We start from the raw sequence: 144,179 nt of genomic DNA, 5'->3' as shown, positions 1-144,179 counted from the left end.
TTCATTGTCTCTTCACAGAAGTATACTAACCAACTTAGGGTCTTTCAGTACAAGATGAATGCATTGAGCACCCTAGGCTGTGTGCCTAGTCATAAGCAAGGGAAGGAAACAAAAGGAGATTATCATTTAGGAGCTAACAGTCTACTTGGGGAAATAGAATTGCAGCCTCACAGATGAGCTGGAAGACACCTCATAGGCTATCTAATCCCATCCACAATGCAGCAGAAATCCCTGATCCAACATGACAACCATCCCTCCAGTTTTTGCTTGGATATCTCCAGCAAAGGGGAGCTCAAGGCTGTCTATTCTGCTGTTGATGGCTCTCATTGTTAGGAAGTTTTTCCTTGCCCCAAAACTCTAAATTTGCCTCATGCTCCTGGCTCTGCCCTCTGGGGAGAAGCTAAACAAGTTTATCTCCTCTTTCTCACATTAGCCTTATGATTCCATGATGCTGAGATATCTGAGTATACCACTAGCTCTGAATTCCTATGATTTATGCACATGAAACAAATAGGAAAAAAAGTATGACTAAATGAAAAGTGCTCTGGGCTCCCCCCGACTGCTTCCTTTATCTTCTCTCAGATGAGGAGGCTGGACCAGATGACCTCTGAGGCACTTCCTGGCTCTAGAGCTGTGATCTTTAGACCAGTCCATTTTCTGCTGCCAGAGGAATCTTCATAAGGCACAGGTGGACCCAAGCCACCCCTCCTACTTTATACTCCAGTGGCTGCCGATTATCTCCAGAATGAAATATAAATCCTAGGTGTGGAGGTAGAGCCCTTCACAGTCTGGCCCTTTCCTACCTTTACTCCCCTTCACATACTCTACAATCTCGTGACTCTGGCTTCTTTGCTGTTTCTTGAATTCTGCTCTTCAGTTGTTCAGCCTGACTCTTCGTGACCTCATTTGGGGTTTTCTTGGCAAAGATACTGCAGTGGTTCGCCATTTCCTTCTCCAGCTTATTTTACAGATGAGGAAATTAAGGCAAACAGGGTTAAGTGACTTGCCTACACACATAGCTAGTTAGTGTCTGAAGCCAGATTTGAACCCTAATCACTGTACTACCTAGCTGCCCCGTATCTTGAATAAGACACTTTATCTATTGTCTCTGTCCCTTTTCATTCCTGGAATGCTCTCTCCTCACCTCTGCTTCCTGGATTCTCTGGCTTCCTTCAATATTCTGCTCAAATTCCACCTACTGCCAGAGGCCTTTTCCTGTCTCCCCTCTGCCTCCTCATGCTAATGCCTTCCTTCTGGGATTTCCTACTTTCTACTTAAGCTGTACATATCTTCTATGTTAATAAAAAAAGGGTAGCTAGTATTTATATAGAGCCCTATATATGCAGACACTGTGCTAAACACGTTACAGTTATTCTTTCCACATTCAGACTTTCCCCATCATGGCTTTGATATATTGTGGGTTGGAATAAGAAATTAAATAAGAATTTTTGAGTTTTGTGGAAGCCACAGATGACACAAGAAGGCCAGAAGATCACCCAGAAAAAGTTTAGAAACTTAGAAATGCATAAAGTATATGTATAGTATAATATCACCATATTTTATCTTTTAATACCATAATAATTCAAACTTCTTCTCTGGTACTAAGGGAGGGCCAAAAAATTTTACGTGGATTTTCCAGACCAAGGGGAGTGCTGAGCCTCTAATTCCTGTGATGTGGAAGGGATAACAATGTAAATATGATCTCATTTGATCCTTACAACAACCATGGGAGGTAGATGCTATTGTGATCTCCGTTTCACTCCATTTATTTATAGTCTTGAAGAAGCTGAGGTAAGCAGAAGTTAACTGACTTGCTCAGGGTCACATAGCTAGTAAGCAAACTGTGAGTCCAGTCTTCCTGATTCCAGGCTGAAAGCTCTATCCACTAGCTCATTTTGTGTCTTCTACCTATTAGACTGTGAGCTACTGGAGGGCATGACTATGTCTTTGCCTTTCTGTGCTTAGTAAGCGCTTATAAAATGGTTGTTGGCTAATTGCTCCTATGCTGCTACCCATCCTTCCTGAAATTCCCTGGCCCAAATACTACCCACTGCGCCCTATCACAGGGCAATACCGGTGCCCTGCTGTCTCTGCACAATACCAGATCTTACTGTACCAGCTTTGAATCAGGTATATCTTTCTCTCTGGAGCTATCTTCTAGGCCCTTGGATTATGTTGTAGCTCTTAAAAAAAAAAAACAAAAACCCAAACTCCTCCACTGTCTGCTGAGCACAAATAATAGTTATTTAGGTCCCTTTCCCACCATAGAAATAAAATACAGCCGGAGAACTCGAGCACAGCCACTCCATTGAGAGCTCGCTGAAGCCGGGTAATACTAATAATTCAAAACAGATGAACAGAATGGCAAATACTGTGGGCTTAGTATCCCAGACTGACCTGACCTTTGAAAGTTGTTGAAAGTTACCCTTGAAACTCCCCAGAACTCCTTGGGTAACTCCTGTAAAAGGGTTATTTATCACAAAGTCATAAATAATATTTGCTATGTATTTGCTCCATCTATCTCAAAAATGAATTAGGTTAGAAAACATTTATGGGCCCAGATTTGAGGTCTGCTTTTTTGTGGCAGAGGGGTGGAAGGGGGAGGGATGGGGAATCTTGTGGGAAGAGCATCCACACAGCCCAGAAATCAGCCTGAGATGCTTCTGTTGTTCTATCTTCCTCAGGGAGGGGGTGGGAGATGGGGCTCAAGGAACTTAATTTTGATTCATTGTTCCTGTTCAGACGTGACTGCATGGTAGCAGTGAGTGATGTGGATGCAATAAATGTAGGTACAATAAATAAGCAGAATCACAAACAGGGGGTGAGGACCCCCAAGCCCCTGAGCAAAGGAGGAAAGGGTATCCCAAGATCATCCACCCACTATGCTAGTGGGTAGGGGTGGGGGTGGGAAGGTGGTTTTTAGGATCCTGGGAGATGGGGGTGGGGCTCAAACACAGAGTGAAGGTGGATGAGGAGAGAAACCTGTCAGTGTCATGTCTGGCCCTTGTTCTTTGTTCCAGAAGGCTAGGGACAGCTGGCATCGAGAGTGAGGAGCACTCTGAGCACTTCCTCCTTTCTCCCCTGAGCAGGTAGTCAGGGATCAGGCTGCTGGATTTGTTTGCATTTTCAAGCAGAGCTGCCATGGCTTATAAGGCTGAATCAAAATTAGAATAGAGGAGTTGGTCTGTCTTTTCAGGGTTTTGCATGCATGAGGGGCTGAGACAGCTTGGTGTAGTGGAAAAGAATGCTGAACTTGGAGTGAGGAGAAACATGTGCCAGTTGTGTGGCCATTGGGCAAGCTACTTTATGTTTTTAAGTCAGTTTCTTGAGGATAATACCTGTAAGTACCGATTTAAGCAGAGGTGGTATGGCCTTGTGGATAGAATATTCACTAAGCCACGAAGACCTGGGTTCAAGATTCGCCTCTGAATATTGTTGGCTGCGTGACCTAGGGCTAATGACTTAACCTCTCAGTGCTCTCTAGGCAGTACTCCAAGACTCTAAGTGGCAGAGAAGGGTACCAATCTGCACCAGAGAGAGAGTTTCCTCACTTGGGAGTTCCCTGTAGAAATGAAATCCCTATCCCTACCTACTTCATAGGCCTCCCTCGAGGATCACATTGCAGTAGAGTAGATAGAGAGCTAGCCTTGGAATCTTGTTTCAGACCTTTACTAGCTGAATGACTGTACAAGTGACAACCTCTCTGAGCCTTGGTTTCCTTCTCTGTAAAACTGGGGTAATACCCTCTAGGCTAGTTGTGAGGGTCAAATAAAATGACATATGCAAAGTGCTTTGCAAACCTTAAAGGACTATATACATGCCAACAATTTATTATTAACAAATGAGATGATGACAAATGAGATAAAACACTTTGTGCATCCAAATGGGTTATATTAATGTCAGCCCTTATGTTTCTTTTGGGATCTTCTTATGCTGCAACAGGATAAATTCGTTGTTCATGTCAAATTGGATTTAGTAGCTAGGATGAAATGACATTTGATTTATAACCTTTTATAAGTCAAAGGGACGTTAATGATTATTTAATTTTGGGATCCACCCACCTCCCATCCAGGTATTTATGATCTGGCCATAAACTCCAGTGCCTCTGTATTATTTCCAGGATCAAATATAAATTCTTCTTTTTGGATTTAAAAACCCTTCATAGCCTGGCCTTTTTCTACCTTTCCTGTCTTCTTCCACCATAATCCCCTTGATGTATTCTGTGATTCAGTGACCATGGCCTCCTTGTGGTTCTTTGAACACTCAATCTCCCCACTTCATATATTTTTCACTGGCTCTTCTCATGCCTATAATTCTCGCTCTCCTCATTCTAATCATCTAGCTTCCTTGGATTCACTCACCTTAGCTAAAATCCCTCCTTTAAGAAGTCTTTTCTGGTTCCCTTCCTTCTGTGATGATCTCTAATTACACACACACACACATACACACACACACACACACACACACACACACACGCACACAAGCACCCTCCCCACATATGTATGCATATACATATGTATATATGTGTGTGGTATGTGTATATATATGGATATATATGTATGCTTATACATAGTTATTTGCATATTGTCCTCCCTGATCAGATCACGAGTTCTTTGAGGATAATGCCTGTTTTTGCCTTTCTTTTTAACTCCAATACTTAGCACAGTGCCTGATACACCGTAGACACTTAATAAAAGCTTGCTGACTTGACTTGACTGTCCCTGCTTCAAGTCTCCAGATAAATCCCTTCTCCCTGACTTTGAGGTGAACAACAGAGAAGCTTTTCCACAGTATAAAATTGGAGACCCTGAAGTCCTCCCCCTCCCCCCATCCCCTTCACAATTTCATAGATGTTTTATAGATAAGTAAACTAGTTTAGCAAGTGGAAGAGATTTGCTCAAATGAGAGGCAGAGCTGGGACTAATTAGACTGCTAGTCTAGTGTTCTTTCCACATGCCAGGATGCTACTCCTCTAAACACTATGTTTTCAATCCAATCCAACAAGTATTTGTTAGTGGTCTGAGAGAGGTACTATGCTAGAAAAGGAGAAAGGAGACAATGACTGATTTGTATGTGAAGAGGAAAGAAGAGTTGAGAATGAATGGACATGGCTGGAGCTTTCTGGTGCCCTCAATGGAAATATGGAAGTTTGGAGAAGGGGAGGGATATTTAGGGGGAAGGATATTAAGATATTTTTTGTACATGTTGAATCTGAAATGCCTAAAGGAAATCACATCCAGTTGGAAATATTAAAAAAGTGAGTGGCGAAGTGGGACTGGGATTCTGGAAGGATATCAGATTTGGAACATACAGATTTGAGAGTCATCTACATAGGGATGATAATTGAACCCATGTGAGTTGAAGTCACTAAGAGAGAGTTTGGGGAGAGAGCCACAGGGGTTACCCACAGTTGGTTGTGGGACACAAAGGATCCTCAGCCAGTACAATTGGACAAGTAGGATAATTATAATAATATTGTTATTAATAACAATGAGCATTTATATAGCTCTTTAAAGTTTGCAAAGTACTTTACATGTGTTATCTCATTAGATCTAGGAGAACCAGGAGAGAACAATGTTATCAAAACCGGGGCAGAAGAAAGATTTATTAACAGTGTCAGGTGCTGTATAGAGGTCAAGAAGGATGAAGAGTGAGAAAAGGCCATTGGGTTTAGCAGTTAAGAGATCGCTGGTAAACTTAGAAAAGAGTAGTGTTAATTTAGTGGGGAGATAAAGTGAATGACAGTTGAGGTGGAGAGGCAAAAAAGTGCAGACACCTTTTTCTAGGGGTTTGTGTAAATGAGGAAAGATGTGAACAATAGTTTAAGGAGATATTAGGGTCGGAGGCTCTTTTAAGGTTGGAAGAAACTTGACCATGTTTGTAGGTAGCAAGGAAGGAATAAGTAGATGGGAGAGGCTGGAAGAGAGAGAGAGAGAGCGCAAGCGAAAGAGAGAGACAGGGAGAGAGAGACATACAGAAAAAGATATAGAGAGACAGAGACAGAAAGAGACACAGAGACAGACAGACACAGAGACAGAGAAAGATAAAGAGACAGAGACAGAGAGATAGAGACAGTTAGGGAGGGAGGGGAGAAAGGGAGGAAATGATTGAAAGAGCATTCACCTGGAAGAGATGAACTCAAGGGCACGAGTAAAGGTACTTAATCCCGGCCAGAAGGTCAACCTTTCTGTCAGAGAATAAAATGAGGGAAAAGACTGGAAGATTAATTGAGGGGTTTTGAAGTGTGTCATAGTAGAGAAGAGAGAGTTTAGGACAGAAGATCTATTTTTTTATGACCTTTATTTTCTCCTTGAAGTAGGAGATGAAGTTCTTTGCTGTGGGTGGGGAGTGAGTTAGTGATGGAATAGACTTGAGAAAAGGTTTGGAAAAACCTTTGTGGGGAGTGTGATAGAAAGTCAATTAGAGAAGAATAAAAGGTTTGCCATATATCAGAGATTGCCTGGTGGAGATTAGATAGCATAAACTTGTACTTGTTCTTTGTAATATTGCAGCATTTATTTTTAGTCGTTTTGTGGTTCTTTTTATTTACATTGTTACAGTCATTGTGTATGTTTTCTTGGCTCTGTATTTACTTCATTTTATATCAGTTCATGGAAGTCTTTTCATGCTTCTCTATGTTTAGCATATTTGTTGTTTCTCACAGCACAGTAATATTACACTACATTCATGTAGTGCACTATGTTTCATTCATTCACTCATTCATTCATCCACTTACCTCTCTGTGAAATTCATTGCTTAGTACCTTTTCCTTTTCTCCAAACCAAATAACTTCCCTGCAGCAAATTACAGTTTAGAATCTGAAGTGCAAGCCGTTTCTGAAGATGTCAAGGATAGTGGGACTGTCCCATGGAACAAATATAGGGATGGACTTATGCCTTCACATCTTTCTGTGGATCACATGTGTTCTGGCCCCTTGTTAAAGAACATTCACTATTGTGATCTCCTGGTTAACCCCTTGGGCTCTATGATAGGGGTGCTATGTCAAAGATGATAGGTGACTGAACCAGAAAGAGCTCCTTCCTCAATAGGTTAGGTAGAGGTGGACTCTGTTGGAACACAGAAAAAATCTTTAGACTGAGCAGGGGGAAGGAATTTCTATTCTCCTTGTGTGGTTACATGCACATGGCAAAAGAGTAAATATTTTCCTAATTGATCCTGAGATTAGATCTCAAGTCTGCCTCTTTTGTTCTATGTTTCCCTGAGCGTAGATGACTTATTAGCAATCCTACGCAATGAACATTAAAATCCAGGTGGCTGGCTACCTTGTGAATTTTTTAGAGGGCTGGAGTAGCTGGGTGCTGATTGCCGGCAGGAGATACTTCCTACAACTGGGCTGCTTCTTTGAGAGGGGATTTACCATTAATAAGATCACCATAGTACTTTAAAGCCTAAACCATAATCTGGCTGTCCAGAAGGTCTAAACCTTGAGTTGCTGCTAATAGAACAAGCCTCCCAAATTTCTTTCCTACCTCCTAGGTTGATGGGCTGCTATTTCATGTTTTATATATTTGTTAATGTGTGTTTATAAGTCTTCTGTGTTTTAAGGGTTTTTTTTGTGCTGGAGTAAATAAATAGCTGTCCTATACCTGATAAATGCTAATTTGTACATTGAGCAACTTTTCTGGAAGGGGCTCTAGATATGTGCCGTATCTAAATTTTATTTAAGAAATTTTCCCTTAGAACTTTGGGGTTGGGGTATAATAATCAAGGGAGTGTGAGAAAAAGTCTAAATTTCCCCTCTTTGAAGTTGGACCTTCTCAGTACTGAACTCTTCATGGATGTCATAGATAATTATAGATTCAGTTGATGTTTACCTGAAAGCCAGTAGTTCCCTCAGTATGTCCATGAATTGATCAATTAAAAGTCATGTATTTTCAGAGCTGAAAAATATCTCAGAAGCCATCTAGTCCAATCTCTACCTAAGTAGAAATCTCCTTTACAATATTTCTAACATAGAAATACTCTATTTGAAGACATCCCAGAATGGGAAACTTACCACTTCCTGAGGTAAATCATCCTATTTTTTGAAAGTTATAGTTGTCAGGAAGGTTTTCTTGATGTTAAACCTAAATGTGCTTCTTTGCAACTTTTACTTATTTTTAGATGTGGCTTTTTGGCCTAATTAAAACAAGTGTAATCTTTTTTCCAAGTGAGACCCCTCCCCCATTTTTATAAATTTTTATTGGTGACAGGTTTTTTTCAACACCATTCTTTCCTTTAGTATCTCTTGCTCCTCCCCTTTCAGAGAACCATCCCATATAAGAAATAGTATTTTTAAAGAAAAAAAAAAGAGGAAACAAAATCATCATAAGTGATCAGTACATTGAAGAAGTCTGAAAATATGTGCAATCTATAATACTTGAGGAACCCCACCTCTGCAAAGGGGTGGGTTAGAAGTGTCTTTTCATGTTTCTTCTTTTTAGTCATACTTGTTCTTTATAATTTTATCACATTCATTTTTTTTATTTTTTATTTTGTTGTGTATGTGTGGTTGTTCTAATCCATTTACAATCTTGCAGTCATTGTATATCCATGGCTTTATTTTCTTCACACTGCATCTGTTCATGTAAATCTTTCCATGCTTCTTTTCATATAGAACAGTAATATTCCATTGCATTCATGTTTGACATATTTAGCCATTTCCCAATCCATGAGTATCTACCTTGTTTCCAATTCTTTGCTATGTGTGATAGCTCTTTAGATACCAGGAGACATCTATTAAGTCCTTCCTAAATTTCCTCTTCTCAAGGCTAACTTGCCCCAGCTCCTTCAACCCATTCACACACAGCATAAATTCAAGGCTCTTCAGCCATCTGGCTCTCTTCTTCTGGACACTCATAGCTTATCAATGCCCTTCCTAAATTTGGCCATCAATGTAGAACACAATATTATAGACATGGTCTGACCAGTAGTATGAGACTATGACAACTCTAGTGTCAGGCAGTATAATTTTCTTGACATATCCTATGATGACATTAGCTTTTTTAGCTATGATATCATTGGCTTATATGGAATTTGTCATGCACCAAACCCCCCAGAACTTTTTCAGATGAATTGCTGCTTGCTATATATCCTTGATTCATCTACTTGTAGAACTGATGTTTTTGAATTCAAGTATAATATTTAATCCTATTAATTTTCATTCTATTTGGATTCAGCCTAGTGACTTAGCCTGTCAAAATTTTTTCAGATCTCAATTCTGCTTACCATTGTATTAACTATCCCTCCCAACTTTATGCCCAAAGCATGATATGTATGTCTTTATCCAAGTCATTGATTAAAAATATTAACCAACATTGATCTCTGGAACACTCAATTAGAAATCTCCTTCCAAGGAGGCTTCAAAACAGTAATTACAACTCTTTGGGTGGGTCCAGCCATTCTACTGAGGCAGCTAGGTGGTGCAGTAGATAGAGAGCTGGGCCTAGATTCTGGAAGACCTGAGTTCAAATGTGATCTCAGACACTTACTTGCTGTGTGACCCTGGGCAAGTCATTTAACCACTGTTTGCCTTAATTCACTGGAGAAGGAAATGGCATACTACTCTAGTTTCTTGCCATGAGCAGTATTAGCATGTTATACATGAAGAGTTATACATGATTCAACAACAGCCGTTCAACTTGTTTGGGATCTCTCTAGCTTTTCCATAAGAATAACATAAAAGACTTTATCAAACATGTTGTTAAATTCTAGATAAGCTTTATCTACAGCCAGTCAGATGATTAGCATTTATTAAGTGCCTATCTGAGGCCAGATTTGAACTCAGGAAGATGACTCTTCCTGGTTCTGGGCCCAGCACTCTATCTGTTGTACCACCTAGCTGCCCACAGTTCCTGAGTTCAAATCTTTTTTCAAGTCACTTAACCCTCTTTGCCTCAGCCTCCTCAACTGTAAAACAAGCTGGAGAAGGAAATGGTAAACCACTCCAGGATCTTTGTCAAGAAAACCCCAAATGGGGTCACAATGAATTGGACATGACTGAAATGAATGAACGATATTATGTACCAGGTGCTGGGTTAAGCAATGGGGATACAAAGAAAGGCAAAAATAATCCCTGCTCTCAGGCAGCTCACAGTCTACTAGAAGGTAACATGAAAACAACTCTGAACAAACACAACATCTGCAGGATAAATTGAGTGTAATTTCAGAGAGAAGGTGCTAAGAGGAAGGAGAACTGGGATAGGTTTCTTTTTTTCTTTTCTTTTTCTTTTTTTGTGAGGCAATTGAGGTTAAGTGACTTGCCCAGAGTCACACAGCTAGTGAGTGTTATGTGTCTGAGGTGGGATTTGAGTTCAGGTCTTCCTGAATCCAGGGCTCTATCCATTGTGCCACGTAGCTGCCCCAGGGAAAGACTTCTTGAATTAGGTAGGACTTTAGAGGACATTTAAAGGAGGCCAAAGAAATTAGGAGGCAGGGATGAGGGGAGAAAACATTCCAGGCCTGGGGAACTGCATTCTCTTGATGTGCAAGTCTAGTAATTCTATCAAAAAGAAAAATGAAGTTAGTTGGGAATGGCTGTTGTTGCTGGTTCTTTGGAATCGTGATTTCCTTTTCTGAATGCCCTCTGATCAATCCCTTTAATAACATGTTTGTGAATTATGTTGGAAATTGTATTCAAGCTCACTGGCCTTATAGACTCTGCTCTTTCTTTAAAAAAAAAAATCAGGACAATGGCCCTTTTTAAATCACAAGGTACCTCACCCATATTGTATGACCTGTCCAAGATCCCCGGGGTGGCTCAACCATAATATCTGCCGGTGTTTGTAGTATCCTAAAGTATATGGTTCTTTAGGGGCTAGTGAACAGAAATCATCAAGGGCAACTATGTGAGCTTTTATTGTCTTTCTACTTATTGGATCTTGGGTATCAACACCCTATTGTTTATTTTTGTTCTGTTCTTTTTGGTTCATATATAATTATTTTTGGCAGAAGAAACAAAAGCAAAAAAAAAGAATGGGAACAATTCTGCCTTTTCTTCATTGTTCATTGTAATAATTCACAGGATTTAGAGTTAAAAGGGTTCTTAAAGGTCAGATAGGCCAGTGCCCTCATTTTATATGTGAGGATACTGAGGCTCAGAGAAGCAAAATGTTAGAGGCTCGTAGGCCTTGAGCTGGAAGACACTTCAAAAGCCATCAAGTCCAAACCCCTCATTTTAGAGATAAAGAAACCAAGGCCCAGGGAAGAGAATTACTTGCTCAAAGTTAGGCTTTAGGTGTCAGAGGTGGGATTGGAATCCAGAACTCCAGAGCCACTCATTCCTCTTTCTGCTGGACAATGCTACCTAGTGTCCTCTTGCCTAAGGTCACACTCATGCATATAATAAAATGGCGGAGCTGAGATTTAAACCCGGGTGGTCTGACTCAAAATCCAGGACTCTTTCTACTCCACCACAATTGATACCACCACACACCATCCCAAGGCAAAATACTTTAAACACTTCCCCAATGCTCTTGTGGTTCCCTTTCAATGATGCCCAGTGCCCTTCAGTAACTTTCCACTCTGCCATGGCAGCCTTGGTTTTCATGCTCCTCCCCTTTCCCCATCCTCTCATCCCTACCCTTACTTCTAATAAAAGTTCTTGTCATACCATAGCTCCTCAAGGCTCTTCCATTCACAGTCAAGTAGCATAGGGCAACTCTTTAATCAGATAAGCTGATCCTTGCTAATCTGGTAGACTGGCTAAAAGTTTGTCCTTCTCAGATAACATAGTGCTTCATCCAAATTAAAAATGCCTGATCCTTTAAAAATATAGTCTTCTTAATTGAAGTTGGCTCAGTGGTCATTGCAGAATGGTGTACTCAACCTGAACTTGGGGCAACTTCATGGTGACCACTGGATACTTCATTGCCAACGAATAGAGTATATATGTGAAAAGTATAAGAACGTTACTTCCCTGGCAATCAAATCATATTCAGCAACATGTTCCTTCCCACATTCTTGTCTAAATAGCAGGTGCTGTTATTATTAATATCATTTTAGAAATGAGGAAATTGTGGATGTGAGAGAATTAACTGCCTAGAGTCATGCAGCTAGGAAGTGTCTCAGGCAGGATTCAAACCCACATCTTTCTGCCTTAGTTCAGCACTCTATCCACTATGCCAATAGCTTCAACCTGAGCAATTAAAATTGCAATGGGAAGAGATGATAGAAACATTTGCATGCAATATAAAATCTTCTGAAATAAATACAGAGTCAAAGCTATCTGAAGCCTCCACTCACCCCAACCATTCTCAGCCCAGTCTACCTGTTTTGATTCATCCAGGATAAACAAGCTGATGGATGTACTTGTTTCATGTCCAGGTAGTGGTAGAGTCTTTTTTGTCTTCTCAAGGCAATGATAATAGGAATTCCTTGCTTATCCCAATAAGAGGCAGAGAACAGTGATATTGCCAGTCACTTTTTAGAAAGAGGATGAGATGATGACGGAAATGTGCAGTCATGGTAGTGTGCAGAAGATGGCTACAGGGGAAGGGATTTCTTTGTTATGGTTTATCTTTTCCCTGTTGAAACTGAAGACAAAAATGCAGAAATCCAGCCTCCAAGCAGCAAAAACAATAGTGATATTCAAAGAAAGAATGAAAAAAAAGGATGGATCTAACTAACCAAGGTCACAATATCATTAATAAAGATTGAAGGAGATTGATCCAAAAAAATCAGAAAGAAAGAGACATTAAATGCCAGGCATCTGCTGGAGATGATGGACCTAGAAATTCTAGAACATTCAAAAGAGAAAGAAGAATTTTGAAAGAAGAATTTTGGATAGAAATTAGTCTAGAAATCAGAGTTCTCAGAGCTGATATTAGCAAGATTAAATAAGAAAGGTGACAACTTAGAACACATGGCAGGCATTCTATCCAATATAACAAAGACCCTGAAAAAGAAAATGATAGATTTTGAATTCAGAGTTGCAGAAGTGGAAGAAAATTTAACAGGATAAAGATGAAAGAGGACTTTGGAAGAACATATAAATTCTATCTCAATCAAAGTATCTGACTTACTTATACTGCTATGATGATGACGGTTATGATTATATCTACTATTACCATTAGAGCAGCTAAGTGATACAGTGGATAGAGCACCGTCCCTGGAGTCAGGAGGGCCTGAGTTCAAAATCTGGCCTTACATACTTACTAGCTGTGTGACCCTGGACAAGTCACTTAACCCTGTTTACCTCAGTTCCTCATCTGTAAAATGAACTGGAGAAGGAAATGGCAAACCACTTTAGTATCTTTGCCAAGAAAACCCGAAATGGGGTCATAGAGAGTCAGACATGACTGAAATGACTCCACAGCAACAACATTACTACCACTACCAGGAGATATTTATGTAGCACTTCAAGGTTTGCAGAACATCTTACATACATTATTTCATTTGATCATAAAAACAACCCTATGAAGTTGGTGACATTACTATCCCCCATTTTATGGATGAGGAAACTGAAGATTAGTGAGCTTAAATGATTGTTCCATGGTCATACAGCTATTAATTATTAGAGGTGAGATTTGAAATAGTATGCTCAGAGATAATTTAAGGATTATACATATCCTGTGGGGGGGGGAGAAGATGATTAATTAAGAAGCCTGAGTGCCATCCTGTAGGAATTAATACAAAAAAAATCATCCAGAATAGTGAAATCAAATGACAAAGTTCTAGTCCATAGAATCCATAGATTTCCAATAGAAAGAAGGCCCAAGTTTAAAACTCCAAGACATACAACATTTAAATAGTGGAATTTCAGTGCCAAACAACAAGTAATGTAAGTAGCCAAGACAAAAGCCTTTAGCAATGAAATAATTTTAATTTGAGTAGCTCAGGATTATTCCTTATCTATGAGAAATCAAAGAAAATGAGATCAAAATGAATTTCCAAAATAACCTATTATGTAAAACTGAGCCTGATCATCAATGAAGAAAGATGAACCTCTAGTAAGAGACATTGAGACATTTCTCCAACAGAAAACAAGGGTGAACAAAGTATTAGACCTGCAACAACTCTGAATAAGAGAAATAAAAGGAACATAAATAAAAATACAGCAATCAAGAAAGAAACCTAAGCAAGGAAGTCAGTTTTCTTATGCTGAATTGACAAGATTATTGTTTTTTAAAAATCCCCAAAACACTAACTGAAGGCTAAAGAAACATCAGAAGGATAAAGGAAGGTATTTTCCTTCCAAAAGTATCTAAGGGGTAAAGATTTAAGGGGAATATAGCAAGTAATTAAAAGGAAGGCCAGAAAATTAAATTAATATTTCATGGACTAAATTCTGCATTTTCCTATAAATGAATCAGTATTTTTTTTTGTAAGTGGAGAGGAAGAGGAGCAGATGACAATCGAGCAATCAACAAGCATTTATTAATTACCTACCTACTGTGCCAGGCATTGTGCTAAATGCTGAGGATACAGAGAAAGGCAGAAACATGGTCCCTGCGCTAGAGGAGCTCATATTCAAATAGGAAAGACAATAGGTAAACAACTATGTACCCACAAGATAGATATAGAAAACATGGGAAGTAATCCCCAGTGTTGGGGATGTAGTGGAGGGAGAGGGAAAGGGACTAGAAAAGGGTGTCTTGCAGAAGATGAGATTTATGTGTCATGAAGGAGACTAAAGGAGTCAGAAAGTACCAGTGAGGAGAAAGAACGTTCTAATAAAATGGCATGAAGTCAAGATGTGGAGGGTCATGTTTGAGGAACAGCAAAAAAAGCTGGTGTTGGTGGATCATAGAGTGGGTCATAAGGAGCAAAGTGTAGGAAGACTGGAAAGGTAGGAAGAGTCAAGGTTGTGAAGATTTTTAAAAGCCAAACAGCATTGTATATTTGATCCTGGAAGTAATAAGGAACCGTTGGAGTTTATTGAGTAGAGAGAAGTTGCTTGAGTGCAGAGAAGGAAGGCAAGAATAAATGAATGCAGTGAATGACATGTAATTGGAAAAATAAAATCCTTAAGAAAAAGAATGAATGATAATGGTAAGGGTGGGAGTCTCATAATTTTACAATGAGAATAAATATGAAGAAGTTTGTGGACCTTAAAGCGCAACACAAATGTGAGGTACCATTATCACCCTACAGAGCAGCTCTCCCAACCCCACTCTTCCTTCTTCATGAATTAATCTTTCTAGGTATTAGATACTGTAGAAGAGGGCTCCCCTAAAATAAAGAAACAAAGTAAATATGGGAAGGAGAGAATAACATTTGATCTACAAATGCACTAATAAATAAATAAATAGGATAGAGGAAGGAGCATGTTTTTTTTTCTCCCAGAGTCCTACTTTCCAGAAGCCTGAAGACATAGAGTGAATAAAGAAGGAACACATAAATATAAAGCAAATGATTAGAATAGATTTCAGAGTATCCTAGATTGTAGAAATAAGGAGTGAACAAAGTAAGTGAATAGATTTTTATGAAAGATTGCTACAAAAGAGTGTTATTCAAAATCAGTGTTTTGGGGAGGGGAGGGATGGAGCATTCTGAACTTTACTTTTATTTGGGCATGCAGAGGGAAGGGTTTTAAAGGAAGGGTGTGTGTGTGTGTGTGTGTGTGTTAAAAAGGAAGAGAAACTAACAGATTAAGTCACCTCAGGTAATTTGGGATAGGATAGGTAATCAGAGGGATTAGGGGAGAGTTTTGGGAAAAGACTGGAAACAAATTAATCTAAACAAAACTACAGGGAAGATGTACTAAATTAAAGGAAGAAATGGGAAAATAAACAATAAATGCAGGAAATCACAACCTTAACAATCATAACTTTTAGCGTGAATGTATTAAAACCTTTAATAAAATGAAAGATGTTAGAATGAATAAGAAAACAAAGCCCAACAACTTGCTCTAAATAAGAAGCTATTTTAAAAACAAAGTTACTTATATAATTGAAATGAGATGCTGAAACAATTTACCGTGTACTAAATGATGATTTTAAAAAGCATAAATTTAATTAATGTTATCAGACCAGGCAAAAATAAAAATCTGTAATGTCAAGAGAGATAAAAATTATGATTTAAAACACCATAGATAATGAAAAAAAAGCTATTCAATTTATATGCACCAAGTAGTATAGCTTCATATTCACAAAGGTAAAATAACCACATTACTATATACAATGTATATATCAATATATAATAGTACAACAATTGTAGGAGTTCTTAATGTTCCTTTTCCAAGATAGATAAATCTAACAAAAAGATAAACAAAAAGGATAATGCAGAATTTAATGGCATGTTGGAAAAAATAGTCAAAAGACCAAAGGTGCTGTCTGAACAGGAACATGAAAGAATATGCAAATTCTCAATATCAGTGATACCCTATAAAGATAGACCACATACTAGTTAAGGCACAAAAAATTATATGTAAATGTAAAAAAACCCCAGAAATATTAAACATGTCTTTTATAGACAACATTGTAAGAAAGTAATATATATAATTATGTTTGTATGTATGTACTTTTGTTTGTTATGTGTGTGTATATGTACATATGTATATATGTACTTTTGTTTATGTTAGGTATATATTTATGTTTTGTATATATATGTGCATATATACACACATATATGTACACATATATATACATATATATACATATATATACATATATATATACACACACACACACAACATAAACAAAAATACAGGCCTAAATAAAAACTAACAACATTCTCAAAAAATCAGTGTGTCAAAGAAACAATGAACTCCCATGTAAAAAGGTAATAAGAATAAGACTGCACCACAGTTTTGGGGTTGCTACTAAAGCAGGGCTAAAGAGAATAATATATCTCCAAAAATATAAATTAACAAAACGGAAAAACAAATGAGTGAACTAAGAACACAACTGACAAAAATTTTTAAAAAATCATTAATAAATCCAAGACATGGACAAAAGAAGAAATCTTGAAAATTCAGAGAGAAGAAAAAAATGGGAAAGAAAAAGGTTATAGAAATAACAAAACTCAGGGCTTCTTTTTAAAAAGACTAATGAAACTGATAAACTGTTAGCTAAACCAATATAGAAAAAAAGAGAAGAAAATTGTCACCAAAATGAAATATGAAAAAGGTGAATTTATGACAAGTTGAAAAGAAATAAGAAGTATCAAAAAGTACTACATGTAATTATGAGAGTAAAACTAAAAATTTAAAAGAAATGTATGATTAATTTAAAAAAATACCCATACTGACAAAATAACAAATAGAGATTTTAAACAACCTATCCTCAGAAATAGACATTGAACAAGCTATAAATGAACTGAAAAAATGTTTTAAAAATCTTCTTCTCAATAGGGACTTGCAAGTAAATTCTTACACATATATAAAATAATTAACATATACTACAAAATTTATTTTCAATAATTGAGGAAGAAATCACTCTACCAAACTTCATTTATGAGACAGTTATGGTCCTGATACCCAAACTAGGGAAGATTAAAGTATAGAAAGAGAACTATATGTTATATCACTAGTTACTGTAGATGCAAAAACTTTAAATAAAATTCTAAGAAAGTATCTATAAAATTATTCAAATTGGTTAAGCTGTATTGCTTTTCCCAAGAATATGAGGTTAGTTAAGCATTAGGACCTTAGTAACTGATTTATTAAAATTAATTAATTATGCAAACAAAATCATAATCAATAATTTAAACATAAAAATAAATCACATGATTGTATTGATAACATAATTAAAATTAATATACTATAATGTTTAATAATTTAATTGATTATTCAATAACAAAACTATATTATTATTATTAATAAGCTGAGAAAAAGGACTTTGACAAAAATATTATTTTCTTATGCTAAAATCCTAAGTGAAGGGCTCTTTTCTAATAGCATACACAATACATATGTGAATATATATATATATATGTATATATGCACACACACACACACATAGCTTTTGGCTTTACATATATATATGCATATACACATGCACAAGAGCTATTATTATTTGCAATGCAGAAATATGAAATTTTTTTTAAATAAAGGGATGAAACAAAGATATGTCTTATTTGTACTGGTATTTGACATAATCCTAGAAATATTAGCATTACCAATAAGACAAGAGAAAAAAAATAGAGGCATAAGCCTTGGTGAAGAAAAGATAAAATTATTCCTATTTATAGATGACATGATGACTTACTTAGAAAACCCTAGAATCAGTTTTAGTAAAATAGCAGGATGTAAAATTAATCTTCCAAAATCACGAGCTGTTCTATATAACAAAACCAGGAGGAAGCAATAATAGGAGAAATCCCATTCAAATAACCATAAAAGGCATAAAATAGTTGGGAGTCAACCTACCAAAACACAATGAAAGCTTTTATTAATATGATTACAAAACACTCTTTACAGAAATAAAGGAAGACATATTTGGAAGGATATTCATTGCTCATAGTTAGGCTGTGCCAATAAAATAAAAATGATACTGCTGCCAAAATTAATTTACAGGTTTAGTACCACGCCCATCAAAATAACAAAGCGTTGTTTTATAGAAGTAGCAAAAATAATAACATTCATTTGGAAGAACAAAAGGTCTATAATCCCAAGGGAAATAATGAAAAAAAAAGTAGGAATGAAGGAAGCATAGAAATTCCAAACTATGACATAAAGCAATAATCAAAACTTTTTGGTATTGGTTGAGAAATAGAAAAATAGATTAGTGGAATAGACTTAATAACCAGAAACACAGTATTCTCATGTGTTGGAGTAAATACTCTGAGAATGACTTCTTATTCAAGAATTTCTGGGAATACCGAAAAACAATTTGGCAGAAGATAGGTTTAGAGTAACGTTTTATAGCAGATGTCTTCAGATGTCCCTGTTCCCCTTGTCTCCTACATTCTCCCTTTCTCTTCCCTCTTCTTCCCACAGCAGTTCTGAGGCCACACAAATCAGATCTACCCTGGGGTTCTGACCTCTTTCTCTGCTATTTTAATTTGCCCACCTGAGAGTGAAACTCAAGGGATAACTCTAAAACAAAGCTTAGGTACAGCTCGTGTTTAGGGTTTCCACATATGTGGGTAACAGAGTCCCCTTCCACAAAGGTGCTTAAAGTACAATATGGATATCAGGTAAGGGATAGCTTTTTATTTCCTCCATTACAAAAGCCCCCCACAAATCTGTATGAGACACAAAAGACTCACAGGTGCACATGAAGAAATACAGGAAACATAAAATACTCAAATAACCCATTGCACTCATTATACTACTCTGGAAGGTAAAGATCATTTGAAGACTGTTGAACAGATATTGCTCATTCACCTTAGACTTGACCTATCCAAGCAACTCATGCCAGTTATCATGAATGGTTGGCAGATCTTCTGACACTTTATTACATGACTTTAGTCTTAGTATCACATGAAATCATTGATTTTGAGTTCAAAGGGACTTCAGAGGTCATCTAGTTTGATGCCATTTTATAGAAGAAACTAAGTCTGAGGGAGGCTAAAGGACTTGCTCAAAGTCATACTACAACTATAGGACAGTTGTCCTCCTAATGGTAGCTCTTTTCGCTTCTAAGAAGCATGGTATTGGGGGAATCTTCTCCCTTTGGGTGGCAGGTGTCTGTTTCAAAATTACCCATGAGATAAAACGTAGGAAAATAATTTCTTAGCATTACCAGTTATTGACCAGTGTTAAGAGAAGAAAACATTAAAATAAAGAAAGCAGCCAGGAGCTGGGAGATGTATGACCTCCCGTTTCAGGCCTACCTGGGCAGTTACATATTTTCCATGATCATGTGCTACTGCTACAAGTTGCCATTAATCCTGGAGCTGGGGAGGGAGATACAAGAAATCTCTTTGCAATTCACTTACTGCAATTCCAAAGGAGAGAAATCATGTCAAAAATGACAAGGGTCCACAAGGGCAGAACCATCCCATGGATTGCTCTTATACATCACAGAGTGGAACAGTTTCTCTGATGATAGTCTTCTCCCCAGTTCTCAGTTGCTTGTCAACCCTTGTTATTAGGGACTAACGAGAGAAGGGCATTGTGTCTTCCCACAAAGGGGCTAGAATACATGACTAGCTCCATAGGAAATCCACTCTACCAACTATGCCCTGTGGCAATCTCATCAGCTTTCTTGGGAGACTTAGGGTTCTCCTTAAAATCCAATCCCTACTACAACAATTTCCAAGTGGATAGGCCAATTAAATATAAAAGATTACTTCAAAAATAAATTAGAGAAGCATTGGAGGATATAATTTTCACAGCTATGGGTAGAGAAAGAATTCTTAACCAAAGAAGGAACGGAGATGATCATAAAAAAGAAAACAATTTCAATTATATAACATCAAGAAAGCTTTTGCATGATTAAAATCAATGCTGCTGAAATAAGAGGAGAAATAGTCAAGTGAGAAAAATCTTTGCATCAAATGTTTTTGATAGAGGTCTGATTATCAGGATTCACAGGGAATGGAAACAATGCTATAAAGGAGACCAAGAACAAACAAGACAAGAACAATGGTTAAGAGAGATGAATAGTTTTCAAAAGAATTGTAAGCTCTCAACTGTCATATGAAAAATTATTCTAAATCAGTAATATTAAAAGGAATGCAAATGTAAACAATTCTATAAGTTCACATTTCACCCTCCCAGAAAACTAGCGAAGGTGACAAAAGACAGAAAAAATTAAAGTTAGAGGAACTGTGGGAAGGTAGGTACATCAGAGGAGCCCTATATTGGTCCCAGTGTTCTGAAAAATAGTTTGAAAGTAATTGGGGAAAATCATCAAACTATCCATATCCAGGGAACCAATGTATGTGGGCATATAACAAGAGAGGATCAAAGACAGAAAAATATTATATAATAATATGTGTGATAATATTGTTTACATAATAATATATGATCAATGTAATTGTATCTAATAGATTATGTGCATATATAAAATATATGTATCAAAATATTCATAGTAGTACTTTATGTAGTAACAACAAACCAGAAACAAAGTAGACATATTGATTTTGGAGAGACTTGAACAAATGGTATTTGGATGCAATGGAATATTATTATACTAGACATAGAGATAAAATGGAGACTTCAGAGAAACTTACGAAGACTCACAAGAACTGATGTAGAGTGAAGTGAACAAGCACTCTAGAGATGTACGTGAAATAACATTACATGAAATAACATTACAACAAAGTCAAAAACTCTGAGTGGCTGTACTGATCAATCTTGGCCTGAAAAGCATGATGAAATGCTTCTCCCTCCTTTCAATCAAGAAATGAGGGACTCCAGATGTGGAATGCATTGCATTGGCTTATTTTGTTTAACTAGTTTCCTTTTTTTCCAGGATGCTCTTTGTGTGGTTGAGGAGTACATACAGAAATGTCTCTGGAGTAAAAAACAAAATCATCAATAGAGCTTATTTTTCTTTAAATATTCAGAACTGAACACAACATATAATTCAGAGGTATTCTGACCAGAGAAGAGTACAAAATGGGACAATCATCTCCCTCATTCTGGACATGATCTTTTTATAAATTCAGCCCAAGATTGCATTAGCTTTTTTTGGCTTCCATGTCACATTTTTTTTTTTACTCATATCAAGATTGTAGTCCATGAAAAACCCTAATTCTCCCCACCAAACTGGTGACCCTGAGCTGGGTGGAGATACTCAGCTTTCCCCTGAAGGCTTGGAAGTCTCTTTTGTGAACCACTGAAGCAAGGCATCGTTAGTGAGCAGAGAGAGGAGAGAACAAAGAGCAGGAGCCCAATTATTAATAAGGCAGCAGTCCCATCCATCTTAATGAGACAGGGCAAAGAACACAGCAGCCAAGCAGGCAGTATACAATTGCAGGCCTCATTGTTCTATAAGAAAATTTAATTTAATTGAAAAAAAAATCTCCCCTAAACTAGAAAATAATTCCCAAACCTAAATCTTCTGGGCTCCTCAAGGTTGGTGTCACCATATGTCAGAGCTATGCATGCCATAAAACTATTAAGTATGTAGGGATCTTTAGCTGCTCTTTAATAAGCATTAACTAAGTGCTTACCTTGTGCCAGGCAATGTGCTAAGCACTGCAGATATGAAGACAAAAACAAAAACAGTACCTACTTTCAAGAAGCTTACATCTTACTGTGGTAAACTGTCTATATCTATATTGGTAGATCTATCTATCTATCTATCTATCTATCTATCTATCTATCTATCTACATACATATTTATCTATCTATATCATATATTATATAGCTATTATGATATGTAATATACTATGTAATAATATATTATAGGATTTATAATATATTAGAATATAACATTAGACTATATTATAAAATAATATATAAGATATAATAATGTATTAGAAAACAATATAATATATTATAACATAAGATATTATACATAGTATATTATAAACAATATAGAAGAGAATACATTATATATGATATATATGATATATAGTACAATAAATATATAATATATTATATAGATATCTCTGTATCCTTTATGTAGATATATCTCTATTGAGAGAGAACAAGATGCAAAATATATAAAAAGTCAATAGAAAATAATATGGAGGTGTTAGGGTCCTAAAATCTGGAGAAGCCAGGTAAGACCTTACATAGGAAGTGGCAGTAGAGCTAAGACTTGAAGGTAGCTAGGATTCTAAGAGATAAAGTTCAGGAGGGAGTGTATTTCTGGTATGAGAGTGAATGCTAGGCACAGAAATGGTCCATGCAAAGACATGGAGATAGGAGATGGAATGTTATGCATGGGGAATAGCAAGTGAGGTGGTTTGGCTGGAATGTAGATGACATGAAAAGGAGTAATATGTGATGAGCCTGGAAGGTAGACTGTAGTCCCTCGAGCACTTTGAATACTAAACAGAGGAGTTTGTATTTTGTCCCAGTGGAACTAGAGGCCATGGGAGCTTCTTGAAAAGGAAAGTGACGTGGTCAGAACTGTGCTTTAGGAATATCAATTTGGCAGCTGCCAGGGGAAGGTGAATTGCAGAGGGGAGAGCCTGTTAGCAAAGGATTGTACTAGGAGGTTATTGCAGTAACAAGATGAGAGGTGATGAAGGACTGAACTCGGTTGGCAGCTGTGTTAGTAGAGAAGGGACAGAGGCAAGAGATACTATGGAGGTAGAATCCATAAGACTTGGTGACTGACTGTACATATGGGATGAGAGAGAATGAAGGGTCCAAGGTGATGCCAAAGTTGCAAACTTCGGTGATTGAAAGGAAGGGACTTAAGGGAAGTTAGGAAGAAGGGTGGATTCTTGGGAAAAGATAATGAGTTCTATTTTGGACATGTTGAGTTTAATATGGGACATCTGGATGGAGGTGTCCAGCAGGTAGGTGACAATTCAGGATTGGAAGTCATCTGCAGAGCGATGGTAATTGAGTCCATGTAAATTGATGAGATGACTTTGATGAGAGAGAGAGTGTAGTGTGGAGAAAGAAAAGAATGGGGTATCCTAAGATTGATAAGATTTGTTGTTGGAAGGGACCTTAGACATCATCCATTCTAATCTTCTCATTTACGTGAGAAGATGACCCATAATCTTTGGTTATCAACATTTATGACTGTTAGGAAATCAAAATGGAGGATTTTGTGAAACTGACAAGTATCCAGACGCACTGGTCATTGAGAGAGGAAGTGATTTCCTCAAGATCATACAGAGCTAGGAAAACTGAACCCATCTGAGTTTTTTGACCCAAAACTCAGGAATTTTTCAATGATACTATAAGAAATGGTGCCAGGGCCCTAAATATACCTTTCATCTGAAACTTTCAGACTTGGCTCAAGTGAATGTGATCTGGTTTGGGGCATAAAGACTCATCTAGGCAAGGTGTAAGGCTGAAAAATAGGCTTAAGTTGTTTATACTTTATGAAAAGCTCCTGGTAGGAGAGTATTAGTCCTTTGAAACTGATCTCTCCTTTCTGTTCAGCCAGGGGCAAAACAGGGTGGAGGCCAATAAGAAGGGAATGGGAGGTAATTGATAATGTCCAATTATCAATTAGATATCAATTAGAAAGATGGGGGGTGGTGGTGAATCTGACAGCCTGCTGGAAAGAGTGATTCAATTCCGCCCATTGTGCCAGATGTTTGGGGGAGGTCTTAAGGGAAGGGGCGGTGATGCAATGATGGGAAATTGCTCAATTCATACATACACATAATCCATTCTTCTGGGGAGGCTTCCATTAGAAGATGGATCATTATATGTGGCTGAATGGTTCCTTGGGAAACAAAATACGAAGATTTCATGGCACTGACGTGTGCAGGTACACTGGGGTCCCTTGAGCTGCCAACCTTTATTCTTATCTCTGCCCTATTCCACTGTTGATGAATAAAACATGGCTTGCCCTGTGTTGCTCTGGAATCAATGCCCTGCCTGATGTTTGCCGGAAACTCAGGCATCTGAAGAATATGTTTTTGCCTTGCAGCACCTCTTGCCATCTCCACCCTCCCTGGGACAGAGTACAGTTCCATAGAGGAGGATGCATTTTAGATGGCAAGTTATTACAAGATGATAAATACCTATGTATTTTCAATGAGCAGCTGCCAAAAAGTTCTCTCCTGGTATGACATGGTCTATGACCATCCAGTTCTTTCTGTTTGGCACAGTTCTTAGACAAGGGATTACTGCAAGCAGCTATTTTTTTAAGTCGAAGATAATACAGAGAATGGAGGCACAGGATGGAGTCAAGAGGCCTGGCTGTTGCCTTTAGTCTCACAGCTGACTTACTGTGTGAGCTTGGGCAAATCATTTAAATTATTTGAGCATATTTTGCTGCTTGCCCTTCAGGCTGCTTTTGAACTGGGGTTTTAAAATTTTTTATGTGTGTGTAATGGATCCTTTTGGCAATCACTCTGGTGAAACCCCTGGATCCCTCCTCAGAATCATGTTTTTAAATGCACAAAATTAAAATACATGGGATTACAAAGGAAATCAATTATATTGAAATATAGCTATTAAAATATAAAAGAAAAACACTTCAAGGATCATCGATTTAGAGCTCCTGCTTTAGAACAATGGGGAAAAACTTTGCACAACCTCTTCATGTTTTATTTTTTTTAATGCAGATAGGGAGAAGATACGATTCTATGAAATCTTATTAAGTCTCACCTTTGCTCAGAAACTTTCAGTAGCTCCTGATTACTAACAGAATGCAATGAAAGCCTTTAGGCTGTCCTGCCACAAGTAGGTAGATTAGCTTCTAACTTGCCTCTTCACACTTATTCCAAGGCAGTCTCCTTCACACACACCAGGGACCCTAATCTCACTCTGCTCACTCCTTCTTTTGTATCCCCCTTGCCTAGAATGTACTGCGTCTTCCCTACTGACTCCGTTTTCTTTTTTCAAGGTACAGTCCAGGAACTGACCCTTTCATGAAGCCTGTCTCCTCATTGCATCTCTCAGCCCACTCTATTTTACCTCTCCTACTCACAAAATCATTCTCTGCTCTTTACTGTATCATGGTTTCAGAATACTTTACCCACTGTAGATCCTGGTATGCATGTTTCCTATCCCCACTCCTTCATTCACCAGGCTTGAAGATAATTTTTCATGTTGGTCTCTTCATTGCCCAGGCACTGGATTGTAGAGGTGGAAGGTACCGTAGAGGTCATAAAATCCAATCCATTTATTTTACAGATGAGGAAACTGAGGCATGGAGTGGTCAAATGACTTGTCTGGGGTCACACAAATAGTAAGTGGTCTGAGGAAGGATTTGACCCCAGGTCTTCCTACTTTCAAGCCCAGTGTCTTATCTACTGTGTCATGCTGCTTCTCCCCTGCACACTTGTTGCTTGTTGAATTTTGAGTTGAATTGAGATTCAGCCATGGAGGAGTCAAGGCATCTCTAAGTTCCATATTTTAGGGAAAAATGTGCTTGAAGTATGATACAGAATCTTCAGGTCTTCTTTCAATATGGATACTATTGGGCAATGAAGAGAGGAAAATGGCAGAAGACCTAGAGTAAATGGTTATACTGCATGCACACCCTTCTCATAATCTTGGGGAGCTGACCCTGTGTATAAGTATGTGTGAGGGTGGGGAAGTTGCTTATCTCTCTAGTAACATGTTCATTTTAAGCATGAAATTATGGCATTTTGATTCCAGATCCAGGTCTCAATCATGCTTTTTTTATGAGTCAGCTGGGTGGCACAGTGGATAGAACTCTAGAGTTGGAGTCAGGAAGACCTGAGTGCAAATCCTGTCTCGGTCACTTACTAGCTGTGTGACCCTGGGCAAGTCACTTAGTCTTTTAGCTTCATTTCCCTCAAAATGAGGATATTCATGGCACCTACTTTACAGAGTTGTTGATAGGATCAAATGAGATAATATTTGTAAAGTACTTTGCAAACCTTAAAGTGCTATGTAAATACTAGTTATTCTGATTCCAATTCTTATTCTTGTACTTTGTAGAAATCTCAGGACTGGTTTTCCACAGCAAAAGAGAATGGCAAAGGGTGAAGGCCAAAAAGCAGTAGTTGAGGAACTTATGTATAGTTTGAATTGATGTTATTAGACCTTTACCCCAATCTTGTTAAGTCAAGTTGTATGTTCATTTGTGTGTTCTTCCTTCCTTTAAAGACATGCAGAAACAGCCCAAAAGGGCAAAGATGAAACTAACCTGGCATTAGCTAATTGGTTTCAGGAGAGTGTATTGAATTTGAAACAAACTTTGTGGTTTGATACCCTTGGAGTGGCTTGAGCCTGGGCTCCAAAGCTTCCTTCCAACCTTTAGGGGAGAAGCTTCCAGAACTGGAAGCACATAGACTTCTCAGGTAGAGTTTGTGCCTGGGTATCTGTCACAGGGACCTTTTACAGGGACCTAAACTAGCAACTGAATCATTAGTCCCTGGAGAATACCCCTTTGTCATCAGGTTTGTGAGATTATCCCAACTGCAGCCCTGGGAGGACTTTTTTTGGTGGTCCTGCCTCTCGTCTAATGAACTAAAATCAGTCATTTGTTAAAAATCATCTCAGTTGCTGCTATTGTCCTTGGAGAGGTAGAGCTGAATGGGGCAGGAGGAGGGAGGGAGAATTGGAGAAGGGAGATGGATAGCGGAAGGCCAGCAAATACACCATGCAACCGGGACAACTAATATATTCTATTATGCTCCTTTAGCCTGGCCTCTGGAGAGGGGGACACTTTTAATCCGAAGGTTTGTGAGGAGAGACCCCATACCAGTCTGTCTCACACTATCTTGCACCCTGGAAGGCCCTCATATCCCAGAATCAGCCTGAGAGAAACTGTACAGAAGGGTTATAGGGCTCGGGCTCTGTCCGTGTCCTAGTCTTGTATGACAATCTTAAGAAAACCCACAAGAAGGATGGGCTGTCCTCAGAATCTGCAGAGCTGGGGGAAGGAACAGCTTTTCAGGTAGTAGAAGAATATGGCAAGGGCTGAAAGGAAGAGTCATGGAGGGGATTTATTATACATTGTATTGATTTAGAAAAGCATGTATGGAGGAGAAGAGAGGGAGTCTGAGAGTCCAGTGACAAGGCCGTCAGGTTGAGAAGTGCAAAGGTGGCAAGTGAATGTGGGTGACAGGATTAATAGGCTGACGAAGGTGTGTAAGGAGAAGAGTCAGGCCTCTGGTAGCTTACCTGCCTGGGCACATCTCTCACTCCCCATTCTTCCTGCCTCACAAGTCAGGGCTGCAGGGAATGTTCACCTAAATGTGCAGTCTGTGCCTGCTAGCCCTCTCTGTGTGCCCCCCTGCAGATGTACCTTGAAGTCTGACTCCATCATAAACATTCCTCCCCCAGAGAATAATGGGTGGGAGACAGTGTTCTGCGCAGCCCACGGATCTCATGTTCCGAGGCCAGTTATCCTCGGAACAATGGAAATATTACGTGTCAGAGACAAGCTGAGAGAGTGAAAGGACTTGGAGAGCTGAGGGTCATGTTCTCAAGCCTTCATCATGCCCTTTCAGCTCAGGAAGGGGGGATTTGCTTCCCTGGGTTTTGTTCTCAGCAGTCTGGGTCAATGCACACAGACCCTTGCTGCTCCTTTCCCCCTCCCCCTAACGCCAACCCACCTCTACCCTGGATTCCACTTCCACTCGTAATGGCTGGAGCGGAACTCAGCAAGCTGAGGGAGAAGAGGCAAGGGCACCCTGATGTAGCGCAGGAGCCCTGCTTTAGCTCTGGAAAGGCCCTCTGGGCTCATATAGTTCAGTCCCTTCATTTTATAAAAGAAGAAAATAGGGTCCAAGAAGTTACTTGCCCATGACCCCAAAGATAGTAAAAGTGGCAGAGCTAGGGTTTGAACCTATTTTATTTTTACTCTACCACATATATTGTTGTTGTTCAGTCATTTTCACTTGTGTCTGACTCTTTGTGACTCCATTTGGGGTTTTCTTGGCTAAGATACTAAGTGGTTTGCCATTGCCTTCTCCAGCTCATTCTACAGATGAGGAAACTGAGACAAACAAGGTTAAATGACTTGCCCAAGGTCACACAGCTAGTAAGTGTCTCAGGCTACGTTTGAACTCAGGAAAATGAGTCTTCCTGACTTCCTGAGCCCAGCATTCTATCCGTTGCGCCACCTAGCTGCCACACATGCTACATATATTGATACATACAGAGTAGGAAGGCAGAGGCTCTAGGAAATGTTACTCTTCCCCTTCTATACATCTTCAGTTTGTGAGACTGATGACAACACTTTATGCCATGCTCTGAACCATAGGTCTTCCTATCGTTGCATAGCCAAGTGTAAAGAAAGAATATTTGCTCTCATAAAAAATGGCTGAGTTTAACTTGCCATCTTCTTCCGAACTGGCATCTAGACAGGAGAAGAGTCTAAGTCACTGTCCCTGGTATCTGTAGGAAAGCATGTACTCTCTTCTTCTGCAAGTCTTTAACGACAGGAAAGGTAAAAGATGGGGGAAGCTAGGTGGCACAGTGGATAGAACACCAGCCCTGGAGTCAGAAGGACCTGAGTTCAAATCCAGCCTCAGACACCAGCTGTGTGACCCTGAGCAAGTCATTTAATCCTGATTGCCTCCAAAAACAAACAACAAAATGGTAAAAGAGGGTACTGGCTCTCAAGGAGGTCTTAGTCTAATGGGACAGGATATGCAAACCACTACGTACAGTGAAGCTATATGCAGGATAAATTGGAAGTAACCAAAAAAGGGGAAAGTATGAGAATCAAAGGCTTTCTGTAGAAGGTGGAATTTCAGGTGGGATTTGAAGGGATCCAGGGAAGCCAGGAGGCAGAGATGAGGAGAGAGAGAGCATTTCAGGAATGAGAAGTAGCCAGCGAAAATGGCGCCAGGGAGAAAGGAATAGGACGATCCCTCTTCTTTGTATCAGAGGGTATGGGAGAAGGAGCATTCAACTTTGGAAAGGGTATTAAGAGACTGAGAGTCTTGTTTGAGGAATAGCAACAAGTCCAGTGTCCCTAAACACTGTGTGTATATGTGTGTGTGTACATGTGTGTGTGGGGGTGACGTGTAAGAAGACTAGAAAGGTGGGGGAGGCAGGAGGATTTAGGGAGCCACTGGAGTTTATTGGTTAGGGAGATGTCATGGCCAGACCTGTGCTTTAAGAAGATCACTTTGGCAGTTGAGTAAAAAATGGACCAGAGTACATCTCTGCTGGATAGTTCTAAGTATAGAATTATTAGGAGGCTATATATGGGCTGTTGGGTGGCTCAATGGATAGAGTGCTGGGCCTGGAGTCAGGAAGACTCCTCTTGCTGAGTTCAAGTCTGGCCTTGGATGTTTACTAGCTGTGTGACTATGGGCAAGTCACCTAACCCTGTTTGCCTCCATTTCTCATCTGCAAAATGAGCAATAGAAGGAAATAGCACACCACTCCAGTATCTCTGCCAAGAAAACCCAAATGGAGTCGTGAAGAATCAGACACAGCTGAAAAAGACTGAAATGACCTGTAGATTGAGATTTTTTCTCTGCTCTTATATGATATCCAGAACTGGAGTGAGATTTCTCTGTGTATCATTCATTCATTTATTCAGCCAACATTACAGAGGTAGCTGGGTGATACAGTGAAAAATGTTTGATTTGTCCCAAGTTTAAATCCTACCTCAGATGCTAACTAGCCAAGTAAGTCACTCAACCACTATTGGCTTCAATTTCCTCATCTATGATATGAGCAAGGACAATATCCCCTACCTCACCATGTTGTTGGGAGGACCACATGAGACAAAGCATGGAAAGCTTATTTTAAACTTTAAACAGTTATATGTAAATGCTGACTCTTATTAGCAGTCATTAAGTATCTGCTTTTTACAGAGCACTGAGTTGAGCCATCAGGGAAAGGAAGAGATGATCACACATTTATTAATCGACCGCTATGTACCAGGCTCTGTGCTGGAGACACAAAAAATGAAAATGAAGCAGTCCTAGTTACAACAGAGAAGGGCACAGGATTGGGGTGGGGGTGGTTATGACACATTAACAAAAATTACCTAAGTATTTACATACTCACTAGGCATCCTTCAGGGCAGACCATGACAAGAGCAGATGAGAGATACAAAATACTATGTTATGTCTATGGAAGAAATCCATATTTGTGACTGCTTCATGAGGAAGTGGCATTTGAACTAGGTCTTGAAGGATGGATGACATTTCGACGAGATGGGGGGGCACAGTTCTCCAGTGAGACAGTATTGAAGGCTCCCTTGGAAGACTATCGTTTGGCATTCTTCCTATGGTTTCAAATGTTTTCCTTTGGCTGGATAATCACTCAGATAAGGGGTGGAGAGATACATTTTCTAAAATGGAGTAGAAGGAAAGCAGATGGTAAGATTGTCCAGTAATATGTTCTTTGTGTATGTCTCATCTTCTCAGATTGACTGTATATTATTCCTTATGACCCTTCCCCCAACCCCCAACCCCACCCCTGAGGACACCCTGAACTTGGGATGCCTGGGATCAGATAGAGAAAGCTCTTATTATAGGGGATTTGCACTGCCTGAATAAACTATGGCTGCCCGTCTCTCTTGCCCCCATAACAAACTAACTGATCCTTTCCCATTCTGTATCTTTTTTTTTGCCCTCCATTTCTAAGGCTACCTCTAGACCCTCCTCTATTGTGGTACAGTGGGAAAATCAGGGGATTTTGAATAGGATCTGATTTTTAGAATCCTGATTTGCTTCTTACTAGCTGTGTGACTTCAGCAGCTGGCTGGCACAGTGGCCAGGCCTGGAGTCAGGAAGATATTTCTTCCTGAGTTCAAATCTAGCGCTAGACACTTACTAGATGTGTGACCCTGGGCAAGTCACTTAACCCTGTTTGCCTCAGTTTCCTCATCTGAAAAACGAGCGGGAGAAGGAAATGGCAAACCACTCCAGTGGCTTGTCACAAAGGGTTGGACACAACTGAAATGACTCAACAGCAGCTCTGTGACTCAGGCAAGTCGCTCTACCTATCTGGGCTTCAGTTTCTTCATCTAAAATGAAAGGATTAGAGCAGATGACATTTATGGTCTCTTCCAGCTCCAAATATATGATTCTATATTCCTAGATCTCTTTTTCTCACATTCCTAACATCTTCTGGTGATCTCTGAAATCTAACTTTTTCCTGACAACATCACCACATTTACTCTTGTGTACTTTGTTACTCATCAGCTGACTAAGGCAGAAGCCTTTGGAAGTGTTATTCCTATTTTCTCCCTCCTCCACCTCTGTCTTTCAGACCACCCTCTTCTGGTGCCCTCTCTAAGGCTGGCTATTCCTTCTCTGAAGTTCAGGACCAAGAGGAAGAACTGTCTTATTCGTTGCTCCCTGACACCATTTTCAGACCCACCCTCTGCTGTTATTACTTAGCTTTAACTACTTCATCCTCTTGTCCAGATCCTGGCTATCTCTGGTCCTTTGCCAGCCTCTTCAACATGTTCAGAACCTAACTCACTGTCTCCTCCACCTCAGCTATTTCTCCCTTTAACTACCCTGATTTCCTAGTTCATTGACTTCCTCAGCTCCCAAAGTCTGCCTCCAGTGTGCCTCAACCAAATACAATAGGGACCTCAGACAACCCTCCCCTACCATCCCGGCCCAAGGCTAAATTTAGCCCAGTTATCTGAACTCCTGGTTCTGGTTCTGGTTAGGCAGAAAATCATAGATTGTTAAGAAGGGACTTTAGAAAGCACTGAATCTTTTTTTTTTTTTACAGAGGAGCAAACTGAGGCCAGGGAGGTGAAATGATTTGTAAGAGCCATGACTAGTGCCTAGGTCTTCTGACTTCCATCCCAGCATTCTTTTCTTTTTTTTTAAATTTGATTTTTTTAATCACATGAGCCAGTGAGCTCTTTGACATCAGGACCCATTTCCCCCCTTTTTTTATCCTCAGAACTTATGATATTGACTAGCACATAGTAGATGCTTAATAAATGCTGGTTGACTGAGTTGTTTTCTTCTTCTCATCCCCCTTCTCACCACACACTGGAAAAAAAAAAGAAAAAAAAGGAAGAAGAAAGCCTCTGTAACAAATGTGCATATTCAAGCAAAAGAAATTCTCATATTGGCCATCTCCATCAATTGGGGAATGGCTGAACAAATTATGATATTTGAATGTAATAGAATTACTACTATGCTATAAGAATGAGGAAAGAGATGATTTCAGAGGAGCCAGAGAAGACTTGCATGAATTGATATGGAGTGAAGTGAGTAGAACAAGGAGGACAATTTATAGTATAATTATAGCAACGTTGTAAAATGAACGACAGATGATAAAAATGAACAATTCTGAAAGACTTAAGAACCCCAATCAATGCAATGATCAACCAGGATTCCGAAGCACCAAGTATGAGACTGCTTTCCATCTCCTGACAGAGAGATGTGATATATGAAATTTTCAGCATGAAATACACATTTGGATGTGGCCAGGCTTCTCTTCACTCTCCCCACCACTTTTCTAAGGCAGGATCAAGGTTAAAAGGTACACACAGAAGTGTTCATTAATAACTCAGTAGCAATTCCAGACAGGTTAGAAGTAATACCAAGATGCTGGAAAAGTAGGATCAGTTACAACCATGGTGACTGCCGCAGCATTTCAACTTTCAAAGAGAATATTTTATTCTCCTGTCACGGGACCAAGGATAATGGCAATAAAACATAAATGATAGTATTAAGGATTACACAGTAACATAAGAAGCAGCTAGTTATATATTTATGGACTGAAATCATTGGAAAAGGCTTCATACTGGAGGAGTTAATGTAGGGCTTGGAGAGGGCTCTGAGGCTTAGTGTTTCTATTTGGGAAGTTGTTATTTATGAGGCTTTATATGGTGTATTAAGCAATTTGGTGGTCTAGACTGCAGTAAAAAAGCAAAAAGCAAAAAAAAATCCTTCCTGGACAAATTAGGTTTTGGGGGGAGTTTATGGCTTTTCCTCCAATGTTATGAGGGATGTGATAAAAGGCAACATTTTTATAAATGCAGATATTAAATATTAAATCCTTGTTGATTGAGTGGTGGTGCAAGGGACAGAACAACATGAATATTCTAAAATCATAGACAGGAGAGAGAGCAAGGGTTACAGACACATAGACTTTTTTAGAACTGGAAGAGCTCTTGATCCAACCACCTGATTTTTTATTGAAGGAAACTGAGGCCCACAGAGGGACAGTGACTTATTCAATGTAATATAGTGGCGGAGCCAGGTCCAGAATGCAGAATTCTTGACTTTGGGATAGTCTCCTATTTCTAGGAAGAGTAAGGAAAGAAAGAAATAAGCATTTAAGAGCATACTATGGCAAGTCACTTAGCCCTGATTGCCTCAAAAAAAAAATTGGGTAGATAGGTGGCTCAGTGGCTAGGGCACTGACCTTGGAGTCAGGAGGACCTGAGTTCAAATCTAGTCTCAGACATTTAATAGCTGTGAGATTCTGAGAAAGTCATCTAATCCTGATTGCCTCTTCCAAAATAGCCTACCATGTGTCAGGCACTGTACTAAATGATTTACAAGCATTAGCTCAATTGTTTCTCACAACATCCCTGGGAAATAGGTATTATTATTATTATCCTCATTTTATAATTGAGGAAACTAAGGCGGAATCACACAGCCAGTAAATGTCTAAGAGCAGACTTAAATTTTACTGGAAGTTGTTATAGGCTTACAGAAACCTTATGAATAGGATGGCTGCTTATATTGTTGGTTGCTGGGAATGTTTTCAGATTGGAAGTTCTGTTTAGGTCAGAATAACACCAAGGTGGTGATGGAGACAGTGCTCATCCCTCGCAGTCTGCCCAGGTATTTCCTTGAGAGCTTCTTTGGGAACACTGTGAGTATCTTGCGGAGTTGAGTTTCTTGGCAGAAGTCTCACTCTCTGTCCCCATCCATCTGAACTAGATTCTTTTTGTAAATTGATTGTCTTTGAATGATGTATGTTCCTGGAAGGTTGCTGACCTCTTGGAGCTATGTGTATCCTTTTGTATGTGTGTGTAAAGTGGGGCTTTTACAGGTCCCTTCTAGAAAGCTATTTTGCGACCACATTAAGACTGTTCCAATGACTCCCTATTACCTCTAAGACCAAATACAAATTCATCTGTTTGGCTTTTAAATACCTCCCTAACCTAGCCCCAACCTACCTTTCTAAACTCATCTTCTTCCAGCTCCTTGCTCCCCATCCACTTTATTGATTGATTATCTTATCATTCCTTACAGCTAGGTGACATAGTGGCTAGAGGGCTAGGCCTGGTGTCAGGAAGTTCAAATCCAGCCTCAGACACTTCTTAGCTGTGTGACCCTGGGCAAGTCACTTAACCTCTGTCTGCCTCAGTTTCTTCAACTGTAAAATGGGGATAATAATAGCACCTACCTTTCAGGGTTGTTGTGAAGATCAAATGAGACAATATTTGTAAAGCACTCAGCACAGTGCCTGGCACATAATAAATGCCTGATAAATGCTTATTCCTTTCTCCCTTCTCTCCTTCCTTACAAATGGCACTCTGTCTCCAGTCTTTCTATGTCTCCATACTGGCTAGAGTACTCTCTTCATTTCTACCTCTTAGAATTCCTTGTTTCTTTCAAAATTGTGCCCATGTATCACTTTCTACCTGAAACCTTTTTTGATCCTTTCAGGCATGAGTGTCCACCCTGTTAAAAAACACACACACATACAATCGCAAAAGAACACTTAGTATTTATCTTGCATATGCTCTTTTAATTTTTAGAATCACAGACCCATGAAGTGTTAGAATTGGAAGCTTTCTTATAAATCCCCTTTATTTTATAGATGAGGAAAATTATGTATATGTTAACATATGTGTATTCATGTATAGTTATCTATCTATATCTATATCCATATCTATATTATACATTGTCTCCTAAATCTCCTTGAGGGTAGGAATCATTTCATTTTTGTCTTTGTATTCTTAACACAGTGACTCATCTATAATAGGTGCTTAATAAATATTCATTGGTTGATGGAGAAATAGATGGGAATATGGAAAGTTTGGAGGACTTTGTATTATTTTTTATTAATGGTATAATACCAATCACTTAGGATATTCTGGTTCTTTTACCACTTTTGTTTCACAGACTCCCAGGATCTGAGAATTGAAAGGGACCTCAATGAGCATCCTGCCCAACCCATACACATAAAAAGGAATTCCATGTTCGACATACCTAACAAGAGATAGTTCTGGGCAAAGATTTCCAAAGTGAGGGAACCCCACCTCTCAAGATAGGTCATTCTCTTTTTGGACAGCTCCAATGGATAAGAACATATTTTTGATATCCAGACAAAAATGGACTTATTCTTTCTTTCTTTACTTTTCTTTCTTTCTTCCTTGCCTATCACTGCTAGTTTGACTTTCTAGAGCCAAACAGAAAAAATCTAACCACTTCTTCACCTGATAGACCTTCAAGTCCTTGAAGACTGTTGTCACAACCTCCCTGAGTCTTCTTTTCTTTGAGCTAAATATGCCTAATTCCTTCAACCCCCATTCTATGCCCTGGCCTCAAGGCTCTTATGCATCTTGGTTGTCGTCATATAGATACTTTCCAGGTCATTAATGCCCTTCTTAAACTGTAGTCCCTAGAACTGAACATTAGACTTCAGTTGAAATCTGATGAAGGCAGAGGGGCAGTGGGGCTGTCAGCTCCCTATTTCTGGATGATGTGCCTCTCTTAACGCGCACTTAACACATTAGCTTTTTTTTCATTGTCGCATCACTCTTCTGACTCTTCTGAGGCTCAAATTCTACTAAAATTCCTAGATCCCTTTCAGAACAACTGCTGTCTGTTCATGCCGCTCCCATCTAATATTTGTGAAGTTGATTTTTTTCTTGTCAAATGGAAGAATTTCCACTTATCCCTATTACATTCTATCTCATTTGCTAGCTAGAACACTGGTCTAAGAGTCAGAAGAGGGTGCTGACCAAAGGCAAGTCTCCTCCCCTCTCTGGGACATATTTTCTCCATCTGTAAAATAAAGGTGGTTGTACTAGATTATTTGTAACATCTCTTTCAGATCTAATACTTCATGATTCCATCATTCTAAAAAAGAGACACGTATATGCTATAGTTTGTGGTCTAGGGTTACACAGAATTTAGATGAAATGAGAACTTCCATCCCTTGAGACTCTAGTCTGCTGCTGGAACTTTGCCCTAGGGCTTCTCTTTGGTTGTTGTTTTTTTTAATTAAAAAAATCATTTTCAGTTCCAAATTCTCTCATTCCCTCCACTCCCTCCGCCACCCATTGAGAAGGTAAGAAATACAATACTTATTATACACACAAAGTCATGTGAAATATTTTTCCATATTAGCCATGTTGTGAAAAAAAAATCCATTAAAATAAAGTGAAAAAGATATGCTTCAATTTGCACTCAGAGTTCACCAGTTATTTCTCTGGAGGCGCATAATATTTTTAATTGTGAGTCCTTTGGAATTGTCATGTATCATTGTGTTGATCAGATTAACTAAGTCTTTCACAGTTGATTATTTTTACAATATTGCTGTTACTATGTACAATGTTCTTCTGGTTCTGCTCACTTTACTTTGCATAAGTTCATATAAGTCTTCTCAGGTTTTTCTGAAACTATCATGCTCATAATTTCTTATAGCACAACAGTATTCCATCACAATCATATACCACAACTTGTTCAGCCTTCCCCAACTAATGAGTATCCCCTTGATTTCCAGTTCTTTGCCACCACAAAAAAGAGCTGCTAAATATTTTTATACAAATAGTATACAAATAGATCATTTTCATTTTTCTTTGCCCTCTTTGGGATACAGGTATAATAGTGGTATTGCTGGACCAAAGGGTATGTGCAGTTTAATAGCCCTTTGCACATAGTCCCAAATTGTTCTCCAAAATGATTGGACCAGTGCTTAGCTTAATCTTTGGTTGTTTTCTGCAAACCATTCAAAACTTTCCAAAGGACAGAATACAACCATCCAAATCATAGACTGAGTTAGAAAGGACTGCAGGGGCCATCCAGTCCAGCCCCCTACTCAAATCAAGAATCTCCATGATAACATCCCTGACAAGCAGACATCTGGTTTTGTGGCAGTGTTAAGACTATTTGTGTCCGACCTGTGGTGGAGCCTTCTGAGTTTGTATTGGTCTGATTAGCCACAGTCAAACACACTGTGCCTTGACCCCAGCATTGTGATGTCATTTTGGTTCTCTTCAAGTATGAAGGACAACAACAACAACAACAACAGTGTTAAAAGCACTGGCTATAGAATCAAAAGAGCTGTGTTCAAATACTGCTTCTGACATTACCTATATGATCTTGACAAATTACTGAATCTTTTGGGATTTCAGTTTTCTTGCTTGCAAAATAAGTGGGTTGGATTAGATGACTTCAGCAATTGCTTTCAGCTCTAGAGCTATGATTTTATGACCTCTAGTGACTGGGAACTCCATACCCCTCAGAAGAAGACCATTTGGTTTTCATATGGCTCTGATTATTAAAAAGGTCTTCCCTTGCATCAAGTTGAAGCCCACCTCCCTACAACTTTCACCCATTGCTCCCAGTTCTATCCTATATTGTGGGCTTTTTAAAAAAAATTTGTAAAGTCCCTTGTTAACTCTTTTGGGGACCATATCATATCAGTGATAATTGTCAGAGAGAGTTTCTGTTATTCCCTGTCAGTTCCCTTGATTCACATGCATCTTTTCATAGGATCATAGAAGTTTAGAATCAGAAGGGTCCTCAATGGCATTCTAGTCTAATTCATACATGACAAAGGATCCCTTTTATAACATAAACCTACCTTTCTACCATTTCCTCTAGCTAACCTTGCTCCTTTCAGTAGCCTATATGTATGAATTAACTCCTTAAAAATTTTCCAATCTGAAGTGTTAATGGCTGATAACAGCTTAGTGGATTACTTCTTGGCAAGGGGTGGGGGTGATGTTGTAATATAAGTGGCATGTTCTAGACTTGGATCCAAAATAATGATTCTGGTGGTATTTCAGCCATGAATGATGGGTGTGGGAGGAGAAGATTGGTGTGTGTTTGCATATGAGTGTGTGTGTGTGTGTGTGTTGTGGGGGGTGGTAGGTAGTGTTCCTACAACCACACCCTGTAGATTGTTTTGCTCCCATGGCCATTGGGATGAAAGGTACCACTGGTAGGGAGATGGTTGGGAAACATACAATTCATTCCTGCCCCCCCCCCCCAAATCCCACCCCTCCTCCCGCCATAGCTAGGTCCTTTGAGAAAGGCCGGTGGAGGCCAGGGCACTTTCCTGCAGTGAACAGGTTAGGTAAACAAGCACCAGGCTCCATGGGGAATGCATCCTGGCTCCTAGTCTCCTCCCTGCAGCTATCCTGGCAGATTTATGGGCCTCCTGTCACTGAAGCATGTGCTGCTTCACTTTCGATTTCCTAGAGCCTCCTAAAGTGGAAAGAGGTGGCTGATCTGTCTTACTAGCTGTGAGTGGTCTTCTTTTGCTTCTCCTACCACTCTGGAGACAATACTAGGACATCTTCCATCATGATGAGGTTTCCTCACCCTTTCTTCTCCTCCCCTGAAGATTTTGCTAAGGATGTCTACAACTTTCCTTGGTAGGCATAAGTATGTCTGCTTCTGAGCTCCTGATTTCCTAACTGGATAGCTGACAGTGTGGGAAAGATTGGAGCCTCTTTTGAAATGAGAAACTTGATGTTTAGAGCTCTTCTTCCTTTCTTTTTTCTTACTTTTCTTCCCTCCTTTTGTTCCTTTTTTTTCATTCCTTCTTTCCTTTCCCTCCTACCTCCCCCACCCAGAAAGGAGAAAGAGCTTGCTTCTCAACTGACAGATTGGAATGGAGGAATTCTTGACTGACTCTATCAACATGACAGAGAATTCCCCAGGACTTAGAGTCATGGAATCTAAGCTCTGGAAAAGTTCTCAAAATCATCAGATCTAACTCTTTCATCTTACAGTTGAATAAACTGAGTCCCAGGAATGGGAAATGACTGACACAATGTCAATGTAATTCTACAAAATCCTCTGTAAGCATCCCTATTTTCCTTCTCCTTCCCCTCTTCTCCTCTACCTCCCCCCCAATACCCTACTAAAGAACAAAGAAACTGAATTCCCACATACAAAATTTGAACAATATAGTGTTGCAATTCATTGTGAATCATAGAATTTTAAATCTGAAAGGCAACCTAGACTTAACCAAGCTTTTATCCCTTTTGCACTGTCCCTAATGAGAGGTTGTCCAGACTCTGCCTAAAGACCACCAGTGATGGGGAACTTTCTCCTACCCTCCCAAGGTACTCCATTCTACTTTGGGACAATTCTCACTATTAGGAAATTTTCCCTTGTGCTTCCTTATATTAGAAAGTAATTACATCTTCAGAAGGGGAAAAAGCATTTATTAAGCATTTACTGTGTTCCAGACACTGCACTAACTGCTTTGCAAATATGATCTCATTTGATTCCAAAGTTGGACATATCCTGAAAATGAAAAGACTACCAGTCAGTCTGTCAACAAGCACATAGTTTATTTTTCAATTTATTATTTATTTATTTAAAATAATATTTTATTTCCCCCCCAAATTACATGGAAAAATGATTTTTAGTGTTTATTTTTTAAAATTTTGAGTTCCAAATTCTATCCCTCCCTGACCTCTCTGCTCTCTGAGATGCTAAGCAATCTGATGTAGGTTATATATGTGCAATCATGCAAAACATATTTCTGCATTAGTCATTTTATTATTTATTTATTTTATTTATTCATTTAAAAAAGATTTTGAGTTCCAAATTCTCTCTTTTCAGTCCTTTTCCCACCCACTGAGAAGGCAAACAATATGATATCACCTATACATGTGAAATCCTACAAAACGTATTTCCATATTAGCTATGTTGCAAAAAAAGCAGGAAAAATAAATTGAAAAGATATACTTCAATTTGCATTCAGAATTCATCAGTTTTCTCCCTCTGGAGGTGGATAGCATTTTTCTTTCTTTTTTAAAATTTTATTTATTTATTTTTAGTTTTCAACATTCACTTCCATAAGATTTTGAGTTCCAAATTTTCTTCTCATCTCTTTCCTCTCCCCACCCCAAGATGGCATGCAATTTGATACAGCCTTTACACATACATTCATAATCACATTAGTCATGTTGTGAAGAAGACTTAGAACCAATGGGAGAAACCATGAGAAAGAAAAAAAAACAAACAAAAAAGGAAAAAAGAGAGAGAAAGAGAAAATGACATGCTTCAATCTGCAGCATTCAGATTCCATAGCTCTTTTTCTGGAAGTGGACAGCATTTTCCATCATGAGTCCTTTGGAGTTGTCTCAGATCCTTGCATTGCTAAGAAGAGATAAGTCTGTCAAAGTTAGTCATTGAACATTGTGGCTGTTAGTGTTTACAATGTTCTCTTGGTTCTGTTCACTTCACTCAGCATCCGTTCATTCAAGTCTTTCCAGGTTTTTCTGAAGTCTGCCTGGTCATCATTTCTTACAGCACAACGGTATTTCATTACATTCATATAACCACAGCTTGTTCAGCCATTCCCCAACTGATGGGCAGATAGCATTTTTCTTTATGAATCCTTTGGAATTATCTTGAATTATTGTCTTGATCAGAGTAGCCAAGCTTTTCACCATTGATTATCCTTACAAAATTGCTGTTACTATGCACAATGTTCTCCCACTTCTCACTTTACTTTGCATTAGTTCATATATGTCTTCCTAGGTTTTTCTGATACCATCATGCTAGTCACTTCTTAAAGCACAATAGCATTCCATTAAATCATATACCATAACTGCAACAAGCATTTATCAGGTGTTTACTGCATGCTAGACATTGTGCTAAAGTGCTGGGGGGATAAAAAGAAAGGCAAGAACAGTGTCTGTTCCCTCAAGGAGCTTAAATTCTAATGGGGAGACAATATGTAAATAACTAGGTATGTGTAATATCCATATAGATTAGAAGGAAAATAATCTCAGAAGAATAAGATGGGGAGAGGATAAGGAGGAAAACAGAATGAAGAAAGTCCTCTTGCAGAAGGTGGGGCTTCAGCTGAGTCTTGAAGGGCAGTAGGCAGAGGTGAGGAAGGGGTGTATTTTAGGCTATGTATGAGCTATTACTCATACACAACAAGAGTGCTGATGTTGCTGTATAATAGAGTACATGCAGGGAAGTAAATTTTAACAAGGCAAGAAAGATAGGAAGGGGCCAGATTGTGAGTACTTGAAATGACAAGTAGAGGGTTTCATAGTTGATTCTGGAGATGATACAGAGCCACTGGAGTTTATGGAGTTGAGGGCTTATGTGACATGGTCAGACTTGTGTTTTAGCAAGATCACTCTGGCAGCTGAAGGGAGGGTAGAATGGAGTGGAGAAGGCACTTGAAGCAGCAAGACCAACCAATAGTCTATTGCAATATTCCAAGTATGAAGTGATGAGGGCTGTTATGTGAGTAGAGAGAAGGGGGACTATGCAAGTCATGTTGTGAAGGTAGAATGACAAGACTTGGCAACAGATTGGGTATAGGGGGTAAGTGTAAGTGAAAAACTGAGGATGACACTGAGGTCGCAAGCCTGGGAGAATGGTGCTGTCCTCAATACCATGTGTAAAGCATAGCAACCACTCTGGCACGATGTAGCCCCATCCCCTGGTAGAGGCTGATATCTACTCTACCTCTGGGAACTATATCTGGTAACAATGGGATGACCATGTGGATGGAGGCTTTCAGGACAGGATTTACCTACACGGCCAGACAGTCCTGGATTTGAGGTTTGGGAATATTGCTTGGTGGGTCTTCAAAATTGGGACACATGGAACCTCTCCCTTTGTCCTTTAGACATTTGCATCCCATCATTGCTCTGATGGCCCATTGCTAGACCAATAAGAGTGTTTGGAAAGAAGTGGGGGTATTGTGAAGAGCCAGATCTGAATAAAAACTCAAGAAAGATTTTAGTTGGCATGTCATTGGCTGCTTCAACCTCTGAGAGATAATCTATTCAAAGCTGGGGATATTCTTAGGGAAAACTTGTTTGGGAGCACTAATGACTCCTTAAGGTTTGATTCAAGTCAGCTTCCATTACATCTCCTGCCATAGTTTGGTACTATAAGGGATGTGGTTGTAGCGGGTTAAGGGGCTGGTTGTCAGAACCAGTTTTGGGAAATTTAAGCCTGGGAATAGGCAGCGAGATGGTGAAGTAGATAAAGTGCCAAGCCTCTTCTTGAGTTCAAATTTGGCCTCAGACACTAGCTGTGTGACCCTGGGCAAGTCATTTAATCCTGTTTGCCTCAGCTCCTTATCTGTAAAATGAGCTGGAGAAGGAAACAGTAAACCACTCCAGTATCTTGGCCAAGAATCCCCTCCCCCCAAAAAAGGGGTCACGAAGAGCTGGACGTGACTGAAACAACAAGAAGAACAACGACAAAGGCTGGGAAAATCATCCGTGGCAACAGGAGAAGAATAAAATGGAAAGACCAGTGAAACCTGTAGTGGGGGGAAATACATCTGTCTGTAGATACAGTCCCTCCCAAATATTCATTAAGCAGGGAAATTTGGCTTGCAATTAAAGGTTGGACCAAACATTAGAAATATCCCAGAAGCAAACAAAACTTTTTCTCCAAATGTCTCCTGAGCTCCTGCTGGCTAGTTTCTATGAGGAATATGGCTCTGTGGACTCTTGAGACAAAGCATTACCAATTGTTTCAGGATTAACCTCTTGTCTCCCGTGGTCAATTTGCAGCATTCCTTTGGCTCTAGGAAGACTTCAAATACTCCATACCTGCACAATTGAGTCATAGTTGTGTCAATGGTGCTATCTCTTTAAGAAAATAGCTCTATTTCTTCACAAGTGCCATAGTTTTCCTTGGAATCAGTCCAATGAGAAATGAGGTCTGTGGGGTTGAGAACAAGCTTCCCTGAAGCATTCTGGAGCTTAGCAAACAAGCTAGCAGAGCCAGGCTGAGTTTCTGCAATGCCTGTCTTAGTCATTCAGGTTTATGAGTCCCTGTGCCAGGTGGGGTGGCATCATGCCTAAGAAGAATGGTAGAGTGGAAAGAATGATGGATTTATTATCAGAAGATCTCAATTTGATTGGAAGCTTTGCTGTTTACTTTTTTTTTTTTGAGACCTTGGGCACATTGCTTAACTTCTCTGGGCTTCAGTTTCTTCATGTGTAAAACGATGGGGTCAGACTAGCAAGCCTCTGAAGTTTGTTTCAGCTCTAACTCTATGATGCTATGACTTTTCCTGCTTGAAATCCTTTGGTTCAACTGGAATATACATGAACAAGTGCTGGCTTTCTACAAGGCCTTCACCTTTACTCCATCCATATCCCAGAATACCCACAAAATGGAAAGAAGAGTAAGTTTGAAGTAGACTTCTTTCTGCTGTTTCAGTTGTCTCTGAGAATGAGTCATATCCATGGTGAAGTGGAAAGAGTTCTGAACTCATGGTCTCACTTTCCAGCTCTGAGACTTTACTGTGTGACCATAGACAAATTACTGCACCACTTTGTGCCTTACTTTCCTCATCTGTAAAATGGGGATGATAATCTTGGTGTGACCTTCTTCCCAAGGCTATTGTGAAGATCCAGTGAGAACGTAAATAAGGGACTTTGTGAATCCTGAAATGGGTATATAAATCAAATGTAAACCCCTTGGTTTTTCATTTAAAATTTCATAAACTAGACTCTTCCTACCTTTCTAGTCTTCCTATTTATACCGTACTCCTCTTTACACACTCTTCAATCTAACAACACTAGCCTGTTTTCAGTCACTTGAACATGACTATCTTTTGTCTCTATGCTATCCTGGAATACCCTTACCCTTGCTTCAGTTTCTCTGGCTTTCTTCAAGACCGAATTCAAAGACCCTCTTTGGCAGGAGACCTCTCTTTTCAAATGAAGAAGCAGACTCAGAGATGTTAACCAACTTACCCACTGTAGTTGTCGCTTATCCTCGGGTTTCCTGAGTCCCAGGGCAGAGGTCTTCCCACTTTATTGCAGATGAGAGTCAATCTCAGAATGAAGACAACAGCCCCCAAAGTTCCCTTTGTTTCCACTTTGTATGCTCATTTTCTGGGACTAGGATAGAATATGGGTGGCCAGGCCATGATCACAGATGACATCCCAGTTGTACTATGCCTGTTTATATTTCTGGATTAGACCCCATTTTACAGCCTGTGTGCCTGAATTAGGGATGAGATAGAAGGAATGCTGTTACGTGAGCATATGTTTCTAATGTCTTGACTACATATATATATATATGTATATATATACACACACACACACACACACACACACACACACACACACACATGTATACATGATATTTGTATACATATATACTCTTCACCTTGGTTAATGATTCCACCAATGTTAATGTTTCAGGGCAGTGTGAAATGATAGGATCACGGATCCAGAACTCCTTTCTCAAGTGTGAACACAAAAGCAGTATTTCACAGAGTACTGAATTTCCCCAGGGAATCTTCAGTATTGGTTGAGAGCAACTTTCCCCAATACTGTGTGAAAGGTGGTGCATTTCCAAAACAAGAAGCATGTCAGTCCCAACCCCCTTCACTTGGCCGGAAGGTGGCTTCAGAACCCCAAAGTTATTGCTGTTGAAGAGTTAAGAGAAATTTTCGGATTGTCCTGTTTGGAAAATTATCAGCCAGAATCATTTCTGAGATACTTGTCCACACATCTCCCACCACACCCCTGGTAGCTCTGAACTGGCCAGTCTTCCCAGGAACTACAGAGATCAAAATCTAAGAACTGACCTACCAGCCTGGTGCTCCGAGGTTAGTGGTTTAGAAATGGAAAAGAAAGAAGAGAAAATTGCCCAAATCTCAGATGCCTGTTAGGATCCTAGGATCATAGATTTAAAGTTGGAAGGGACTTTAAAGATTTGTCAGTCATTAAAGTGCCCTGATTTTCTGCAAAGGCTCAATTATAGCGATAGACATTGCTCTTCTTTCTGTCTCTGTTTCTCTCTGTGTCCGTCTGTCTGTCTCTTGTGTCTGTTTGTCTGTCTGTCTCTCTGTTTTGTTTTAAGGGGTGTTGACCTGTATTTAGCTTTACCAAACTGAGTCCTCTTGCAAGTGAAACGATTGGTTAATTGAGGCTGTGACTGACATGGGGAAAAGAGTGCAGAAAGGCGCAGCTCCGAGCTGATTGGCTGAGGGGATAGACTCAGAGGATTCTAACAAGAGCACGGGGCACACTCTCCAGCCTGCAGCCTCCGGGAGTCGGTGCTGTTCACCCCGCGGGCCAGGGAAGGAAGGAGGGAAAGACGGACAGACCGGGCTGTATTTGCTCCGCTCCCTTTCCCTCCCTTCCCTACCCATTGCCCACCACCCACCACTCACCACCCACTCACCCCTAGCAGGAAGAGTGCAAGGTTTCCTGGATTGTGCAGGAGTGTGCATGCAGTAACTGTGCGGGTGGGGGCTAGGGGTGGAGGAGCCTTCTTTTGTCCCCGAGGATTACTGGCAGGAGCCTCCAAACTTTCTGCACTGTGAGACCTCTCTGAGGCCAGAGAGAACAGCCACAAAGTTGATCTGACTCTGGGCCGAGGATGGGTAGGGCGCACTACTCCCAGGGCCTCTGCTGGCCCCCTGTAGGGGTACTAGTAGCCTTTGCTGCTGGGCTCTGGGCTGGTGGCATGGCCAGCGAGTATGACTATGTGAGCTTCCAGTCGGACATCGGCTCCTACCAGAGCGGGCGGTTCTACACCAAGCCCCCTCAGTGTGTGGATATCCCAGTAGACCTGCGACTGTGCCACAATGTTGGTTACAAGAAGATGGTATTGCCCAACCTGCTGGAGCATGAGACGATGGCCGAGGTAAAGCAGCAGGCGAGCAGCTGGGTGCCCCTGCTCAACAAAAATTGTCACATCGGCACCCAGGTCTTCCTCTGCTCCCTCTTTGCTCCCGTCTGTCTGGACCGGCCCATTTATCCATGCCGCTGGCTCTGCGAGGCTGTGCGGGACTCCTGCGAGCCCGTCATGCAGTTCTTTGGCTTCTACTGGCCAGAGATGCTCAAGTGTGACAAGTTCCCAGAGGGAGACGTCTGCATTGCTATGACCCCTCCAAACGCCACGGAGGCCTCCAAGCCTCAAGGTAAGGAGAAAAGTCCTCCTTCCTTCCCGTCCTTAGACGTATTTCATCTTCTGATTCACTTTGGGGTTGGTGGTGGGGAAGGGGCAGGAGGCGATAAAGTTGGATCCCTATAAGAAGGTGGCATCCCTAAGCTCCATTCCCCTATCACTTTCTCCGGGACTGAAGCAGATCCACTTACCAAGAAGTTGCCCTGAAACTTTTTTGAATAACCACAAAAGCTTCTGCCGTCTCCTGAAGCTAGGTGTATGTCGAGTCTCTGCCTCGGCTCCCATATCCACACCTATTCCCTTTCACTGAGTTCTGAAAGCCCCTATGCCCATTTCTAGCTCAGTGTTTCTCTGAGACTGAGTCCTGCTCTTATCCCCACCTTCCACCCCAACAAAGCCGCTGACCTTTAAGTGAAAGGAGAGAAACTTCTTGCGCTATGCTTTGGGAGAGTTGGATGTTTCCGAGAACAGTTTTTTTTTTTTTTGTTAAAGAGAAGAGCTCCCAAATGAAAATGAAAAGTCAGTTGTGTGTGTGTGCGTGTGCCTGTGTGTGTGTGCACGCGCAAGCAAACAAGTTTTGGGAGAATGCTAAGAGCTATTTTGTTTATTTTCATAGGTACAGTGAGGCTTAAACACCATCTTTAGCGTCATTAAGCAAAATAGCCCCAGGATAGCAGTGGGGCTAGCAGTAAAAAAAAAAAAAAGTTTAGAAACTGCAGTGATTCCTCCCCCTCCCCCCTCTGTGAAGGGATCCCTCTCACTCTCATCTTTGGATTCCTCCACTTCCCCTCAGCGAACAGTTACACAAATCCCCGGGTAATTAGAAGGAGGAAAAATGTAATTAACTCATTGTCTATTGTCTCAATGGGGGTGAGCATTAGCTCTGCTAGCTCTGTATTTAAAATCCTCCCAGATGACCCGTCTATTCTCTCAGAAGCTTTTAGCAAGTGTTTCCTCTCAGACTTTAGAGACAATTCATGGTTGGGGGTATGGGTGTGGAGAGGGGAGATAGAGAAATAGAGCGAGACAGAATTTTCTACGTTCACAAAAATGGATTATAACACTTAGCAGACTGGCTAGCCTCAGATGTGTGTGTGTGTGTGTGTGTGTGTGTGTGTGTGTGTGTGTGTGTGTGTGTAGATGATGAGTGGTTAGGCTGGAGGGAGGTAATACCAGGCCACCTTGAAGTGTAGTGACTTTTACCTCCTCATCCCGTGTATATTCATAAAGAAATAGTCCGGGGGAAGGGGTGCACGCTCGGGGGTGTGGGGGTGTGGGGTTGTTACTTCATTTCAAAGATACATAAAGATGAAATACTCCCAGTTAGCTTGACTGTGTGTGTGTTGGGGGTGTTACTTAACTTCAAACACAGTTGATTTAATGGGATGTGGAATGGGGGGGGAGTATTTTGAGAGATGCGTGTCAGTCATTTGAGCCTAGGACTAGGGGTTCTGGGAAGTCCCGGCCACAATGAAATGAGTTGGGGGCAATACGGATTGACACTTCCCCTGTCTGCACAGGGTTAACCTTACGGGAAATTCGGCTGCTTTCGAGAGCCAGCCGAGCAATTACCTTGAGCAAACAAAGCACGTTGTGTTCTGCCCATGTGGAACGGTCCGTCGCCTGCAGCCTGGGCAGGCTTTTCCTTCTTGCCTTCCTTTCTCTGCTGGGGGGACGAGCCCAGCGTCTGCCCTGGCAACTACGCTTGCCGGCCCGCCTGCCGGCCCGGGTGTTACTGCATACAGTCCTCCTCCGATTACCATGTAATTGCAACTTTCGGGGACCGGAAGCGGACACGACCTGGATAGAAGAGTCTGGGCTTTGGAAGGGACAGCCTTGGAGAAAATAGCTATGAGGCTAACGATGGGGACAAGTGGATGGATGGACTGAGAGAATGCTCTGCTTCCCTCACCCCCATCCTTTTCCCCTCCAAGGGAGGGAGGTGGGGATAGAGGGGGAGAGACAGCGAGATAGATAGATAGATAGATAGATAGATAGATAGATAGATAGATATAGATAGATAGATAGATAGATAGAAAGAGAGAGAGAGACAGAGACAGAGAGACAGAGACAGAGAGACAGAGAGACAGAGAGAGACAGAGACAGAGATTCCGTGACTTCCAGGTGTTTTTTTTTCCCCCCAGCTCTTCTTTGGCAAAGTTTGACTTTTAAAACCTAAGGGGTTTCCCCCATTCTCTCCACCCTCACCTCTTTGCTCTTACCTAGGGGGCTCAGGTAGTCATTTCTCCCTGTTTAGCCTAGACTGAACAAAGGAAGAAGAAGCCTGTATATCCTACATCTGGGAAGCCAGAAAGGGCACTTGATGGCCACCCGTCGTTCCTGCTTTCCCTTGGTGGTCTTGACTTTCTCAACCCTCTTTTCAGCTGCTCAAAGATCCTTGGGTCTGACATCCAGAGGGCTGGCATTTCTGATTTTCTGAACGAAGTCAATGCTATAGAATGATAACAGTGCTGAGAGAGGGAGACCAAACAGTTGGCAATTTGGGAATATAAACTGGTAGTTTTGGATAAGAGCAACCATGGGTGCAGCTCTCATAAAATCTGTTTTAAACAGGGTTGATCTTTTGCATGCAGCAGAAACGGCATTAGCCATGGAACTGTTACTATGGTCAGTCATTCAATCAATAACATTTATTAAGTGATTTCTCTGTCCCAGGCACAGGGCTAAGTGCTAGAGATATAGAGAAAGGCAGAAGACAGCTCCTGCTCTCAAGGAGCTCACAGTATGATGGGGAAGCCTAGATGCAAATAACTGTGCAAATAAGCTATATATCGGATAAATTGCAAGTAATACACAGAGGGAAGGGAAGAGAATTAAGAGAGACTGGGAAAGATTTCCTGATGAAGATGTTAGCTGGGACTTGAAGCAAGCCAGGGAAACAAGGAAGCAGAAATGAGAATTCCTGACTTGGAGTCTTAAATATTGTCAGCCCTAAGTTTCACTATCCATCCAGATCTGTTGCTACACCAGATCTCTGTGCTTAGCATGTATGAGCATGTTCAAACACTTAAGGGCACACACATGCACATGAGTGTGCATACACATACATCTATGCATACCCTGGGCATTGGGGGTTAGGTTGATTAGCCTGACCCAGATTTTCCTTCAAATGAGCTTAGAACCACAGAACATTAGAACTAGAAGGGATCTTTGAGATGATGTCATCCAACCTCATTAATTTTTCAGGGGAGAACACTAAGGCTCAGAAAAAAGAATTAAGTGACTTGCCTAACGTCACACAGGTAGTATAACACAGTACTACTCAGATATTCAAAGGAAGGATTTGAACACAGCTCTTCAGACTTCAAATCAGATGTTTTTGCTGTTATTCTAAACTGCCTTTCTTGCAAATGTTAGTTCAAAAGCCACCTTTCCTCAAAGTGGATGCCAGGCCTCTGTGGGCTGTTATTGGACAGGCAATTGCATACTTTACAGAAGAGTGATTTCTCAAGTACTTCAATCCCATCAACAGTTAAAACCTCCAAAGCCACATGCTTTTTTTTTTGAAGTTTTACCAGACTCAAGTTTGAAAAAAAAAACAAACCCCAAAACTCTCATGCCCTTGTTTCATTTTCTTTTGTTTAGAAACTCTAGTACATATGAACTATCTAAGCTGATTTCCTTTTCTTCCACAGATTGCAGTTGCATGAGGGCCACCCTCTTCTCACAGTATTCTTGGGTTCTCTTTCCTTTGTGGTTCCCCAAGGAGGAGAGTGGATGTATGTGTGTGCTCTTTTCTTTCTTTCTTTTTTTTTTTGTGTGCTCTTTTCATCAAAGAAGGGAAACTTGCATGATTCCTTTCTTACTCTTGAGTCTTCCTTGTATGAGAAAATGAATTAATGAATTCTCTAAGATATGCCTCAGCTTTTACAACCCTGTCTTTTCACCAAATGAATGCTGTCAGAATTATCCATTTTAGAATTACTTTCTTTTCCTCTTGTATTTGTAGTTAAGAGGTGATAAACATCACCTGAATTTGGTCTACCTGACTTTTGTGTTGGTGTGTGTTCGTGAGACACACACACACACATAACACACATATACACATATAGATACAGAGAGAGAGAGAGAGAGAGAGAGAGAGAGAGAGAGAGAGAGAGAGAGAGAGAGAGAGAGAGAGAGAGAGAGAGAGAGATCAAGCAAGAGTCCTGGTATGTATGTGTTTTGATTCACTTAAAGAAGTCCTACCCCAGTGCTTGGGTTTTTTTTTTTTTGCGCTAGGCAGTGGGGCTAAGTGACATGCCCAGGGTCACATAGCTAGTAAGTGTCAAGTGTCTGGGGCCAGATTTGAACTCAGGTCTTCCTGATCCCAAGGCCAGTATTCTATCCACTGTGCCACCTAGCTGCCCTTTGGCTTTTCCTTCATGCTTTACTGCTGCTGCTGCTGTTGCTATTCCCAAATCTTTCAGCATTTTCTTGCTTTTAAAACTTTAAAAAACCAAATGATTATTACACACTTTCAAATTGGGAATTGGTTCCACTTTTCATATGGTTGACCTGTTTAATTCCTCCTACTTCTGCAGTCTGTAGGGCCCCCAAGTACCTATCAGGGGAATCTCAGATTAATATTGCATTACACATTCCTTCTTCTCCCCTTGGAATAAAGCTGCTCCAGAACTGCCCATAAGGAAATAGTCATGATGGAGGAAAGCAATTTGGGAACACATAGAGGCCATTGCTTCCATACTTGCAATCATCAGAAGTAGTAAACTGACCTCCCAAGGCAAAACTTAGGAGCAAGGAAACTGCCATTGCCCTGATTTCCAAGAGTCAGTTTTAGGGATGGAGAGCTCTGGACAGAGCAGGGGCACAGAGTCTGTACATAGGGGAAGACAAATGTGGGGGACTAGATTCCATGCCTCAAACATCCTGACTTCTCTGCTGCTGTCTGTCAAGATGCTATTCTTGTAACTTTACACTAAGGAAGGTTTCTAGTTTTTTTTTTTAACCTAAACAGGGAACAAACTTAAAGTATTCCGCCCTTGCAGGACCTCATTGTTACTTGGGAGAAGGCAACCATTTTTTTTTTTTTAGCAGTGAAGGAATATTTTGGCACTGCTTCCTGATTCTGTGCTACCCCCATCTTTCCTCAGTCATCCCTCCCTCCCTTAATATACAGAGATTATGGCTGGAGCATCATATTCTAAGCCTTGTTCATGAGATCCTAGCATCAGCTCTCATCCCTCAAGTCTTGGGTGAAGAACACATAGACTATAGGCTAGCCTGACAGAATGCTGTCCATCTTTAGTTTGCAGGGTGAGTTCTGACTGCTTTGAGACTACTGAACATTTACCAGATTGCTATGCTCATTCTTAGAATGAGTGGACATGCATACCTGCCCCTTGGAGCAATTAAATGTGTGTGTGTGTGCGTGTATGTGTGTGTGTGTGTGTGTGTGTGTGTGTGTGTGTGTGTGTGTGTGTGTAGAATCCTTCTGTAAAGTATACAGTCTTATGGACTTTAACATAAAGTGCCTCCAGACTGTGTTGGAGCACTGCTTGGAACGAGGAAGAGATTACATGCTACCATGCACCGTATTGTCTCCCGATTGCTGACACAGCTTTAATCCTCCCCTGGCTGTGGAGTGTAGGTGCTCTGAGTACAACATTAATGTGTCAGGAGATTTTATTCATCATTTCCCCCATTCCTTCTCCTTCCCTCTCACCCTGGGAAGAAATGGTGTGTGTGTGTGTGTGTGTGTGTGTGTGTGTGTGTGTGTGTGTGTGTGTGTTTGGGTTTGGTTGGGGGGGCAGGAAGCTACATTCTTCTCACTATCTGTGTCCCATGCTGAGGAGCTCCTTTGATCTGTTTGATGAGGGAGGAGAAGCTGTAGGCCACTTTCTTAAGGGGGGATGGGAGGAAGAGAAAGAAGGTTGGGGACATGTTTCTGAGCAGAGGACACCTCCACCTGGACCTGGCACTGGCTCCTTCCTGAGTAGTTTGGGGTCTGTCGTCCTTAAGGTGAGATCTCAACAAATTCATAGGGCTTAGTGCTAGAAGGGACCTTAGCTATTCTCCAGACCAAACAGGATTTGAAACCAGGCCTTATCTGGTGCTCTTTTCACTGCACCAATCTGCCTCTCCCTCCCAGGGCCATGGCTTTTTTCTAGGGCAGGAGCAGGCTTCAGGAACTGCTCACGGGAGCCTGAGTCTACCAAGCCCCACGCTGTTGATATACAGTGTCCCATTTCTAAACACAACTGTTTCTCGGGCAGGAAACTGTCTACCCTCCTTTGCCCTATGACAACTAAACTAGGCATTCATTCATTCATTCATTCAAGACCTATTGGGTTTCTTCTTTTTCTTGAGTAGTGGGGACAGAGATCAGGGAAGACTTCATGGAGAAGGTATCACTTAGTTAGGCCTTGAAGGGAGACTAAGATTTTGAAAAGCAGAGATGAAGAGGGAATGCATTCCGGTCATGAGAGACAACTTGAATGCCTGAGGTGGGAGATGGAAGGAGAGTTAGAGGAGCAGTTCAGTGCTAGCTGCTTGTAGTCCAGTGGTTTCAGGTCAGAGAAGGAGCCATTCTGCACCAGTCCTCAGAAGTTCCTTCTAATGGTCATTGGCCCCTCCTCCTGTACTCCTCACCTTTCAAAGCCTTTTACAGGCATTCACTAATTAAAGTCCACTGAAGCACCTCTCCCCACCAATTTCTGCCTTTCCATTTGGCAGCTTTTTCTGATGACCCCTCCCCACTCTAACTCCCCTTCCTCACTTCCAACAAATTCTGCCCTTTGCAGAGTGATGCTGGGTGAGGGTGGCAGTGTCCTCGGGGTGGAGTTTATGAATAAACTTAGAATGCATTTCAGATTCAGTGTATCTTAAAGAATGAGTTCTTGGCCAAATATATTGGCAAGGTTGTGTTGGAGAAAGGGAAGAGTAAAGGGAAGAAATAGAGGGTCTGCTTTTCACTATTGATTATAGTAGTAAACAATATGCAAGGAAGAAAGGAGAAAAACCCATAAAATAGCATAAAACCCATCTTTAGGTGAGAAAACAATGCCTGAAATAATTGAAAATTCACCAGGAAGTGAGTGGTTTCAACCATTCCCTATATTCCATTCCCTTCTCTTTAGGCAACGTTGGTTTAATTAGAGCCAGAAGCAGTGCATATCTTGGACCTAGCAGGGGTGGGGAACCTATGGCCTCGGGGCCCCATGTGGCCTTCTAGATCCTGAAGTACGGCTCTCTGACTGAATCCAAACTTCACAGAACAAATCCTTTTAATAAAAGGATTTGTTCTGTAAAACTTGGATTCAGTCAAAGGGCCGAACCCAAGGATCTAGAAGGCCACATGTGGCCTCGAGGCCCCAGGTTCCCCACCTCTGCTATTTCTTCTTCACTCTGACCAGCAGAGATCAGGACACACTGAGATAATTCTCCCCTTCACAGGATTACAGTTTTAGAGATGGAAGAAGGGATGTTAGAGGTTACCTTGTACAAACTAATTTTGCAGATGAGGAAATTGAGGGCATGAGTAACATAGAGTCAGGATTTGAATCCTGGTCCTTTGACACAGATTCGGCCTCCCTAGCCTTCCTAGCACGGCCCCAGTGATTGGATCCAACCAGGGGATGCCTTCCTTCTCTGCCCCCTCTTCTCTATTTCCAAGTTGCTCATTATTTTTTCTCTTGTTCTTTTCCTTTTCCCAGGCACAGCTGTATGTCCACCTTGTGATAATGAGATGAAATCAGAAGCCATCATAGAGCATCTTTGTGCCAGTGAATTTGGTAAGCACATCTTTATGGACTCCACAGGTTTGGAAATCTCTTACATGTTCCCAACTGGGGGGCCAGCTTCCCCTGGTGCAGAATGTGCATACAGCTGTTAACAGCTTCCTTACTTCCCTTCTGGGGTGCCTAATTCCTCTAAGGAAAGAGGCAAACCAGGGGAGTTTCCCATCAGAAGATTCTTGTAAGAACATGGAACGTGTACTTTTCTGAAACAAGGAGTCTGTCCCCTCTGGGTTTCTGCAGGGAGCCAAATTGCTGCCTCAAGATCTGCCCCTAGGTGTCAGTGTTACTCCATAAAAGTGTGAGAATGTTTGGTGGGAGGCTACCTCCCCAGGGATGGAGAGTGCATATGTGGATGAAGGGTGCCCATCCCTCTCTGAATCAGGGTAGCCCAGCCCATGGAAGCCCTGCATCATAGTGGGCTAACATTTTCTTTTTTTTCCTCCGCAGCTCTAGCATAAAAGGAACTTAGTCTCAAGAAGAAGGGATGGGGAGGACCCTGCTAAATGTCTGAGTTATGCAGCTTACTTTGTGGGAAGGCTTCCTTGCAGGTTTATCCAAAGGCTAGGAGAGGGGCCCTCCCTTCCAGTGAAGTAATTCTTTATATCTTCTACACCTTCCCATGACTTTCTGGGAAGTTATATCTACTGGGTCAATCCTGCTCTCTGCGGTGTTCATCCCCAAAGCTAATGCAAATCTTCTGCCTGTGTGGGGGTGAATCCTTTTCTGGTGGGTATGGGAGACCAAAGCATTCTCCTCTGTCACCTTGTGTCTCTTGCTCAGACTGCTAGGTTGAGGGGTAGGAGGCTTGTGCTGATTTGATGCGTGGCTCTTCATGTCCCTCTGCCCACAGAGAATAGAAGAGCTCTTCACCCTTTCCATGATGGGCATAGGGATTTGGAGAAGACAAAATGTCATAAAGATATGCTCTTAGAGCACCCAGCGACCTTGGAGATCCAGTGTAATCCTCACATTTTATAGTGGAGGAAACTGAGACCCAGAGAATGGAATTGACTTGTCAGAGGCTTTCCAGTGAGTTTCTTCAGATTCAGGATTCAGGTTTCCTGACTCTTGGTTTTAGTATTCATGTTACTGTGTTGTGCAGCCAAGCTGATTTCTCCACCTCCTCTGGGAGACATTGGATATTGGGGCTTATATTCAGGGCAATGTGCCTTTTTTCCCCTTTTTTTTTGGTGAGGCAATTGGAATTAAGTGACTTGCCCAGGTCACACAGCCAGTAAGTGTCAAGTGTCTGAGGCTGGATTTGAACTCATGTCCTCTTGACTCTAGGGCTGGGGCTTTATCCACTGCACCACCTAGCAGCCCCCAGGGTGATATACTTTTAACTGCCAAGATCCTGCTCCTCTCTATCTCTTTGATTGAAGGAACTACCAAAATGTGATTTTGACATTTCTGATATTGTCATCCTTGGATTCATTCCTCATATGGCCCAGAAGAGTGATTCCCTGAAAAACCCCTTCCTGACCCCCACATATATGCTTTGTGAGAGAGAACTAAGTTCTCTATGATCCACAATGCTTTAGGCCTCTGAGTTTGAATCTCACGGGCTTTTTTTGGTTTGGTTTTATTTTACTGGGTCTTCCTATCTTGTCCTGGCTCTAAGTGAAAGGGGGCAGTCCTGGGCCTGATGTTACTACTGATTGTCCCAGAAGCTTTGACCAGTTCCCTTTCAGACCTGGGTTAGTTTGACCCTCCTTAGGTAACCTAGTGCACCATGTCCCCTTCCTGCAAGTTCACCATACTGATGCCATCCATACTGATGCCTGGGAGCTCTCCATAGTGACTTAGTGTAGACACATGATTTTAGCCCTCATGCAGCTCAGAACTTTTGAGCTCAAGAGATCATGCCAGTTTCAGCTTTCCCCTCTAACAAAAAGTAGAGGTATGTGCCACCATGGATGGACCACTCAGGGCTTTTAACTGGGAACAAACAAGGATAGGGTATACATATCTTCCTCATTCGGGTCCATTCAGATCTCCCCACTATCTGTTTCTACAACTACAAGCTGAGGAAGGGAAATAGCATTATAACTAGGTGTCAGCAGTCACCAAAGCAATGGGATTGAGTGAAATAAGAGGAAAAAAAAAAGCTCAGTCCCTTTTCTAAGGGAGGAATTGTGGCTCCTTGAAAATGACCAGATTTACTTGAACTTTATCCATTTGATTAAATTTCTCTTTCTGTGCTCTTGTTTTTGCTAGAAATGAGCATTTCCCAGAGGTTTCCTTGGACAAAGTCCATTATTTAGTTCTCTTTTCTTGGAGACTTGGCCTTCTTTCCTACAGCTATTTCAAATCCCATCAAATCTCGCAAGATGACTTTGCATGCCATTTTGCACGCGTGAATTAGATATGCAAAGTCCTAGTACCTTTTGCTATGACTTGTGTCAACAGACAAGCTCAGGGTGGAAACTGTTGGGGGCAGTGTGGAGTAGCGGATAGAGTGCTGGACTTGGAGTCAGTAAGACTAAGTAGGGTTCCATCTTGCCCAAGATACTGTAAGCTTTGTGAGCTCGGACAAAGTACTTAACCTCTCTGGGCTTCAGTTTCCTCATCTGTAGTTGACTAATAAGGTCAAGAAGTCAATAAGCAGTTATTAAGAGGTCACTATGTACCAGGCACTGGGCTTTATGTTGATGATACCATGAAAGGCAAAAACCAGTTTCTGCCCTCAAAGAACTCACAGTCTAATGGGGAAGACAATATGTAAGCAACTACATCCATGCAAGATATATGCAAGCTAAGTTGAAGATAATCAGTAGAGAGAAGGCTCTAGATTTGAGGAAGATTGGGAAAAGGCCTCTTGAACTAATATTTGAAGGAAGCCAGAAAATCCAGAAAGTGGAAGTCAGGAGGGACAACATTCCAGGCATGGGGGGAAACCAGTGAAAAGGCCCGGAGCCAAGACATAGAACATCTAGAATAATGAATACCAAGGAGGCTTGGATCATGAAGTGAATGGGAGAAGACTAACGCATAAGAAGACTGGAAAGGTAGAAAGAGGCCAAGTTGTGAAGGGCTTTAAAAGCCAAACACAGGATTTTATATTTGTTCCGGGAGTTCCAATCTATCTCTAAATCCGTGATCTTTTGTTATATTTTTAGGTGCTACAAAAGATTGGCAATTAAATTCAACACATTCATGTAGTGCCTATTGTTTGCAAGACACTGTGTATTAAGTGCAAAGGGACGCAATGAAAAAAATGAAGTGGTCCCTGTCCTCAAGAAGCTTACATTCTACTGGGGATAAGGCATGTACACAAATAAATGAGGTAGAAAGGAAATCATTGGAGGATGAAGAGCTAATAACTTGGGCAGGGGGGGGTGGATGGGAGAGGATCATGATGAAGGTGTCACTGTGTCACTTGTCACAGTGTCACATGAAGGAAGACAAAAAATTTGGAGATAGAGAGGAGGAGGTACTATATCCCAGGCATGGGAATAGGCATGGTTTATGTGGTAAATGCCCAGAGGTGTGTGATGGAAGGTTGGGTTTAAGGAGTAACTAGTAGTTTAGTTTTTCTGCAACATAGTTTGGAAAATAAGGGTGGAAAAGTCGGCAAACCCTGCAGGGTCTCTGATAAAGCAGCCACAGAATATGTCATATAGAAGGAAATGATGAGTCCCCCTAGACCTTATGCAGAATAAATTCTCAATAACACAAATGCACGTGAGGCTTCTTTCCAAAGACGAATTGTTTTTCTTATAAGAAACAAGAATGTTCCATAAAACCTTTCTGCCTAAGAATTCCCAACTGGATGCCTGATACAGCACAGCCGTCAGGATGAAGAATAGCATTCAGCACAGTCTATGTGAAGAGAAAAAAGAAGAGAGAAACTGGGAAATGGCTGGAAGTTTGAAATCTTTAAAAGACCATCTTAGCAGATAATAGTTGATTGCAACTGCTCTTTGCATTGACGACTTTGGCAGTCTTTTGGCAAGAGTATGATGATAATAGATCATTCTCACCTGGGTAAGAGGGCCATCTAAGGCACAAAAAAAGTAGAAAAGTCCAGCTCTTAAGGAACAATTAGGAATTCTCTGTGCAGCGAGCAGCAGGCAATTTGCCACATTAGGAAGAACAGTCATTATAAGCCACATAGAACTACTTATCTCAGTTGTAATAAGCAGCGAAATAAAAGGAATTATTCCAGTGACTCAGACAGTGCTATCTTTGTATTTATTCTATAGGCAACTATAGAATAACTCAGTGTCTACTAACTTCAAATTGGTTCTCTGGTAGAGAAAAAGGTGAAAGAGCTTGAGGAAACTCTCTCTGTTCTTTGGCTATCAAGGGAGACTGAAGTCTTCCATGATAGGGTGGAAGAAATGATTCAGGTGGGAAACAAAGAAAAAAAACCACACACACAGAGGAGGCCAAATGGAATTCAAATATGTGTCAGGAGGTGAGAGGAAAGATACATGTGACACAAAGAAAGAAGGAAAGAAGAAAATCTTTTGAACCTAATGAGTATTACCCATTTTTGGTGATTCATGTGGAAATAATGATATGTATAGGAAGAACCTGGAACGAATCTTTAGGATTTATGAAGCCTTGGATGGAAAATTGAAAGAGCTAGGAGAATGGGTGATTACATTACTACTTTCCTTCAAAGGTAGTGATTTTATAATAGAAAGGAGAATATGAGAAGCAATCAGTTGGCTAGGAGGATGGTATGGGAGAGGGGAATTTGGCTTTCTGAACCTTGGCTTAAGATGTAGGAATCATGGACCTTTTGCCAGGGATGGAGTGTACCTAAGGAGGGCCAAGAAATGTATTTCTACCCCGGGACTTGCTGATCTGCTAAATGGATTTTTTTTTCCTTTGGCAAGGCAATTGGGGTTAAGTGACTTTCCCAGAGTCATACGGTTAGTATTATGTATCTGAGGCTGGAATTGAACTCGGGTCCTCCTGACTCCAGGACCAGTATGCTACCTAGCTGCCCCTTGCTAAATGGATTTTTAAACTGAGCATTGAGAACAGAAGAGAAAACTTCTCAGCTACAATTCTTAAATCATATACTGGAGAAAATAGTAGGTTTTTCTGGGGAAAGAAGAGTAACCATGGAAGTGTCTAGTAATTCATAGGAGATGATAACATGGAAGAGGAGAAGAAATGATACTCATGGTCTTAGATGTCTGTAAACTAATAGACAGAATATGTATAATAAACCAAGTTATTACCAGACTTAGTAGGATGTTATTTATGACTTTAATATGACAGTGGAAGGGACCACCATACTCAACAGGAATAGTTATTTAGAAGGAATGTCGAGGGTAGCAATACATAACAAGAAGAACATGAAGCAGCTAGGTAGCACAGTGGATAGTGCTGGATCTGGAGTCAGGAAGACCAGAGTTCAAATCCCACCCCAGACTCACTGGCTGTGTGGCCCTGGGCAAGTCACTTAACCTCTGTCTGCCTCAGTTTTCCCATCTATAAAATGGAGATAATAATAGCACCTAATTCCCATGGTTGTTGTGAGGATCAAATGAGCACTTTATGAATTCTATGAAGAAGATGGTGATGATACACAGCTTTGCGGAGATCTATAAACTTGGAGGAAGAAGTATGGTAGAGGATATTTGCCTGAGGACTAAGGAGGGAGAAAAGGAAGTCACATCATGGTAGGATCCAAGACCACTTGGCCACAAAGAAGGAATTAAATTATTAATTTATAATACAAATCACAAAGCTAGTGTGGAAACAGAATATAGATGTGAAGAAGCACAGTTAGACAGATCTCTAACTGTTTGGCTGATCAGAACCAGAACATCCTCCAATGAACTGATATTGCCTAATAAAGGCATCGATGGCACACTTAGTAAGTTTACAAATGACATGAAACTTTGTTAATTCAAAAATATATCTAGAGGCTAAAATTATGGTCCAAATCTAACAAGGTGAAATTTATTAGGGACAAATGTAAAGTTCTATACTTGGGTTTAAGAAATCAATTAATTGCACAAGTGCAGAATGGGAGAACATGATTAGATAAGAGTCCATATGGAAAAAAAAAACACCTGGGAGTTTTAGGGGACTGCAGGCTCAACATAAGTTGACAGTTTGTGTTATAACACCTCAATATAGCGATGTGATCTTGCATTAATAGGCTTAGTGCACAGAACAAAGGGCCAGACTGCACCTGGAGTTTTGTATCTTATATCTTGTTCTGAGCACCTCACTTTAAATGGATTATTATAAAACCAGACAAGGTTGGGAGGAAGACAACCAGAATGGGGAGGGGAATTGAAATTACTTGAAAATTCATTGAAGGAATTGATGACAGTTAGTCCAGAGTAGAGAAGGCTTAGAGAAGGACATGATTGCTGTCTTCAAATATCTGAGTTAACATATGGAAGAAGGCTCAAATGTGTTTACTATGTCTCTGAGGACAATAGTTAAAAGTTACAGGAAGGCATATTTTGTCTCAATTACAAGAAACATTTTATAGTTTCCAATAAGAGCTATCCTGAAATGAATGGGTAATGAATTTTCTGTCGTCAGAGGTGTTCAAAGAGAAGCTAAATGATTTTTCAGGAATATTGGAGAGGATATTTCTGGCAAATCTTTAACAATCAGCTCTCTGAAAAATATATGGACACACTTTTAAGTTTAATATGCCTTATTAACATTTCCCCCATCATTTTCTTATGTTTAGACAATCAACAAAACAATAAGTCAAGCACTAATTCATAGTATTTGCCAGTTTCTGAGGGGGAAATGCTTTCACTAGAAATTCTTTCCTTTTCTTTATTTCTTTCTTTGTTTCCTTGTTTCTTTGTTTTTCTTTCTTTCTTTGTTCCTTCCTTTCTTGTTTCCTTCTTTCTTTCCTCCCTTCTTTCCTTCCTCTTTCTTTTATCTCACTGTTTACTCTTTCTCCCTCCCTTTTCCTTCTCCTACCTTCCTCTCTCCCCATCTCTTTCTTCCAAATTTATTATCTATTATGTGTGAAACTTTCTTATCTTACTGAAAACCAACTTAATTTTCCTATCAACCTTCTGTAAAATCAACTAAATTTTTATAATTCTCACTTCTTGCTTATTGTCTGGCCCTCCTAAATCCCTCTGAATTTCATTAGTATCATTAACCCCTTTAATAATCCTTTAATATCATTAACCACTTTAATATCCCAATAATATCACTAGCCCCTTTTTAGTTTCCTAACCTGGGAGATTGGAGCCAAAGGGATTCAGGCACATGATTGATATTAATGATATTCTTTCACTGCTGCCCTTTTCCTGCTTACTCTGCAAAGCCTTGCTATATCTGTGTCTCTGTTTTGTTCAGAACCCACCTACATGGAATTCTGGCTTTAGTTATCTCCCCTGAGTCCATGTCCCATCACAGATTTTGGAACCCTTGGGAATTTGTGGCAAGTAGACAAGTTGGATATATCCTAGGGAAATACTGGAATAGAACTGAGTCTTTGGGAAGGGTTTGAATACTGTCATATATCCTAATAAACTTACCAGGGGTGTGTGTGCTCCTTACCTGATTCAAACTATATAATGAGTTTGAGGGTACTCTGAAACTGAATATCTGTACCACACCAATATTGATGACTCAGGCAGAAAACTATTATACCTTTGCTCTTTTTGCCAGGAGGAGATACATTGTTGTTGTTAAGTTATTTCAGAAATGTTTGACTCTTTGTGACCCCATCTGGGGTTTTCTTGGCAAAGATACTCGAATGGCTTGGTATTTCCATTTTAGAGGTGCAAAAACTGAGACAATTGAGAGTGACTTGCCCAAGACCACACAGCTAGTAAATGTCTGAGACCAGACTCAGGTCTTCCTGACTCCACACCTGGTGCTCTATCCACTGTACCACCTAGCCGCCTCACCAGAAGTTCTCATTTGAGAAACAGTCAAATTTTCTTAATCTGGGTCATTGGTGGTTTGGATCTTTGGCTTAGGGCCAAAGAAAGTTTTCTTTTCTGGTTCATGGAATCATGGAAAGCAGAAATTGGAATGGATGTTTAGCCCCTTCAGATGTGGGTGGAAAGATGCATGCAGTAAGTTCCACTTACTATAAGAAGCCTTTTCTAGCTTTCATTGATCTTGGGGCCTTCCCTCTGAGACTCCCTCCAATTTATATTTATATCTTATTTGTGCATAGTTGTTTGCATGTTGTCTGCCCAATTTGGTGGAGCTTCTTGAAAGCAGGCACTTGGTTTTGTTTTTGTTTTTGTTGTTGTTTGTTTATTTGTTTTTTGCTTTTCTTTGTATCCTCATCACTTAGCATAGTGCCTGGCACATAGTAGGTGCTTAATAAATGCTGGTTGACTGAAGCTATAGATGGCACCTGTTCCTGACTTTTGATAGTTTCTGGGCACATAGTAGGCACTTGATAAATGCTTATTGACTGACTATAATACTCCAGTTTCTTTTTCATATCATCATGAAACAGCAGGCCTTCATGGAATCATTGACTCAGTCCCAAAACTTGGAGCTGGAAGAGAATCTAGATATCACCTGATCTAATTTTGCAATGGAGAAAACTGAGACCCAGAGAGGGAAAGTAATCTCCATACATTTCTGGACCTAGTAAGTAGCTTCATCTTGACCTCCCATGTGGGCCAAGTTATGCCCTTCCAAAAGGGTCCCCAAATTTGGTCAAATAGCTCTCACTTAGATCTCATATACCAGCACCATCATGGTTCTGTTAGCTACACAGCCACCTATGTCAGTAGGATTTGATTGGAGGGAGGGAAAACTAATCGAAGTGCACACATAGCAAGTAAGAAAAAATGTAGTAGGATTTCTTTTTTTTCATCAGCTCAAACGCAGCAGTAAATGGGCCTGACAATCCCAGAGGGGAAAGAGGATGTATGTTTCCTGGAAGGCTCTCCACAAAAACCTAGGTCCAAAGGTGGACATTCCATCAGGGTTAGCATGCTACCTCCCTTTCTGCCAAAGCTTCCTCAGACCCGACAGCCTCCAGGGCACTCAGGCATTCCCAGCCCCCCATTAACTTCTCTTCTGGTAATGAATTCTCAACTCTCTTGCAGGTCTGTATGGTCACAATCTCCCTCCCACCACTGCTCCCTCCCCTTTCTCCCCTAGTTCCAAGCACATTTCTTTTCTCCCAATAGGGAAAAAGAGCAGCAGGAACACCTGTGTGTTGCTGCTTAGGAATGCGGCTGGATTGGCCTGGATCAAGTAGCAGATGTTGGAAGCCAAAAGTTTGATGGTGCACAAGCTCTGAATTCAACATGGCAGCTAGCCTGCTTGCCAGGCTCAGTCTGGGATGCTCTGGACTGAGTTTATTGGGTTTTTTTTTTCAGTGCTTTTCTTTTTCAGGTGAGGAAACGTTGCCCAGACTGGAATCTCCTTTGCTCTTTTTGCTCTTTGCTATGGGATTTATGGCTTCCTACCTTGTAGGAGAGCTGAGACAGAGCTCAGTGCCTAGCAGTCATCTTTCTTACTGGCTTGTTTGTTCCTTCTAGGTGATATGATGTCACTTGTGGTTCCAATGAGATTAGGGTTTCTCTGCCCCAGGCTGCAGATTCATGCCTCTTTTCTACTTGGTATCTCTAAATTCCCTTAAGCTCCTCTAGCATAATCAGACTTGGCAATGCATCTTTTCCAAAATGTTTGACAGTTATCTCCTGTATTGAATTGTCTATTTTTTTTGTTTTTGCTTCTGAGAGATTTCACATGGCAACTTCTGTCTGGCTCTTTCTATGGATGAAGACTTTCTTTACTCTCAGAAACTTTCTTGTCCCGGAGCAGAAAAGTTTTTCTAAGTTGTCCATACCTTTGTTTATACTCTGACACAATCTTTTTTATTTTTTATTTTTTTAGGGAATTGGGGTTAAGTGACTTGCCCAGGGTCACATAGCTAGTGTCAAGTGTTTGGTCTGAGGCTGGATATGAACTGAGGTCCTCCTGACTTCAGGGCCGGTGCTCTATCCACTGCACCACCTAGCTGCCCCTGGCACAATCTTTCGGTACAATTCAACAGACACTTATTAAGTGCCTGGTGTTTACCAAGTATTTGTCAAGATGCTGTATAATGTTTTGTAATGTTTTAGGGTCCCCAAAACCCTTTCCTTGCAACCACCAGCACGTGCTACCATGCCTGCCATAGCAGGTGCTTAATAAATGCTTTTTTACTGACTGGTACTCTGTGGAGGAGGAAGTTATGCCAACCTCATTTTACAGATAAGGATAAACTAAGTCTCAAGAGAGGTCAAAAGAACTTCTCTGTGATCTCAGAACTAGCAAGTGGAGGCACTAGTGTTTGACTTATGGTCCACTGAATCTGAGTCTGGCTCTCTCGACATTGTGTCAGACTCTATTTTAATGTCTTTTTTCCAAGGTGACTTGGTTGCTTTGCCACCGAATAGTTCAATATTCAGTCTGAGGATGGTCTGCCTATCTGAGTTGAGGAACTGAATTCTTAAGATGCCCTTCCCTTTGTCAGACACTGGAAAATTTTAATCCTAGAGATGAGGCTACTCCTATCAGCTAGCTCAATAATTGCAGGTTATTTAATTAATTGCTGAATTAATTAGTTAATTGTTATAAAATAGAGGCTACATCTTGCACTGGTCTGTGCCATGGCCATAGGAGGTAATTAGTATTGATGGAAACAAATTAAAAGATTGGGAATGATGGAGTTGGGAGGGGAAGTTGAACTTAGTTTCCACCAAGGAAAGGGCTCATACCCAAATTAATATGCTGCATTTGTTTTAAAGAACAAGGAAAGCTATGAGCTTGTGCTTAGGGGTTGACTTTGTGTAGATTTGTATGTAAGGAAAAAAAGGCTATAATCTAGAAATCTATATCAGTCAAAGTCAAATTAAATAGACATGGGAGAAAGAGCTATTACCCTGGAGTGGAGTTGGCAGCCTGAAAACAACTGGTTTTTATTGTTATTGAAGATCTCTAAAATACATATCACATCCTCAGGTATTTCAGTGTTTGGAAGGAGTTGTTATGGCATTTTGTTTGTGGGAGAGCATAGGACTATTTATTTAGTAAGAGAAATTGACGTTTGAGCCACATACTTGTAGTTAATGTCCTACCCTAAATATTCTTCCCGTGTCTTGGGTTGAGTTTTACAAGTACAAAAATGTAAAGCCAAACCAGAAATATTCACACCCTGGAACGGTTTTTTGAAATAAACCATCTCCCCTTCCCATCCTATTTACCCCACTCCCACCTCCTTCACTGGTCCCAACCTTATGATTGTTACAGATTGCAGAATTCCTGAGAAGAAACTGGAACCTGTGTTCTTGGCTATAGACGCTCAGTAAGGCCTTAGGCACGTTGGACTCTGGCCATAGGGTGGTCATGTTACAATCTGACCCTGTGTGTGGTGTCAATGAGCAAAGAATGGAGAGAACTGGTTTAGCCAAGATAAGAGGAAAGGCAACCTTGACTTTCTGAAGGGCCAAGTTCAACTTTTCTCCATTGATTTCTCTTTTGGCTATTCCTGTGGCACTAAGACACCTTGAAAAGGAGCTGTTTCTACTTAAAATCTATCTATGGGAGGGGTAAGAGTCTTAGAAAGATGGAAGAGACTCCAGAGGTCATCTAGTCCAACCCCAAATCTGAGAAAGAATCCCCATCGGAGAAAGAGACAGTGATAGAGAGACAGAGACACAGAGAAAGAGAGAGATATGAGAGAGAGAGAGAGAAACAGAGAGAGAAAGAAACAGAGACAGAGACAAAGAGTGACAGAGACACAGAGAGAGATATGAGAGAGAGAGAAAAACAGAGAGACAGACAGAGACAGAGACAGAGAGACAGAGAAACAGAGACACAGAGAGATAGAGAGACAGACAGAGACAGAGATAGAGGGACAAAAAGAGACAGAGACACAGAGACACACTGAGAGAGAGAGAGAGAGAGAGAGTCAGAGAGAGAGAGAGAGATATTTATTTTCAGCTGGAGCTATCTTTTGACCCAAGGATATAACATAATTCCATGTTTAATTTGTCCCATAACTGCCTCATTCACAATTTCAGTCTGGGCATAATTAGGTCTTCTTCTTTTTGTTAAGTCATTTCAGTCACGTCTGACTCTTCATGACCCCATTTAAGGTTTTCTTGGCAAAGATAATGGAGCAGTTTGTTATTTCCTTCTCCAGCTCATTTTTAGAGATGAGGAACTGAGGCAAACAGGGTTAAGTGACTTGTCTAGGGTCACACAGCTAATAAGTGTTTAAGATCAGATTTGAACTCATGAAGACGAGTCCTCCTGACCCCAGGCTTGGCACTCTATCTACTGTGCCACCTATTTGCTGAAAGGCCAGCATAGGGACTTTCTCATTGTGCATTTTTGGTTGGAACAGACCTGCTCAGATTTGTAGACAATTAGAGGTAGAATGGGTCTTAGAGATCTTCCAGTCTAGGCCCTTCATTTTACATATTAAGAAAATGAGGCTTAGCAAAGAAGAAAGACTTGACCATAGTTATCTTCCTCTAGGCTTTGGGTTGCACGTGGGCCAATTTGTCACTTACTCTATTTTCACCATTTGACACGTGCATGAAATTTGCCTGAAGAGAGAAGTGAAAGAAGATTCAGATTCAGCAGGTCTCTGGGGTCTAGGCTGTGTATGCGATGGTGGTAACTGAAGGACAGATGTGTTTACATCTCAGATTGAGGCTGTCCGTTTCACTGGGCACTCTGCTGTGACATTTCCCTCCATTATCTCTCCTATCCCTGGTCCCAAGTGGTTGCCTCTGTGGTCCATTTGGTTCTATTTCCCTTGACTCTTTTTGTTCATATGTGGACATTTCCATTCCCTACTCTCCCCTCCTCCCTCATTCAGGGGTCATTTGGCCTGTTAGCTTCCTTTAAGAGAGGAGAGATGTTTTTCCTTCTCTAACAAAAATGATTCAGGATAAGGGAGATGTTGGATGATACCAGGAGTTGTATTCTTTCATTCATTCAACAGATATTACATTCTCACTATGTATGAATCATTGCTCTAGAGACTGAGGGTGATTCCAGAAAAATAAGTCATTACAGTCTCTAGCTTCAAGGACTTGATAGTCTAGTAACAGAGCTAAGATGGGTACACCGATGACTAAAATCTAAATGGCACACAAGCACGTTGGAGACATGAAGTTAAAAAAATGGCCCAGAGGAGGAAGAAATCATGTCTGTTTCGGGAAGGCTGGAGAAGGCGTCGTGGAGAAGGCGTCGTGGAGGATGTAGCAACTGATAGGATTCTTGAAGAATGCGAGTAGAGTTTATTTTTAATTAAAGGAGGTAATGGTTTATTTATGCTGTTTTTACATTGCTATCATGGGAATCAACCAATTGACAAACACTTATAGCACTGTGCTAGGCTGTGGAGATACAAATACAAAAAAAGAAACAATCCTATTCTTGGGTTTTTTTTTTTGTTGTTATTGTTGTTGCTTTTTGGTGAGGCAATGGGGTTAAGTGACTTGCCCAGGGTCACACAGCTAGTAAGTGTCATGTGTCTGAGGCCGGGTTTGAAATCAGATCCTCCTGACTGCAAGGCTGGTGCTCTATCCACTGTGCCACCTACCTGCCCCCAACAATCCCTTTTCTTAATAAGTTTACATTCTGGGGCATGGGAAGGGGGGTGCCTTAGTGTCAAGAGACAGCATGTACATGCACATAGGGATAGGGAATGTGATTTCATTGATATGAGGAGCTCCCAGATGAGAATATTCCCTGTATCAATGAAATCTGACATCTTCTCTGCAATTTATAGTGTTAGAGAGCTGCCCAGACTCCTTCGAGATAAACTGAATTGTCCAGGGTCACACAGACAATATGTTTTAGGGGTGGGACTTGAACTCAGATCTGTACTGTCTCTGCGGCCAGCTCGCTATCCTCTATGCCACACTGCCTCTCAGAACATATACTTACACGTGTACATACATATATGTACAAAAAAAAAATAAACTAAACAAAAGCTAGGGAAATACACTACATTTCCCAATGACCTTCCCCCTCTCATCAATAGTACTATTTATTCCTTATATCAAAGAAGTACAATTAAGGAAAAACAAAAACAAAAAAAATCAGCACATTGGTCTCATCTGACAACATACGACTCATACTACAACTATGGTTCCCCACTTTCCTGCGGAAAGAGGGAATGCATGCTTCACCTGGTCCTCTGAAAGCACAATAAGTCACCAAACTGGGCAGCCTTAAGGTCTTTCAGTTTTGTTGTCATTTACGATTATTGTGATCAATGATTCCATTTTGTTCTCCTAAAGGCAGCTAGGTGGTGCACTGGATAGGGTAGCTCTGGACCTGGAGACAGAAAGACTTGAGTTCAAATTTGACCTCAGATACTTAGGAGCTACATGACCCTGGCTAGGGCCCTTAACCTGGTGATAATAATAGCCCTTGTCTCCCAGCATTGTTGTGAGGATCAAATGAGATAATATTTGTAAAGCACTTAGCACAGTGCCTGGCATATATTAGGTGCTTAATAAAAGCTTTTTCCCTTGTTCCCTTCCTCCTGGTTCTGCTTACTTCATTCTATATAAGTCCATACAAATCTTCCATTTGGGTGTGAAGATTCTAGACATGAGGGACAGTGTGGGCAAAAACACAGAGGCAGGAAAGAAAGGAACACAGTGGTAGAAGAATGGGGGGGTCCAGTTTGGCTGGAGGGTAGAACACGTGGAGGACAACTAGTGAAGGGAATAAGCATTTATATCTTATGTAGCACCTACTATGTGCCAGGAGAATTTATTAGCAACTACTATGTGTCAGGCACTGTGCTTAGCACTTCATAAGTATCTCATTGATCCTGTAACAGTCCTGTGAAGTAGGTTCTATTGTTGTCCCTAATTTACAGTTGAGAAGGCAAACAGAGGTTAAGCAATTTGCCCAAAGTCACTCCCTAGCCAGGGAGTGTCTGAGCCTGGATGTGAACTCAGGTCTTCCTGACTCCAGGCCCAGAACTCCATCCATTGAGCACCCAGCTACCTGCTGTGAAAAGAGAGTATAAGAGGGGAATGAGATGTTCTGTATAGTTGAGTCTGCAGGATCATAGCATTTTTAATTAATGAGGGTTTAAGTTTAAAACACTTTGGTTTCAGCCTTTATTGTTGAAGATTTTTCTGAAGCATGAGTTAATGCGCTTTCTTTAGTAAGGACACTATGAGGAACAAAATGCAATCTTACAGGGAATTAGGATTATTTGAAATCATTCATTCTTATACAGGAACTATAGGTGCAGAGGATAGTGAGGAATGGGCAGAATATGCCTAGATCCCAAGATATAACCAGGTTTTGTGTGTGTGTGTCTGTGTGTGTGTGTAAAACATGTCATAGTGGAAAATGGGCTAGCATGGGGGGCCTGTAGATGTAGGCTGGGGAGAGATGTAGTACAGAGAGCAAGCAATATGGAAGTTCTGAGGATGGAAGACCTGGGTTTGAATCTCGCTTCTGATACTTTATCTGTGTGTCCTTGGCCAAGCCACAGACTTCCTCAGCAGCAGTGCACAGGTAAATGTTTGATTATTGGCTCTCTGGAGGAAAAAAACATAGACACGGCATGTTTTTAAATTTAATCGGCATTACTAAGAGTTTCCTCCGTCACTTTCTAAGTCTAGGCAATCAACAAAACAAATCTGACTGCAGACTTTCAAGGTGTAAATGTTCACGAGGAAAATTTAACAGTAGAGCCCATAACAGCTGACTCTAGTTCCTCTTTGTCCCCATCTGTAAATTAAAGGGTTCGGACTCAAAGGCCTCAGAGGTGCTTTCCAGCTCTAGAGACATCATCCTTTGCTCCTAAGATGGAAATTTGGACAAATCCCTTCTCTAGATCTAAATTTTGTAATCTGAAAAATGAGGATGTCGGTTTCTAGTAGATTTCTAAAGTCCCCTGCAGCATGATTCTTATCTGGGCTTATTTTTCACTTTGTTTATTAGGTTCTGGTTAATTGAGGTTTTGCTGCTAACTTCCTTCCCCTGCCTCCCCACCCACCTTGTGTTTTAATAAGAGCCCTAGATTGGGAGCTAAGGGACTCTGGTACTGGTCTTGTCTCAGCCTCTTTCTAGCGGTGTGGCCTCAAGCACATCTCTTTGCTTCTTTGCAAAATAATTTTCTTATCTGTACAGTTGTTATTATTCAGTCATGTCCGACTCTTTGTGATCCCATTTGGGGTTTTCTTGGCCAAGATACTGGAGTGGTTTGCTATTTCCTTCTCCAACTCATTTTATAGATGAAGAAACTGAGGCAAACAGGATTAGGTGACTCACTCAGGATTACACAGTTAGTAAGTATCTGAGGTCAGATTTGAACTCAGGAAGATGAGTCTTCCTGACTCAAGGCCCAGTACTCTGTGTACCATGGCTCCACCTGTTAAATAAAGGTGTTGAATTAGCTCGATCCTAATGTCCTTTCCAGCTTTAGAAGTCTAGTCTGACATTCTTGACTTTCTCTTAAATCATTATAGCAGTCAGAGTGGAAGGAACGTTACAGACCTGATCTAGTTCAACTCCTTCTTTTTACAGGTGAGGCCACTGAGAAGGCAAGTGAGTAATCCAAGGTCACACTGCTAGTAAGCAGCAGAGGCTTCCCTGGCCACCTCCTTCAAGACTGAGCTCAAATCCAGCCTTTTGAAGGATGCTTTTCCAGGTCTCCCCCAACCCCTCTTACATCCCACATTGTGCCTCCTCTTTGAATTTATGGTCCAATTTCACTGCATTACCCTAGGTTATATAAAGCTGTTTGCATGTGGTCAGTCTGTAGTAGATTGTGAGCTCCTTCAGGTCAGGGACTGTATTTTACCTTTTGTGTCCCCAGCACTTAGCCTGGTACCTGGTATACAGTATGTGCTTAATAAGTGCTTATTGATGGAGGCGATGAGCTCAGTTTAAGCCCTGGCCCTCTGACTCTTAATCTAATGAGCTTTTCTTTCACAGAAAAATACCTCCCACTCCTTACTGATGATTCCTGACATTTGCCTAACGCACTCTGTAAATCTAATAAGCAGCAAGCAATAGATATGCATGTTTTCTTTTCCCTCCGTTGCTTAAATTTTGTTCAGTTTTGCAGAAATTACTCAGTAAATCCAACCTGCAGCATTTTTTTTCCTTAAAAAGGGGAACAAGTGGTGAAAAAAAAAATGCCAGCATGCTCAGGACCTTGCCCTGCCCCAACCTGCTCGGAGCAGCCAATTAAAGATGCATTAGCTTTTGGAAAACTCAAAGGGCTATAGATTGCTCTTGAAATCTTTGTTTAGTCTTTCAGGAGTACTGTCACACGGGTGATTTATCAAAGAAAGTTGTTTATTTGGCAGTAAAATAAACTCCCGGGCTATTCAGACTAAGATTTCCCGTGAATTTCCACCAAGGTAAACATGAATAACTGGCAGGTTGCAAATTCCGTGTGAAAGCCAGACGCGTACAATAAATATTTAAAGGAAAGCTTTGCTTGTGTAAGAGGCCCCAGCCTGTCACTGGAGCTGTCACTCTGGCTCTGCCCAGGGGGACCCTGACACTGGCCTGGCGGGCTTGGCTTATCTGCGCCATTAGGAGGGAGCACAGGCAGGGCCCTTTGCCAGGCCCAGGAGCCGCCGCTGACATGTGGGCCTCCTTCCAGGCCAACTGCCGTGCTTAGAGCTGGCAAACCGAGACTTCCTGGTTCACAGAAAAAGATTTCAAATGGCTTCCTTAAGTACCAAACAAAACAGCCTTGGGATGAGTTATGGGGGAAATGAGCCAGAAGCAGGCAGCTTAGGTTTCCCTTAAAATTGACAGGCAATGATGGGAGTGTAGAATTTGAATGGTCTGGCATTGATGGGAGCGTAGGATTTCAAGGATTCTGTGTACAGATTTTTTTTTTTTGGGGGGAAATCTGTGAACTTGGATGGGAAAAATGATATCTTCATTTTCAATGAAGTAGGTTTTCTTTGTAATTCTAAGTATTTTATGTCATGAATTTAAGAACGTTATTCTGAAGAGGAGTCTACAGGCTTTGCCAAAAAAAGGTTAAGAAATGCTGATCCACTCTAACCTCAACTTTTTACAGAGTAAAAGGTCAAGGCCCAGAAGAATTGACCCAAGTGACTTGTCTAAGGTCACGTAGGTAGTAAAGAGAAGATTCTGGATTTGAACTTGGGTCCTCTGACTCAGAATCTTAGAGTTGGAAAGGATTTCAGAGGCCATCCAGTACAACTCGTACCTGAACAAGAACCCTCTCTGCAACATGTGACATCTAGCTTTTGCTAGAAGACTTTTTGTGAAGGGGAACTTGCTGCCTTTTCAAGCAGCCCATTCCCCATTTTTTGTGTTCTACTTGTGAGGAAGTTTATCTTGACATCTTCTAAATCTGCTTATAATGTACTCCATGTTCTGTCCTCTGGGGCCAAGCAGAGCAAGTCTGATAATCCTTCTCTGATGGGATATCCCTTCAGATAGCACTTGTGCTACTCTTCTCAGGGCTAAACATTCTCAGTTCCTTGAACCAGGCCTTCTGTGGCCCTTCATCATTCAGGTCGTCCTCTGGATGCTCTATGGTTTACTAATGTCCTTCCTGAAATGTGAGGACCAGAACTGAACGCAGTCCTCTCACTGTGGTTGGGCCAAGACAGAGGAGAATAGGATTTCTGCCTACCTAGTCTCAGAGAGCCTACCTTTCTTCAGGTAGCCTAATATTGCATTAACCTTTCTGGCTGCCACGTCACATACACTGGACTCATTTTGCGTTGGTCTTTTTCAGGAGAACTGATGTCTACTTACGTCTCTCCCATCTTTTCCTTGTGAAACACAAATTTCAATGTCCTGTCTGTCACTTTAGGCTCTCATTCATTTAACCAAATTGGCTTGGGTGGGGAAGAAAGGATATAGCAGAGTTTGCATTTGGGAGGCAGGGAGTTTGGGAATGAGGACTAAAAAGGGAAATCATCTTCTGAGTATTGCCAAGCTTGACTTTTATTTTCAGAGCATCGCAAGTGAAGTCCTCAGGAATAGAAACGAGGCAGTCTGGCATAGTGGATAGACAGCTGGATTTGGGGCCAAGAAGCCCTTGGTTCCAATGGCATCTCTGACACTTAGGAGTTATGTGACCTGGGGAAGTCCCTTAACCTCTCCAAGCCTCAGTTTTGTCATCTTTGAAAGAGAGGGTTGGATTCAAATCTGATGACACTTGGAACTAAGAATGAGTATGATAGAGTGGGTAGAGTGCTCAATGTGGCACTGCTAAGCTCTTAGAGCCGTCTGGTTTTCCTGCCTGTTCTTCCTCACTATCCACTCACTTCTCAACCCCTTACAGTCTTCTTTTCACCCTTACAGTTAGCTGAAACTGCTTCATACAAAGTTCCCAGTGATCTCATAACTATTAAATCTCATGGTCTTTCTGAAGCCTTGATCCTCCTTGACCACTATGCAGCTTTTTTTGGGGGGGGGTCTAGGCAACAAGGTTAAGTGACTTGTTACGTGTCTGAGGCCAGATTTGAACTTAGGTCCTCCTGAATCCAGAGCTGGTGCTCTATCCAGTGTGCCACCTAGATGCCCCTGCTACACAGCTTTAAGTGCTGGTGAATACCCCTTCTTCCTGGATAGATTCAGCCCCCTGTTTTTGTGACACTACTCTATCAGCATCTCCTCTTGCTTGACTCATGGCACATTTGCAGTTTCCTTTTCCCCACTCTACCACCCCAGCATGCATCTCCCTCAACACTTTATCCTGAACTGCCTTTTCCCTCTCTCTCTATGATGTCTCCCTTAGAGATCAGGTTCCATTCCAATTATCATTTCTACCCAGCTCTCTCTCCCTCTCCCTCCTTCTTTCCCTCTTTCTATCTCTCCTCCCCCCTTCTCACCACATTCACCACTTTTTTCCTCTTGAACAGCAGTCCCCCGTTGCCAGCTTTCTGTAGACATCTCTCCTTAGCTATTCCATTGGCATCTCAAGCGCAACATGTCCAGAATAGAACTTATAATCTTTTCCCTTGAAACTTCCCCTCCTAAAAACTTCCCTATCATCTACCTAATCACCGAGTTTTGTAAATCCCAAGTTATCTTTTAGCCTTTTATCTCCCTTAACACCCAAATCTAAGTTGTTTGCTAAATCTTGGTAATTTTATCTCCATCACATCTTTGGTATCCTTTGCCCTTTTTATACTCACAGAACTGTCATCCTAGGCTCATTACCTCTTGCCTGGACAATTGCAATCACCACTTAATTGGTTTCCTTACTTCTATTTCTTTCTCCAATAAAGCCTTCTCTTTGATGCCAGAATAGTTTTCTTGAGGCATGGAGCCGACCATGGCACCTCCCTGCTCAAAAGTCTTCCATAGCTCTCTATTGTCTTGAGGATAAGAGGCAAACTCCTGAGTCTGGCATTTAAAGCCCTCCACAGCCAATTACTTTAATTTACCTTTTCAGCTTCATTTCATGTTATTCCTCTTCACACACTTCAGTTAAACTGGCTTTTTTACTGTTCTTCATACATGACAATCTATCTTTCTCATTTCTGTGCCCTTGCTCTGACTGTTCCCTCCCTCTCCTTCCTTACCCCTTCCTCTAGTTTCATTTAAGAGTCAGCTCAACCACCAGCTTCTAATTGAAACTGTTCCTGATGTCCCCAGCTAGGAGTCCCTCAGCCCCTATCTCATTGTATCTATGTATATGCTCATGTATTATGTATAAATGTCTATGTACATATATTTACACCTACCTACTTACATATATTATGTATATATATATATATGTGTGTGTATATGTATATATGTATATATATATGTGTGTATATGTATATATGTGTGTATATGTATATATGTATATATATGTGTGTATATGTATATATGTGTGTATATGTATATATGTATATATATGTATATATATGTGTGTATATGTATGTATGTGTGTATATGTATATATGTATGTGTGTATATATATATATAAAATACACACATGTATTGTCATCTGGTATACCATCCCTCCTCCCCAAGAAGGTAAGCTTCTTGAGGGCAGGGACTGTTTCACTTCTGTTTTTGAATCCCCAGCAAATAGCATAGTTCCTGGAGTATAGTATGCACTTAATAAAGACTTGTTGACTGATTGATTGGTGGGTTTTAGTAGTATTTTATTTGCCAGACTATATCTAGTAGTCCAGCAAAAGTGGACTAATAGATGAGAGGTGTCAAATATTTCTGCCTACAAGACTTGGATTAAAATGTAATTGGGAAATAATTAACCAAATAAATAAAAACCACAATAACTCAGATGAAAATGTAGTTGGGAAATAGTGAAATAAATAAAATAATAGAACACAAATAATATTAATATATGGTTTTCTAACTTGGTATATAGCTGTAGGGATCCTTACGTATATTTAGCAGTCCCCTTTTTGATTTGAGCTTGACACTACTGGACTAGATGTTTCCTGAATTCAGTGTTCCAGCCTCCTCTGCATTTGCCCAGTCTATTTCCTGGACTTGGAAAGCACCCCTTCCTGATCTCTGCTTCTCAGAATACTTACTTTTCTTTAAGGCTTAGCTCAGATGCTATATCCCCTGTGAAACCTTTGCTTATCTCCTCCTGTTTTTAATGTTTGTTGTCACTTCAACTTATATTGCATTGACTTTTCTACATGCATAATCCAACAGGAAACTGTTAGCTCCTTAAGGGAAGAAACTATTTTTTTGTTTTTATCTTTGTACGTCTCCTGTGCACCAATGCCTTTTGAACTGAATTGAATCAGACACAAAGATAGTTAAGATGAGATCCCAGACATCAAGGGACTCATGGTAGAGTGGAAAGAGAACTGCCTTTGGAGTTAGAGGGACCTGGATTTAAATCCCACCTCTGACACTTACTACTTGTGTGACCCATAAGTGACTTAACTTTTCTGGGCTCGTTTCTTTACTGGTAGAATCAAAGGGTTGATCTAGATGACCTCTGACATCTTTGCTAGCTCTAGACTGATGATTCTCTGAGTCTAGTAGAGGAATTTATATTGTCTTACTTCTAGGCTATGATTACTTTTAATAAAGTTTCACAAGATCAGCTCAATCCAGCAAAAGGTGTATGAAGCATCTCTCTCTCTGGCTCTCTCTTTCCTCCATTGTCAAATTGAGGGTTCATCTAGATGACCTTTAAAGTCTCTTCTAGCTCTGAAATCTTTCTTTCTTTCTTTCTTTCTTTCTTTCTTTCTTTCTTTCTTTCTTTCTTTCTTTCTTTCTTTCTTTCTTTCTTTCTTTCTTTCTTTCTTTCTTTCTTTCTTTCTTCCTTTCTTCCTTTCTTTCTTTCTTTCTTTCTTTCTTTCTTTCTTTCTTTCTTTCTTTCTTTCTTGTTGGGATTCGGTGACTTGCCCAGAGTCGCACAGCTGATGTCAAGTGTCTGAGGCTGGATTTGAACTGAAGTCCTCCCGACTCCAGGGTTGGCCCTCTACTGACTGCACCACCCGGCTGCCCCTTCCCTCCCCAATCCATGTTTATTGATTCCATTTGGGCACAAAGTTACAGGCGCCAAAGGTGAGGCGCCAGTGATGTCAGCAAGGCCATCATTGTAGTTTGGGGTAAACTTCTGGCTCCACAAGCTGTGGGAAGTAACAGATCTGTCCTGTGGCTCATGCCACCAGTAAACCTTTGTTTCGGGTGTGTTGAGTGGGCATTCAGAGCATGTAATCAGCCTGTATGTCAGTCACCACAGAACTGGTCATTACCAGGAGACGTCGTCATTAGGAGCTGTCATAAACCTCCCATGGCTTTTCTTTCCAGGCCTTGTTAGTGGCCAAGGACAGCAGCCAGTGCATAGCTGAAGCTGACCTCATGATTTCTGCATGTGTAATGGCCTTTGTGAAGGCCCCAAGGGACTGGGGCTAGTTCCAAAGACTGTTGTCTTGAAAGCCTGTTTCTTGGGGCCAAGTGTTGGTTCTTTTGGAGAGAGAGAGAGAGAAGAAGAAGAGAGAGTAAGGTGAGAGGCAGCAAGTCTGTGAACCTGTTCCTGCCAGAACATGGGGTGTGTGCGCGTGTGTGTGTGTGTGTGTGTGTGTGTGTGTGTTTTGCCTAGAGAGAATAAAGGCTCTGGCCACATGTTTTATTAACAAGGCCCTTGCTGCTTAAGACTTCTTTGTAACCTCTCCCCTAGGTGGTTTTAGAGAAAGAAGAATTTTAGGAACACTTACTCTGATTTGCCAGTGCTAACTATAGCACAGATTTCTTCTTTAGGTGCTAATATGGTTCGGGGAACTTATGTTCTTGCTACTTACCAGGCTGATTGTATTGTTTTGGGTTAGTATCTCTTCAAATCCATGACTCTGAGCTAAGTGGTAGCACAGTAAATAGAATGCTGGGCCTGGAGGTAGAAAGACCTGAGTTCAAATCTAGCCTCAGACACTTACTAGCTATGTGACTCTGGGCAAGTCACTTAACCTCTGTTTGCCTCAGTTTCCTCAACTGTAAAATGAAGATCACAATAGCCCCTACCTCTCAGAGTAGTTGTGAGGACCAAATGAGAGGATATTTGTAAAGCATTTACCACAGTGCCTGGAATGCAGTGGGTGCTTAATAAATGCTTATTTCTTTCTTTCTTATGCCATTTAATCCCTATACTAGATCAGAGCAAATAACACTTGAATTAAAAGCAAAAGCTGTTTAATTAAGATGGAAGGAAAAGATAAATAACACGGATTTGAAATAGGTACCAGACATTTTTATTCCCTACAGTGAATGGCTGCCATGTCCTCTGTTTGGTACCTTCCCTTTCAGCTCTACAATCCAGGAAGCATTGTTGACTTTCTGAGCGAAGAGAGCATTGTTTATTTCTGGGGAGCTAGAGGGGAAACTTCTCATTGTATCTCTCTCAACTGCAGTCCTGTCTCACTGTTTTCTCATGTCTCTGATTCTCTGTGGCTGTTGCAACACTATCTTTACCACAACTCACAAAATATACTCCTCCTCTTTTTAAAATTGCACATGCTGAGGGGGCAGCTAGGTGGCGCAGTGGATACAGCACTGGCTCTGGATTCAGAAGGACCTGAGTTCAAATGTGGCCTCAGACACAAAACGCTCACTAGCTGTGTGACCCTGGACAAGTCACTTAACCCCACTGCCTAGCCAAAAAAAAAATTGCACATGCTGGAAGCTTACCATCCAATCAGCATTCATATTAGGTGATGTCATCACACAATGATGCTCGAGCATAGCCTTCTTGGAGAAGTAGTCCACATAGAATTGCTCCCAATGACTGAAACTCTCCTGGCTTGATGCATTGTGGGAATATGGAGTTCATGACCACAGCTCTTACAAGTGAGTGGTCCTAGACAGGTCTTTAATGTAAAAAGGGACTTGCTTCATGAGATTTCCCCATGGTGCAGACTTACAGGAAGAATATATTTTTCCCTCTTTGTCTTCTCCTTGAACCTGGGTTTTATTCTGGGCATCAAACAGAAGCTGTTACAGTCCTCTTTGATCTCTGATGTTTGAAGTAGGTCATCTGAGTACATGGGGCTCCCTGAACTTGAGCCTCTTCTGAAGTGGATTCCAGTGATGAGTAATGAGGAGCAGTGACCCAGCCATAAGCCCCAGGGACTTCCTCTACCACTCTCATATAATGGGCCTCTTGACGTTTTCTCAAGATGAACATTCCACTGCTTTCTGTACCTGAACAGGTGGGCCATAACAAATGATATTTAAGATGATGATAACCCTAGTCATCAAAGATTCAAGTCCATTCCTAACTGGGAAATTGGACTCTGGTGCAGAAAAACAGATTTTTGAGAAACATAGATTACAAATGAGAGTTCTTGCTTCTTCTCTGTTATCTAGATAGTTAAATGAACAGAAAATATCTTACCTTGAACGCTTTGGTAAGTTAAGGTTTCATAGGCTCTCCAAGTATGATTATGAACCACCATGCACATAGATGTGTGTGGAGACGGGGGGAGACTCTGTTTAAAGTTTATGAAATGCTTTCCAAGCAACAATTCTGTGATTCAGAAAGTACAAGTATTATCCCCATTTCACAGATGAGTAAACTGAGGATCAGAGAGGTTCTGATTTGCTCAGGGTCATGATACAGTGGAATGAGTCCTGGATTTGCAATCAGAGAACCTGCATTTGAATCCTGGCTCTACTATGTAAAACTGGCGTGACCTTGGGCATTTTAACATCTTTGGACCTCAGTTTCTTCATCTGTAACATGAGAGGTAGGCCTTGATGACTTCTAAGGTGTGTTCCAACTCAAAATCTATGATTGACTCTCAAACACCAGCTAAGTGCCAGAATTAGAATTCAGACCCACGTTTCCTCCATGATTGTGCCACATGGTGGGTGTATCATAGGACAGAATCCTTGTTTTTTCCTGAACCTCTTCTGTCACTCTCTTCTGTTCTTCTGAGACACTGGAAACAGAGGAGGGTTTGCTAGTAAACATTTAACAACCAGCTCTTGGGTAGGGTGGTGATGATGGGATATACTATGACATACTTATAAGTATTAACATTTTCTCCATGCCTTTTAAAGTCTAGACAATCAACAACATGGCAAATCAAGCCTTGATTGACAGCATTTGCCAATTTTTGAGGTGTGTACACTCACACTAAAAATTTAACAATCAGCTCTTATGAGCCAATTTAAACTAGTTTTAGTGCACCCCTGAAACAATTAGAAAGTTATGACAGCAATCTAGATGAGAGGAGCTGAAGATCTGGACTAATATGGTGGCTGTGAGTGAAGGGTATGGATATAGAATGATATTGTGGAGGTAAAAATGGCAACCTTTGGCAACAGGATGGATGTGGGGGAAAGTGAGGGAGAGGGGAGAGTCAAGTATGACTCTGAGGTTGTTAACCTGGGTAACTGGGAGGAGAAAAGTAGTGCTGTTAATAGAAATAGAAAAGTTTGTAACAGGAACAGATTTAGGGAAAAGATGACAAGTTCTATTTTGAATATGTTGAATTTCATATGCGTATGAGACACATGGGTGGAGATATCCAGCAGGAAGTTGGTGAAATGGAACTAGGGTTCAGGAGAGATATTAGGACCAGATATCAGCTGTGTAGAGATGACAATTGAATGCTTGGGAACAACTGCGATCTCTTGGTGAGGGATAATTAAAGGTCCAAGAACAGAGATATGAGAGACACCCACATTTTAGGGGCAAGAAATAGATGATGAGCCTTCAAAGGAGGCTGAGGAAGAGAGGTTAGTCAGGTAGGAGAATCTCAAGAAGGAGGGAGGAGTCCAGGAGGAGAGGGTTGTTGACAGCATCAAAAGCTGCATAGAGGTCAAGCAGGATGAGGACTGAAAAAAGGCCATTGGATTTGGAATTAAAACAGCCTTAGTGTTTGGGCAGTTAACTTTCTCACCTTCAAGAATCTGTGTGATTTTATTAGTAACTTCATTTTCACTTTTGCATTGGCAACCACGTACCTTCATGGCTATACGCAGTAGAAAAAAATGATTGTGCCACTTGCATTTCCAAGCTTGAAGGGTGGCTTGGCATAATCGACCAGCTGGTTAGAGACTTCAAGGCTGCCAATCCCATCATCAATTGCAGCTCAAAGTTAAACATCAGTTGGCCTCTGCTGTGCTCCCAATACTCTAAGACCTTAAGGATCTCAAATGGTGCGTGAAGCAGATGTCGCTGACAGATTATTCCAAGCTTGTGTGTTCTTCACACTCTCTAATGCCATCCACCAGCAGTGAAGGACAGAGTGTCAGAGGTGATGTCAAGACCTTGCCAGTCTCGGCATCTTCTGACAGTAGCAGCTAAATTCCCAGCAACTTCTCCCTTGGTTTTCAGAGGGTGGCCAAGGCAGAGAGGTTTGTAACAGTACAGTCTACAGTACAACACCTTCATACTTCCATCTACCACAGTGGAAGATAAGATTCAGGTTAAAATGTGTTTTAGTTTTAAGAATTTTATTTGCCAGATATAACACCTGCCCTGGAATCAGGAGGACCTGAGTTCAAATCTGGCCTCAGACACTTACTAGCTGTGTGACCCTGGGCAAGTCACTTCACAGTTTCCTCATCTGTAAAATAAGCTGGATAAGAAAAAGGCAAGCTACTCCAGTTTCTTTGCTAAGAAAACCCCAAATGGGGTCATGAAGATCCAGGCATGATGGAAAAATGGTTCAACCCATAGTTACACAAAATGCTTTACAGATTTAAGAAAAAAAATTAATTCTCTCAAAAGTTTTATGAGACAGATAGTACAGTAATTATTATTCCCATTTTACAGGTGAGGAAACTGAGGTACAGATAGAATAAGTGATTTGGCCAACGTCATGAGAAATGAGGAATTCTGAGAATAGCTGTTTTAGTGCAATAGAGTATTAGAGAAAGAACTGAATTTGGACTCCAGAGAACTGGCTTGAATTCAGCCTCTCTATGATATTGAACTTTATCTCTATCTATACTTTATCTCCCTGGGTCTCAGTTCTTCATCTATAAGATGAGAGAATTGGACAGGTGTACAGGACCCGGATTTGGGTTCCAGAACTCACAATCTGTGTGACCCATTTCTCTGGGCCTCAGTTTCTTCATCTGTAAAATGGAGGGGAGTTAGGTTAGATAATCTCTTATGACCATCTCAGCTCTAAATACCATGATCCTAGGATTCTGAATCCCTTCATATTCTCAATTAGACCCACCAATCTGTGGATTGAAGACAAACTCCTTAGGATAGTAATTGCATACCTTTTCTGTGTTTCAAGTGCCAGGTCCCCAGGGGCACTCAGTGAATACCCAACGAATATGAACAAAGGCTTGCACTGTGGAATCACTGAAAGAGCCCCTTGTAGGAGTTGGGAACTCTGGGAGTTTTAGTTCCAGCTCTGCTAGTAACTAACTGTATGACCTTGGGGGAAGGGAAGAAGCATTTATCAGGCACCTATTATGGTCCAGGAACTGGGCCAAGTGCTTTGCAAATAGGATCTACAATCCTGGGAGGCAGATGCTTTATTGTCCCCATTTTACAGTTGAGGAAACAGAGACAAAGACAAGTCAAGTGACTTGCCCAGGGTCATACAGCTGGTATCTGAGGCCTGATTTTAACTCAGATCTTCCTGACTCCAGGCCCAGCATTCTATCCACTGAGCCAAATAACTGCTTCAAGGAGCTAGGCAAGACATTTTTATTTCTCTGGACATCAGCTGCTTTCTCCATGAAAATGAAGGATTTGAATTCTAAGCACTCTGATGTTCTGTTTTATCTTTCAAAACTTGTGGGGCAGCTAGGTGGTACAGTGGATAGAACACCAGCCCTAGTGTCAGGAGGACCAGAGTTCAAATGCAGCTTCAGATACATGATACTCACTAGCTATGTGACCCTGGGCAAGTCACTTAACCCCAATTGCCTTGCAAAAACAACAACAACAACAACAATAAACTTTTGCTTCTTTCCTAGCTCTGCTCCATAACATAAAACTAATGAATCTGGGGGTTAGATGGAGTGTTAAAGGTCATCTGGTCCAGGCTTCTTATGTGCATAAGGAGAGTAGCTCCAAGAATGACAGCAACTTGCCTCAAGTTACACGATGAATTTGTAGCTAAATTAGAACGAGAAGCATGTTCTCTTTACCAGCACCGTAGACCCATAGCACAAAGCATGGGATTTCCAGAGAAGATATTTTGCAGAGAGACTATTTTGATTTAATTATATATATGTATACACATACATACATATATATTTATATATATTGTTACAAGATGCAACAAGGTCCGTTGTTTTGGTACCTCAGATACTTACTAGCTGTATCACCCTGGACAGGTCACTTAACCTTGTTTGCCTCAGTTTTCTCATCTGTAAAATGAGCTGGAGAAGGAAATGGCAAACCACTCCAGTGTCTTTGCTAAGAAAACCCCAAATGGGGTCACAAAGAGTCAGAAATGACTGAAAAATGACTGAACATCAAACAAAAATGGTTGGGGGAAGGAGATTTATTGAATCATGAATTAAGGGAAAGAGATTTATTGAATCATGAATAAAGGGAATCATGGTTGGACCAAGTTAACTCCAGGTTTCAGTTCTGTGACCCAATTTTCAAGTAAGGACAGAGGCTGTACCAAGATGACCACTAGGATTTTAGGGGACCTCCAAAGGGGGTACATTGATTGTTTGCCAAGAGTTCTGATGGGGGATTGTTGTTTGCTACCAGCATCTCATTAAAGTCTGTAATTATGTATCACTCAGAATGAGGAAGACAATTAGGTGGTTTCCTCCCCAGATTGGGGTTGGCATTAAGCGATGACCCTTAGAATCAAGATGGCACTAGAACTGACACCTCTACATTGGATAAGAAAAAGCTTGGGAAGAACATCGTCCCTCTCTTCAGTATTTGAATGGCAGTCCTGTGGAAGATGGACTCATGGAGTTCTGCTTGGGCTCAGAACTAAGGGCATTGATTAGGCCAGACATGACAGCCCAGTCTAATGGTTCAGGTTCAAGACTGGAATCAAGGGAGACACTCACAGTTCATTTTTAGTAAAAGAAGCCTTGCTTAACTATACCATGGAAAGGATATTTAGCAAGAATACAGACCTAGCTCAGCTAGACTCATTCCTCCTTGTTTCTGTATGGAAATATATCTGGTCAAGAGGGCACAGTGTGGTGACATGAAGGAACATGGGGCATCTGTCAACTCTGAGGAGGTAGTGACTCCTTGTGGGTTGACTTCTTATGAATTTAGGAAGCTAGGTGGCATACTGGATAGTACTGAATCTAGAGTCAGGAAGCTCTGAGTTCAAATCTGGCCTCAGACGCACTAGCTGTATGACCCTGGGTAAGTCACTTAACCTCTGTCTTCTTCAGTTTCCCCATCTGTAAAACAGGGACAATACTAGAACCTACCTCCCAGGATTGTTATGAGGTAAAAAATTGGATGATATTTAAAAATGCTAGTTCCTTATCATCATCATCATTGATGATCATTGTACAAATAAGTTCAATCAATAGCTTAAGCTTTGGACCTCAGGTCTGAGGGATAGCTTCCATGCCTTTTAGGGAAAACTATCCTGTCCTACATAGTAGGGGACCCTGGGAGTTCCTTCTCTCATCACACATTAGATAGTTGTTGCAGACAAACAGATTTCAGGTAAATATAAAGACTAGCTTCCTAAACATTAAAGCTGACCCATATGGAGGGGCTGCTTTGGAAGGTGGGACATTTCCCATCACTAGAGATCTTTAGGTAGGTAAGTGACTACTTGTCTGGTGTATTGCTGAGGGGATTCTTTCTCAGGTATGTGTTGGACTGAAGAGCCTCTGAGCTCCCTTCCAAATCTGAGAACTTAGGAGTGCGTACAGAGAGAGACATTGCAATTAAAAGAACATAAGCAGGCCTTACAGCGAGGAGGAAAAACGACTTACAGCAGGGGTTCTTCACCTCTTTCTGTGTCATGCCTCAATTTGTTAACTGGTAAAACCTATGAACTCCTTTTCGGAATCATGTTTCAATGCATTACATGAAATATACAGGATGACAAAGGAAACAAAATATGTTGAAATACAGCTATCTAAATATTTTCGAAAGCAAGTTCACAGACCCTTAGATTAAGAACTTGTGGCCTTGAGGGTGCTAATTGAATAACTGGGTGATTTTTAGCAGACAAGGGGATCTGAATCTTCCTGCTCAAGCTTTAGTGCCTTTCACTTTCCCTGATTGCGGTGCCAGCTGAGCCCACAACCTAGCTTTTGTCTAGAACCATTTGGGCTCAGCCCGATTGATGTGCCCTTGTCATTCCCAACCCACCCATGACTTAACTCAGACACCCAGGGGGCATCACAGGAAGCCCCTCAGCACCTAATCTTGCTGCCCTACTCAGAGAGCCCCAGGAAAGTCTTTCTGTTCCATTTGAGGTTGCCTGGATACCCACTTGGGCTGTTGCCCTGGGTGTTTGTGCCAGCAGCACACACACTCAGCCTCTCTCTTTTCTTTAAATGGCATTAATGTATTTTGCAGACACACCATTTCTGGAACAGGATTGTAACAATAAGGTCTCTCTCCAGGGAGCTCTATACAGTTTAGAGATGATTAACACCCAACCTGACCCCTGACCATTCTTGTAAGCTTGGAAGATGGACAGTTTCTATTAGCCCAATTTCTAGGTGAAGAAACTGAGGCACAAGAAGTTTGATGATGGAGGGAGTTTCATGATGAAAATCCAGACTGCTTGTTTCAACGTGCATCTTCTATCTTATCCCAAAGGAGATAACAATTCTTTCACCAGGATCTGGTGCTCAGTTTTCAGTGGGGATATGAACATGGTATAGTGAAGTGGGTGCTGAACCTGAAAACAAGGACTTTGGTTCAAATCTTGGCTCTTACACTTATTAACGGAGTGACCCTGGTTGTGCCCCCTACTCTAACTTTGTACAGACTTGCAATCTGGGTTTTTGCACTTCCTTCTAAATTAACAAACTCACATCAGTCTAACAGAAGTGATCAGGATGGTGAGTGATCTTGAATTGATGCTGCATGAAGAGAAATGGTTTAAGAAATTACGGATGTTTAACTTGGAGAAGAGGAGATGGTGGGGGAGTGGGTTCTGATCTCACTTTAAATATCTGAAGGAAATGGTCAAGAGGTAGAAAGGCTTTCAGAGGTCAGCTGGTCCAATGCCCACTTAAAACATGAACAAACACCAATAGTGTGAATTATGGGGATACCAATTTGAACTCACTATAAGAAAAAAAATCTTGAATATGGATGCCAGGAAATGGAATGGATTGCCTTGTAAAGTAGCAAGTTCTTCATCACTGGAGATGTTCAAGTTGAGGGTGCACGGTTGCCTGTCAGGGATACTATACAATGGATTATTGTAATTGATGAGAGATAGATTACCTTTAAGGTTTTTCTACAATTCTATGATTTCATGATTCCTTAGGGCATTGGTCATTTTCCTGCTGACATAATAATAATCATAATAATACTTAGTTTTCATGTAGGTCTTTAAGATTTTCAAAGTGGTCTACAAATATTATCTCCTTTGATCTTCACAACAACCCTGAGAAGAAGGTATTATTATCCCCACTTTGCAGATTAAAAAAAGAAAATTGAGGCAAACAAGAGGTTAAGTGACTTGCCCTGGTTCATACGGTTAATAAGTATTGCAGGCTAGATTTGAACTCACATCTTCCGACTCCAAGTCCCGCAATGTATCCACTATGGCACCTATATCTGTCTCATAATAATACTGTTTACCCTAAAGGTGGATGCATTTGATTGGCTGGGACGTAAGGTAATTTTTTTTACCCTGCTGGATAAGAAAGAAAAACCTGAGGATATGTTGTACAGCTTATAGATTATACAAATACCTGGGAGCTAGCTGGATTTGACCACAAGTCAACCACTAATCTTAAGTATTAACTTGGGTAACTCCATGTTAACCCAAAAAGGAATGGGAGGGGTCCAGCACCTTATATAAATAGATACCATATGTTATTACATATTTGTCTTTGAGTAAATATCAGATTGCCTAGTGTCCTGGGGATGATGATTTACATTTATTAGTGCTTTAAATTTTGTTAAGCACTTTACACACATTATCTCACTTAGTCATTACAACAATTCCGTGAGGTAGGTAGTACAGGTATTGAAAATTTTTTGAAAAAAGATAACAGAAGTGGCATTGTCACCAATCATAATAATTTAATATAGAAGTTAAGCTGATATAAATTAATTGTGACAACAAAGAAACCAGAAGAGCCTAGGAAATACCTAAGTCAGTAAACATTTGACTTACTTGCCAGTTGGAGAGAGATGGCTGCCAAAGGCAACATTGGGTTAGAATATAAACTTGTCTATAAAATCTTACAAAAAAGAAGATGATGGATGATTATGAGAAGCATTGTCTCATAAAGTAGAGAGAAGTCATGGAGGGTCAAACCTCATAAAAGTGGGCAGGATATCCAACTAAGTAAAATCATCCCAAGGGCATTCAAGGATTAAAAGGAAAGAGGACTACAAACAGGATAAAAAATGGAAAATATTTACAAAAATATTTCAACAAACAGGTTTTTTTCCCATTAAGGATAGTGGGACCTCTGCACTTAGATCCTATCATCAAAATACTTGACATGCTGATAGAGGAGGTATAGGGATGGCACTAATGAGAAAAAAAAGATAAGAAAAGAAACTGATTGGATCAGGTATATGTAGAAGAGATATATGCTCTATGTCATTCAGTTATGAGGACACTGAGGGATTGGTCATTCAGGATTCCTTGGAAGATGTAACAACAGAAATAATTCTGTTTAATAACCATCTGATAATAAATATTACATGAGGCATAAAACAGGGAGGTATGTGCTTGCCAAAAATGTTTGCCACTGTGATGGTGGAGATCTAGCACCGAATCCACATTGAGGAAGAATTATCTGTGGATGGTAAAGTCCTTCAGATGCTCCCTTTCTGTGGATGACATTGTATTGTTGTAACAAGCCCCCAAACACTGCAGAAATATTCCTATAGAGATCTGTAATCAGGAACTTGGACTGTCCGTTCACACAGGAAAGGCCAAATGGATGAAGAATGTCTGTTTTCCAGTTTCAACATGCATCTGAATAGACACCGTATATAGAATTTGTCCAATAAATACTATCTGTGTCTGGGACAAGCAGTACAGATGAACAATGAGCTGGACCCAGAGTTAATAAAGAGGAGAGTGGGTGGCATTGCTTTTAGGAAATTGTGAAGTGCTTTTACCGATCCTAAGCTATCCATGACAGCAAGAGCCCAATTTTTAAATACAAGCATCTTATTGAAGTGCTGTGCAGAAGAGAGACCTGCAATACTGCTACTTCCGAAGAACTAGGATAAGCATCACATGGAGGGCAATGGAAAGATGCACAAAGGTGAATGCCAGGTGGTTGTCCCATAGATCCAATGAAAACTCTGAAGAACAGTGAGGGTAAAGGATAAAGGGAGATGGGCTAGTCATATGTTGAGAGTGAGGGATAAAAGCTGGCATCCTTCATTGGTATCCTCATGATACAAAGCAATGAAGGCTTCCAAGACTTTGGTGGACTACCATATGGCAAACTTTCAGAAGGACATGGTCAGATGTCATACAGGATAGGCAGACACGGGATGTGATCTGCATTATTGGGAGGAGCTCCCAAACTGATGAGCTCAGAGATACATTTGAGTGTTTATTTAGTGTCTTATAAATGAGGGAATGGAAGCCCTGAGACCTTCTGTGACTTGCCCAGGGTCACATGACTAGTAAATGCCAGAGGCAGGATTTGAACCCAGATCTTTTTACCCTGAGTCTGGTGTGTTCTCTGCCACACCACAGTACTTGCCTATTTAATTTGTCATCCAATTTTCCGATGAAGCCAATAAATGAAATCTGGAATGAGACGTTGCTACCAGAGTAAGTGTTTTCTGCTATCCTCCACCCCACCCCACCCCCTTTTCTTCCTCCCTTCCCCCACCATTCTCTACAGAAGGAACATCCATTCTCACCCCTCACCCCAGGATGGAGTGAGCCCATCTGCACAGCCCTTGGAATGAATTCTTCTGGTGATTTTGTTTATTGTTTTTGCTGTTCCCAGTTTGGGGGAAGGGGGTAAAGAGCCGGGGTGCATATGTGCATGTTTGGGGGAAGGGAGAATGGATGCTGAACATGAAGCTTCCCCTGCCCTGAAGAAGGAGAAAAATCAATATGGTCTGTTTACTTTTCCCCTTGACTGACAGGTCCTTTCCTACAGCATTCTTCTCTTCCAGCCTTAATGTGTCTTCTGGCAGGTTTCCTTGTTTTGAGTGATCATTAAAGGAGAGAACAGTCAGGCTTAAGAGAAAGAAGAGCTTTCCCTTTCTTCTCCTCATCTTCCCCCCTCCCTTCCTCCTTTTCTCAGGGCACTGGAGAACCAACCAGTGAGTACAGTAGACCTTTTGAAAAGATTCTCTTTGACCTTTCAAGCCTCCCCATCCAAATTATGTGTTCTATATGAATAGCTCCAGGAGCTCTGTGTGTTCTGTGGCTGGAGGTAAACAGGGAATCTTTTTTCTCATCCCTGTGGAGGGAACTCATAGCTTGGAGGCACAGGGATTGGGGAAAATTCTCGTAGGATCATAGCTGCAGATATGGAAGAAATCTTATAAGACATTTCATGTAGATCTGACCATGTCACTTCTTCCTCCTCCCAAACTTTCAACGGCTCCCTATTGCCTTTGAATGAAGAGTTCTCAGCCTGGAATTTACAACCTCCCCAATAAGGCTCCCACATACCTTGCTATTCTTCTTTCATATTACTCCCCTTCAGGCATTTCATATACTGTCTTGTTAAGCATTCTCCATATGTGGAGGCATTTTGTCTCCACCTCTTACAGCCCCTGGCTCCCCACAAGGCTTAGCTTAGATGCCTTGAGCTCCTAAAGGAGGCCTTTCCTGGCTTTTCCCAGTTATTCATGCCCCTCCCCCATTATTTTGTATTTATCTTGTAATTTATTTTCTACTACTTATTTATTTGTGTAGATGATGTATCACACTCAGAAGAATGAAAAGTCTTTGGAGGCAAACACTTTTGTCCCCTTTTATCCTCTTTGTATCCCCAGTATCTAAGCACACAGTACCTGGCACACAGGAGGTGCTTTATAAATGTGGGTTGAATTGGGTTGACTCCCCATCTTTAATGCCTTTGCACAAGTGGGCCTCATTACTGGAATGTATGTTCTTCTCTCCTTCACCTTGCAGAATTCCTCCCTTCCTTCTAAGCCAAGGGCCATCTCCTATGTGAGACCTCTCCTGATCCCCTTAGTCATTAGCACTCGCTTCTTAGGAAATTCCTTTGAATTTGTACTTAACATTTACTTATCTAGTTAGTATACATGCTGTATCCCCTCAGTTGAATGGAAACTCTCTGAGCATATTTTATTGTTGTCTTTGGAGCTCTAGTCCATTGCCTGGTACATGCTAGGCCCTCTCTAAGTGTTTGCTGAATTGAATTATATTGAGGGGAAAAAAAAACCTCCCCATTTTACAGGTGAGGACACTGAAGACCCAAGGAAAGATGTGACTTGGAAAAGCTCACAAAGTAGGAAGTAACTGAGTCAGGATTTGAACTCAAGCTCTCTGACCCCAAATCTTCTGGAACAGGACCAAATAATGGTAGACCCTGAAGGAGGAACAGTGAGGGCATCCATAAGAGAGGAGGGCAACTGAGTTCAGGACCTGTTTTAAAAATAGTATTTATAGAAGTGACTATTATCCTAGTCATATTCATTAATCCCACAAACTCTGGGGTATAGCCTCAGAATCTCCACACTGGAAGGGGTGTCTGTGGAGTGGGTTGGCCTGGAAAATAGAAGTCTGGTTGGGGGAGTGTCAGGCTCACTTTCTTCAGCTATTTCAAGGTCTTTGATAGGAAAGAGGGCTTTGATTTCTCCTTGGCCCCAATGTCTCCCCTCAAAGTAAGGTCAATAGCTAGAAATTACAGGGAAGCAGAATTCAGCTTAATGTAATGAATATTTTCTAATTATCAGAGTTGTGCATAAACGGAATGGTGATAAGGAGGTGGTAAATTCCCCATTATTGGGATTTTTTTGAATTAGAGAATGCATTTCTGTTGATAATAATAGCTAGCACTTTAAAATTTGCCAAGTGCTTTGCAAATATTATCTCATTTTATCTTACAACACCCCTGGGAGGTAGGTGATGAGGAAACTGAGACAGACAAGAGGCTAAGTGACTTGCCCAGAGTCACAGAGCTAGGAAGTGTCTGTGGTAGGATTTGAACCCAGGTCTTCCTGGCTCCAGGTCCAGCCCTGTCTCCACTGTGCCTGCCACCTGGCTGCTGTAAGAAAGGAATTTTCTTCATTCAGGAAGGGGCCTAGATAGCCTCTGAGATTTCTACCCCCCCGCTTTCCCTTCCCCCCTTCAACTTTGAGATTCTGTGATGCTATGCAGAATTGGAATCTCTGCTTCTAAACCCCTTCTAACCTCTGTTTGAAGATCCCCACCCCCTCCCAGCGACGGGCGACTCACTAGTTTCTGAGGCATGTCATTTCACTTTCAGATAGCTCTCCAAAATTTCCACATCCCTTCTCTTTTTGGTTTCCTCCTTTTTAAAATGACTGGCAAGAGAGGGAAGGCTAACAAATATGGAAGGTCACTTCTCACTGGGTGTCAGCTTCTTCCTCTGTAAAATGAAGGGTTTGATGATTTCTAAGCTTCCTTACAATGCTAAAGCCTAAGTCCATAAGTGTCAGGAATGCTGGGCCATTGGAGCAGGAGCAGCAAAGTGCCTTTGTGTGATTACACATAATCTGGCCTGTTGGTGGGTACCTGGGCTGCTTGCCCAGCTTCACAGGATCATAGACCAAGAAAGGGATCTTGGATGCCATGTATTCTTCACTCTCTCCCCTACTTTCATTTTGTTGATGAGGAAAACGAAGATGAAGGATTTCAGTGACTTGTCCAAAGTCACACAGATAACATGGTAGAGCTAAGATTCAAATCCAGATTCTCTGACTTAATTCCCTCCAATGTACCACTCAAAGCATTTGCTCTTTCCCCTTCCTGGCCTTTTGGTGCCTCCAGCTAGGGGAGCTTTGGGGCTCACAGCTTTGCTCCTGACTACTGCCCTGTTTCTCACAGGAAGCGATCTATCTGATAGTGAGATAGATTCAGAATCTGCAGGCTTGGAATGGGACTCAGCTTTCTAGTTTTTGGCAGCACATTCTGGCTCTGAGGCAAGAGACGATGCTCTGGTATCGGGCTCTGTTTTTCCAGGGAGGTAAATTGGGTGAATTCTGAGCTTGTAAGTTTTGGATTGCACAGGAGGATGAGGGAGGCTTGATGCCCTTATTTCTGATGTGGATGAGAGGAAGCGTAAGTGAGAGGGGAAAAACACTCGAACAAAGAGAAGGGAGCAGGGAGTCAGGAAACCTGGGTTCTAGTTTTGGTTCTTTTATGGGGTGTTCAGGGAGGCCTAGCACCTCTGGTATGAGGGCTTGCTGAGCTCTTTTTAGGGCTGCTCATCCACTTTTGGTGGACACCTGTTATCTGCTTCTCACCTGTAGTTCCAAGAAGCTGTAGCATGTGCAGTGACCACACCCTGGTAAAACCATTTTGGCAGACAGGCTAATCCAGGTTGAGGGTAACCGATAGGCTTCAAACCCCTCAGTGAGGTAGGGGGATGTCTGCCCCAAGCATATGAAGATGGAGTGGCCAGATGAGAACAATTTGTTCCAAAGGCTACGAAGGCAGCTGAAGCAGGAGCCCTGGCAACTTGGTTAGACATCAAAGATGCCAAGGTCAGCCACTGCATCCTGGGCCATCGCTGGTAGTCTTAACTTTTGTCCTGCCATGGACTTCGATGACTCTGGAAAAGAAAGTGAGGCCGATTACTTTGTGAAGCTCTGACTCACTTAAATCAATTCGTGCACAAGTCAAGACATCAAGATATCATTTGTCCTCTTTGAAAACAAGGATAAACAATAATATCTAGCTTTTAAAATTTTAGACAAGTCACTTACCCCCTTAGTTTCCTCCTCTGAAAAATAAGGGGATTAGATGGTCTCTAAATCCTTAACTACTGACATTTTGTATTTCCATCTTCTAATGTCCCTTTCAGTAGTGACATGGTATGGTTGATTCTAGCATTACCAAGGATCTACTACGTGTTAGGCACTATGGTAGGCATCGGGGACATGAGACATGGCAAGGCATTACCAGCCTTCCATCTCCAGGTCTTGCCATCCGCCTGGAGCTGCATCTTCCCATATATGTGAGCACCCTCAATTACTATCCTGGGGAACAAGAGATTGTCTTCTTTTCTATTTGTATCTTCTGCACTTCACACAGTTCCTGGCACATACTAAGCACTTAATGAGTGCTTTTTCTTTCATTCTTTCATATGTGTTTCTCCCAACAGAATGTAAACCTCCTTGAGGGTTTTGTATCCTCAATACCCAGGACAGTGCTTAGTATACAGCACATTAAATCCTTATTTAATTGAACTGATTCATATCCCAAGTGAAAGAAGGACTTCAGCACTTCCCTTGGCCTTTTTTTTTTTCTCTGAGTACTGGGTGTGAAAACCTTTGCTAGGCTCCTCAGCAGAATGACCACCCAGAGAAATGGAAGTCAGTCCCAAGCAAAACCAGGTGTTTTATAGAGTGTCCCAAAAGTCCTAGTGCAGTTTCAAGCTTTAACCACTTTAGGTTTAAGCTGTTAAGGCTTAAAACTACACTAGTATAGTCCCCTGCTTTTGTGCTCTGATCAAGTCACTTCCCCTATGTTAGCCTCACATTTCTCCTCTTGTGAAATAAAATATCTAAGGTTCCCTTCCATTTCTAAATTCTATAATTCTGAATGAAAGGGAGGAAATAGGGTGGGGAGGAGACAATAAAAGCTACTCCCACCTCCCCAATTCCATGGTGAGACTTAAGACAATAGAGGTCAAAAGGGAGATTTAAAGACCTCATTTCCAAGAAATGAGCAGCAGAAGAAACTGAGGCACCAGTTACACTGATTCAGTTTCACCTCTGTACAGTAAATGAGTTAGGTAAAGCCATCAATCTGATTGAGGGACCACTGAGCCAGCATAATACATTGATTAGTAAGAACACTAGGCTTGGGGTCAAAGAAGCTGGATTAAAATCTTTCTCCTGCCATTTATAAGCTGTTTGACCTTACGGAGTCAATTTTCCTATATAAGCCTCAGTTTCTCCATCTGCAAAATGCAGATATTGGAGTAGATGATCTCTAAAGGCCTTTCCAATTGTCAATCCTAGGATGTCTCTGATCATCTTTTTTACCAAGAATTTTGGGCAGAAATTTCTTCCGCCCCATTCTCTCAACATTGTCTTCTCTGAGGCAAGTATTGTTCCGTTTATATCATTACAACTAGCTTTGTAGGGAATTGATCAAGGATGCAACTGGTCCCCCCAGTCCATTTGATGAAATTACAGAAACAGAAAAAATGAGCAGTAAGGGAGTATCTGTTTCAGACTTAGAGTGGGCTAATTTATGGGTTGGAAGAGTATAACCCTTGCAGACTTTGAGAGATCCTTTCTCATGTTAAATAATCAGAAAAAAGACAGAGGATTGACAAAGACAATGAATAGGTCTGCCATGAGCCTTTTCTCTGTCTACTCAATGAGTGGGTAAACTCGAAGGAGTGGCAGTAAAAAAGAGTAAGTTGACCCTATTGGCAATTAAGAGTTGAGATAATTGCTGAAGAGGATTTCAAGAAGAGTGCAGTCAAGTGCCTGGAGATTCCAATGCAGCTTAAATCATTTAAAAATGTAATTGGAAAATATTTTACAAAATAAGGAAAAATACAGTAGAACATAGATAATGTTAATAGATGGTTTTCTAAGTCAGTATGCAGCCTACAGGGATCATTATGGAAGGCATTATGGTCTCCATTTCTATTTGAGTTTGAAGTCACTGTAGTCAAAGGAGAGAGAGGGGGATTTCTCTTGCTCCTCCTTTAGCAATAGCATATGGTGTCAGGAGAACATGGTAGTATTCAGTAGTTGATTCCGACTATCAAATCAAGTCAAGTTCCCAGCAAAATAAGAAAGAGTCCAGGATGGTGACTGCTGCTTGGGAGATGGTTGTCCTTAGAGCTGCATCTGAGAGAGCAGAATCAGGTGGGCTCCTGCTGATTTGGGGGGAAGGGCTCTGGTTCTTTCCAGAAAAAGCAATAGAAATCCCTTCGACTGGGACTTCAAGGAGATAGAAACTCGAGGTGAAGTAGCCTCCATCTGGGACTGGGAGACTAAGGTCCACAGGAACAGTGTGAGGGCATCAGCATTCCTCTAGCATTAAAGGTGTGACGTGACTGTCTTCACATGGGCCTCAGCCACATAGGTTTCCTACTTACATGCCCTAGCCACTCAAAATTGGAAAGCGATACTTCTTTATAACTTGTTGTCTACATTTCTTGCTCCTTATATATCCTGTAATTTTTAAGAAGGTTGGGGGCCCTCAATTGATCAGAGGTCCCTGACATGCTATGGTTTACAAAGCACTTTCCTCACAACTATTTTATGAGGTAGAGAGTGTAAATGGTATTGTCCCCATTTTAAAGATGAGGACTTTGACACTCCAAGACTTGACTTGAGAACTGTTCTCTTGATCTCCAACCAGTGCTCTTTCTGTTGTTCTGTTCTACCACATTGGAAAGAACCACCATGTACTGATGTTGCTATGGGGACTCTTGAAGGGGTGGGTTGGGGAGACAGCTAACTGGCCAGCTGATTCTGAATGAAATAAAAAGCACTGTCACTCTGGGAGCAGAGGGAATTCTAGCTAGCTTCAAGTCCTGGCTTCTAGCTGGCCCCAGGATGGTCAGGGAGTAGAACAAAATGTAGGCAGCGGCTTTCCTCTTCATCTGCTTTGATGGGGTTTACAGGACATAATTTGTAACTTTACAGACTAGCTTTGTGAGCAATGCCAAAGAAAACCCAGAGCCTCGTGACAGGCATGCCCAGAACATCTGAGGTGAGAGGGTAATGACTTTGGAGCCAGAGGAGAGAAATTCAGATGTTCAGGCTGTAAGGAGAAAATGTTCCAAGACTCCCCAAAGACTTCCCCCTGGAAGCTGTCTCCTGAAGTGAGGCTACAGGGCCCTTAGGTTGACTTTGTACTCAGAGGGTACTCAAAGAGTCCACTGTGGGGAAAAGAGGACTGCCCTCCCAGTTGGAAGAGCTTGATTGGAGACCAAGCCCTCCTAAGCACTTAGTAACTGTGTAACTTTGGGCAATTGACTCACTTTCTTAGGCTTCAGCTTCATCTTCTTTCACATGAAGATGGTAATACTTATATCCCCTTCTTCTGCTCCCCTCACACCTCCTGCTATGGGGATTGAATAAGAAAATGGACACGAGACACTCACAGACTTCAAGTGCCACAGAAGTGAGCTGTCTTGTTCTCCTGATTGCTCAGCCCCCTCTCTGAACCACTCTACCTCTTCACCAGCAGCTGGGGACTTTCCTTTATGCTGCCCCTCCCCCCATTTGGGAAATATATGCAAGGCACACTTTTAAATTTAATTTGTGTCGTTAACATTTTCTTAAGTCTAGGCAATCAGCAAAACAATAAACCAAGCCCAGGTTTGCAGTACTTTTTGGATTTCTTAGGTGTGAATGTTGCTGTACAGTTGGTTCAGTCATATCTGACTCTTCAAGACCCCATTTGGGGTTTTCTTGCCAGAGATACTGGAGTGGTTTGCCATTTCCTTCTCCAGCTTATTTTACAGATGAGGAAACTGAGGCAAGCAGGGTTAAATGACTTGCCTGAGGTCACACAGCTAGGGTAATCCTACTCACTGTGCCACCTAGCTGCTCTGAGTTGTATATATTCACATTGAAAATTCCACTCAGTTCCCCTCCTCTAACCAGAGGGTTAGAGCTGGTCCCAGCACACCCTTATCCCTATACCAGTTTCCTATCTCCCCTTGATGTTTCATCTTCTCCATTAGAATGCAAACTCCTTGAGAGCAGGGACCACCGCATTTTCATGTGTTTGTGCTTATCACAGTGCCTGGTGCATAGTAGGCACTTAATAAATGCTCTATTATATTCTATTATTAACTAAAATACTTAGCAGCTGCTAAAGCCTTACATCTTGATAGACACGTTTTACCATAGTGCGACAATGGCCCTACATTCTCAAAGGCTCTACTAATGGAACCCAAGCTCTGACAGGTTCTACCAAATAGGAAAGGCATTGAACATAAAGCTGGTGATGGGCCTGGCATCTGTCAAGGAAAGATACCTGGATGAAGGGGCAGCTAGGTGGCTCAGTGGATAGAGCGCTGTCCCTGAAGTCAGGAGGATCTGAGTTCACATTCGGCCTCAGACCAAACACTTGACACTTACTAGCTGTGTGACCCTGGGCAAGTCACTTAACCCCAACTGCCTAAAAAAAAAGCAAACAAACAAACAAACAAACAAAAAGATACCTGGCTGAGTGTAGATCCAGCATCTGTCATGATCTGCCAGCCTAGAAAAGTACCCTTTGCTCAATGTCTGGGGGGTTGGTCACCAGGTGAACACTGCTTTCAGCCTCAGTAAATTAAAAAAAAAAAACATCAGCAGAAATGATGTGCAGATGGAGATCTACTTCCTGGATGGAGTACATTAATGAAATTAGCAATTTTTGAAGGACAAAATCATGCAATTGTAGATCTAGAGCTGGGGATGGAATGGCCCCTTCGGTGACCATCTAGTTCAAACCCCTCATTTTCTAGATGAGGATATAGCTTGCACTAAATCATATGAGTAAATGTCAGAGGTAGAATTTGAACCCAGATCTTCTGACTCTAGAATCATAGTTCTTTCTACTGTAAAAATACTTAAAGATAGCCTAAAAGTCATGACAACCATCCTCATCTCTGTTATCCTAAAGCATTGCCTGACATCCAGAAAACCAGAAAACATCCACTGAACCCAGAACTCACTTTGAAATTGCATCTTTCTTTACGGAATATGCATTATTCACACTTCAAGGAGTTAGGGTGTTTTCCTGGTATTCTATTTTACTTTGAATATTTTTTCTCTTATTTTATTTTTTCTCAATTATATGTAAAACTTTTTTTAACATTCATTTTTAAACAATCTTGAATTCCAAATTCTCTCCCTCCTTCCTTCTCTTTGCCTCTTCCTGAGAAGGCAAGCAATTTGATATAGGTTATACAGATCTACATTGAATACTGAGCAAAGTGTTTTGGGCTAGTATCTGATATTGGCTGTGACACATGCAACAACTCCCTCTCCCCATTCACTTTAGAAGCTTGTCTTCTTTATTATAGTCCCATATTCTGAATTCTAGGCTACAGGCAGAACATAAGTGGATATTATTTGGGGTTGATAAAGTACTTTAGCTTAAAATAATTATGATTCTTCATCTTTAGTGGGTTAATGGAAAAACCTTTGATTTAGAGATGAGTTCAACTCAATTCAATAAACCTGTATTAAGCATCTACTATGTACCAGACATTAAAGTGCTAAAAAGGAGATCATAGTCTAACTCCCTTATTTTACAGATGGGAGAACTGAGGTCCAGAGAAGTGGTGATTTATCCAAGAAGTAGAAATGAGATTTAAACCCAAGTTCTCTGATTCCAAATCTGGGGTCCTTTTACATTTCTTAGGTGAACAAGGACTCACCAACTATAATCCTTCCAGTGAGATGGAGGATCACTGGGTCTTACCATCTGTTCTGTAACTATATCTGCCAGACCCCTAAGCATTACCGTTTGACCTGCCAACATGACCTGAGGACTCCTAGGCCTTTTCCTCTCTGTTCTTGCTGTAGGACCACTAGGCCTTTCCATTTGCCCTTCATCTTTATGGGTTGCCTCTCATTTAGAGCATGAGCTCCTTGAGAGCACAGACAGCCTCATTTTTCTATTTATATCCCACAGTACTTAGTACAATGCTTGGTGCAAAACAGGTACTTAGCAAATGCCTCTTTATTCATTATTTCAAATTATTGAGGATAACTTTATACTGAGAGACAGACAGATTTTTCAAAAGCCCTGTACTGAGCAAACTAGAAGTGGATTTTAACTCTGCCTTTCTACTCAATTGCTGTGTGGCCTGGAGCAAATTAGTTATTCTCTCTTGGCCTTAATCTCCTCAGCTATAAAATGAAGGGGTTGTGCTAGGGGGTATCTATGGGCCCTTCTAGAGTCACCAGTCTGTCACTCCACTGGTGTTTCCTGTAAGCCCATCATACCTGGCAACATCATAACCCACTTTGTAATCACATAAGCATGGAGCAGCTGAAGGCATTTGTTAAGCTCCAGCCTTGTGCAGAGCACTCCAAAGTGTGACCTGAGGCAAAGGAAATAAAAGAAAGCAAAGAAATAAAAGATGATCCCCTGACTCTCAGGGCACTTGCCCTCTAAATAATGGAGATGGGGCACAAGCAATAGGAAAAGCAATTAAAGGCAAATGCAAATAGTGCAAACTATAAAAGCAGACCAAAGCTTGGCAAAAAATGGCTGGGCCTTGAGGCAGAGAGAACTGAGCTCAAATTCTGTTTCTGATGCTTTGTGACCATGGGTGAATCACTTAAACTCTGACTCAGGTGACTCCCTCAGATTTATCTGCTAAGTTATACACAGATTGTGATCAGCATTGATGGGGGGGGGGGGATTGATGATGTAGGTGTGAAAGTGCAGAGATGTCATGTCAAAGAATGATTACAACTGGTTAGGATTTAAGCAGGAGCTTGTGAACAGACACCCTGCCCCACTAGGGATGGGGGAGGGGAAGAGGCATCAGACATGGGTTCAAATTCCTCCACTTAATAACTGCATTGATTTTAGGCAAGTAACTCACCCTCCTGGGCCTCCATTCCCTTCTCTGTAAGACCAGGATTATAGGACATGATTTCCCACCTCTAAATTTAGGATTTTGTGATCTATTCTGTGCCCCTGTAGGTAGTAGCTATTTGAAGTACAGTAGGGAGGAGGCAGGTAGGTGGCTCCATAGTGCACAAAATGCTGGGCCTGGAGTTAAGAAGACCTGAGTTCAAATTTGGCTTCATACTCACTAGCTATGTGACCCTGGGTAAGTCACTTAAAGTCTGTTTTCCTTAATCCACTGGAAAAGGAAATGGGAAACCACTCCAGTATTTCTGCCAAGAAAACCCCAAATAGGGTCACAAAGAGTTGGACACGACTGAACAACAACAAAGAACAAATATAAATAGATAAAGACATATAACTATACACATATACACACCCAAGAAACCACAATGCAAGGGAGAATGTGATATGTACAAGGAGAGGTCTGGGCAAAGGGCTATGAAAAATCTGAGAAGGAAAAATCCAAAATGTTTATAGCTTGGGTGGGTGGGTGGGGATGAAATCAGAGAAGATTTCATGGAGGAAGTAATACTTGCCTTGAGGGAAAGAAGGAAATATTGGATTTCAGTATGGATGGAGAGAACCCATGCTAGGAAAGAATGTGATCCAAGAACATGGAGAAGGGAGAAAAGATTTAAAAGGAGACGATGTTGTACTGGAACATGGAATGTATGAAAGGGAGGGAGAGAAGGAGGGTGTGAGTAAGATTATGGAAAGCCTTGAATGCCAGGGTCAGGAGTTTTGGACTTTAATTGGTAGGCAGCAGGAAGCCTCTAAATGTTATTGAATATGGTAGTGCTGGGATGACAGTATTGCATACATATCCATGTCCCAAGCCCACCCTAGAAAGCTTTCTCCCTCTTAGTCCTGGCTTTTCATGTCTCCACAGCACTGTTTCTCTTAGCACCACCTCAGTGTGCTTGCTGGAGAAGCTAAATAGTACCATCTATGTAGATTGGAGATATTTGCTAATTTGAGCCATGAGGCTTTGTAGGATTTCTCTTCTCCTGTGCTTCCCCTCCCATCTAGCATACCTGAAGGACTTCCCTGCCTCTGGTCTCTTTTGTTCTCATAACCCATTTATGAGGCAGGCATTGTATTGCCCATGTTGTAACCACAGAATTGGGGCAGAGAATGGCTTACTTGAAGATTGCGCATAGAAACCAAGAATCTGGACCACCAGACTATCAGACCACCTCATCCATATTTGTGCCAAATGATTCTGAACTGAGAACTCTGAAGAACCTCCCCTGCCCTGCTCCCCCGACCTTTCCCAAGAACCTTATCTATAGGGCCTAATTTTGATAGTGGTCTTGGAGCTAGCTCCTGTGAACTCCTCGGCTGATTTGCCATTATCCAGAATCTGTTTTAAGCCAAGACAAATGTCAACATTGAGAAACCAGCATCCCTTTCTACTCTGTTTCATGTGAGCCATAATCCAACTGGGCAGCTGTATGCCTCTGGCGGCTCTTCGTCCATGCTGATGATAACTGAGCCATGTGCTCACTGTCAACCATTTTGGGTTCTTTGTAGTAAGGGCCAGAGCTCTGACTTCCCACTGATGGGAAAGCGCAATGAGTATGTGAAATTGGCCTGGTTTAGGGGGCCAGATAATTGCTGCTGCCAAGGGGTAAGGTTTGGAGCACTTGGCATGGCATATGGTGTGCAAACCTCTCTGCTATTAATTTACATTTCAATACTTCAAGAAGTCATGATTTGATAGGTGGGGATACTCCCTCCTCTGATGCAGAGAGACAGCCCTTCCAGTCTTTAGGAGACAGTCTTCACGAGTGGTTATAACTGGAAAAAAGAAAGGACCTGTTGCTAAACTTATTTCTATTGATAAGCCTTCCCAAACTTAGCTAGGCCAGTATTCAGACTAGAGACCTATAGTCCATTCCTAGTCCAATGCATTAAGACTTTACAGCTTGAATGAGCCTACCAGAGATTGTATTATGATCCAGAACAGAGGCCGTGAGGAGCCAGGTTTACCTTCATCCCACAATGAACCATTGGATGCCTTTAGTGGAGGCCTCTGTCTAAAGGTAAGGAACTGGGTATGGATTTGGCATCTCAAGTTTGAAGAGTATGAAGCAGCTTACACGTCATTGTGACCTGAGCATAAGTGGAGGTCAAAACAAAGGGTACCTGGCTGGGAGTGGAGGGTTGGTTCAGATGATGGGGGGGATAGCTGCACCAGTGAAGGGCCTGGGAAATAGAGTTATCTTTCTGGATTACTTTTGCTTTAGAGTTACCTGAAAGAACAGTGAGACAATTCTACCAGCCCTGGGAATCCAGGTGGGAGGATGGAATGGTCCCAGAATCTCACTGTTAGGGGCAGCTAGATGGCACAATGGATAGAGCACCAGTGCTGGATTCAGGAAGACCTGAGTTCAAATCTGGCCTCAGACACTTGACACTAGCTGTGTGACCCTGGGCAAGTCACTTCACCCCATTGCCTAGCAAAAAAAAAAAAGGAAAAAAAAAGAATCTCACTGTTGGAAGGGTCCTCAGAGGCCATCCAATCCAATCAATAGCTGAACAAGAATTCCCTCCAACAAAGTCACCAATTAATCATTCAGCCTTTGCTTGAATTTCTCCAATAAGAAGGGAACTCATGACCTCCTGGGGCAACTCACTCCACTTTGGGATAGCTCTAATTGTTAGGAAATTTTTCCTTAGGTCAAGCATAAATTTGCCTTTTTGAAACTACCATCATTTCCCCTCGTTTCCTCCCCCCTCCCCTCTTGCCAGGTATGAGTAAAAAAAGTTTTATCCTTTATCCATGTGCTAATCTTTCAATTACATGAAGACAGTTATCATGTCCTTGCCTAAGTCTTTCTCTTCTTCTCTAGACTAAATACCTCAATTCCTTCAACTGTCTTTTTTGTTGGTCTACTCTGGATGCTCTCCAACTTAACAGTATCATGAAAATATAGCTCTCACAACTGAACACAATACTCCAGGTGTGTCCTGACCTGGGCACAGTGCAATGGAACTATCACCTCCTTTCTCCAGGATATTATGCATCTCTTAATGATGCTTATATTCAAATGAGCTTTTGTTGGCTGCTACAGCATATTGACATGGAGACAGTGTGGTATGGGGGTAGCACAGGATTGGGAGTCAGGAAGAGCTGGGTTCAAATTCCATCTCTGATACTTAAGAGTTCTGGACCCTGAGCAAGTCACTCTATCACTATGGCTTTATGCAGCTTCCTCCTAGGTTCATAGATGGGCTTGGCATCTGCTTTGGTGGATTTCCACATCAGGAATTCCCCCCAGAAACTTTTTTCTGCTTGCACCCAAAAGGGGAAAAACAAACCAGGAGAAATGGGTGGTAATAATTTCAAAAAGGTAAATTTATGCTTGATCTAAGAAAAATCTTCCTAACAGTTAAGTCTACCCTAAAGTGGAGTGGATTGCCTCAGGAGGTCGTGACTTCCCCTTCTATTGGAGGAATTCAAAGGCTGGATGACTAATTGGTGAGTTTGTTAGGAGGAATTCTCATTCAGCTATTGATTGTATTAGAAGGTGTTCCTAACCCTGATTACTTCACTAATTGTTTGTGTATTCCTGTTTCACATTGGTGACTCACATTGAGCTTGAAGTCCATTAAACTCCACAGATCTTTTTCAGACCAACTGCTATGAAGCTACGGCTTCCCTATATTATTTATGAAGTTGATATGTTAAAAAATATATATGGTCATAATTTTACATTTACCCCTATTAAATTTTGTTCTGTTTGATTGGGTCCTGACTTTTAACCAGCTGAGATCTTTTTTGGACCTGACTCTGCAAATGGTATAGTAGGAAGGACAGCTACTTTTGACAACAAGTTTAATAAGCACACCATCTAAGCCTTTAGCCAAGTCAGTTTGAAAAATGCTAAACAGCACTGGGCCAAGCACAGCCACTTGTGGCACTCCCTTTGAGGCCTCCTTCCAAGTTGACGCCAAACCGTTAATGACTACTTCTGTAAGTCCAGTCATTTAAATAGTTTGGGACCTACCTAAATGTACTATTATCTTGTCCATTTCTCTCTGTTCTTTCTAATCAATCAATAACAAACATTTTAAAATACTATGTTCTGGGCACTGCACTAGCTGTTAAGGATACAAATGCAAACAACAGCAACAAGAACCCAATTCCACAAGAAACTACCAAGCTTTGATAAAATCCAGGTAAACTGTGTTTGCAAAATTCCCTTGATCTACTAGTCTAGTGACCCTGTTAACAAAGCCTAGCATGATCCATTCTTTTTTTTTTTATTAAACAATTTATTTATTTTTAGTTTTCAACATTCATCTCCATAAGATTTTGAGTTTTAAATTTTCTCCTTCCCTCTCAAAGATGGTGTGCAATCTGATATAGGCTGTACTTATGCATTCATGATAAGCACATTTTCACTTTAGTCATGATGTAAAGAATTAGAACCAATGGGAGGAACCACGAGAAAGAAGAATCAAAACAAAACAACAAAAGAAAAGGAGAGCAAATAGTATGCTTCCATATGCATTCAGATTCCATAGTTCTTTCTCTGTATATGGAGAGCTTCTCCATTGTAACTTTTTTGGAGTTGTCTTAGATCCTTGCACTGCTGAGAAGAATTAAGTCAATCATCCCGCAATGTGGCTGTTATTGCATACAACGTTCTCCTGGTTCTGCTCACTTCACTCAGCATCAATTCATATAAGTCTTTGCAGGTTTTTCTGAAGTCTGCTTGCTTATCATTTCTTATAGCACAATAGCATCCCATTACATCGATATACCACAACTTGCTCAGCCATTCCCCAGTTGATGGGCATCCCCTCAATTTCCAATTCTTGGCCACCACAAAAAGAGCTGCTCTAAATATTTTTGTACATGTAGGTCCTTTTCCCGTTTTTATGATCTCTTTGGGATAAAGACCTAGAAGTGGTATTGCTGGGTCAAAGGGAGCATGATCCTTTCTTGAGGAAGCCATATTGGCTCACTGTTCCTTTTCTAGTTGTTCACTAACCATTTCTTTAAGAATATGTTCTGGATTTTGCAAGGAATCAAAATATATTTCCTGGAACATAATAAGCACTTAATAAATGCTTTTTTGACTGATTTTCACTGGCTTACATAGAATTTACTTATGGCAAATTCCATTTTCTTTCTTAAAAATCAGGACAGCTGTCCTTCTTTAGCCTGTAAATGCCTTTTCTATTTTTCATGACTTCTCAGAATTCATCCCCCACTTCTTTCAATACTCTGGATGTAGTTCATCCGGGACTTGGACTCATTAAGGACAGTTAGGTGATTTCTTACTATTTGTTTCTCATCTTGGGTATTGACTTCCTATTTGTTAGCTTTTTTTGAAAGGCTATTTTCTTTGGTAGAGAAGGTAGTATCAAAATAGGAGAGACAGAGACAGACAGATATGAACAGAGGCACAGAGAGAGGAGAGAGAGGGAGGGAGGGAGGGAGGGAGGGAGAGAGAGAGAGAGAGAGAGAGAGAGAGAGAGAGAGAGAGAGAGAGAGAGAGAGAGAGAGAGAGAGAGAGAGAGAGAGAGAAAGCGAGCACTCTAGCAGATAACTAAAATTCTCCATGCTTCAGTGCCAGACTTGTGATCTCTTTTTTCTGCTTCCTCTTTCTGACCAGGTGATCTGTCATATTGACCAATTATAATAATTTGTCATGTTCTGTTTCTGTTGATCTACACCCAAATGCTCTGCACCACATATTTCTACTCTGTATGTTTCTTTACATAAAATCATTTTCTCAGTATATAATCCTACTCATCTCTTTCCTTTTACCTATCCTTTTCCTTTTTAATAAAGTATTCCTTTCCAGAACCACATTCCAGTAACAGGTCCTATCCTCATAGAATCTCAGTGATACCTGTGATATCAAGTTTCTTCCTTGCTACTTATACTTTGTACCTTTATGTATAGATATCTGAGGTCATGCCCTTTATTTTTGGCTCTCTTCACAGGAGTTTGCCTCCCGTGAATTTCTGGGTATCTTTATTACTAATCTTCTTCCTACATTATAGTTATTCTCTATAGTATCTATATTGGTAGAATTAGTAGAATTCTCTCCTTTTAATTTAAAGTTCTTTTGATTGTATTTGCAAGACTTGAGGTGAATACATTCTTACCCTCTTCCTTTGACTATGTGCGTGCACATGTTCTCCATCTCTAGCCAGTAGCTTCTAATTCCTCTATTTTAATCTGCGGTTCAGAAATATAAATCTTATTCTCAGATACCATATTTTTAACCAACTGTTCTTTTCCCAAATCTGCCTTTCATTTTGATAAGTCCATTTCTTTTACTGGCAACAATTATGAAAATACCACTGTGCTCCCACAGTCTTCAATTTCTTGCCCAAGAATGAACGAGAATCTTTCCCTTTCTTACTCAAAACTGGGAAATGACATGGTGCGGTAGAAAGAGCCCTTCATTGAGAGTCACAAAAAGATAGAATCTTAGAAGGCTAGTGTTAGAAGAGAAGTTGGGAATCACCTAGGGGTGGGTTTGGGGTTTGTGCTTGGTCTTTTTTGTGTTCAAAGCTTTTAATCAACAGCTTGGATGAAACATGAGTGACATGTTTATCAAGGTTGTGGCTGACATGAAGCTGGAAGGGATAGCTAACATGTTAGATGGCAGAATCAGGATCCAAAAAGATCTCAACATGCTAGAATGATGGGCCAAATCTGACTTCAATAAGTCAGGGGAATCATGATGTCATTGGTGTGAGTTCTCCTTCCAAGGCTGCAGCCTTCCTGCAATCCATTGTTATTAAAGGCTAAATCTAACATGATGAAAGTTTATAGGGATAAGTGTAAAGTCCTATATTTAGGTTAAAAAAGATTCAACTTTATAAGTATTCTATAGGGACCATATGGCTAGACAACAATTAATATGAAAAAAAATCTCTGGAGAGTGGAATGGGGTTAGCTCATTATGAGTCAACAATAGGATGTGGCAGTCAAAACAGCCAGTACAAACATGCACTTCACTAGCAGAAGTGGAGTTCCTGGGGGATGGGAAGTGCTTGCCCCGCTGTTTTCTGCTCTTGTCGGACCACATATGGAGCTTGGAGTCCAGTTCTGAGCAGTATGTTTTAGCAAGAACATTGATGAGCATGAATGCATGTAGAAAAGAATAACCAGGATGGTGAGGGATCTCAAAACAATGCCATTTGAGGATTGGTTGAAGGGCCTGGGGCTATTTGGTCTGGAGAAGAATCAGGGGGAACATGATGGCAGTCTTCAAGGAGGATGTTATCATGGAGGAGAGGGATTAGATCTGCTTGATCCCTGAGGATGGAACTTGGGTTGAAGATGTAGAGAGGAAGATTTCTGCTCCCCATAAGGAAAAACCTCCTAATAATAGAATTGTCCAAAGGTAGGGTGAGTTTTGCCTCATAGGGTAGTGAGTTCCCCATTACTGGAGATGTTCAAATGAATGCTTGATGGTTACTTGTCAAGGGTGTTGTTGACCAGATTTCCTATTTGTGTAGGAGTTGGACTAGGTCATTTGTAAGGTTTCCTCCAACTCTTAATATTGCAGCTTTGATATTATTCAACTCTCACCTTTCATTGCGCTGGTCTCATTGAGTTATTACCCAGCTTTGTGACCTTAAACAAATCACCTGTTCTCTGGACCTCAGTTTTATCTCATTTGTAAAATCAGATGTTTAAGGGCAATATTTTCTATAGTACCTTCTAATCCTAATCGTCTATGTAATACAGATTCTAAGGTCTTTAAGGAGAGTTACTTTGTAACTTCTAAAACAGTGTTTTTCCAAATTTTTCAATCACATCTGTGAACCTGCTGAGTCTGCTCTCGATATATTGGCCAATAGCAAAGTTTGGGGTGGTAAAGAGTGTCTGTCTTTCAAATTCATCCTTAATAACAATTTATTGGTGTATCCAGTTGTCAATACACATCTTACCCAATGGTATTTTATGTATTTTATATAAATACCCAATGGTATTTATATATACAGGATGGTGGTCTCAAAATTTGGAAGACCTGGGTCTAAGTCTTGCATCTGACCCATCTGTGTGATCATGAGAAAAGCATTTAGCCACTCGGAGAATCAGGCAACTTTCTAAGACTCTCAGTTACAGACAGGTTGCCATGGCACCAGTTCCCTGAGTGTTGTTACACCAACAAAGAAACATGTCCTTGACATATTGACATATGTATGCGTATACAAGCAGACAAGCATCCTCCTTCCACCCCCATGACTATGATAACTTCTATTTTCCTCATCAAAAATTGTGCAAAGGATGGGACATTGAGACACACCTAGGACATTGTGATGCAGTATAGTGTATTAGGATCATAGGATTTCCATCTGGAAAGAGCCTAAAAGATCTAATCATGTAGGTGCCACAGTAGATAGAACACTGGGCCTGGAGTCAGGAACATGTGAGTTCAAATCCAGTCTCTGTTGATTAATAGATGTGTGACCCTTGGCAAGTCACTTAACTTCTGCTTGCCTCAGTTTCCTCAATACAAAATGGAGGTAATAATAGCACCTTCCTCCAACGGTTGTTGTGAGGATCAAATGAGATAATTTTAAAGTATGTAGCACAGTGCCTGACACATAGTGGGCACTATATAAGCACTAGCTATTATTATTATTATTATTATTATTATTATTATTATTAACAGAGGCATCTGTAACCTAAAGAGGTTGAATGATTTGTTCAAGGGCACCCAATGAATGGCAGAATTAGGATATGAAACTAGCTCTTCTAATTCCAGAGCCAATACTTTTTCCACTACACCTTGTACCATACAGGTTGAGAAAGCATAGTTGAGTATAAACAAATAGGCATTTAACATCTTTGATCAATGTCCTCATCTTCCCTCTCTGTCTGTCCTGCTTTCTGACTTTCCCCATATCTGTGAATGGCACCTTTATCCTCCTATTTGTCGTGATTTTAAACTCTAGCATTATCTTTGACTCTTTTCTTTTCTTCATCCCCACACAAGGTCATCTTTCAGGTTTTCCTTCTCAATATCCTTCATCTGTCCTCTCTTTTCCACTCATATTGCCAGAATGTTATTTTGGCCCCTCATCACCTCTTGCCTGGATAATTTATTTCAATAACCTCCTAACTGATCTCTCTGCCTCCATTCTTGACCTCAAAGGTTTTTTTCCTTGCATCTGTGGGCTAAATTTTTGGCCTCATGATCTCCCTTCTTCAAGTCATCCTTCAAAAAGTTGGCAAAAGAATCTTTCTGATCAATAGACAGCTCTCCAATGCCTAAAGGATTAACTGTAAACTTACAAACTTGGCCTTCAAGGCCCTTGACAATCTGTCTCCAACTTCTCTTTCAGCTTTCCCCCCTCTCCACATAATGCTCCTCATACCGCCCCCCCGCCCCCGCCACTCCCCACTTACATGTTCTAGCTAAACTGGGCTGCTTGCCTTTCTTGGATTTAATCTCCTCCTCTCATTCCTCCATTCATTCATGTAGCTTCCCCACCTATGCCTGGAACATGCTCCCCCAACATCTCTTAGCCATTTGAATCCTTTCCTTCTTCCACAGAACAACTGAGATCCTACTTCTTTCTTCCTTGATCCCTCCAAATAAAAGGGATCTCTCCCTGCTGAAGTTTCTAATAGCATCAGGTCTGGATCCTCTCTTTTGCCCCGTCCCACTCTATTTCAATCATACTCATTTATGCATGTATCAACCCCTTTCTAAATACTGCAAGTTTGAGGTCAGGGACCATATTATTGTTCCTCTTTCTATCTCCTTTAATGCTGAGTATTCTGCACTGCCCATAGTAGGTGCTTAATAAAAGTCTGTGGAATTAAAGTGAATGGTGATATCCCTTGGGATCTCTAATAGTATCTGTTTCTTCTACTGATGCCTGAGGAAGGACCTCAAACTGTTAACATGGGGGTCAATTAAACTAGTAGACCCAGCATTCAGAATGTAATTTAAGCTGAAAGTTTGTGTTGTCTCTTCAGTACAGTGGTAGCATCTTACCAGCTCAGAGCTCCTCAGATGATTGGTTTTCAATTCCTGGCCACCAATGCCTCCTTACAGTCCATGTGTTCCCCATAGCTTCCACAGTGGAGCCTAGAGATTCAGAGCTGGAAGAGATCATAGAAACCATCTCACTCATCTCCCTCACTTTGAGGATGAGCACATTGGGGCCCACAAAAGTGAAATGATTGGTCCAGGCTCAAGGGAGTAGCTGGGCCAAGAGTCATATCCAGGCTTTTGGATTCCAAATCATGTTTTCTTTCCATGATGTCATGCTGCCTTCCAACATTTCTTTTCTTCTCAACTAAATCATAATTGGTTTGAGAGCTGTTTATTACATTTGTTTTGTATGGTCCTCTTTCTCAGCATTATTCCTTAGTTGCATTTCACGGCTTTTGATCCAGCAAATATTTAATAACTATTAGTGCTTTTCAACAATTTCAAAGTACTTTGCAAACCTCTCTAAGTGCTTCTCAGTGATGATGGAAAGAGGAGTGGTGGCAGAGAGGGACCAATTCTTCCTCCTTTTACACACCCAAAATATAGAGGTGCAGAGCCAAGAAGTTTGCCCAAGGTTACCCAGTGGGACAGAGGTAAGAACAGAACCCAGACCTCCTGAATCATTGCCAGTGACCCTAGAGTACCATCTGCTGCAAGGAATATTGTACAAATTGCTGTGTCTTAAAACCAAAGAATTTGTATTTAACTACAACGAAATCGTCAAACATGAGAAGTGGCTGTCAATGTTTGGCCAGTCTTTATGGCTCTTCTGATCTTCAAGAAACCTCTCAGGACCTATTAACAGACAGACTTATTTATTAAAGCCAAAATGTTGTTCTTTCCTCCCTTCCTCCTCCCACTCCAGGGAATTGAAATTCAGAATTTACACATTTTTTTTTCTTTTTTCTTAGTAGTAGATTGCATCTGTATAGCACTTTACAGTTTACGGAGCATCTGACTTGGTAAAGAGAAGCCAAAACCCCGGGGAGGTAGGAGGTGTAGATATCATCACCCTCATTTTACAGGTGAGGAGCCTGAGGTTGAGAGGTCTTCAATGAATTGCCCACAGTCACATAGCCCGTGGATTTTAGAGCTTCGATTTGAACCTAGGTCTTCTGGCTAGAGTCCCATTGTTCTTTTTGCCATACCAGACTGCTTCTGACAACCAGTGTAACCAGACCTGTGGTCACCAAGCCACGACTCCAAAAGGGAAAATAGCTCTAGGGAAGCCATCCTGCTGGGAGAGACCTTCAGCAGTTGGTAAATAGGCTTAATAGGTTAATGGGTTGACTCCTTGGAAGCTATGAACAGGGGGTTGGGGATAAAGGGATACTTTCAGCTTCCTTTTACACAAGACCACATGGAGGGTGTGGCAAAGTATTGCCTTATTCATTGTTTGGTCCAGGGTTTCCATGAGGTTACAGTGGCCTTATGGAGCCACCATAATGGACTGGGTTTTCCCTGTTGGTTTTGGTTCCAGCTCCTACTCCAATGGACTTCCATGAAGATCACTCCAGACCACTGTCTTAGTCTTCTCTTCTCTCCATCTCTGCCTTTCCCTCATTCCACTTCTGCTCGATATACCTAACAACAGAATGGAAACGGAAACGGAAGAAGCTGGATTAAGTCCTCTGGGTTAGAGGGTGACCTAGTTGTTATTGCTTTATCTGGTGCTACACAGTCATCACATATTAAAGCCATTGAATCATAGAGATCAGGTAGTCACACACTGGTTTTTAAGGTGGGGCAGTTGAGGGCCAGAGAGAGGAATTAATGTGACCAAGTTCACGATCTAGGCAGGGAAGATTCAGGACAGACTCTGCACTCTGGACCAGGTGTTGGGGAACCTGTGACCTCGAGGCCACATGTGGTCCTCTAGGTCCCCAAGTACAGACAATCAAAGGGCCACACTTGAGGACCTAGAGGGCTACATGTGGCCTTGAGATGGCAAGTTCCCCCACCCTGCTTTAGGTCTAATGATGTAAGTTTGCCCAACAACCTTGGCTCCTATGGTACTCACTCAAAGCATAGATACTGAGATGCTATTTGCCGTGTTGTATAGAGTGCTAGACCTGAAATAAGGAAGATTCCACTTCTTGTACATATTTGTTGTGGAACTCGCAGGCAAGTTGCTGAACTTTTCTGAATGGATTTCCTTATCTGTAAAATAGTAATACTAGTACTTGTACTGCCTATCTCATAGATTTGTTGTGAAACTCAAGAGATAATGTAGTTTAAAGAGCTTGGCAAAATTCAAAGTGCTAGAGAAATGGCAGTTATTGTTACACTTACTGTTACTCATATTATTTTCATCTTGGTCTTCTTTTCTTTTCAGTGGAGCTCAGAGAGAAACATTCCTAGGACCAGTTTTGTTTCTGCTATCATCCTTTAATATTTTGTGCTCTGTGGACAATTGTGCAGGTGGATAGAATAACAATTTTTGTAATTGAATGAAAGTATTGGGTTGTAAGCTTATATGCACTCACTGAAAACATCTTTGGGACAACTCCAGTAGCAGACAGAATGACAAGCATAATGTGTACTTCATCCTGTTTGCATGTGGTTTTGATTTCTTCCAACAGCTTTGCATTCTACATAGTTCAGAGATTCTGAGTATTTGGTACGGAGACATCTATTAAAAAGGCCGTTCTTAAATTTTTATGGAATGATGTTATGTCTGATCTACTGCAGGCAACATTTTTATCTGTGATAATAATAATAACAATAAAAACTACTAACATTTATATAACACAACTATGTGCCAGGTACTATGCCAAGTGCTTTATAATTATCTCACATTATCCTATGATAACACTGATTCCAATATAGTTTGTTTTTGAATTTTCAAGTATATTTTCTAGTCTATATTTAGAACATAGGGATTTATTATCTATTAGTTTATGAAGGAAAGATATCTTTTGGTGTATAATTCTAGCCACCCAACTGTATCTTTTTCATTTGAAAATTTTTATATCCCCCCAAGTACATGTAAAAACAACTTTTAACATTTATTTATAAAATTTTGAGTTCTAAATTCTCTCCCTCCCTCCTTCCCCTCTGCCCTTCTTGAGAAAGCAAGCAATATGATATAGATTATAAGTGTGTAGTCATATAAAGTATTTCCACATTAGCCACGTTGCAAAAGAAAACAGACACCTCCCCCAAAAAACAACCCTGAGAAAAATTTAAAAAAGCTTTGATCTGCATTCAGACTCCATCAGTTCTTTCCCTGAAGGTGGATAGCATTTTTTATAAGTCCTTTGGAAATGTCTTAGATCATTGTATTGCTGAGAATAGCTAAGTCATTCACACTTGATCATCATACAATGTTGCTGTCCCTGTGTACAATGTTCTCCTGGTTCTTTGTACTCCATTTTGCATCAGTTCCTGTAAGTCTTTCCAGGTTTTTTTTGAAAGCATCCTGCTCATCATTTCTTATAGCACAATAGTATTACATCACAATCACATACCACAACTTGTTCAGCCATTCCCCAATTGATGAGCATCCCCTCAATTTCCAATTCTTCACTATTTTTGTACATGTAAGTCCTTTTCCTTTTTCTTCAGTCTCTTTGGAGTAGAGACCTAGTAGTGGTATCAGTGAATCAATGGGTACATATGCACAATTTCATAGCCCTTTGGGCATAGTTCCAAATGGCTCTCCAGAATGGTTGGATCAGTTCACAACTCCACCAACAATGCATTAGTGTCTCTATTTTTCCACATCACCTCCAACATTTGTCATTTTCCTTTTCTGTCATATTAGTCAATCTGATAGGCGCAAGGTGATACCTCAGAGTTGGTTTAGTTTGCATTTCTTTAATCAATAGTGATTTAGAGCATTTTTTGATGTGACTATAGAAAGCTTTGATTTCTTCTGAAAACTGCCTATTCATATCCTTTGATCATTTATCAGTTGGGGAACAAATTTGATTCAGTTCTCTAAATATTTGAGAAATGAGGCCTTTATCAGACAAACTTGCTATAAAATACCCGCCCCCCCCACCCAGTTTACTGCTTTCCTTCTTATCTCAGCTGCACTAGTTTTGTTTGTATAACCCTTTTTAATTTGATGTAATCAAAATTATCCATTTTATATCCTGTAATACGCTCTGTCTCTTGTTTGGTCATAAATTCTTCTCTTATCTATAGATCTGAGAGGTTGAAATATTCCATGCTCCCCTAAATTTGCTTATGATATCACCCTTTATCTCTAAATCATGTATCCATTTTGACCTTATCTTGGTATATGGTGTGAGATGTTGGTCTATACTTAGTTTCTGCCCAACTGCTTTCCAGTTTTCCCTGTAATTTTTGTCAAATTCTTGTTCCAAAAACTTGGATCTTTGTGTTTATCAAACACCAGATAACTATGGTAATTTACTGCTGTGTATTATATACCTAATCTATTCTACCAATCTACCATTCTATTTCTTAACCAGTACCAGATTGTTTTGATCTTTGTAGCACAGATCTCTACTGTTAGGCCACCTTTCTTCACATTTATTTTTCCATTGATTCCCTTGATATCCTCAAGCTTGTGCTCTTCCAGGTGAATTTTGTTATTGTTTTTTCCTAGCTCTATAAAATAATTTTTGATAGTTTGATTGGTATGGCACTGAAAAAAATAGATTAATTTAGGTAGCATTGTTCTTTTTATTATATTGGCTTGGCCTACTGATGAGCAGTTGATATTTCTCTAATTGTTTAGATCTGACTTTATTTGTGTGAAAAGTGTTTTGTAATTGTGTTCATATAGTTCCTGTGTTTGTCTTGGCAGACAGACTCTCTGGTTGTATTTTTCTAGGTATTTGGTAGGGACTGATTTTTTTTTTTTTGTATCCTGAATACGTTGGACAGTTTCTGCCATTTCCTTGCATAAATAATCCACATCATTCATTAAATCTAGGCTATTTAAGGCTATGTTGTTCAGTTGTTGCAGTCCTATATGATTCTCTGTGATCCCATTTTGGGGTTTTCTTGGAAAAGATACTGGAGTGGTTTGCCATTTCTTTTTGCAGCTTATTTTACAGATTAAGTGACTTGCACCTGGGGTCACACACCTGGGGTCACACAGCTAGTAAGTATCTGAGACCAGATTTGAACTCATGAAGATGAGTCTTTCTGGTTCCACCTAGCTGCTCTGTTGAATAAATGAATGTAAAGGAGATGAGACTGGAAGACTGAGAATAATTGTCAGGAAAAAAACCCCTCGGTTTTCACGGTGTCCTGATAGAGAAGACTGTAAGAATTTGGGACAGGCTCCTCTTCTGGAAAAGGGTGACCTGTGGAAAGTTTTGATAACATAACCCCTCCCCCCATGTCAGCTTGTTCCTGCGGAACATTCATGTGATGATCCTGCTGATTTCAGCCTGGGTCTACTGTGAGCCTTGAAGGACTGCCCTGGGCTAGCTCTAGGCTTAGCTCCTCTGTCATCAAGCCTAATTCCTCAATGTGCACCCATGGTGAAAAGCCAAGGTTCTCCCTGCCCCCACTCCACCCCTCCTCCATCTTCCCTACCACACCAAACTCAAAACCCTAACCCCTGAAACATTCCTCACAGGCCTGAATAGCTGATCCCTTTTCCAGTTCATTGAATCCCTGCAACACTTAACCCCTTCCCTGCCCCCTTCCAGGAGGGCTGATTTGGATCCTCACTAACCTTCCTCATTGCCATGGGAAGACTACTGGGGGTACGGAGAAGGGTGCAGCTTGGGTAGGGTGGCTGAGGATGGAAAACAAGAGCCCTGATGGCAGAAAAATCTGTTTGCCTTGGCAACCCAACCTCAGACCTGGAGCCAAGGTTCAATCCATCTTAATGATTGACTTTCTTGAAGTGCTGGGCTTTCTATTCTCCTTGGCTCTGTGTCTGGGTAAGGTGTTTGTTGGGAAGGCAAAGTGTTGAAGCCATTACTTTCCTTAGGCCTGAGGCCCCTGTTCCTTCTGCCTCAAAAGCTAAAGTTCAGTCCCCCTCCAGGAAGACCACAACACAAGAGGCTTTGTTTTCAGGTACGACCACACTATTCCATTATTAAGGGAGCAGGGACCTAGCTCACTGAGTCTCCACCCATCCACCCTGGGGAGGGTCCAGCTAGGAGCTTTCCATTAGAGCAGATAGTTACCTCGAAAGGGTGCAGCCCGGGGAGGAGTTGTCCCCCACCCTTCTTCACTTCAGTACTCCACAAACAGGTGTCTAGGGTCAACCTTGGAGGCTTCCATCAGGGCAGATATTCACCGGGAGGACTTGCTGTCCAGGGAGGGCTCCTCCCACACTCTTGCACCCATACACAGCATTGCCCCACCCTGCCAGATCAAGCTTGGGGGCTTCCATCAGGGCAGACATTCAGAGGGATGGCTGCTCCACCCTGTTTGCCTGCATAACATTTCCCCTCCTAGTCCTACGTGGCCCTGCCCTGCACACAGGTGTCTGGGAGCTGCAAAACAGCTGGGCTCCAATTAAATAATCTGTCCCATCTGAGCCACCCAGAAGCCCTTTCTGCATTTGAAATGTCTGCTGAACAAGGTGAGAAGTGGAAAGCTGCTTCTAATCCCCCGGTCTGTTGGTCATTCCTGCCTATGTCTCTTTAGTTAATCAGACAATTTAGAAAAGTACATGCATCTGTGGTTTGGGGGGGGGCGGGGAGGGGGAGAGGAAAGGCCTTAGCTATTGTAACAAACAGGGAATCCAGGGCCCGGCTAAATAAATTAATAAGTCTCCCTGTGGACCCCACCCCCACCCCAAAACCAGCCGTGAATAGCAATAGAGCAGTATTCTAAGCTGTGCCTTTGTCCACTGTCCTTGTTTGCGCCCCATTGCCTCAAAGCCAGCTCCCCTGCACGTCCTGAGCCCTGGGCTGTAATTTCACAGGGAGGCTGCCTGCCCTCACAGCCAGCCCAAGGTCTTTACGAAGTGCTGCTAGCCAAATTGGATTTGCACAGTTGGATGGGGGAACTGGCATTTTCCTCAGTGTGGCTGCATCCCGAGGTCTCCCGTGGGGTTGACCTTGCCCACCCAAGAGACTTGTCCACGTTAGCTCAGGGAGACAGGATTCTTGCCTGCCCAGTTCTCTTTTGAAAACTTTATCACACCCTGGGATTTGGGTTAGGGAGTTCCAAAATGGGAATGGGGAGAGGCTTGGGGGGGGCAAGCATGACCACTTCTAGACCCCCAGGCCCCTTTAAGACTGACAGGTCTAACAATAAGGGGTCTGTCCCAAGCAACTTGGTCGCATGCCATGTCTTAATGAGAGCTTTGCACTTTCCATCCCTGGCAGTAGGACAACTCCCATGCCCTTATAATCCTCTGTGGAGGGGCTTTGGCCCTCTTGAAAAAGGTAATGGAATTGGGTATCAGACTGAATGACGTGGATGGCAGGCCACCAAGACCATTTTATCAAGGCCTGTTGGAGAAAATGTATTGAGGTCAATCGTCTGATTGTTCCTCAGTTCTACACAGGCTTACCAGTTATCTCTGCTGCTCTTTTGTCCAGGAAAAGGATGGAATATTGAAAAAAGCCCTGGATTCTAAACTTGGCTTTATCATTAACATGCTATATGACCCTAAGCAAGATACTTCTTGGGGCCCCCATTTCTGTATCTGTAAAGTGAGAGGGTTTAAGTCAAAAATCTCTAAGATCCCTTTCTCGTTTATGGTTTTAAGTTTTATCTTGCCTAACTGGACCACAAGCTTCTCAAGGGTAGGAAACTTGTAGCTGTCTTCTCCTCCTCCTCCTCCTCCTTCTCTTCTTGCTCCTACTTTTACTCCTCCATCTTCTACAACCCCTGCAACACTATTTTAGTGTTCAGTCTTTAGCCAATTTGCCAAGTATGAGGCGTAACCTTAGGGTTATTTTGATATTGATTTCTCTTATTAGTTATTTGGAGCATTCTTTCATATGATCATTAATAATTTACAATTCTTCTGAGAATTGTAGTTGACTTAAAACACTCATTCTAGACTGGAGGCTACCTGGAGTTCAGTATTCATGGCTACTTCTTTGTTTTTGCGGATATATCCTAGCTTTCCCACAAGACTGTAAACTCTTTAAGGATCGGGACTGTATCTATTAAAACTTTTCATTCCTCACTATACTTAGAACAATGCCTTGCACATAGTAGGCTGTTTGCCAATGTTCACTGAGTGAGTTAGAGATCATTTTGCAGGTGAGGAAACGAGTTAAAAAAAGGTCACGAGTTTTCCAAAGTCAGATGTTTAGGTAATGTCAAAGTCAGGACTAAGATCTAGGTCTCCTGATGCTTCAATTACAGCTTTATCTCTGATTAGGAGAAGCTTCCATCCAGGCTTCTTTCAGAGTCTGGGCCTCTTTCCACCATATTCATGCAAGTACTTATAGCATAGATGTTCCCCAAATAATACTGGGGGTTTTTTTTGGTTAGGCAATGGGGTCAAGTGACTTGCCCAGGGTCGCACAGCGAGTAAGTGTCAAGTGTCTGAACAATATTGTTTTGAAATAATGTTACAAGAAAGCCCTCTTGCAATAATTACAAAGTAAAAAGGAGAGGATAGGAGAAGGGGAATGGAGGAGAAAGCTTGCTGGAGTAAATAGGAGGGGAACAGATAGGAGGACGATGTGGGGGAGGTGGGGTACACTAGGGTTGGGATTCCATCAAGCTTCTCATTTCCCTCTACCCTCTCCTTTGTCCTATTGCTTAACTTAGAACAATGTTTTCAAGAATATGGTTTTGACATTAGGTAGGGTGCCTATGGGGACTGTTGGGTGTGACCTATTGAGATCTGAAGCCAGAAGGATAAGTGTCAGGATGGCTGTGGCAGTGGTTAGCAGCTGACAACCTGTGGCTTATAGTCCTGTTATCACACATTGTTTTTATGTAGAGCTCGAAATGCTTCCAAATGCTTTCTTTTATTTTTCCTTTCCCAACAATTAGGGAGGGATATGGAAGAAATGGCTGTTTATTTAGAGCAATATAATTGGGAGGGGTTGTGATTATTATCTACTGTTCGAAGGGCTCTGGAGGTCCTCATGCTGCACTAAATATCAATGCTTGTCACAGTGCCTGAAATTCCATCATCAGAGATCCCCTTCTTGGTAACTTGGGATGTTTGAGGTCTATTAGAACACAGAGACCCCAGGTATGGGTCACACCCTACACAGGTTTCACCTTCAGCTTCAGGGATTATTGTATCAGATCTATTCATGCCAGGGCCTTATTCTCACTAGTTGTCTGGTGTAGAAAGTAGACACAGGATAATGATTTGGGGGGAAGTGTGATAGCAGGATAACAGAATCATAGATTCAGCACTGGAAGAGATCTTACAAGTCATTTAATGCAATGCCCAATTAGATTCCTAATAGAAACTGAAGTTCACAGATAAAGAAAACAAAGACACATATATATGAAGGAGAGAGAAGCGCTCAGAAAGAAGTGGCAGAAAGCAATAATAAAAAAAAATAATGATAATAGCTAACATTTACACAGCACCTACTATGTGCCAGGCACTTTATAGTCATTATCTTGTTTGATCCTCACAACAACCCTGAGACTATGACTATCTTCATTTAACAATTGAGGAAACTGAGGCAAACATAGGTTAAGTGACTAGCCCAAGGTCATATAGTTAATGTTTGAGGCTGGATGATGAAACTTTGCCTACTTCAAAGTTATACTTGGAGCTAGACCCACTTCCAAGCCTGTGAAGGTTAAGCAAGTATTATTATAATCCCCATTTTGCAGATGAAGAAGATGAGACACAGAGAACAAAGATTTAGAAGATATGGGCTCACATCCCTGTTCTCCCACATACTATCTGCAAATCACTTAACTTCTCTAGGCCTTAGTTTCATCTGTAAAACCAAGGATTTTTACTAGATAATCTCTGAGGTTCTTTTAGTTTGAAACTTATGATCCTAGGAGAGCAGAATGATATTTACCAGGGTCACACAGCTAGTTACCATCAACCAGCTCTTAGAGCTCAGGCCTTCTGACTCCATGCTTTTCCCGTTATACCCCCAGAAATCCCCTTGTTGTTTTCTCCCTACACATTTCCTCCCCTTGTAAAATGGTCAGCAAGGCCAAGTTCCCCAGTCCCATGAACCAAAGTCTCTTCCAACATGCCTAGGAGGCCAGCTAAAAGTGTGTGTGTATGTGTGTGTGTGTGTGTGTGTGTGTGTGTGTGTGTGTGTGTGTACATACATGTGTGCACACAATTGATTGCAAGCTGCCTAGCCATCAGACCAGGTTAATTCTAGTCCATACTCCACCCCACTTCAAGCCCCTCCACCTTTGTCCAGCACCAGCCTCCTCCCTGTTGCGATGGTTGAAGGCACAGACACATCCACAAGGCAGAGGACAATTAACCTAGGATACCTAATTGCCTCTCTAAACATGTTCCCAATCTGCATCCCTAAAATAAACCCCTGAAAGATGGAAAGATGTTAGTAATTTCTGGCCATATGTACTTCCCCCTTTTGCTCTCCCCCTCCTACCCAAAAGAAAAATGGGTAGAGCCAAATGGCAAGAAACAAAGATTTTTAACACACAACACATTTTCATCATTTTATCCCTCCTGCCCTCCCCGCCCCCTCTCCCACGTAAACTGCATTCCTCTACATGGTCATGGCAAAGGAACATTAATTTCTGATTTGGGTTGTGATTAACTTATAAAAGCAACTCAATCAAAAGGGCGAAATAGTTTCCACTGGAATAAGATCATGAGAAAGGCAGCGTGGCGCAGCGGGGGAGAGTAGTGGACTTGCAGTCAGAATAATTAATACCTGGGTTCAGATCTCAACTTTGCTGCTTGCTGCCCATGTGACCAAATCACTCCTCATCTCTTCATGTCAAATTCTTCATCCATAAAGTGAGGGTGCTGGGCTAAATGTTCAAGGTCCTTCCTAGCTCTTAATTCCATCGTACATTACACTGCACGTCTCTGTTAGAAGGAGGGAGGCTGCTGCTACATCTGGCATATTAGCCTAGGTAACGACTCCCTCTCTCCAAAACAAACAGCCTGGGCTACTGGTTTTTATCAGCTCTAGTCCACTGTTGGGGAAGGCTTATTTCCTGACTGCTAGGCCTTTGAGAAGGAACATGAAATTATCTTCCCCAAAGAAATTAACCGCCACTTTTTTTGGGGAGGGGAGCTGGGGTAAGAGGTATAAGGGTCTTTTCTGGTGCCCCCTTCAAGCCTGATGATCTAGGATATTTAGATATTAAGAGTGTTTGAAATCTTAGTATGGTTTGACCATTCAAGATAATTGAATGGTCTTATAATGGGGATATCTGGCCTGAAGAAGGGAAAGCCAAGCAGGGGCCTATCAATAGCCTCAAGGATTTAAAGGTCTGTCATGTGTGGAAGAGGTTTGAGGTGGGCAGGGGAGAAGGAGAGAGAGACAGACAGAGAGACAGAGAGAGAGAAGAGAGAGAGAAGAGAGAGAGAGAGAGAGAGAGAGAGAGAGACAGAGAGACAGAGACAGAGATAGAGACAGAGAGAGAGAGAGACAGAGGAACAGACAGAAAGAGACAGAGACAGAGACAGACAGAGACAGGGATAGAAAGAAATAGAGGCACAGACACAAAGAGATAGAGAGGAAGAAACTTGAGGTTGAGGCATAATAATGATGATGATGATGATAACAACTCACACTTGAATAGAACAATAAGGCTTACAAAGCATTTTTCTCATAAAAGAGAAAGTACAGGTGCCATTATTTTCATTTTCCAGCTGAGGTAACTGAGGCCAAGAGGCTAAATGACTTGCTCTTATACATATAGCTAATAAACATGAATGCAGAATTTGAACACAGGACCCCAGACTCCAAGACCAGGACTCTTTCCATGACACCACAGCTACCTTTAAGAACCCAAATTTTGTCCCCACATAGAACATTTGGACCATCAGTGCTCAGTGTCTGAAAATCTGTTGTTGTCATTTCAGTAGTGTCCAACTCTTCAGGAGGCTCTTTGGGGTTTTCTTGGCAGAGATATCCGAGTGGTTTGCCATTTCCTTCTCCAGCTCATTTTACAGATGAAGCAAACAGGGTTAAGTAACTTGCCCAGGGTCACACAGCTAGGAAGTGTCTGAGGCCAGTCATGAACTCAGGAAGATGTGTCTTCCTGACTCTAGGCCTAGTACTCTACATTCTTTAAAACAAAACAAAAACATGTTAGTGTGCTGAATTCATTCAGGGAATGGCAGGTTCAGAAATATTAAGGTGGAGCTTGAATCAGGCAGGCTCACCCCTCCCCATTCAGTATTATGAGAAGGAAGCAAGAAAATACCTAGGCAAGTGCCTGGTGTACCATGGGTAGTCAGATATATCTTGATTTGATTTAAAGATCCTCCACCCAAGTCCTCCTCTAATACTTCATTGTAACATGAAGGTGACTCTGGTTTCTTAAAGGCTATTCTAGCAGAAGGGAACAAGCATTTTTTAAGTTCCTACTATGTGCAGGTACTCTGCTAAGCACTTTACAATTATTATCTCATTTGATCTTCATAACAACCCTGAGAGGTAGGTGGTGTCATTGTTTCCATTCTAGAGTTGAAGAAACCAAGATGAACAGAAGTGAAGTGACTTGCCCAAGGTGATACAGCTAGGAAGTGTCAGAGGCTAGATCTGAACTCTGGTCTTGCTGATGCCAGGCCCAATGTTCTACTCACTGCACCACCTAGCTGTCAGAAGACAACCTCCAAAAGCTTTGAGTCTTGGGCTGTGTGTTGGATATCTGGGAAACATCCTTGCTCAAGTTCAAAGAGCCATATCTCCAGAAGGTTGAATAGCAGGTGATGAATTGCTTTGGACTCAAGAGCCCCCTGAAGGTCATTTGCTGAGTCGTGGAGGGTTTGAGGTTTGCATCTGGAAAGGGAGGGCCCCACTGATAAAATCCTGGATCTAGTGAAGTCTTGAAGTTTGGAAACCTTTGCAAACAAACCCTTGCCCAACAATGGGAAAAGAGTACCATGGGTGGGTAGAAGGGCCCAGAGAAAGAATCAGAAACACTGACTTAAGCTGGGACAATCCTCTTTCAACATGCTACACTCTCATGAGGCAACTGTCAATAGACAGATGTTCACTTGCAGTCCCCCATTTCAGCATAAGGTGAAAGAACAGCGGAGTAGCAGAACAGGTGATAACAGTCCCAACCACCAGGTGACACTTTCCAAATCTGTCATCCCTTTCATTCATTCTGCATTGCAGGTGTTGGGAGGAGTGAGGGAAGAAATGTACAGCACAAGCTTCCCAATCAACCATTTCACAAACTTTTAGCAAGTGCTTACTATGTGCTAATCACCCTGTTAAGTCTTAAGGATACAAATAAAAAGGGAAGAGTTCCTGCTCTCAAGGGGCTTACATTCAAATCAAGACGCCATTTACACAAATAGGCATATATCTCATCTATGCCAGCTTATATATCTTATATAAGAGAACGTTGTAGGGAAGGCTGCGATGCTGCCAGGTGGGGGTGGAGGCTGAGAAAAGCCTCCTAAAGAAGGGGTTATTTGAACTGAGTTTTAAAGGAAGCCAGAGATCCTAAGAGGGAGAAGGGAGGAAGGGAAGGAGAAGGGCATTTATGAAACACCTGCCTATGCTGGGTACCGTGCTAAGTGCTTTATGAGTATTACCTCATTTGATCCTTACAATGAATCCTGGGGGCTAGGTGCTATTACAACTCCCATTTTACAGTGGAGAAAATGAGGCAGGCAGAAATTAAGTGACACAGCCAGTAAGTGTCAAAGGGCAAATTTCAACTCAAATGTTCCTGACTCATCACTTAGCTGCTTAAGAGGTGGAGGTGAAGAGAGCATTGCATTCCAAGTAAGGGAGTCCGCCGCCACAAAAATGGGAGATCCATTCAGCTGTCATAAATCCAAGGCTGGGAATGATCGATGGGGGAGGGAAGGGCAGGACATAGTAACCAGTGTCATATTTGGCTTAAAAAAAAAAGCAGGTGTTCCTCCTAAATTTGTATGGCATTTGTCCATTTGTTCACCTTGTCTTGGTGGCCTCAGGTATGGGCAATAAAATATCCCTCTATTGCAGTCATAATTTTCGGTTGTGGGTTTATAAGAAAAATTCTATTCTAAAATAGTTTCTTTCCATTTTTTCTCCTTCTTCCCTTTTCTCTACTTTTTTTCTCTCCCCTTCTCCTACCTACCTCTACAGCGATAAGGATGAAAATAAAAGAAGTGAAAAAAGAAAATGGAGACAAAAAGATTGTCCCCAAGAAGAAGAAGCCACTGAAACTAGGACCCATTAAGAAGAAGGAACTGAAGAAACTTGTCTTGTACTTAAAGAATGGGGCTGACTGCCCTTGTCACCAGCTGGATAATCTCAACAATCATTTCCTCATCATGGGGCGGAAAGTGAAGGCCCAATACTTGCTGACGGCCATCCATAAGTGGGACAAGAAAAACAAAGAATTCAAAAACTTCTTGAAGAAAATGAAAAACCATGAATGTCCCACATTTCAGTCAGTTTTTAAATGATTCCCTCCCAAAGGGTGGGTTTGAAGAGGGGGGAGGGTGGGCTGGGCCAAGGGGTGGGGGGAGAACACAGCCCTGGAACCTTGGCGGTTCACACATATGGCTCCTTCTGTTAGTAATGGATATTGTGTCTATGTTGATTGTGTTTGTGTGTGTGTGTTTGTATGTGTATGTGTGTGTGTTCTGTAACCCCCTTCAAAGCTTCCACTTCTTTATCTTCCCCCTCACCACCCTCCCTGAAATCCCTTCTTCTCCATCCTCACCCCAACTTCGGAGACGAGTCAATATTGAAAATAAAGATATGGGGTCTAGGAGAGACCAGTGACACTGGAGAGCCATTTTAAGGCTTGCAACATCCAAAGCCCTGCAGTCACTGGCTAAAAGCAGGTACAGCTCCAATTCCACCAAGAGGTATGACTGTTCAGGTGGAAGTCTACCAGGGAAAGGGGTGGTGGCGGCCAAGGGACAAAAGAAAAAGGGAGGTAAAGCCAGTTTGTTTTGTGAATTAGGCAGTGAGAAAACCCTCCAAATGCCAAATTCTACAACTTTGGTTATTTAGCTGATAAAGTGCTCATGAATCCATCAGCAAAAATTCTACCCTGGGGGATGAACCAATTCTAGCTAGTCAATAAATCAAGTTGCACCTAATTATAGGTTATTTTCCTTTTCTATGTTTCTTTTTTTTTTTAAAACCTTTAAACTTTTTTTTAAACTTCAGACCAATAAAGTAATATTCTCAAAGAGGAAAATCTTTAAAATACATTTTGCAGTCCTGTCCCCTCCCCCCAAAGCAAGCAACAACACCACATCAATATATGCCCTCCCAAAAAAGCTCCCCCCCCCCCCCGATTTCTTCAATCACCTTTCCGAAGAATTCCTTCTTTCTGCAAGCAATGCCATCCACAGCTGCTCTCTGATGCCTTCTTAGTAAAGCTTCACGATGGGCCGGGGTGAATGGGCGAAGGTCAGATTTTCCTGCACTTCCTGTCAAGTGGGCATGAAGCTGCTGACATGAAACAGATGACTTTTTTTTCTTCAATGACAGCACTTTCAGACAGAGCCTGAAGGCAATACTTAGTGGTTCCAAAGAAACTTCTTTAAAGGGGGGAGTTGGAAAGCTGTTTTAAAACAGCTTTGCAAATAAGTACTCACCCAGCATAAATCACAGGTTGGCCTGAGTAAGGAGCACAGGGCTCTGACTTCACTAACTTTCCTGTTCATGTACCTCCTAGGGAGAAAGAGATCCGACGATTTTGTTGTTGCCGCATTAGTATCCAAGGCTTAAAAAAAAAATAAAAACATTCCCCACTCATTTTTTGTGGTTCAATGCAAAGGAGAGGTGAAGACAGACCAAGATTTCTGCATTGTTTTTAGGCCTTTTTCCATAGATGTGGCACTCTCTCTAGGACGCATTGGCTGGTTTTGCATTCAATAGTAATAGTCCTAGTAATAGCATTCATACAGTGTTTTAAGGTTTGCAAAGAGCATTACATGTAATGTCATTTGATTCAGACTGCAGATAAGAAGAGGTGGTTTCCTCATGGTATGAGCATTATGTTCTGGCTACATCTTTCTCTCTCCTTTTTAACTGTGGCCTCATAAAAGCAAATCAAGAAACACCCCACTTTAAATCTGTTTTTTTGAAGTTAAGCTGGAAGCTGGTTACTTGAAGTTAAGGTCCATTGAGTGGTTCAGTGGAAAATCAAATTAACCTTCCCATCCCTTCCCTCTCTGTTTTTCAAGGCCCTTGTTTCTACTCAGTGAATCTTCAGCTATCCCTAGACACATCCGAAGAGTACCACTCACCATGCCAGTGGTTTTCCCTCAGGCCCCTCAAAAGATTTTCTAGATTCTAAGTGTTTGATAAATTGTGTTAATATTTCACTTTTAAAAGAAGCTTCCTTTTCGTGGAACCTTCTAGAAGGACATTTATTTTTTTCCCCTTGTGTTTTCTCTGTTGTCCAGCTTACGGTGGTTAGTTACCAGACTTTAAAAAGTGAAATCAGTGAAGACTTCTGGACCTCCCAAGGCCTGTAGGTACAGAACTCTTATCTAGAGAGCTGCCTGTGTCTCCTCCAGAGTTGGGAAGCCAGGCTCTGGTTCCTCAGGCCAGAGACAGAAACACCTAATAGTCATTAGAACTTTTATAAGAATTCTATTTCAACCCTCCACCTGCCCTTTGGGCTGCCTGCTTAAGAGTAATCAGTCATCACAATATAATTAATGAATGACAGTATCTTTTGAACACCTGGCTCCCCTGTCCTTGATAAAATGTTGGGGAGGTTGATCTGATTCATGTGTAATATTTCAGATGAGGGTTTTGTGTTTGTTTTTGTTGGGTTTTTTTTTTTACACATGTATGTACATTAACTGACTAGAATTTTTTTTTAACTTTTCTGTTGTCACACTGAACTTAAAAGCAAGTCTATGACTTACATGGAGATAGATTTTAGATTTGATAATTGATTGTAAACTCAAGCATTTTTGGTCTGTCTGCCACTTCTGATCAAGTTGATAGCACCCAGGAAGATGTTTGTACAATGTGACAAAGGCTTCTTTCCACAATTATCTCAAAAAAAATTCTGATATAATGGTTAACACTAGTAGGAGAAAGAAGTTTATGGAAGAATGAGAGGCTACTTCCTGTCAGTCTCCATTAAGTGAGGATTCTAAGACAGTAAGTGACATTTAGGAAAGTGCTAAATAGTAAGAAAATGTGGTTTTCTATTTCTTATTGTTTTCTTTAGTCTACGAATGACATCACAATCACAATCTATGAATGTGACCTCGTCCTTCAAGTTCCTGTACTTTGGGCTTTTACTATGCATGTTACAGAGACTTTTAGTTTTATATATAGCAGCCAGCCCTGTCTGTGACCCTGCAAGCAGTTTCCCGAAAAGATGGAAGCTTTGCAAACATGTCCCCCTCCAAGGGCAGCCTTTCCATCTGAGATACTGGCATTTCCTGAAACCAGAGCAAACTCAAACAAACTTTTGAACAGAACTAGTGCTTGTATCCCTGAAAGTTTCCACTTGGAGATGCCCAGGATGAGATGTGATATCTATTGCAAGTTGACTTCAACACAAAAAGTTACAGCGAATAAAAATTTAAAAGACAACACCATCTGTCCTGTTTCCCTGCAATCATGAAGCCCTGTTCTGGTAATCAGCAGGGCTGAGAGGAAGCTTATAAAGATGTCAGAGCCAGCACCAGGAGAAGATAGTCTATGTGGTACAAGGAGAAAGTTGTTGGTCTCTTCAATGACACCTTGGTTTTATCTCTTGATACCATGGGGAGCTCTCCCCTGCCCTGGGACAGAAACCATCCTGAATGTTTGACCCCCCCACCTGCAGTAGCTCATACTGGGACACACCTAAAAAAAAATCTTAGTTTTCATTTATTTCTGCAAATTGCAATTTTCTACCTTCATAAAAAAACCCAAATAACAGCAAACAACCTGGAACCTACAAACCCACCGAAACAGAGCTCCCCTCCCTCCAGGACTCCAAATAGCCAGAAGAGTGCCCTCTACCATCTCCTTAGGAGTATCTATGCTTCCTTTGGTCACTGTCATCCTCATTCTCTGAGTATCTGTTTGCCAAGAACACTTCAGGCAACTTGTAGCAGGAAAGGACCAGCAGCACCCACCCACCATCTGCCAACCAATGTATGGAACATGGTGGTGAAGAAATTTTGTGTCCCTCTGGAGCCCTCAAATTCTCTTCTCTTTTCTACTCCATATCTGATATGAAAGCTTTGAATACTGTGAAGATGTTTTCCCTTCCATCTCATTTCAGTGTTGTTTTTTTTCAATCTGCATTATTTTACCAGATGTTTTGATGTTATCATTTATGTTAATAGCAAGTTCAATATTTGTTCATCTTATTCTCATGCTTTTCCTGCCATGTATCAATATTCACTTAACTAAAATTGCTCAATTAATCAAAGGCAATGTCATTTTTTTTTACCCACCAACTCCTTCCCCCCCAAAAAAAAACCAACTCAACTCTGCATTCCATTTTTGTAAAGATGCTCATTTCTGCGCTCAGCTGGATGGCTTTCCAGAGTGGCTTGGGGACTGGGGTGGATTTGAATGAACATTTGGGATCCACCGCAGGATGGACAGCACCCTGTGTATTTAGACCATCTGCCACTATTAATAACTTACAGAAGTCCTCCTGACTGCCCCTGTATTTCAGTTCAGATGGAGAACATCAAATCTGTGCTCTGCAAGAATACATTATCCAGACCTGCTAGAGTTTCTTTTCCATATTTTTGACTTTAAAGTTTGCCTTCTCTCTCTTGGTTATGCTGTTTCCAAGAGTTTCCTTTGATTTGCCCTGTCCCCAGAATCACAGAATGGAAAGAGACCTCCAAGGCCTTGCAGTCCAACCCATCTCAGAAAAAGAACTCCTCCCCTACAAATATACCCACCAAGTGGTTGTCCAGCCTTTGACTAAAGATCTCCAGTGAGGGGCAACCCATTCTCCTTTGAGGTAGCCCATTCCAGTTTTGGACAGCTTTAATCATGCTGGTTTTTCCTTACGTTAAACCTAATTTTGCCTCTGTCCAACTTCTGCCCATTCTTCCTCATTCTTTCCTGTGAGGCTAAGCTCAACAAGTGGAATCCTACCCTTCAAATACTGAAAGATAGTTATCATTTCCTTCCTTTAGTTGTCCCTTCTCCAGGCAAAAGTCCCCAGTTCATTCAATGGATCCTTATACATCCCAGATTTAAGGCCCTCTATCAGATGCTCTCCAGCTTACCAATTGCCCTTCCTAAGCCATGGCACTTGGGGCTGGGTACAGTCCTTTAGTAAAGGGCTCACCAGGACAAAGTCCAGAAAAACCTGCCCGCTTCTGGAAACTATTCCTCTCTTAATGCTGTTTAAAGTCACATTAACATTTTTTTGTTGCCATAGCATTAAAGGGGGGGGGGCTAGGATAGTATAAATCTTGCATTCACTAAATGTCATCTTGACTACTCGCCTCCCAAGTCAGTGGAAGCAGTATTGAAGACTTCCATCTTTCCTCTGGAAAGAAGGAGGTAAGGGTCCATTGTATTCTGGCCCATAGTCTCATGATTTACTTCCCTCACCATGGCCAGTCCTGGGTGGTGTCCATGCAAGCCAATAGCGTCGTTGTTAAGCTGAAAAATTTGGTCAGTTCATGTGTTTGTTCACTAGTGAACAATTAATTTGGATTAAAATCATGGAATATTAGAGATCACCTCACCTATTTATTTTACAGAGGAGGACATTGAGGCCCATAAAGGGGAAAGTTACATAATCATTTAGTGGCAGAGATGGGACCCTGACCTTATTACTTCTAACCCTGTAGTTATAAATGCCTACACTTATTTGGACAGATCTGCCCCATGTTAGACCTTGTTCTAAGCTGCAGAAGTTTCCAATACTGCAGTCAATTCTTCAAAGTAATAGCAGCAACATATCTGTGGGTGCAGTTCCTGAATTAATAGAGCAATCTAAACTTCAAATTCCTCGCATTTTAAAGTACTGAAAAATAGCACAAAATAACATGGGGCAAATCTTCCTCAAATGACCCAGAATGTCCCACATGCCTTAGTCAGGTCCAGTGCCCTTTCCACTCGACAACACTGCTCCTGTGTACATGTTTCTACAGACTGGTGAGTTTGACGGTAGTTTTGCAATCCAGCAAGTTAGAATATCCCCTTTTCCTTTTAACTTCCCTCTATTTAGCATCTCTCCCCTGAAGTCTTCTTCCTCTGCCTCATCTCAGAATGGAGGCAAGCCTGAGGTCTCAAAGATAGAGGCCACAAAGTATAATCTCCCAGAGGTCCTGCAAAGCCTCAAAGGGCTTTGAGTGTGAGCCAATCAGTGACGGATGATATCATCTGCCATGCCAAGACAGCTAACATGTCTAAGTGCAGAAAGCCTCATCTCTAGAAGCTTGGGCACCAGGGGAGGTATTTTGGATCACTGCAACTCACAACGAGCAACAAGGTGGCAACTGGAGTGCCAGACCTGGAGTCAGGAAGACCTGAGTTCAAATCTGGCCTCAGATACTAGTTGTGTGATCCTGGGCAAGTCACTTAACCCTGTTTCCTCATCTGTTAAATAAGCTGGAGAAGGAAATGGTAAACTATTCCAATATCTTTGCCAAGAAAACCCCAAATGGGGTCATGAAGAGTCAGACACCACTGAAATGACTCAAGGACAACAGTAACACCTCAGTAGACAAGATTCTCCATTATCCCACAAAAAAAGCACAAAAGAATATAATAAAAGTACTCCTATAACATAATTGTAGAACTTGTCTTGGGACCCATCCAAAGGAGTTAGTTCATGCTATTTCTAAATCACTTGGTTCTATATGCAGTGGTCTTGCCTTTAAGGAAGTCCCATGGCATTAAGCATAGAGGATGCTGTTACAGACAGGAAGCATGATCATGACAGTTAATGGCCTTGAGACCATGGCATATGAGTATCAGCTGAATTATCTTGGAGAAGAGAAGTCTTAGTAGGGGACTTGGTAATTTTCTTCAAGTACTTTAATGGATGTCAATGGAAGAAGTATTAGTCTTATTCTGCTTGGTTCCAAATGACAGATCCAGGAGCAATTGGGTTAAAATGCAGATAGTCAGACAACAGTTAGAGCTCTCTAGCCATGAAATGGCTGCCTCTAGAGGTAGTAACTTCTAATTCTTGAGAGACCTTTGAGCAAAGTCTAGATGCCCGCTTCTTGAGAGTGCTCTAGAGGGAATGGATTCCTATTGAGGCTGTGCATTGGACTCTACGATCTTCTGAGATCTTCTGTGTTTCTGTCTCCTATTTACTACTTCTATAAGAAAAAAGAAAATATTTGCCCAAATATAAAAAGCATATAAAATTTGAAGCTGGGAGAGAAAGTGATTATTTTTTGCCTTTTCCCCTCGTTCACAATTCTTTAGCATTTTTCATACTAGAATAGTAATTTTCTATATACATATATATGTTATGTATAATATATATGCACATATTTATACATACATTATATATACATACATATACACATTATGCATACATGCATATATATACATACATATTTAAAAATCTATTTATAGGATTATTGATGGAAGGGAAGTGAGAAGTCATCTAGACTAGCCTCCTCATTTTACAAATAAGGAGGCTAAGGCCCAGAGAAACACAATAATTTTCTTAAGGTCACAGAGATAGTAAACAGCAAGGCCATGATTCCAAGCCAGGTCTTCTGATTCTAAATCCAGTACTCCTTCCACTAAACCATACTGCCCTTCTCATGAGCTGTAGTGGTTAAGAGCAGTAGGATTAAATACAAACTCCAGCCTTATAGCTAAACCCTAACCTTTTCCCAGAAATAGGGTAAGGATCATAAGATCATAGCTATCAAATTGGAAGGGAACTTAGAAGTCCATCCCCTTCATTTTGCAGAAGAGAAGACTGAGGCACAGAGAGGTTAAAATGACTTGCTCTAGGTTGCACAATGGAAGAGCCTTGCAAAGACTTGAGAATTGTATCATCTGTTTTGTCCCTACGATTGAGAGCTTTGAGCCTTTACTATAACACATCTGACTTTAACACATTCATTCATTCATTCAAGACATTTACCAGTTTTCTACTGTGTGTAGAGCACTATGCAAAGTGCTGAAAAAAGCACAAAATTTAGATGGGACATGGTCTCCGTTGTCATAGAACTCATTATAGAAGGAAGAATAAGACATACAATATAGACAACTATTATAATCCAGGACTTTGGAATATTATGGACTGGATTTAATCCTTGGGGTTGGGGGAACAAATAAAGAGGGTTAGTTTCCCTTAGCTCATTTCTCTTATCTATAGTTTATTCCATGAAAATCTCCAAACATAGCTTGTGTATAGATTTCCACATATATGGTTGACAGGAGATCCCTAGGTCCCTTAAAATAACTCGAGGTAACAAATGTATGCTGTATATAAGGACAGACTTTGTTTTATCCCACTAAAATTCCAGAAGATACAAAGGACTAATAGGAGCCCAGATATGGATGAAGAAGGCACATAAGTCAAAAGACCCACAGGAGCTAACCCTAACAAACCTAACAATAAGCATGAATAAGAATGACTCCTATGGAGTGTGTGTGTGCGGAGCTCAAGCTCTCTTTTTGCTAGTAGTGGCCAAAGGAAAACATACTGTAAGACAGTGTTTGTGAGGGCAAAGAACAAATCATTGAAATAATAAAAAATGTCATTAAAGATAATGACAATAACCCTAATCCTAACTCTAACCCACAGAACAGAAAGAAAAAACACAAAATACCCAAAAAACATAGAATTATTGGTTTAGAGCTAGAAAGGACCCTAGAAGACTTTGAGTCCAAACTCATTTTACAGATGAAGAAAATGAGGCAGAGGGGGGTAAAAAGACTTGTCCAAAATTACACTAGAAGCAAGCAGCAAAGCTGAGATCTGATCCCAGGTCATTTCACTCCATATCCAGCCTGTTTTTCCAGTGCCCCATGATACCATACCCTCAGAAAGAGCTGAACTTGGGGTTGCTGGTGGAGCAACATAGTGATGAATCTCTAGTTCTCTTAGAGGGCTTCATATAATCCCTCCCATATTTGAAAAGCCATCTATAAATAAGACTTCCCCTAGAAAGTATACATACACGGGTACCACTATCTAGGCAACTGTATTTGAATTGGACGTGCACTGCCCAAATAACTGCAATATCAGGAGGTAGCGAAGTCCTGTTGTTTCTCCTCCCACCCTCTATTTCTTGGTGTGATGGGGAAACTAGAACCCAGCCCTTATGAACATGAGCAATGTGTTCAGCTTGATGGCATCCTCAATATGTACTTCAGTCTTCTATGACTGTCTGCTGTCCACTGACTGCCAGGGGAAGAAAGGGCCTCTTTACCTGACTGGTGAGGTGGTACTGAGCATGCATAGGAATGACTCCTACCTCTCCTTTTACAGGAGGCAGCCAAAGGAAGACATGCTATAGGATAGTGTTTGTTGGGTCAAAGAACAAATCATAGAAAGAATAGAAAATGTCAATAAAGATAATAACAATAATGAGGCAACATTCCAAAGTGTTTGGTATGCTGTTAAAACAGTTCTTAGGGGAAAATTTATATCTCTAATCCTTTAATGAAAATGAGAAAAAACAGATCAATAAATTGGGCATGCATTTAAAAATACTAGAAGATTAACACATTTAAAAACCTCAATTAAATATCAAATTATAAATTCTGAAAATTAAATAAATTAATAAAATAAAAATTGAATTGATAAGTAAAATGAGGAGATCAAAAAATAAACTATTAACTGATTTGATTAAAATGAAAGAGGGAAACCAAATCATCAGAATCAAAAAGAAAAAAAAGAAAATTTGCAACAAATTAAGAAGAAATAAAAAATAATATTAGAAACCATTTTGCCCAACTCTATGAGAACAAAACCAAAAACTTTGATTAACTAATCAAGATATTATTTAAAATTCTCTATTTCATATTCTGTTCATTTGAGATTTGTTTTCCTCTTTTTGATCAAGTTAGTTAATGGTTTATATATATTATTACATAAGATACAATTACATATTATACTATTACATAATATAATATGGTTATGTATTATATTATAATATATAACTTTATTTTTTTGGAGGCAATCGGAGTTAAGTGACTTGCCCAGGGTATAATAAGTGTGTGAGGCCTTATTTGAATATGGGTCCTCCTGACTCCAGGCCTAGCACTCTATCCACTGTGTCACCTAGCTGCCCTGGTTTCTATACATGTACATGTATATGTATGTATATATATGTGTGTGTGTATGTATATGTATGTATATACTTTTATATATATATACAAATACGTATTTAAATTGTATTTTACTTTTTCCAATTATATGTAAAGATAGTTTTCAACATCCATTGTTTGTAAGATTTTGAGTTCCAAAATTTTTTCCCTATCTCCCATCCCCCTTCCCCACAATGGCAAACATTCTGATACAGGTTATACATGTGAAATCATGTAAACATATTTCCACATTAGTCATGTTGTGAAAAAAGAAACAGAACAAAAGGGAAAAGCCACAAAAAACCCAAGAACAACAACAACACAAGTGAGAATAGTATGCTTTGATCTGCATTCAGACTCCATAGGTTTTTTTTTTTCTGGATGTGGATAGCATTTTTCATCATGAGTCTTTTGGAATTGTCTTAGGTCATTGCATTGCTGGGAAGAGTTAGGTCAATCTTTGTTGATCATCTCACAATGTTGCAGTTCTCCTGTGTACAATGCTCTCCTGGTTCTACTCACTTCACTCAGCATCAGTTCATGTAAGTCTTTTCAGGTTTTTCTGAAATCCACATGCTCTTCATTTCTTATAGCACAATAGCATTCCATTACATTCATATCCCACAACTTGCTTAGCCATCCCCCAATTGATGGGCATTCCCTCAATGTCCAATTCTTTGCCACCACAAAAAAAAGCTGCTGTAAATATTTTTGTATGTGTAGGTCCTTTTCCCTTTTTTTATGACCTCTTTAGGATACAGACCTAGTAGTGGTATTTCCAAGTCAAAGGGTATGCACTGTTTGATTGCCCTCTGGCCATAGTTCCAAATTATTCTCCAGAATGGTTGGATCAGTTCACAACCCCATCAACAATGCATTAGTGTCCCAATTTCCCACATCTTCTCCAAATTTTCTGTCATATTAGCCAATCTAATAAATATGACGTGGTACCTCAGAGTTGTTTTAATTTGCATTTCTCTAATCCATAGTGATTTGGAGCATTTTTTAATATGACTATAGATAGCTTTAATTTCTTCATCTGAAAATTGTCTGTTCATATCCTTTGGCCATTTATCAGTTGGGGAATGACTTGTATTCTTATAAATTTGATGAGGCCTTTATCAGAAATACTTGCTGTATCTTTCTGCTTCACTTCTAATCTTGGTTGCATTGATTTTGTTTGTGCAAAACCCTATTAATTTAATATAATCAAATTATTAATTTTCCGTCTCCATAGAACAGGCAAACTATTCCTTGCTCTCCTAGTTTGCTTATGGTATCACTCTTTATGTTTAAATCCTACACACATTTTATCTTATCTTGATATAGATGAGAGATATTGGTCTATGCCTAGTTTCTGCTGTGTTGTTTTCCAGTTTTCCCAGCAGTTTTTGTCAAATAGTGAGTTCTTTTCCCAGAAGCCAGAGTCTTTGGATTTATCAAACAGTAGATTACTGTAACCATTTACTACTGTGTCTTGTGTATCTAATCTATTCCACTGAGCCACCACTTTGTTTCTTAGCCAATACCAAATAGTTTTGATGATTGCTGCTTTATAATATAGTTTTAGATGTGGTATGGCTAGACCAACTTCCTTTGCATTTTTTTCATTAATTCCATCGACATTCTTGACCTTTTGTTATTCTAGATGAATTTTGTTATTATTTCTTCTAGCTCTGTAAAATAATTTTTGTTCGTTTGATTTGTATGACACTGAGTAAACAAGTTAATTTAGGTAGAGTAGTCATTTTTTATTACATTAACTCAGCCTACCCATGAGCAATTGATATTTTTCCAATTGTTTAGATCTGACTTTATTTGTGTGAAAAGTGCTTTGTAATTGTGTTCATATACTTCCTGGGTTTGTCTTGGCAAGTAGATTCCCAAATATTTTATGTTGTCTACACTTATTTTAAATGGAATTTCTCTATCTCTTGTTACTAAGCTTTGTTGGTAATATATATGTAAATGCTGATGATTTATGTGGGTTTATTTTTTATCCTGCAACTTTGCTAAACTTGTTAATTATTTGAAGTAGTTTTTTAGTTGATTCTCCAGGATTCTCTAAGTATATCATCATATCCTCTACAAAGAGTTATAGTTTTGTTTCCTCATTGCCTAGCCTAATTCCTTCACTTTCTTTTTATTCTCTTATTTCTAACACTTCTAGTACAGTATTGAATAAGATTGGTGATGATGGGGATCCTTCTTTCACCTTGATCTTATTGGGAAAGCTTCTAGCTTATCCCCGTTACGTATAATGATTGCCGATGGTTTTAGATGGATGCTACTTATCATTTTAAGGAAAGCTCCATTTATTCCTATGATCGCCTGTCTTTTCAATAGGAATGGGTGCTGTATGTTGTCAAAAGCTTTTTCTGTATCTATTGAGATAATCATATGATTTCCATTGGTTTTGTTATTGATATGGTCAATCATGCTAATCGTTTTCCCAATATTGAATTGGCCCCGCGCTCATGGTATAAATCCTACATGGTCATAGTGTATTATCGTGGTGACAAATTGTTGTAATCTCTTTGCTGATATTTTACTGAAAAAATTTGCATCGATATTCATTAGGGGGACTGGCCTATCATTTCCTTCCCCTGTTTCGACTCTTCTTGGTTTAGATATCATCATCATATTTGTGTCACAAAAGACATTTGGCTGTCCCCTTCTTCATCTATTTTTCCAAATAGTTTATATGGTATTTAAATGTTTGGTAGAATTTGCTTGTAAATCCATTTGGCCCTGGATGTTTTTTCTTAGGGAGTTCATTGATAGTTTGTTCAATATCCTTTTCTAAAATGGCATTATTTAAGTATGTTATTTCCTCCTCTGTCAATCTGGGCAATTTATGTTTTTGTAAAGGTTTATCCATTTTACTTAGATTGTCAGATTTTTTGGCATACAGTTGTGCAAAATAGCTCCTAATTATTGCTTTAATTTCCTCTTTGTTGGTGGTGAATTCACCTTTTTCATTTTTCATACTGGTAGATTATTTTCTTCTTTCTTTTTGAAAAATTAAATTAGCCAAAGGTTTATCTATTTTATTGTTTTTTCATAAAGCCAGCTCTTAGTTTTATTTATTAGTTCAATTGCTTTCTTACTTTCAATTTTATTAATCTCTCCCTTGATTTTGAGAATTTCTAATAGGGTGTTTAATTTGGGATTTTTAATTTGTTCTTTTTCTAGCTTTTTCAGTTGCATTCCCATTCATTGATCTGCTCTTTCTCTATTTTGTTGATGTAAGAATTTAAGAAATAAATTTTCCCCAAAGTACTGCTTTGGATGCATCCCATAAATTTTGTTATGTTGTTCAATTATTATCATTCTCTTTGATGAAATTATTGATTGTTTCTATGATTTGTTGCTTGACCTACTCAATCTTTAGGATTAGATTATTTAGTTTCCAATTAATTTTAATCTCTCTTTCCATGGCCCTTTATTACATGTATTTTTTTCGCATTATGATCTTAAAAGGACGTATTTAATATTTCTGCCTTTCTGCATTGGATTGTGAGGTTTTTAATGCCCTAATTTTTGTGTAGGCGTCATGTACTGAGAAAAAGGTATATTCCTTTCTATTCCCATTCCATTTTCTCCACAGGTCTATCATATCTAACTTTTCTAAAATTTTATTAACTTCCTTAACTTCTTTCTTGTTTATTTTGTTGTTAGATTTATCTAGTTCTGAGAGAGGGAGGTCCTCCACTAGTATAGTTTTGCTGTCTATTTTTTCCTGTAACTCACTTAACTTCTCCTGTAAGAATCTGGATGCTATATGACTTAGTGCATATATGTTTAGTGATGATATTACTTCATTGTCTATGGTACCTTTTAGCTAGTTGTAGTTGTACAAATCTTGAGGTGTTATTTAAATGTAAGAACTTCTTGTTGTTGTTGTTGTTGTTGTTGTTGTTGTTCTTCTTCTTCTTCTTCTTCTTCTTCTTCTTCTGCTAATTCTGCTTCTTTTGCTGCTCCTTCTCCTCCTTTTTCTCCTCCTTCTTTCCAATGGATCCCTAGTACCTACAACATCAAATATAAGATCCTTTTTTTTTTTTTTTGGCATTTAGAGCCCTTCAAAACCTGCCACCTCCCTACCCTTCCAGTGTTCTACACTTTACCTTGTCCTACCTCCCCTCCCCACTCATTCCACATTCTAACTACTCTGGCCTATTTGCTTGTCCTTACAAATGGCATTCCATCACACACCTGCTGTCCCCCATACTTAGAATGCTTTCACTTTTCACTTTCATTTCTTGGATTCCCTGGCTTCCTTCAAACATCAGCTCAAATCATGTTTCTGGGTGTCTTTAATTTCCGGGTGTCCCTTATAAGTTATTCCCCACATTCTTGCCCACCTGGGCCTCTCCCCCTAGTATTGACCCCACCCTTTCCCCTAAGACCAGACACTTAGGTCTCTGATATTTCCTTTGATTCCTCTGAAGGACTGAATGTTGGAATGCTCATGCCCATTGGCTGGCTTTTAATGGCAGTGCTGTGCCTGTGCCTATATATAGAGTATCAGCACCTGGAAATTCCTTGGGTTTTAAGGTCTGTCACTGGGGACTGGGGGACTAGAGAATGACTATAGTGAGTATACCAATAGAGAACTATTCACTAGCTCCACTAGCAGAGGTAAGCGATAGAATGAATAATCCCCATATTGGAGCAACTATATCTACACAACATTGCCAGTTAAGTCATATCTCCTTCTACACAAGGCCTTGTGGTCAGATTATTTCCATTCTGGAACTGGCTGTTGCTGACTCTATGATTCTAAATGAGAGCCTTCCCTCAGCCAATCTTTTCCTCTTCTTTTTCAGCCAGTCCTGCAGCCACACAGGAGATCCCCTTATCCAACTTGGACTTTTCTTTAGCATAGAGAATACACTCCCTGCATTGTCAATGCTGTCATCGGGACTAAGAAAACCTAGCCCATTGGGAAAACCTGGCACCTTTTCCTTAAATGTTTCACCTTGACAGTTAAAGTAGGACTGAAAATCTGATAACATAATTGGAGCTTCTCATTGTGACATCTGTTCACATCTGGATAGCTTCAAGGTTGTGAAACTGGGAGATGTGAATAAAATGTAGGCATTGAAAAAAGCAAAAAATCATAGGACCACAGGGAAGAAAGCATAGAGGTCTTTTATCCCAACCCCCTCATTTATAGATAAAAACATTGAAGTCCAGGGAGGTTAAGTAACTTGCTCATGTAGGTAGCAAGTATGATCATCACGATTTTAACTTCCAGCCTGGTAATCTTCCTACTGCACTGTGTTGTTTCTTGAAGATTCTTTAGCTATGACTCTATTGGAAGGAATGGGTGACCCCATCCTAGGTGATAAGGACATGGTCCCAGAACAACCTGCCTTCCAGGAAAGAAAGGCTCCAAGTCCTGATAACATCTGTCTAGTATTTAGATAAGAAATGACTGCACTGAGAAGTGTTTGCTTAAAAAATAGATAGGTGTGCTTTTTTTCCCCCTTAAGGAGAGGTAGGAAGAGAGGAGAAAAGTAGGAGGGAAACAAAAGGGGTCAGGGTTTTTCCATGGCAGAAACTTAGACATGTGGTTTTCATTTGGATAGCCTCCAGATTCTCTGAAAAGCAGGACAGATGAAGAAGGTGAGAATTCCCCATCACGAGATGTTTTCAAGCACAGGCTGATTAGGCCACTTGTGTGAGATGTTATAGAGGGAATTCCCACTCTTACACAGAAGACTTCCTCAGATGGAAGACTTGTGGATTTGAAGCCAGAAGACGGAAGTTTAAATCCCATTTGTTCCATTTGCCATCTGTGTGGCATTGGGCAAATCTCTTTATTTTTCAGGCTTCAATAATTTCTTTATCTGTGATACAGATTGATTGATCACAGAGATCACCTCTGGGGTCTCTTCCAACAGCAAGATTCTATGATTCCAAGGTCAGCTGTTCAGTGCTCAGCAGGGCCTCAACCCTAATCCCTTAGTTCCCTTCTTTCATCTTGATGGTAGTGGTGGCAGTGGTGGTGGTAGTGGTAACCTTAAGAAATCTCGGAGGCAGGGCAGCTAGGTGGTACAGTGGATAGAGCACTGGCCCTGGAGTCAGGCGGACCTGAATTCAAATATGGCCTCAGACACATTACACTTACTAGCTGTGTGACTCTGGGCAAGTCACTTAACCCCACTTGTCTCACCAAGAAAAAAAAAACTTGGAGGCATGGAAGACCTAGAAGGCCAAGATCAAAACAGCTGCCGTCCAGTATTACCTGATACTGTGCCTTATAATGGAGTCTCAGTTGGGCAATGTTTAGACTACTGGATTGGCAGGCAGGAAGACATGAGTTTAAATACTTATTACCTGTACAACTCTGGGCAAGTCATTTAAATTCTCTGTGCCTCATTTTCCTCAACTCTAAAATGAGATGGTTGAACTCAGTGGCTTGTAAGGTTCATTCTGGCTCTAAATTTATCGTTCTATGATCTATTATCAGTGGATAGCCCAAACACAACATTTATTTAATTTGCTCCTGAGGGCACTTGCATTCACATGCCAAGATATTCTTGAACTATCTGATCATCTGCATATAAAAATATGAATTTAACAATTAAAACGAGGGGCTGTAAATGAGAATTCCTCAGAAAAGAACAGGTAAGAAAAAAACAAACAATTGTCACAAATTGTATACTTAGAGTGGGTTGCTATAGTTAACTTGCTATGGTACCTCCCAGTCTTTCACTGTACCTGAGGTAGGAGGTAGGAGTGTGCACACCTAGCAACAGGTGATTATTTGATTTACTCTCCCCTCTGAGTCTCAGCACACCCTTTTCCCAAGTGGCTGCTTTGGTGAAATGTATATTCACAGCTGAGCAGTTAGGTAGCAGGGTCTGGAGTCAGGAAGATTTGTTTTTGAGTCTGACCTCAGACACTTTCTAGGTGCGTGACCCTGGGAAAATCACTTAACCCTGTTTGCCTCAGTTTCCTCATCTGTAAAAATGAGCTGGAGGAGGAAATGGCAAACCACTCCAGTATCTTTACCAAGAAAACTTCCCCAAAAGGTCACAAGGAGTTGGATATGCCTGCAAAACAAATCAACAACAATAAATTTTCACAGCAATGAAATCATATTATTTTCTGGCACAGTGGATAGAGCACCGGGCCTTGAGTTAGGGATACCCAAATTCAAATCCTACCTCAGACACTCACTAGCTATCTGACCCCTGGGCAAGTCACTTAACCTCTGTTTGCCTCAGTTTCCTCATCGGTAATAATAATAATAATGAGAACAACAATAATAGCTGGCATTTATGTAGTGCTTTAAGGTTAATAATAGCACCTACCCCTCAGAGCTATTGTGAGGAAAAAATGAGGTACTTGGGGAATGTTTTGCAAACTTTGAAGTGCTATATCAATCTAGTTATTATTAAAATGATAATTGACATTGATATAAAATCTTCTCTAACTTCTTTAAGCTGTCTATTGCCATTTTCTGACAGCTCATCCTGTTTCTTCATCTATAAAAAATAAAGAGGAAGGTTTAGAGGTGCCCCTAGAGAAGACTTAAGTTAATTTGTAGCCAGGTGGTGTGGTGGATAGCACTCTGGAGTCAGAGGCCAGGGAGACCTGAGTTCAAATTTGACTTCAGACACTTATGAGCTATGTGATCTTGGGCAAGTCACTTAACCTATCATTGTTTCAGTGTCCTCATCTCTAAATTAGAGTTAGTACAGTAATAGCACTTACCTTTCAGGGTTGCTGTGAGAATAAAATAACACGTAAAGTGCTTTGCTAACCTGATAGCACTATATAAATGCTATCTTGTTATAAGTTTTCGAGATAGAAATGGAAAACCATTCTGGTATCTTTGCCAAGTAAATCTCCACTGGGGTCACAAAGAGTCAGACACAACTAAAGCCCAAATTGTAAGTCTGTCCAATCCTTAGAAAAGTGATTTAGTACAGACCCAGAATCAGGGAGAAGCATGAATGCCCAAAGAAATTGTTGTCCCAGAGTGATGTTTGCTTAGCAATTAAGAGTTAACTGAATGGCACCAATGTCCAATACCTCTCTTAACATTTGGCAACCTGGGGCCACTGGAAGATCCAAGTTTGGTCAAATTACTCCTGGCTGGTTACTTGGTGAACATTGGAAGCAGAATTGCCCTTAGGGTATAATTAATTAAGGCAATTGATCTAGCTCAGACTCTAGACAGCTGCAGAAGGGGAGAAAAGAAGGCAGCAGCTATGTTCTAAAACACAATTAGCATTAGCATGTAAACTGAGGCAGAGTCGTTCTGCCAGAGTGAGTAGAGAGCCAGCCTTAAGGCCAGGAAAGCCTGAGTTCAATTTATTCTGACACTTACAGAATGTGTGAACCTGGGCAAGTCACTTAACATCTTAATGCTCTCCTCTGGGCTACTCTAGTACTGTAATTTGCTGAGAAAGTGCTGTCCTTCATTGGTAGAGGGAATTTCCTCATTGGGAACTCCCAGTAAAATCACTAAAATCCCAGGTCCAATCATGATTGCTCCTGTGTGAACAGAGGAGATGGCTTCTCATGGCCTTGGGTTCTCCAGGGCCATGCCAGCAGAACACTGATTCTAGTAACTCTTACTTAGATCAAAGCGCTCTGAATATGAGTCCTGTTGATTCTCCAAGGACTGCCCAGCCCAGTTCAGACAGGTCGATGATCAATTACTGATCATCTTTGGTCAAGACAATTTCTGAAGATGGTCTGCTAAGACACGTATAGGGTACAGTCATCACTTGTGGAAGGGAATGCTCATGACAGTGAAGTCATGCAACTTAGTAATCATTGCATCTTGGGGCAACTAGGGGCATGGTAGATAGGAGTACCAGGCTTGGAGTCAGGAAGACCTGAGTTCAAATTCAGCTTCAGATACTTCCTAGATGAGTGATGCTGGCCAAGTCATTTAAATGTCTCTTTGCCTCAGTTTCCTCATTTGTAAAATAAGGATAACAATAGCATCTGTCTCCCAGGGTTATTGTGGGGAATCAAATGAGATCAAAAGTAGAAAATGCTCTTAGGACAGTGCCTGACATGTAGTAAATGCCACTCATGGAGTCAGGAAGACCTGAATTCAAATTCAGCTTCAGACATTTACTAGATGTATGACCCTGGGCAAGTCACTTAACCCTGTTTGTTTCAAGTTCCTCATTTGTGAAACGAGCTGGAGATGGAAATGACAAACCACTCCAGTATCTTTGCCAAGAAAAACCCAAAATGGGGTCACAAAGAGTCAGACATTACTGGAAAACAACTGAACAATAAACTTATTATTGTTGAAGGAAGTGTGTAAGAAGACAATGAACATCAATGTAAAACTTTCTCTGACCTACTTCCTTCTAACTCCCTTAAGCTGCGTGGCCATTTTCTGACAGGTCATCCTCTGTTTCTTCATCCATAAAAATAAAAGAGGGGTAGGAAGAGGGCTAGATGATTTCTAACGTCTCTTTCCAGTCCTAAATTATATGGTCCTATTGTGTAAGGTAGTATACCTGGGGTGTGCACAATTAAAGCTTATTAACTTGAGTTGAAAACGGGATGGAACTAGGGTTGACCAGAGGTATGAATTTGGACGGTATTTGCATTTGAAAAGTCATCTTGTGGGATCCTGGTTCTTGCCTGGAAGTATGTGTATAAACCCAAGTCAGAAGGAAAAAGAGTTGGTGGGAATCAAGACTGGAGTCACCCTACAGAAAAAGTAAGGTCATGGCTGTAGCCTTTTCCCAGCCTTGTTCATTAAGGTATTTCAGAGCCAGGATGACTTGGGCTCCAATCTCATTTTAGGTACTTCCTAGCTGTGGGATCCTGAACAAGTCACATAACTTTTCAGTGCCTCAGTTTCCTCATCTATAAAATGAAAGGCTTGGACCCAGCGGTCTCTGCTGTCTCTTCCAGCTCTAAATCCATGATCCTTTGGCCTATTACCCTATGACTCCGACTTTAGCAATTTGCCCGTCATGGGAAGCGTACACAACACCTCAGTCACAACGATATCTTTCTTTTCAAGCCTGGGCACTTCTTGGCATTTTCTAGATCCTGCCCAGGGTCAGTCCAGAGGAAGTCCCTCTCCCTTTCTCTCCACTTCTTCTTTCCAAAGTTGTTATTTTCTTCTTGTCCCAGTGGATGGAAATGTTTCTATTTGGGGGAAGTAGTTTCAGCCAAAGGGAAGAGACAGCAGATTCCCAATAGAGACAAATGTAATTCATATGCTGAAAACATTCATGGGCACCTGCGCTCCATCTCTCACTCTGGGTGGGGAGAAGATCATGGCTCCCTCCCTCCACAAGCAGAACATTCTTTCCCAGCCAGGAACATTCCATGTCTTAATTTGTTGCTATTGTTTTTTGTAAGTACTGCTGTGTGTTCAGATGATTATGAGTGGCATTTGGAATGTGCGTCCTCATGTAATTGCTTGTTTCCTACTGAAATTTTGATGTC

General features: G+C 40.9%; 1 protein-coding gene across 1 annotated transcript; it reads left to right on the top strand.

Moving 5' to 3' along the window:
* The first annotated feature begins 45,567 nt into the window (after positions 1–45,567).
* On the top strand, positions 45,568–127,896 carry SFRP1 (secreted frizzled related protein 1). The gene is made up of 4 exons (XM_020969593.2): positions 45,568–46,480; positions 54,144–54,221; positions 123,630–123,966; positions 126,697–127,896. Exons 1-3 carry the CDS (start codon positions 45,937–45,939, stop codon positions 123,950–123,952), a joined length of 945 nt encoding a protein of 314 aa, XP_020825252.1. The 5' UTR covers positions 45,568–45,936; the 3' UTR covers positions 123,953–123,966; positions 126,697–127,896.
* The last annotated feature ends 16,283 nt before the right edge of the window (positions 127,897–144,179 follow it).

Source organism: Phascolarctos cinereus, unplaced genomic scaffold (genome assembly GCF_003287225.1).
Source record: "Phascolarctos cinereus isolate Bilbo 61053 unplaced genomic scaffold, phaCin_HiC Scaffold_2;HRSCAF=192, whole genome shotgun sequence".
NCBI lineage: Eukaryota > Metazoa > Chordata > Mammalia > Diprotodontia > Phascolarctidae > Phascolarctos > Phascolarctos cinereus.
Note: the sequence above shows the minus strand (reverse complement) of the source record. Positions and strands in the feature narration are given on the sequence as shown.

Bases quoted from the DNA above. Each gene is read 5' to 3' on its own strand.
- SFRP1 (XM_020969593.2), top strand. From the start codon at position 45,937: ATGGGTAGGGCGCACTACTCCCAGGGCCTCTGCTGGCCCCCTGTAGGG. The intron at 46,481-54,143 runs GTAAGGAGAAAA...TCCTTTTCCCAG, and splicing joins GGAGGCCTCCAAGCCTCAAG to GCACAGCTGTATGTCCACCT. The intron at 54,222-123,629 runs GTAAGCACATCT...CTACCTCTACAG, and splicing joins TCTTTGTGCCAGTGAATTTG to CGATAAGGATGAAAATAAAA.